Source organism: Pinus tabuliformis, chromosome 8 (assembly GCF_031772625.1).
Source record: "Pinus tabuliformis cultivar Carrire ecotype Pingquan chromosome 8, CPIR1, whole genome shotgun sequence".
Classification (NCBI taxonomy): Eukaryota; Viridiplantae; Streptophyta; class Pinopsida; order Pinales; family Pinaceae; genus Pinus; species Pinus tabuliformis.
The window spans coordinates 1,754,054,191-1,754,198,369 of record NC_142294.1 but is presented as its reverse complement, the minus strand read 5'-3'; the positions used below and the strand labels follow the sequence as shown (position 1 = coordinate 1,754,198,369).

General features: G+C 37.7%; 2 pseudogenes; both read right to left on the bottom strand.

Moving 5' to 3' along the window:
* Positions 1-40,240: 40,240 nt before the first annotated feature.
* Positions 40,241-81,155, bottom strand: LOC149243123 (LRR receptor-like serine/threonine-protein kinase RGI1; annotated as a pseudogene).
* Positions 81,156-81,467: 312 nt separating this feature from the next.
* LOC149243122 (uncharacterized) lies at positions 81,468-138,485 on the bottom strand (annotated as a pseudogene).
* Between the last annotated feature and the right edge of the window lie 5,694 nt (positions 138,486-144,179).

Sequence of the window (144,179 nt, the reverse complement as noted above, 5' to 3'; positions counted from 1 at the left end):
ATTGGCCTGCATGGCCAGTTGGGCCATGGAAGCCCTGCAATGCAGATAGCCTGCAAAATCTTATGGGTTGTACTTAAAGGATCAGTGGTTGCAGTTCCAGATAAACACATTAGCACAAAGAGGTATTGCGCAAATCCATAACCCACAACAATTTGCTGAATTATGTAGTACTAGCTCAGCAGAAGACAAAGCCAAACTAGCAGAGTTCTACCTCCACAATTTGGTTTTTCCTAATGAAGTCTCGTGGGATCCCAATATCGCCTTGGGTGATATGCAGTTGATGGCCTTCGCTTCATGGTTAAATCATGAGGATCAGAGAGCAACTGAAGGAAAATCGGTCATGAACCGAGAAGTGAGCGAGCCACTGTACATTCGAGCAGAACCAGAGGATCCGGTTGCCCTCATCTCAGCCCACCAACGGTTGTCTACTGATCCCACAGCTTCCTTGAGATTTATGGACCAACAGGCCCAAGCAATAGCCCACTTTGAAGACATGGAAAGATTATTGGGAGAAACTGCTGCCCAAGCATGCACACGCAGGTGGAATACCTTGGCACATAGTTTGAAGATCCGGGAATACCATACCCCAACCCGGATGAGGGAAGCATTGGCAAGAGTGAACCTTTACAAGAAATCCATGCAAAGACTTCAGGCCAGCTGGATTGGCCTTAAACTCAGCCCACCACTGCTGCTAGGATTGGCTGAAGGTAGTACAGAGAAAGATGACAATGCACAATGGGAAAAGGTGGACAGAACAGCCAGGTTTCATATCAACAAAGAGGACATCACCACAGAAGCTTGGGATGTAAGGGGAGCAGTGAAAGCCATGAAGGATGAGGATCTTGACTGAGTTGCTCAAGGATGACCAAATGGTTTAGCTGGGGGGTGATGATGAGCCCCAATTTTTGGTACAATTTGGGCTCATTTTGGCCTATTTTACTTGCTCAAACCATTCATCTTTTATTGCTTATGCATGCATTTCTTAGTTTATTCGTGTTGTTTGTAGGAAGAAGGGCAGACATTTTATCTACGTGACTAATGCATGATGCTTTCAGGTTTTTGGCATTAAAAGGGAGAAAAGACCACGAGAAAGGAGACAAAGAGACAGTGAGGTGGCACTGCTGGTTTTTAGGAGAGGATGTCCACAGTCTTGGGACCTTCCTCGTGATTCCCACCATAGCTCCGAGCTCCAACCAATCTCCCCACCGAGCATAGAGGCAGCCAACTGTTCTACAGGAACAACAGTTATAACTGTTCTACAGGATCACCAGTTTAACCTTCAGTTGGACAGCCGAGTTCCACAAATCAAGGAAACCTGTTGGATTATCATTTTGCATAAATACTGAGGCCGTAGCCTTGAATAGGAGCTTTTTGAACTTTCGCATTACTCTTGTAATTTTGAAGTACGAGCTACAGCTCGGTGCTAGTTCTTGTTGTAAGCCAGTTTTGGCATGACATCAGATTTTTGGTTATGAATAAAGAAGGCAGATTTTGATCTCATTCTGAATTTCTAAGGGAACTATAGCTCTCAGGTTAGGGCCCAACCTGAGAGCAATAGATCCCCTCTGTTGTAGTGTTATTTACTTTTCGTTCCAGCACTTTATTTCCTTGCTTTACCATGCAATTCGAAATTACAGTTTGCTGAGTTAGTTTTATGAATTTGAGTGAGTTTAGCTTATGGTTGAAATGCTTTTAGTTGTTTAGTTAGACTAGCAGGTTGATAATACATCGGAGCTCCAAGGAAAACGGTTGAGAAAGCCTCCACTGCCATCTCTGTTTGGAGATTGGAGTGCAGCCTACACCAACCACAAAAATACGCAGTTCTTTACTTTATGCTTGCTGCAACACAGTCACGGTTATGATAGATTCTTTCATGCACTTCACACTTGCACCATACACCTTCATCACAGCTTCATGCACATTTCTCTTCACGCTTTGGATTGCTGTTCATTGAGTTCATAGCACAGGTAGCCTAGGTTAATGAATTTTCGTCTTGGTGACAGTCATAAGCCATTTGTTTCATTTACACTGCTCTTCCTCGTTCCATTACCTTCTCCTTCGTCTTGATCACGCATGCAACCACATCCTTGACCTCTTCTCCGCTCTGTTATCTCCCAAATTCCTCCACTCCTCACGTAACTTCATTCTCTAGACCTTTCGTTGATATAGCCCTCTATCTTCTAACCTACTCCATACACTCGTTCCCCATCCTACTTCTCCACTCCTGAGCCATCACCAGCCTTATCCCTACCTTACATATCTCCCCCTACCATTCCATCACTCCACCATCACTTCAAACACCCACGGTAGGTCATCCTGTAGCAATTTGTAGACTTCCTGTAGAAACCTCTGAGTTTCCTGTAGGATCCCCTGCAGACATCCTGTAGGAGGCCACTCACTCGGTTGCTGAGCCTCTGAACGTGAGGAACCTCTGTGGACGGATGCTAAGGATCCCTGGGGACCTCTCCTAGCCTCCCCAACCTTTCCCACGCTTTCCTTCCCTCTATATCACATCTGCACAACCAAACCCTAATAAGCACAAAATCACAATCACTCCATCCACTTAAAGAAAAAATACAAAAACATGTCTTTTAAGATGCAAGTAGCTTAGATTCATTCATTTTCACTTATTAGAGGTACTGGCAGCATTGGTAGAAGTTTCATTCACATTCTTTGCATCATAGAGGTTAGACTAGTCAAATTAGGGTTTCCTAGGGTTTCTATGCTTTGATTTGCTTTCAGTTCATTTTTGTCAAGTAGATTAGTTTTCTTTGAGATAGCTTTCGTCCATCATGTAGCAAGCTTCTTCTGAGAGCCTATAGAAGTTGGCCTGAGCCCTAGCGGACTTGTGCCAGCTGACCAAGTGACAGCTGCGACAAGAGCTAGTACTTGTGCATACAGCACCGTCGCTTCCAAGTTTGTACGAACTACCGGGTTGATAAAATGAGAGACATGAAGCCCCGGGAGTTGTAGCATTATTGCTACAATACTGGAGCTCACCAGGTATGTTGCTCAAAATTGACTTATCTAAGGCTTTTGATAGTATCAATTGGGAATATTTGCAAAAAATCCTCAAAGCCTTTGGTTTTGCCCCCTCCTGGATCAGATGGATCAGCAATCTTCTATCCTCCTCGTTCTTCTCCATTCTCATTAATGGCATTCCGTCCCCCACCTTTCGCCCCTCTAGGGGAATTAGACAAGGGGATCCTTTATCGCCCTTTTTGTTTGTCATCCTAGCTGAAGGCCTAGGACGCAGTATTAAATCGGCTATCCTCTCCCACAATCTAAAAGGTCTAGCTTTCCACCAAGCCCCTGCTTTCTCACACCAACAATTCGTTGATGATAACATGTTATTCGGTCACCCCTCTGTTCAAGAAGCGCGCTCTTTTAAATCCATTCTTGAAAACTTTTTGAATGCCTCAGGAGCCCTCATCAACAAAGTCAAATCTCAGATTTTCTTTTTCAATACTCCTCCCTCCACCCAAAGAGCTATAGCTCGCATTCTAGGCTTCACCATAGCGTCCCTTCCTTCTAAATATTTAGGGGCTCCTCTAATTGCTTCGGCTCTCAAGCATTCCTCTTGGAATAGCCTGTTGGAAAAATTGGAAGCCAGATTATTCCTCTAGACTCACAGAGCTCTTAATATGGTACTCAAAGCCATCAAACAGCTGCAGCGTAATTTCCTATGGGGAAGTTCGGGGCAAAATCGAAAGTGGGCACTGGTCAAATGGGAGAAAGCATGTCTTCCTAAAAAAGCAGGAGGCATTGGGCTAAGAGATCCAGAACACAACAATATGATAATGGGGGAAAAAATCTGGTGGAAGTGGCTCTCAAATTCAAGAACCCCCTGGGCAGCCCTATGGACAGCGAAATACGCAAGAAACTTACCCTTAGAAGAGCGAATTAGAATGTCAGAAGTCAGTAAGGGCTCGGTCATTTGGAATTCAGCCATTCAACAATGAGATTTAATTCAAAAGCACAGTTTCTGGGAGGTGAAAGATGGCCTTACAACAAGGTTTTGGGAAGACTCATGGCAGCAGCTTCGAAATCTCAAAGATATCAATCAAGGAATTTCAGACCGAGAAATAAACCAGCATGACAAGGTGATCCACTTCTGGGGATCACATACCACCCAAGAACATAGAGAGTGGAAAGAAGCTAGTCATATCTTACCTCACAGCTCAGAACAAATTCAACTTTCCCTATCCTCAGAACTTCAAAAACGAAAAATTCTAAAGCTGGTAGGGATGGATACACTAAGATGGGGATATGAGGAAAAGGGGACCTTCACAACCAAGGAAGCTTACAAAATCATTATCAAAGATAGAGTAATCAAAGACAAATTATGGGACAAAATATGGAACCCTCCTATTTGGCCGAAGGTTTCGACCTTTCTGTGGCTTCTTTCACACAATAGAATTCTCACATGGGACAACCTCAGGAAAAGGAACTTTTCTGGGCCATCTATATGTCTCAACTGCAAACATGAAGAGGAATCAGCTCTACACCTTATGCAAAATTGCCCGCTTGGAAGGAAATTGTGGGAAAAGGTCACATTTCGTTGTCAGAGGGATGGCAGAGTGATGGGGGACATTAAAGGCACCCTTCGCAACTGGACTCAAGAGCCATATTAGAGCAAAGTCTTAAACACTCTATGGCAAATCATACCGGGATTACTGATGTGGAATATCTGGAAGGAGAGAAACAGACGGATTTTCAAAGATCAATCAATGACGATGGAGCAGATATGGAACGGGGTACACCATAACATCAAAGAAACTCTATCTATTAAAAGCTGGTCTCAAGAGGACTTTCCATCGCAACCGCAGGAACAAGCTATATGGGAGAACTGGCAGATACAATTACAAGGTCCGACTTCTGCCAACGAAAATTCCTCCAGACATCAGGTGACCACTGCAAGCTGGTCCCCGCCGCCAATCAATGTGTTTCAACTCAACTTTGATGGAGCGTCGAAAGGTAATCCTGGAAAAACAGGATTTGGTGGAGTCATCAGAAATTACCAGGGTAAGCCTCTCATCACATTCTTTGGCTCAATAGGCTGGAATACCAATAATGCAGCGGAATTGGAAGGATTATGGAGAGGGCTTAATCTAGCGCAGGATCAAAAGCTCCTCCCCCTTATAGTGGAAGGGGACTCCCAAATTCTCATCAATATGGCCTTAAAAATTCAACAGGGATCCCCGGTTCACAAGGTCAGTAGTAGCTGGAGAATGGCCACTCGACTGGTGCTACTACAATAATGGCTCAGTCATAATCAAGCTATTTCCTTCAATCATATCAGAAGAGAAGGGAACAAACTAGCAGACTTTCTTGCTAATTTAGGAGTGGACAGTGGGAAGGAATTCTTTGAAGGATCACTACACGGCATAGCCTCAGAGAACCAACTTTCTACCTTCCATTCTATATTAATAAGAGATATGCAGTCGAGAGAAGATCCACACCCGGATGCGAGTGTCTTCAATAGCTGTTAATGCCAATGCATGCGCAGCCGGCATCTGGCAAGCATACAAGCAGGAGTAGGCGGTATAAGGTAGACATTCAAGGCTCATTAATGCCGACAAGATCCCAAGGTACGCTGATGGAGGTTAATAGAATGGCGCACACTCTCTTGGTCTCAATTGCTCTGGTTCTCTCTAGAAGCATCGCAGTGTATCCGCTCTCAGCAAGCAGAGGTTTCTTCATGTGGTCCTGGTCTCAGGGGAAGCCGCCATGGACTCATAACAGTCCCCAGTTGATCAGCCTAAGGTATTCTATTCTGCATCTTTGCGTCGGGGTTGGGTGCTCCAAGTCAGTTTTTGCCTGTTGTGTCTGGTGTCTCAGGTCAGTCTTCGGCACACACTCTGTAAGGAATCTGGTCTCTGCCCCTGCTATAGGTGTTTGGGTTGGGAACTGGGTTCCTTCGGTCGCAGCTGGGTATTGTTTGCTTGCCAGGTCTTTCTCATGTGTGCTTAGAGTCTGGGTCTTATATGTTACAGTCTGGTCTTCATTTCGGATTCGTTCAATCTGTGAGTTGCTTTTCCGTTACCCACAGCCTTTGAGTTTTTGCAATCCACTGTTTTACTCGATCATGGCCCCCCGTCGTCGAGGCATTCCCAGGCGAGGGAGTAATTCGGGGTCCCGAGGAGGGCCGGGGGGGAGGGGGAGCCCTGCACCTCGTCGTATATCCTCGTTAGCCACGGCCTCGCCTTCTTCTCCACCCTAAGATGTTTCTGGTCCCTCCCTAAACAGTTCGTTGCACACCTCCAGATTCAAATTCAAAAGCAGGCTCAACAGACCGCTCATCTCCGCCATAATCACGGTCATCTTCTCGGAAGAAGAAGATGAGCTCGCCAGCTTAGACGACGCATCCGGGGATCAGTCACCTTCTCAGAACTCCAGTGCCTCTCAGAGTAGCTTGGCGGAAGATGTCCTCAAGGTCTCTGCGGCGGTGCACGAAGAGGATCTTCAAGGTGAAGCTTGCACTCAGAAGGACTATCCTAAGGAGAATATCATTGCCTGTGAGCCAACGAACAGATATGAAAGTATCTTGCATCTTGTACCTCCTCCGGATGGCAATTTAATGGAAGTCGAAGATGAGGTAATGGTTACTTGGGAGCGCTCCCCGGACAAGGCTAACGATAATGCTACTGGTGAGTCACAACAGGCTTAATCACTGGTGCCTCCAGTTTTAGGACAGTATATCAGTTTTTGGATTTCCAGAGCTCGTGGTGAATTCTCAGTGCGTTCGGCACCTTACAACACTAGCTAGTAGGTGCTCAGACTCTGGGATTTTATTTTGCACCTCCTTTCTTGTAATGCTGTTAATGGACAGTAATCAGTAATGTCCTGTATAGTTTTGGGTCGATACAGCTCTGTTCAGGTTTTAAGTTTATGATCAATATTTTTGTAAACCGAGAGAACAACAATATCTGCAAAGTTTTTTTGATAGAGGGATGGCTATGGCGCCCTCAGAGGTTAAAACCTCTTTGTACATATCTTTTCTCTTTTTAATTTAATAGAATAGTCTTTACACAGAAAAAAAAAAAGTACATGCAAACTGATAAATTGGCTTAGTGAATCCCATGGGAAGTCCAACCAGGTTCAATATCTAAAGGAAAGCTAACATTATATTACATGAAAAATGAGGAATTTGGATTGGTCAATCCCTAGGGAAGATAAACTCAAAAGCCAAGATAACTTAAAATTGACAATGCTTATACATTTACTACTATCCTATTAATTGAGCCTAGGAATGATCATGGATTTTTTTGAAGGTCCTTTTTTCCTTTTTTTTTGTGAACATCAATCCATTTTAAGGAGTTGTCAGAAACAGATGTAGAGGAGACAATGATTGCATTTCCTTGAGTAAATTCCAATACCGATGGTTCTGCGATTGTAGCTACTTCCTTATCACTATTCAAATGATTTGATTCATGGAAACATTTATGCCCACTCATTGACAAAGCTAAGACCATAGTTGTGTCTCTTACATCTCCATTTGAGGGGTGGGCCTCAGTCTCTAGAGGATGAGATGGCACTAAATGTGGTTGGGTGAGGCTGATGGACTCAATTTAGCTGTAGATGTTTTTGGGTGCTACCTGTTATATGGTTTGTTAGCAGAAGATTTCTCAAACCCTTTTGGATCTTTCCATCCTCGCAACTTATTATTAGCATCCGAAGAAGGAGAGAATCCATGAGAAGAGGGGAAGACACTTTACAGATGATCAGATTGTCGACAAATCTTAGAATGAAAATTCGTATTCTCATAGTCCACCGACTACAAAAAAATAATGCCCCTCCAACTGAGGAGGATTTAATTTGGCATCACTCTTGTGGGATATATTTCAACACATAAGTGAGAAAAAGTTAGAATACCCCTCTCAAGCTTGTCTTTGTCTACTTTAATGAAATGAATGAGTGATTTCCTACATAAGCTAAGATCGAAAAATGTAGAAAATGAAGGGGCATATTTGGGAGTCTAATCCAAATTGGAGTGGTCAGAGATGGCATAGAAAGAAGGTTAAAACTAGTGAACCAAGGCTTATAGTAGAGCCCATATTAACCCAAAAACTAGGGTCCTTATTCAAAAACCTTTTAATAATCATAAATATCTTTAAAATACACCACAAAGAAACCCTTTGAACAAAAAAATAGATCTGTATTCGAGGACCAAGCCTGATGCACCCATTCATAAAGCATTGATGTTGATAGCCATAACCCATTAAAATGAAAAATAATGATATGTTGCAAATAATCCATGCAAGAATTGTCAGATTGAGGATGATCCACTTTGATAGTTGGAATATCTTTAGCTTGATCCACAATGAAGGTTAGCCCTGAGAGCTCTTTGGGAGTTGGATGAGATAGCCCTGGCTTAAGGGCATCCCTAAAGAGCTTATGTTGAGAAGTAGAGGGTGCACCCTAGTATTTGACTCCAGCATTAATCTTGAAGCTAAGAATATTGTAGCATCCTTGGCTATGTCATAATATATGAGTGAGTTCCTTTCCTAAAGTTTAATACCTTCGTGTAGGAGTGGCATAAAGATGGAAGGGATTGTGATCCAATCTCAAATTTTGGCAATGAGCATAGATACTAGATTGACTACTTTCATCTAGATATAGAAAATAACACTGGAGATTGGCCTTACAAAGACCAAAAATTTCAAGAGATATTAAGTAATGGCCTCAACTTTGATGCAAGAAGAACCCTACGACAAAAGAAGTTCCCTTTTATTTACCACATCTACAGCAAAAGAAACAAGATTAAGAGGTTTCCATCAAATGGAATAGTTCGGAAGCGGGAAATCTTTAAGGATCATGGTAGCAATTGAAGGCATTAGGGTTTACATCACGATCTTGATCATATCAGTGACTTCACTCATAAATGCAAAAATAGTTGAACCTGCCATTGTGGAAGGTAATGAGGATGAATATGAAGTGTCCTTAGCAGGTTTGTCCCCATTGTCCTTGGCCACTTTGTTGATGCAACATTAAAGGGTCCATGGATTACAACATACTCAACCAAAATTCATTTCCATAAAGTTGACCGCGAAACTTGAATCTCTCGAACTGCCCAGTAAAATATTGATATAGGAAATTTTTTGAGAAGCTCAAAGCTAAGACCGAGCTCCATGTTTAGGCCCTAGGATTTGAAACCCTAACATGATGTTGCTAATTGCTCACATAACTTATCACTCCATTATTGTTGCCATTGTTTTCTTCTATTAACAAGGGTACAATCACATGTGTTGTGGGAATAGTCACCATGAATATTTTGTAGGAATTCTTAGAAAACCCTAGTGAGAAGCTCCAATTTTTTAAAATGTATATGAGTAATAATAAAAAGATCAATCGAATAGATAATAATATTACTTAATCCTACATATTTAAATGTCACTTTAATTTTTTTTTATTATTCATATTTTTAAATGTTACATATTATTTTTATATTAAAAAATAAATGAAGAATACATCCTTCTCAAAAAAATCTACTCTCAATCACACTAAGATATTATATTATGGTCAAAAATTAAAAAAAAAATTATCATTATCATTATTTTTACTTTCCACATATGTGTGTGTGTGTGTGTGTGTGTGTGTTAACAGGGAGATTCGAATAATTTATTTAAGTTTCTTGTTGAAATATTTTTATGCTTTATTTAAAAAAAATATAAGAAGTATAAGTCTCTCTTAAATTCAAAATATAAAGTAAGTGGATATGTATGTGTGTGTGTATATATATATATATATATATATATATATATATATATATATATATTACAGTCCTTTACCCTTGGTATCTGGGCTAAAACTAAACAGGTTCTTGAATGCATTGTGCTTTGGCAAGGTAACAATTTTTGGGAGCCTTGGAAGTCTATTGACGGTGCTGGACCTGCCAACATGTTAGGAGATCTCCCGGGTAAGAAGTCCCAACTAGACCTCAAATCGTTTGGTGTAGGAGTCCAATAGTGGGTCGTACAGTATCACCTTGACCACAGTTGCACATAGAGGTAAGTAGGATGTCCTTGTTGGTAGCAAGGGTATGACATGCACAACAAGCCAAGGAAGGTGCATGAATGGTTCTAACACACGGAAAGTGGGGTGAGTGCACCCCTTGGAAACCTATGGAAACACGTGGCTTGGAAGGGAACACAAGAGCAAAGATGCATCACAAACCAACGACACTTCTTAGTAAGATTCATACATACATATACAGAAAAATTCTATACATACATGTGTAAGCAAACAACTACATATGTCATTAGAGTAACCAAGATAAATTAAATACAATAACAACATATGCATGAAACATGTCGGCTCTGTTAGATTAAGAAGTGAAAATTTCAATCATACAATACAACCATGAACAACCACTAGTCCCGATAATGGAATGTCACAGTCACTGCCACCTGCTCCTCCAAAGAGATGTACTAGCTCTTCACTATGGAGAAGTCAAGGCTCATTACAATACACTCCAAGCTTTCTCTAAGATACTCCTATCGGAAGCTCGGCTGCCCAAAAGCCCTTACAATGAGTTATGAAGTTCTATAAATAGCAAAGGGTGGGGTGACCCTTGACATTCCCCTTTGTGACTCTTCACTTACCCTCATGACCCTTCACCTAGTACATGACTGTTACATTCAACTATCAACACTTGGACTTTCACTTTACAAGATGCTACATACAATCTCCACATGTACCCTTGTGAGACAAAATAGGCTTGAGAAAGCCATACAAGCTATCACTAAGACTCATATAGTTGTTGGAAGACCAACTCTTCAACATTCTCACGATGATCGACAGTGGCGAATTGATGCCAAGCTTGGTCATCTGTGATGATGTCCGCATGCTCAATGGTGACATCTTGCTATAATCGAACTCTTGCCTCTTTGCATCTAGGTACACTATATGGCTACTATGTCCAACTCGTCTGATAACATGCACATCATCATCTTGAGTGCAACGGGACCAACAACATACTGATGCATAGTGTTTGTGATGATCTCCAAGTGTGTACTGGTAACTATGCACATCAACTTGTCGACATACATGTTCAGCTCAAGTCGGACTTGGTTGTTGTCTTTGCCTCAGTGGGTCTGCCAATGGGTGGGATCACATGCGTGTGCACAATGACATCCATGCTCTTGAATACCCTTGCATGCGATCGACAACACTGCTCACCCTTTCTGCTCCATGCTAGTTGCTAGATGGGTCTATAACATGTATGGGCGCAATTTCATTAGTCTGTGCATGTTGCACCTCCTGTTGTACCTTTTCCTGCTGCAACTCCTTCTCTCGTCTGTGCAGCTCCTTTCCTTCCTTGAGTTGCCACTTCAGCACATGTAACTCAGTCTCCATTTCTCTCTTCCTTCACATGATCCTCCTATCGTGTTGTCACCTCATAGCCTCAATCTACAAATTTTCTCTCATCACAAGTGGATCTGCTTGAACTTGCATATTTGCTCCGCCTTTGCATTGTCAACAACCTTCCTCTTGCCTTTTTTGCACACAAGTCTACTACCTTCTGCTGCTACTGATGGTACTTCTCATTGTGATGCTGCTGTCATTTCAACTTGATATCATTGTCTCTGAAAAAATTGATGTCTCCATAGATAGGCAAGTTCACAGACACTTGATCGACTGCATCCCTAGTTGCGCTCTCAATGGTGTCCTTTGACTCTACTTTCTGGGGCTGTTGTACTTGTACTACTGAGAGGCAGACCAACACCTATGATACCTGGAGACATAACAACATTCCTGGCAAGAAATCTGTCAGTTGAAAACCAAAACAAACTAGAGGACTGACATTCAACATACCTGTGTGACTGTTTGTGAAGATTATGCAATTTTCACTGGGGGGTTGGGAGACTGACTGCCAAAACTGCGCAAGGCATAGTTCGGGCTACCAAGAGGTTGACTGACTACTGGAATTGCGCAATTCATAGTCCATCCTGGTCTGTTGACAACTGAAACCGTGCAATGAGCAATTTTAGTCAGTAGTGACATGCAAACCAGCAAATTGCATTGCGCAGTTTTTGGGGCCAGCAAGGCACTGCCTCCTGGAATTACGCAATGAAAGTGTGGAGGTCAGTGTTAGGCTAGACTTGCAAAAAATTTGGACGGAAGACAGAGCCTTCACTTCCAGAAATGTGCAATGCTAGCCAGGTAGGGAAATGTCTAGGCTAAGGAAGCCCATACCCGCCGACGGGTAACTGAAAACATGAGAAGTCTGAATGCATGGTGAAACTGAGTGTAAACAAGAGTGAATGATCATGCATGCAAATAGTAAGTGCAAGATTAAGAAAACAGGAAAACGTGCATGTGTGTGAAGCGAGTCGCCGCAATGGTGACCATCGGTGCAAAAACAGTTTCATGCATGCGACAACAATGATATGTAAATAAAAACTAAAACGATGCTTCTACAAGCTAACATACATTAAAACAACAACAAGTGCTCATTGAAATCAAGTAGATAGCACTTACACAAAGAAAAACACAAAAAGCGACATAAATGAAGTGCAATACATGAGAAGCAGACTTACCCTAAAACAACTAAAATGAAAGTGCCGAAAACTCCTTGATGCGATGTGGGATGTCAGAGTTGCAAGATCGATGTCAGGAATGAGCTCTGTAGCATAAAGTTCATAATTTTTTATAAGATCGAGGTTATGACAGGCATGCCACAAATCTAGGAAAAAGCGACATTTGGCGAGAGGTTTCTAAAATGATCTTTGCATGTAACCTCTAGATGCTAAAAATAGATCCCTAAAATCTAGGGATGCCTTTCGCATGCTGCCTTTTGCTATTTCAGGAAAAGCAACCCAAGAATGAAAATAAGTTTTTCTCATTCCTAGAGGGAACTGATCATCCTGAAGGCACATGCATCGGTCTGCAAACTTGGAATAAGAATTTGTGCAGTTTCTGGGCTGAGAAAAGCTGGCTATTTGTCAAGCATTGTACAATTTTTGGGCTGAGAAGTTCACGGCCTCCCATAATTGTGCAATTTCTGGGCTGAGCCCTAGTGCCATGTCAGATTGCATAGTTTTCTAATGGATGACTTCTTGACTGTTCTGTGCAACTTTGGAGCCCAGCAGGCTGCCCAGCTGATTTGCACAATTTATGGAAGGAAGGTTGGTTCCCCTCCAGAATTACACAATTTTTTGGGGGGAGTCTCTCAGCCAGCAAATAGCCTAATTCCAGAATGTCAGTCTGTAGGAGGGAGACAAACAAGATGAAATGCACAGGCTGGCAGGCCGTTGAAACTTACCTAAAGCCTGTGTACTTGACAGTGCAAGACATGATGCTAAGGATGGTTGGTAGGGAGGATCCAAAACGAAGCTAAGGAAAAATTTTGGAGGGTGTTTGTAGTTGCTACAACACTTGGTGACACATTGGTAGATCTCCAGCTCTCTGCATGGACCTTGTTCATGAAAAGCAAGTCTAAAACCTCCGAACGTATTGTTCAGTTGTTCGATTGTCTCGACTTCCACACTTGCTTGATTGTGAGATGTAGCGTCCACCATGCTCTTGATCGGTTGGTGCACATTCCAAGCCAATCCAACATAGTTTTTTCGATTGGGATGAGGGGTATATTGGTGCACAAGCCATATGGTAGTCAGAGTTTAAGTTTTCATCTTTGGTGTTGCTCTACTGCCAGCAGGCTTGGACAATACCCCGATGGAGTCACGTAGGAACACAAGCATCGCTCCACTACCAGGGAGCCTGGTTGGTACCCTAGTGGGGTTACTTGTATCACCTCTCTATGCAGGAAGCCTTTCTCTTCTTTTGCCTTATTCATTTTCATTTTTTTGAATTTTTTCACATTTTCATTTTTTCATTTTCATTTTCATAACTATGCATAACACTTATTCATTTCAGAGATAGAAGAGGGATTCCAACTTATTAAGAGTAGAAGAGGTTGTTCCTTCAGAGAAGTAGTTTGTATATACCTCTGACATGCTTGTTAAGGTTTCCCCCCCTCACCTTACTCTACTTGACTGAGCTGACAAGGGCTAACCCAAAACAACTGACTAGAGTAGGTGACGCTAGTTAGCGTGCAATAATTTTGGTTTTCACCAAGGCTCACTTCAATCAGAATGTATTTTCCATTGATATATCATGGACTGAAGACAACAAGTTCTTCATATAGAGGAAGGTTGACAGATAACTAAGTATTGATAATGCATAAGTCCTCTTGTACTTTACCCAACGTGTTTCAAGAGTCGCACACGGTTTCATGTGAAACTAACCTACCAACGTAAACAAGCAAACAAACAACAAAACAAAGCAAAAGCATAAGTAAATGCGTAAGAAAAGTGAGTAAGAAAACAAGTAGGAAAACAAAAAAACATGCAAAGTAAGAATCAAACATGCATTCACACAAACAAACCAAAATCAAACACTACTACTCCTAAGCTAACGGTGCACGGGTTTGTTCACGTAAAGTGATACTTCCAATGCAGCCACCAACGAATTGGTCGATCCATGTTGGTGAAGGCATGTTTCGCGAATAGTACATATGTGCAAACCAACAAACATGAAAGATATATGTGCGAATTGTAGATTTGGTCAAGGGAACTATGATTATGTTCTAATCTAGGGTTAATTGATTGGGGGTTTATGAATGCTTCGACATGTATATAATGTATTGTAGCATTGAAAGGAATTTATGAAAAATCAATGTAGTTTTCCTATTTTTGGGTTCCATGAGAAAAATATATGTGCATATTTTATATTATCACCATTGTGTGTGTGTGTGTGTATATAATAATAATAATAATAATTTTATAGGTAATTTATGTGCAAGGTTAAAACCTTCACGCCTGAGGGGTTATATGAACATCTAGCCTATGTTACAGGGGTTTTTCTCACCATTGATCTATAGAATATAAATGTATCCCCTTTAGGTGTAAGAGGTACCATTGCCATGGGCATGTCATGAGGGATTTCTCTCTTCCCTTCATGGGTAAAAAAGGCATAGGGGCTCCTCAAGGAGAATGAAATTGGGGGTTGCTGCTAGAGGAAAAACAAATATGACAGGAGTTCCCTCATCTCGTGTTTTGTAGATTTATCATCTAGTGTCAGAGATGAAGGTTTTGGGCTTTGAAAATGCATATTATGTTTCGTTGGTTGCGGGAACACAAGGAAGTCAGGATGTTGGTACTCCATTTTCTGTGGTCATCCCCCCTCTAGATTTTTTGTTGCGACATATACAAGGAGCATAAAACAACAATGGATTCCTTATCTTGAGCTGACACTAAATATGGTCTTTGTATATGGAAAATCAATGAACACGTAGGGGAGGATGCACAAGAATACTATGATTGGTTGTTTATATATGGATACCAACAAGCACAATAATTGGAAGACTTGATATATTTGATGTATATTTTTGCTTTTTGATGATGTTTTAAGACCATGATAGGGACTGATATGATACGTAGTTGCATTTATATTTATGGACAAATGTGCAATCTTTATAGTGCCTCATCCTACTTGATCATGGGCTTAAAATACACTTGATATATATAGTTTTATTTTTTAATAGACATATTATCAGAATGCATGATGATGCATCAATAAAATGTAATATTTTTCATAAGTTAAAAAAAAATTATACCATATAATATAGATTATAATTTAAAAACAATAATTTATCAATTAAAATAATAATACCTTAATCCTACCCAAATTGGGGTGGAAATCAAATATATAGTGGGTAAGAGGGAGTGGCATCCACCCCACCAGATCCTGAGGCCATTAATGGCGGGGGGCTGGCGGGGGAGGGTCGACGTGGCATGCCAACCCCATGTAGAATAAGCATGACCAAGTTATATCAAGCATGTTGAGCTTATGAAGGTGGTTGGAGGTCCTTTATTGTGGTTGTTGGTTATCGATGCTAGGTTGGTGCTTAGAGGAGTGAAAGGGTCATCCCTATTCAGGCCCTACAAAATTTTTAAGGCTTGGAAGAAATGGTATTTCCCTGTTCTACTCCCCATGTTGCATGTGTTATCGAGAGAAAAATGGGCATGCAGGTGAAATATATGACCCTCGACCTAGAAGGCTTATGTGTTTTGGGGACCTACAAAGAGATGAAGACGCATTCCCTCCACCGATGGCAGGCCTGTAGTGGCACCCTCTCCTAGTAGTCAAAAGGCCTTGGAGGTAAGTTGGATTCCTTTCTCTACTTGGTTCTTTGGTTCTATTTGGGTTTTTTGTAGCTTTTGTGTTCAGTTGGAGTCCCTGCAGTGGTTACCATTGCAGTCTAGTTTGTTTGCCTTGGTGAATTGTCTATCTTACAGGGTGGAGGGAAATTTGTGGGTACAGCTCTAGGTATTTAGCCCGTCTTGCCCAGGATATCTCTCTTAGTGACATTTAATAAATATGAGAAGGGGAGGGGTTCTTGTTTACTGCAAGTCATTATGGAAGTTGGGAAGTTTGCAAAATTCATTACTTTATTGTGTTTGAAGTGTCTATGTGGGAGTGTGGATGTGAGGTTCATCAAATAATTTATATTTTGTGTTTAGTCTTTGTCTGTGGTTGGTGGATAGGGGTCAAGGATGGAAGTGGTATGTTCTGAACCCTGAATTTGATGTGGCTAGGTTTGTGCTTACTGGTTAGAAATACATTCATACTCCCTACTTACCTGAGCTTCTCGAATTGGGGATTTCCCAAGTGCTATGGTTCCTGCTTTGTTACGATTACAAGTATCGCAGCTAAGTAGATAGTCTTAGGTTCTCTTTACAGTTATAGTTGCCTTGGGGTTCTAGCTAGTTATACAATGCCTTGCCAACATGGCTCCATCCATTGGGGTGGTGGGAATATGGCTTAATCCAGTTACTATCCTCAAGAGGAAAAAATTCCACTCGGACTTACCCCTACCCAAGAACTTTATTCTCCTAATTGACATGAAGAAAACCATGGCTCAAAGGGGTTTGCATGTCATGTCATACATTATGGCTTAGATATTAAAGTGTTCAAAGAAACGCTTACATGCACATACAACATCAGGTGTCCATGGAGTAGATTTGAAAGGCTAGGCATGATGACATAAATGAACTCATTTCCTTCATGAATAATCTCTAGTGGAACTAATTACACATTCAAGATATTTTGGCCCATCTCCATCACAATCAATGATGTCTACAAGAAAGCTTGGATCGCATCGATGGTTGGTTGAGTCATATGGAAAAACATGTGCATTGTGATTTTCAACAATGTCCCACCTTGGTTCTCCATCTTAATGGTAATCTATTGTGTCTTAATGTTACTATTTTCTAGCACTGTGTCCCTCCCTCTCAATTTTTGGATAACTAACTATATATGGCTCAAAGCTAGCATTTTTGAAAATTTACTACTGGCCAAAAAATTTAGTAGGAGTGAAGATGACAACATTTTGTTAATATGTGGATGTAATTTTTCCTCATAAATGAAAAACCCTTGACTTGCAAAAGAAAATCATACCTTAATCCTTTTTAATTATCCATATTTTCATCTTCTAAGTAGTGTATCGTGAAATAAACACTATATTCATGAGCCATTATTCAAAATCTATGTATTTTTCGTAGGATTAACTTGACATCATTAAACATTCACATCTAAAAAGAACCAATATTCATTCAACACATGAAGAAAGGAAGTTTGGAACTTTTACTAGTGTTATAGTAAATAGGGCTTGGAAACTCTTCCAAGAATTTATAACATGGGAAATATGGAAGGCAAGGAACAAAAGAATCTTCAAAGATCAAGCAATAAATCTAGACACTATTTGGAGCTCCATAATGGGAAGGTTATGGGAAGCAATCCTCACAACCCCTTGATCCGCACAAGGTTGAAAATGCAATTCCAAGGACTCAAGCATTCTTGCACTTTTGGGACTCAAAAAATCCCTTACAAACTTTCAAGCTCCAAAACCCTAACCGATTCCTTCATGTCCTGATAAATGAAAACCACCGCTTGTTGGCCTCTTAAAATTAAACTTTTATGGGGCCTCCACGCAAAATCTTAACCCTACTAGTTTTGGAGGGGTATTTAGAGATGATCATGGGAGAATTAATCACATTTATGCCAAAAATCTAGGTAATGACGCTAATAATGTGGAAAAACTCTCAACCCTAGAGAAAGGACTAATAATAGCCAAGTGTCTTAATTGTCAAAAACTGATAATTGAAGGGGATTATAAAAAATAGTTTTCATGATAAAAAAAATTTCAGAATGGATCCAACCCTATCAAGGCCTCAAATAGATGAAGTATAATAGCAAGCTTAATGAGAATCAAAGTCCTCTTCAAAGCAATAGCAACCCTTGTTCCATCACATATTCAAAGAACTGGAAATAAACTGGTAGATAAATTGGACAAAATAGGTCTACGCTACAATGTAGATATGTTGGATAAAATTGGCTCTAACCTTTTATTAATGCATTAATAACCATATGCAAAAAAATTGTAGAAATGGAAAAAGCTCCTAAAGCTAAGTGCATATTTGGTGGGGTGACCTCCTCGCATTGACATGATAGTCATCTATTTAATATGGGGTGGCTGAGCAACCACCAAATGGTGTTATGCATGGCCTAGAATAAAATTGCAACTACGTGGTAATTTTGTTAGATTTTCGGAGGGAGCTACGATAATAACCTTAGTTGCATGGGAGTTAGGAGAAGGAAAATTTGTCTTGAATTCTGAAAGCAGGAGAACATGAACGATAATTATGATGATTAACAAGATGATAATAGCATATCATAACACATGATAGCATAATCAAGATAAAGGAGGGAGAGTTGAAGCTTTAGCTGCGATTTATCATGTTCCATGCAACCATTTCTCATGGGCACTCCCAGAATTTTACAATCTTATTATTTTTAGAAATTACAGGTTAGGAAGGTTAATGTCAATCCTATGATGGAGCTTCTACTGTATGTAAGATTGTTGATAGCTTGTAGCTAGAAAATATTCAGTAGGCGCACTACCTCTGATTCATTATGAAATTGGGGAAGGAGTCTCAAGTTTTCTATAGCTGTAATTTCTATTATGTGAGTCTTGTTATGCCCCTATAGTAATAGGTGTCATATTTCATGATTGACTTGATAAGCTATGTAATATGTTCATACCTTTACTTGTTGCAAAGGTTTTCCATATTTGAAAAAATTCAAAAAAATTTAAAAAAATGTAAAGAGGGTATACCCTAAAAGAAAAATCAAAGGGTAAAAAGAATAAAAGATGGTAAAAAAAATGAAAGGAAATTAACCCCAACAAAAAGAAAGACCAGGAAAGTGTGCAAGTCTAAATTCCACTACTTTTTTTTTTACTTTTTTATAGTAAAAATAGTGTGTAGCTTGTTATCTATGCCAAAATTCATGATTAGTCAAAAAATTTAAACTTGGCTAGTTCATATTTCAATTTCATATTTTAGAAATAGAGAATAAAGATCTGGCCAAACAGTGTAATCTTGGCAGATAAGTAGATAGGTAGAGTGAAATAGGGAGCTCAACAGTTTAATCTGAGCCCTTGGATGTAATAAGTGTAGACTTAGAGAGGCATTACCATGTAAAAGAAAAGAAAGATTCATAAGGGTTTGCCAGTCTAAGTGCACCCAAATAAAGAAATGAAAATGCTAGGTTAAAGTAGGTAGGGTAAGTAGATGATGGTTGCAGAAAAATATGTGGTGAATGATGAGTCTAAATGTGTGAATATTTTATTTTCATCACAAGGAAAAGGCATGTATCATATGGAAGGCACATCAAGCAAGAAAAGTCAATAATAATCAACTTCCCTTCTCATTTTCCTAAAAAATTTCATTAATTTCCCCTAAGTTCCAAGGTATTTATTATATTTGAGGGGCTCAGAGCATTTCTCTGACTTCTGGAAGGAACGGACCCTCGGCCCAATAATTTATAATGCCTAAGTACTTAAGCCCATTCATTAATCATTACACCATTCATAAATCATTCATTCCCTTTATAAAGTTTTCCCTAAGTAAAATCCTATTTTACTTAGGGAAATTAAAAATATTTTCCATTAAAAACCCTTTTTTCACTTTAGCCTAAGTTTAAATATGCACATCAATGTTTTATATTTAGCGCTTTTCCATTTTCAATGTCATATTAACTACTAACCTATATTATATAGATCCCCTATAAAAAGTCTACCCATTCCCGTATTATTTAATTATGTAAAAACCTTGAAATTCTATATATCCCGCCCCTTTGGTTAAAATATAACCATAATATGTTTTAAGCAGGGATTAATTAGTTAATCAGTAACTAATTAACAGCCTTGACCCCTGCCATATTAAAAAGGGATTAATTAACCCTCACGGTTAATTAATAACCTCCCCGACCAATCACTTTGCTCCCGATATAATTAAAAACTCTTTAATTACATTGGGCCCGCCTTTATTAAACTCCCATCACCTTTCATCCTCGATAGCTGTCCGATCACACCGCCCAGATCCAATGGCTGTCATGCATATCGCACGACCCTTTGCGACCGCACGTTAGCACGTGATTGTAAAGCGGTTTTGTGTACAATGCCTCCACCACGCGTCAATCATCCTATGGTATTGCGTATATGAGCCCAAATACCGCCCCTCCTCCATAAGCAGTGTGATATAAACCGCTTACCGCCCTCCCACTAAATGACAAAACATCACGTCGTTCGTCCGCTGACGACACCTGTCTAGAAACCCGAAACACGCCAATTCTTGACTTTGTATATAAAACAAAAATAAATCATTTTCGTCATTTATTCTATGAACCTGTACATCCATGCAAATATAACGACGAAGTCAGCTATCTTGTACTTCCAGCCGCCAACCAGCTTCAACCTTTGCAGCCGACGTCGCCCTGAGCTATCCAGTCACACCCAGTACCTGCATTCTGTTGCCTGCCCCCAAGAACAGGTATTTATCAATTTCCCGACAAAAAAACCCCTGCAAATACTTGTTTTCCACTGCAAATTGATTAAAAAGCCAAAATTCACCATAATTCTGCTACTGCATTTGTAATTCAAGTCTCCCACACCTTCTGTTTCACCAATTTTACAAAGAAAACCTTAGTTTCCTTTCTGAATCCACAAGAACCAGTATGGAAACTTCGGTAGCCCTAAATATTGCACCCATTACCACCCCTCATTGTGATTTAGACTATCTGCCCCTGGCAGATAAGGATTTTCAAATAAAAGACCTAAACACCGATAAAGACCATCTAAAAGTTTTTTGCCAATGCCGAGATAACCACCTGAATGGCTATGATGCCATAGGACTATGGGAATCCAACCTCCCAATGTATTTTCTCCCCTCTGTGCATGTTTTCCCTGACATAATTCATCAGTGCCATGCAAATTATGACCCCATCCACAGAGCAGTCATGTCTCCCAACCAAACAGTCCTCTTCACAATAACTACTGAATCAATCAATGAGATGCTGCAATTTCATCCTGGTCAAGCCCTCACCCCCATTTCCCTTGGAAATTTGCTTGAGAAATCAACCAAATTATCCCAAGATGAGCTCAGTCACCTCTGCCAAACTTTCATAGTAAAAGAGCATCAACCTACAGATCCCCCTCCTTACCTTTCAGTTTTCTTCACAGATACAGGCAAAATCTTGGTTGATATGATATCTGCAGTCATGGGATTCAACACCAGTGAGTATGTAGATGAATTGACCCTAGTGTTGATGTCCATCTTCACCCCTGGACAACCCCCTGCTGTTAAGTATGATTATGCTTCATTTATTGCTGACAAAATTCATGACCAGTTCATGAGACTAGAGAATGAGAAGGTTTTCAAATTTTCCACCTTCATATATCACCTCATCCTCTACTATCAATCAGAAAAATTCCCATTTTCTGTCAAGAAACTTGATACTAAGGGTAATCCAAGGTCTGTCATCTTTTGGACTTCTATCTTCCATGAATCTTTTGCTTGCCCTTATTCATATAATGAGTTCATTGACCAATTTGTCCACCCAACAACTACCTTGCTGACTGGAAATCCTCCCCCAAGGATCAGTGATGAAATCAAAAGGATCCTTCAGCTATCCAAACAATACAGAGTAGGTGACTGGTACTTGTACCAGAATCACACAGAAATCAGGATATATGGGTGTGAGCTTTCCCCATTTAAGCTACCTAAATATGTTCCAATGAGGATGTTTGCATTGGAATATTATAGATAGATGATACACTCAGATTTGACACATTTTACTAAGGCCAAGAAGAAATCACAACTCAGAATCAAGGATCACTTAGGCCCATTTTTCTGCATCAGTAGGGAAGCATGGAAAGCAGCATAACAAATCCTAGAGGAATACATGAAATTAAACAAAATTTTTAATTGGATTGCATATGACCCTCATAGTTTCATTTGTGATAGAAGGATGAAAAACAAACTATCACCATACTTGCATCATAGAATTCAAGAGATTGAGAAATATGCTAACATGGATGAATGGAGGGAAGGGACCCTAGTAGAAACAGATAGTGAGCAGGTCAATATAGAAAATTTCATGAAAGATCTTGAAAAAACACTTGACCTGGATTCTTTTGGACAAGTACAATTTGATACTTCTCAAAATCCAACATCAGGCACTAGTACCTCAACAACTGATACCTCACAAAGGCACTCATAGGAGACCAGTACACCACTTGTAGAGACATCACAGGGAAAAGAAAAAGAGACCAGCACTCCAGTAATAGAACAATCAACCATGTCAAAGCAGCCTGAAACTTCTCAGAAGCAGGCTTAAACACAAGTCCACCCAATTCAAGTCAACATGGGAGAGCCCCCAATTTTGCAGACTCCTCTGAATGAGGAAAGGAACAAAAAGAGAGACAAGGAAGTAGCTACCCCTACCAGTGGCCCATCAGACCAGCCTAGTGCTAAGAGGCACATGCTAAATCCCATTCTAGAGGAGGAATTTTTTTAAGATACTACAGAGAGTCAAAGAAAATAAGGTGAAGATAACCAACATACTTTCCCAGCAGGTGGGACACCTTCTAGCTCAAATAGACAGGAACTGGAAATGCAACAAAGTGTTGAAGTTTCATCCTTTAGGCCTCCAGGAAATGAGAATTTAGATATTAAGAAGAAATTCAAAGAAATAAAGTCTAAAAATGAACCATTAAGGGCCCAAGTCTATGATCAATATTTGAAAATGGCCCCCACAAATCAAACTAGGTTGATGTCAGCCTATGACATCAAAGAAGGAAACCATCCTAGAAATAAAAAAGGTATTGACCAAAAGATCACTGATGCAAAATTTGGAAAGGAGGTGCCAGAACATGCAAAAAGATATTGATGATTTTATGGAGAAATTTGGTATTTTGCAGAGCGAAGGGATTCCCATTCCTTTAGTAATTAATGATAATTAATGAGGCATGAAGACTACGTGGACAAATTGGCCTAGTATGCAAACAATCAACATAGTTCATCAGCAAGTGCATCTACACCCAATGCACTACCAACAGGCAAAGTTCTCTATGACAGTATAGAGAACCTTTTCTATGTTGAGCATGAGATAAAACATTTGTTTTCAGTTTAGCCCAATTTTTCCAAATATACTAAAACTGATGAAATCTTTAGGAAGCTTCAAAGGACTAGAATACCAAAGGAAAATTGGTGGACAAACATGAAGGAAATTTTGTAATTTACTTTGGTAAAAACAAATATTTACCATGGTCAACTTTGGTAAAAGAAGGTGAATGAGGGTAAAGAAGGTAAAGTGTATCAGAACAGGTTAAAGAGTATTAGTCAAAAGTCAAAAGCAGGTAGCCAACACAAAATTACAAGCCAGACAACAAGATGCCAAATCATAGGTGTTATGCTCTTAACCTACAAGACGATACCGGAATACAGAATTGCGAAGAAATATACCCAGAACAGAGAATAGTGAGAAACAACAACAAGTATTTTATTATTCAGAAAGCAATGTTCACTTGCCTCTTCGAGGGGGCAACCTCCAATAGAGCAGAGCTCGATTACAAAATAAGACACCATACTCCTCGTAGGGAGTCTCTATCCTTTATATATGACTCATACATACAATACCATGGATCAATACCATGGTTCTTATTAATACCATCTATCTAATACCATGGCCCATTTGCAACTAACTGTGGTCCCATCATTAATTGCGAGTTAACCACTTACAATTATTAACATGGGCTTTTTTGACTCCTTACTTAACTATAACTATGGCTCGATCCTACTACATGAATAAGGGGGTTCGGGTGGGACCCTAACATGCCCTCCCCCTTAAGAATAGCCTTGTCCTCAAGGCTGAAGTTGCGGAAACTGCTGAAGAATAGTGGCTGGTTCCTAGGTTGCATCTTCCGGAGAGGTGTCTTTCCACTTGACGAGGACTTCCTTGATCATGCAGCCACGCAGGTGCTATTCTTGTGTGTCTAGGACCTATTCAGGTTGGAGCCAGATTGACCCTTCTTCATCCAATTCAGGAAGACTGGTTTGAATTCTGCAATTGTTCCCAATCACTTTCTTGAGGCATGAGACATGGAAAACTGGATGGATTTTTGTAGTGGGTGGCAAAGCGAGCTTGTAGGCCACTTCTCCAATGCGTTGAAGTACTTGATATGGTCCATAGAATTTTGGAGATAGTTTATGACAACCCTTGTCTTTGAGTGAAGTTTGCTTATATGGTTGCAACCTCAAAAATACCTGATCCCCTTCTTGAAATTGGTGCTATGAGTGATGCTGATCTACCTGTTGCTTCATGCGGTTTTGAGCTTGATGAAGATTCTCTTTAAGATGGGTGAGCATGGTTGTGCGGTTTTGTAGGAGTTGATCCACTGCCTGTACCTTGGAGCATCCCTTGATATAAGAAGTAGGGGAAGGAGGGAGTTGACCATAAAATGCTTCATAGGGAGTCACTTTAGTGGTGGCATGATAGTTGGTGTTATACCACCATTCAGCTAGAGGCAACCACTATACCCATAGATGTTGCTTTTCTGAAGTGAAACACTTAAGGTAGGTTTCCAGACATTTGTTGACGGCCTCAGTTTGACCATCTATTTGTGGATGATAGGAAGTACTGAGTTTTAGTTGGGTGCCTTGTAGCCTGAAGAGTTCCTGCAAAAATTTACTGGTGAAGATCGGGTCACGATCAGACACAATAGAAGTGGGCATGCCATGCAATTTGAAGATCTGATCCATGAAATATTGAGTGACCAAAGTCGGTGTAAACGGGTGGGGTAGGGCACAGAAATGAGCATACTTAGAAAGTAGGTCCACAACCACCATGATGACTGACTTGTTTCCTGACTTTGGAAGACCTGTAATGAAATCCATAGAAACCTCCATCCATATAGATGCTGGGATGGGAAACGGTTGTAATGTGCCTGGTGCTTTGACTATCTCCCCTTTGTGGCGTTGACAGACATCACATTCCGCTACAAAAGTAAGGATGTCCTTTTTCATGCCTGTCCAAAAAAATGATCTTCTAGTGTGAGCATATGTCTTCTGAAAGCCTAAATGTCCTGCAGTGGGGGATGAGTGAAATTCTGCCAAAATGCAGCTTTTGAGGGTGGATGTTGGTGATATTACGAATCTGTCCTTGTAGCGAAGTATCTCATCCTGCCACGAGTAGCCCTTGGTGGAATTTGGATCCGCCTGCAATTGAGTAATGAGTTGGGAGAGCCTAAGATGTGAAAACCATTCCCTGCGAGCCTCTTCAATCCATTCTGGAATGGGAAGGGAAATTGCGAGCAGGGTACTTTCCTCCTCAAATTGGCGAGATAATGCATCTGCTACACTATTTTCGCGCCCTTTCTTGTAAATGATCTCATAATCATATCCCAGCATTTTGGCGAGCCATTTATTTTGTTGTGGGGAGGATAGGTGTTGCTCCAAAAAATATTTAAGACTGTGATGGTCTGTGTGGATTTGGAAACGTCGCCCCAGTAAGTAAGGTCACCAGGTATCTACTGCATGTAAGATGGCCATCATTTCCTTCTCATAGGTAGATTGTCCCAGATTCCTCCCACTTAGTTGTTGGCTTGTGAAGGCCAAGGGTCGACCTTCCTGCATTAAGACTGCCCCAATACCCGAACCCGAAGCATCACATTCAATGACAAAAGATTTGGTGAAATCAGGTAGTGCCAAGACTGGAGTGGAACACATGGAATTTTTGAGAGCTGTAAATGCCTGTTGTGCATCATCATTCCAGAAGAATGGATTTTTCTTGAGGATTCGAGTGAGGGGCTTTGCAATGTGGCCATAATTGCGGACAAATTTGTGATAATAGCCCGTGAGACCCAAAAATCTTCTCAGGCTCTTTAAGGTCTTAGGTTGAGGCCAATCCTGCATTTCCTAGATCTTTTTGGGGTCCACCTTGACACCTTCATGCCCCAGAATGTGGCCCAAATACTCAACTTCTTCCATGCCAAGAGAACATTTGGACATCTTAACAAATAATCTATGCTTGCGGAGCAGTTGCAAGAGCATATCTACATGCTGAAGATGTGTAGCCCAAGTGCAACTATAGATGAGGTTGTCATCGAAGAAGACAAGGACAAATTTCCTGAGATATGGTTTGAGAAGGTGGTTCATAAGGCTCTGAAAAGTAGATGGGGCATTACAAAGACCGAATGGCATGACCAGGAACTCATAATGGCCTTCATGAGTTCTGAAAGCAGTCTTTGGAATGTCAACTTCCTTCATGCGAATTTGGTGGTAGCCTGAGCGAAGATCCAACTTAGTGAAGAATTGAGCCTCATTAAGTTCATCCAACAAATCATCAACAACCGGGATGGGAAATTTATCTTTGATTGTCAACTTATTGAGGGCCCTGAAGTCTGGACACATCCGCCATTCCCCATCTTTCTTGAGCACCATGACCACCGGTGATGAATAAGGACTAATGCTGGGATGAATGACACCTGCTTCCAAAATTTCCTTGATTATTTTTTCTATTTCATTCTTTTGGGTGAATGGATATCTGTATGGGCGCACATTTGGTGGTTGGGCCCCTGGAACTAAGGTGATGCTATGATCATGTTCCCCTCGCGAGGGTGGAAGCTCATGAGGCTTGTCAAAGACTAGCAGATGGTTATTTAAAATCTGTTGCATCTCAGGATGAATCGGCAGAGAATTGGGTTCGACGGCCTAGATGGCATTAAATTGAGCGATAACTCCATGATGGCCCTTTTTTAGCAATTTTTCCATCCTATGTGAGCTGATGATAGAGGGAGCTCCCGCCTGGAGTCCACGGAGGGTATATGTGGAGTTGTTCTGCTTAAAGCTCATATATAACTCCTGAAAATCCATTGTGATTGGCCCAAGAGTGCGAAGCCATTCAGCACCGAGGACAATGTCACACCCTCCCATGTGTATGGCAAACATGTGGGTCTTCAACTGATAATCCCCCATTTGAAGTTTGACATTTTCACAGCGGCCTTCACATTTCATTGTTCCCCCATCTGCAATTTGGACTTGGAAGTTAGAAACTGCTCGTACAAAACAATGCACTGCTTCCACGACTTTTTGATGGATGAAATTATGTGTACTTCCACTATCAATCAAGACTACTACTGGGCGATGTCTAATAGAACCTCTGATTTTCAGAGTTTGAGGTGAAGAAATCCCTGCCAAAGCATGCAGCGAAATAACTGGTTTGTTAGGGACGTTGTCCTTCTGGTTATCCTTTTCTACCTCCTCCGGTTCCTCAAGTGGTGGGGCTTCCTCCGATGAGATGTAATCAGTGGCATCAATTTGAAAAAAATTAGGCTCCTTGCATTTATGACCTGGGGAGTATTTTTCATCACAGTAGTAACATAATCCCTATTTTCTTCTTTCGGCCATTTCTGCAGGTGACACCTTTTGAACCTTAAGTGTTTGAGTCGTGTTGTGAGCCTGTGGGGGGCGACCCTTGGCGGTGAAATTTGGGCGAATGGACTGGGCTGCTAACGCACGTTCCACGTTACGAGCTACCTTGCAAGCCTCCGACCATGTGGGAGGGTGGTGTAGTTGGACGTTGGCTTGTATGGCCTCTTTAAGACCGCTGATAAAACATTCCATGTAGAACGCATCTGAGAGATCCCTAGTGCGGAAAGCTAAGGCTTCAAAGGCTGTAACATATTCATCCACTGTGCCAGTCTGTCGGAGCTTAGTGAGACGACCCAAAAAAGAAGATTCCTGGTCATAGCGCTCTGTAAGAGCTTTTTTGAAGGTGGCCCAAGTCAGAAAACTTCCATTGCAACGTTGATGCCATTCCCACCGTTGCCATCTTGCATTATCCAAGTACATGTTCCCCACTATAAGCCGAGTCTCATTATCTAAGATGTTATTCAGATTGAAATACTTCTCCATTTGTGCTATCCATGCGGCCGGGTGAGAACCATCAAATTTATGCATATCCAGCTTGGGAGGTCGCGGACAGGATTGTTGGTGGGTGCCCCAGAGGTGAAGAGAGCGGCTAGACTCACCCTCACTGTGTCCATTGCCAATATACGCCTCCTCGTGGGCTTCCTCCTTGCCCTTAAAGAGTGTGTCAGTTAGTCTGTCAAGCTGAGCTTGGATGGTTTGCAAGGATTTTTCAAGTTTGTCGATCTTCTCATTGGCCATAGCTTGCGCTCTAGTTTCTACCATGCACCGATCCGATGTTCTTGAAATTTGGGACCGCCCAAATTTTTTTCACTAACAATTGAATGGTACCACCTTGCTCAGCTCGTCGTCCTGATTCTTATGGGCTAGATCACCAATAAGCGCCCCGGGGGGTCTCTGAAAACTCCTAACGGAGTTTTACTCCTTGCTTAGGAATACTGCAGTAGCCGAATCCCCAAAATGTCAATGCTGCCAAAAGTCCTGCAAAAATCACACCCTGGTATAGGAACCCCACACAACTACTCAGATCTGGTGGATCTGAGAGATCTGGATGGCTAATTGGATAGCTCTGAGCGACATCATCGACTGCTGCTACGGATCTGATGGATTGGAAAGGCTGGTCTACTAACTCGGAACTATGAGACTGATGTCTGCTGCTGCTGCAACCCCACTTGCGAGATCTGATCTGGCAGAGATTATGCATGATCTCGAGATGGAAAAGGGAACTATGGTCTTGAGGAGTGTTAGGTGCTACAGATCGCAATATACATAAGGGTCTGACAGTAGTACTCGGCCCAATGTTTCAGGGCTCTAACTAAGGAGAATCAACCATACCCTTACCCATACAACCCGACTACCCTATCGTATGGGCGAGTAATCTCTCTGAGTTTTGTTCTCGGTGTACTGAAGCAGCAAGACGGCCGACGGTTTATCTATGGCGAGGTTTCAAAGGAGCTAGGGGGCTTCTGATATACCCAGAGGGTACTTGGAAGACAGTCCGTGCGTAGTTCTGTCTAATGCGCTACTACTCGAAGGGGTACCCACAGGGGTTACAAGGGAGTCCAACAAGCGTGACCACCTCTTGTATTTCCTGCATGCATGCCTCCCTAAATCCGTAGGTTTATGCGCTCAACGACAGATCCCGTGGTTTAAAGACGCCGGAACACATCTCTAGCCAAAAAAAATTTTTGCTAAGAAATGGAGATCCCACCGGCCCTGGAAAGAGCTCTGATACCACTTGTTATGCTCTTAACCTGCAAGACGATATCAGAATACAGAATATGCGAAGAAATATACCCAGAACATAGAATACTGAGAAACAAAAACAACTATTTTATTATTCAAAAAGGAATGTTCACTTGCCTCTTCGAGGGGGCAACCTCCAATAGTGCAGAGCTTGATTACAAAATAAGACACCATGCTCCTCACAGGGAATCTCTATCCTTTATATATGACTCATACATGCAATACCATGGATCAATACCATGGTTGTTATTAATACCATCTATCTAATACCATGGCCCATTTGCAACTAACTGTGGTCCCGTCATTAATTGCGGGTTAACCACTTACAATTATTAATATGGGCTTTATTGACTCCTTACTTAACTATAACTATGACTCGATCCTACTACATGAATAAGGGGGTTAGGGTGGGACCCTAACAATAGGGCCTGCCTCCAGCTCATTCACAAAAACAGGGACAACAAGGTAGCAACTCACTTTTATCTTCTATATTCGAGACCATCTGTCTCTATTTTTATGTAACATATAGTTAGGCTTCCTAGATTATATCTCTCTTTGTTAAGAGATATTTTATTGTAAATTTTTTGTATAAGTACTCCCTCATTCAGAGTATTGAGGGTGGATTCTCTAACATTTCTGTATACTTATTATTTTGGAAAGAAATGCTATTGGAACAACTCTTGTATGGTTAACTGGAAGCAGTGAATAAAGCAAAGGACTTTCACAGGGTTCTCATGCAAACAATGGTCAAATAGGTATTTTATATCTCTTTTTTATTATAGTTTTTCCTCTGTTTATTAAAAATCATATGTGATTTCATGAAATTTGAATGATAAACGAAATAATGATATCTCGGAAAATGCTTTAGTGCAATCTGTTTTAAAAGTTTTATCTTTCTTAATGTTTTCTTCAAAACTATTATAGACAAGGAATTCTTAGTTGCTCCTTGTTTCTTAGTTTTTCATTATGATCATTTAGTAAGAAATTCTTAACTGCTTTTTATTAGTGATCATCCACTTTCCCTCTCCTCAAAACTTGTTGAAGGATCCTTAATTTCCCTTCCTCCCTTTTGAGACCATTTCACCCTTTCGAGTTACCATTTGCCTCTTGTTTTGCTATCTTGCCCTTTGAAGCCCTCCTTTGCTGAAACAACCCAATCTAGTTAAGCCATCCTCAGTTGACTCCATAGCCCAATGGCTTGAAATACTATGTTTTACCCATCTGTTCTTGAATTCCACCACCAATCAAAATCAAAACCCTCAAGCTTTCATAACTAGCATAATACCTTATTAAACAAAGCTATATCATAAAGAGAGCCCTCTCTGAGTACAGATTGGCTAGATTCTGTACTTAAAAGTTGGTTTGTGGTTACCTTGGACCCCTTTCCTCTTTTGACAACTTATATGAAAATCTGAGTGATAACAAGTCTCAAGTTTGTTACAACTGTAATTTTTACCATGCACAACCCTTCATTTGTAGACATTTTTCTATGAGTGTTTTGTGTATAAAATCTATAAAATTTTATTCTGCTTATAAGAGCGATCTGAAATATAACTTATTCTCATATAAACACATAATTTCTCTACTAAACTTTGTAGTAGAATAGGAACAAAAATAAACACAATTCACAAAATTCAAGACATATAATTTCTAGGGAAATCAACTGGGAAAACCATCTTCTTGTTGAGAATATTATTGATAGAAATTGAGGAATGATCTCTCTTTATTTTCAATTAAGAATACACCATTATCCCTACCTTGTTTAGGCTTGAAAAACACACTTGTTGTAGCCTGATCTGCTCCCTAAATCCTTGCATAATAGGTGCTCCTATTAAATTGGAATTTCCTCCTATTTCTCTGTGCACTACCCAAGGGAACTCGTCCTCACAATAATTCTATGAACAAGTTTCTCTTGCACACTCTTCCTCACAAGCTCACACACAACCTTATTCGTACTCCTATTGTTTTGTCTCACCAACCCAAGCTCACAAAACAATGAGTAACAATGTGCCTACGCTCCTCCTTTTAAAGAAATTTGAATGGCCAAATTTGGTGAGGTTTTAATTAAGGGGTTTGATTTTGTGATCTTTTTAGTTAGAATGGGTTAACTACTCATGCAACTCATCCTATATCTTTAGAATCTAACACACGTTATTTTCCTCAATTAACTTGCACTAGAAGACGGATAACTCAAACTTCCACTTTGACACATCAGTTCACTGCTTCATGAACACTTCCTAAATTTTAGGGATTCACCCTAAATTTAGGAACTCGCCCTACTTTTTATGGATTAGCTCCTAACTCATAGGAACTCATGCGTGCTCAAGGATAAACTCATTGAGGCTCCTTAAATTAAGTCACAAAACAAGGAATCCATTCTCGCTACAATTTTCAACATTTTGCAGGAGTTGTGGTTAATCATCTTCTCGCTATTTATCCATTCTTTGGGACTTATTGTTCTAGGGGGTGTGATTTTAGGACTTCCATTTTAGATTTTTCGACCCTCGTTTTATCCCATACCTTCCTCGTTTCTCTTTGAAAGGAGTACCCTATTCATTGCTATGATAGGTTATCCTTCTATGCCCCCTCCTGAAGTTCCTATTGTCTCTCTTCTACCTCTCCTCTCTCTCTATACTTTGTCTTCAATTTCCCCTTCCCTTCCTAAGATTCTAGGCTCTATTCATCCTCTCCCTTGTGTCCTTGTGTCATGGAAAGATGTCATCTCTCCTCTACTCATTTTTGAGATAGAAGAGGACAATCAGGTCCCTCCCTTGCCCTTAACCTTGCTTCCCCCTCTATTGCCTAGACCCATGCCCAAACAACAACTGGAACTGCTATGACCTGATAGATGGAAATTATCCCTCAAGTAGTCCAAAGAGTAATATCTAATGTGGAAGAACATGTTTGATAAGCCAGAAGGTTTAATATAGACAGACAAGTGGACCATGAAACTAGTGAATGGATACCTAAAATGGATAGATCTACCACAACTCACACCTCCTCTTACATGCAAACCATTGATCTATATTGACATATTAAAACTTTCGTGGAAAGAGTTCTTACTAGCATAGTAAATTATCCACAAGAAATGATCATTGGCATGATAGAATTAATGGACAAGTGGATAGACTCAGCAAGAGGGTCTGATTATGGCCAATAAATAGGAATATTTTGATTTCTCCTCTTCGAACAATGATAGTGATCCCCAACCACTTACTCCGGTGGATTCCGAAACTAAATGATGATCAAGTGAGCTAGATGTTTCATGAAGAATATCTATCACAATGCAACTATTGTCATATTTTTCACCTCATGATATATTTTGTTTTATGGTTTTACTTCCATTCTGAAAGATAGTTTGGTAGACCATAAAATACACAATAGTAAAATTTTGAGCTTATGGTATTGGTCTAGTTTCCCAAGTGGCAAGCCAATAGCTAGCAATGACTATCTATTTATGAATATTATAATATGTATTTTTTTATTTTTCCAACCAAAAACATACTTTTATTTTATAGTAAATGAAAGCAAAATCCTTAGGGACATAATGCTACACATTATTGATTTAGCATATTTCAACCGGCTTTCAAAATTCCAACATAAACAAAGAGAATATTGAGGCCATCTAGGGCACAATATCTAAAAACAAGTACATCCAAATGGACCATTATAGAGATTGATCTTGTACAAGTACTATGTTGGGAAATAACATTCCCTCTTTGAAATTGATTTCCCTTCATGGAATGCTTCAACAACAAAAAAAACACTTTATTGATATCCACCGTCAAAACATCCTTTTTGAGTGCATCAATAGTTGAATTTATTTCTCGATAAACATGGGTGTATCAAATATGTTGAAACTATTTTGAGATAATCTTGGTTATTAAGAAATATGAAGAAATCCCATATTTGTCACATGTATCTTGTCCTTCACCCATTTAATAGTGAGCTTGGGATTGTCATAAACCTGCAAAATAAAGATGTTTCTATACATTGCACATTTGGGAAGAGCAAACAAGGCATTAAAATCACCGTAGTTATTTGTATCATGTCCCAAATTAGTTTTAACTGTAATGCAATGTGAAATGTAAAACAAAACCTAGCTTGCAAGAATGAGCTATCTCTTAATTATCCCTATCAAAAAACCCCCATGACCTCCTTATTTATATGGAGTTCTTCAAGACTATGTGCCACTTCTTTAGGGCTTGAGAGGGCTTATACAAGGAATACACTAGAGTTTGTTGTGAAACCTTGATGGAGGGCCAAAGTCTATCCTCAAATATGTTGGCATTACTAACCAACCATACTACACAAGGAATTGGAATCGCCACACTCAAAAGGATTTTAGAGAGCTGTAGAGCCTCCAAAGTATATTAAAAATATCATCCACTTTCACCTTTATCGCCACCATTTCACTCACATGTCGCAATTTCATAGCCATATAATCTTTCATTAACCTCCATTTTCATAATTATATGGGTTCCATTTGTGTTTTCCAAAAGTTAATGATTTCTAGTATTATAAATGAATTAAATGGTTAAAACTTAGAAAAATGACATATACTTGCTAATACTTAAAAGTGGTTTGAATTTCATGACATGTGTAGATCATTTGGAAGCTTCCAAGGCACCCTTATGTGGCTTCCAATGCTAAAATTCGAATTCCCTTCAAGATATGGAAGAAGATTTGGATAAAGGTCAAAGAGGATATGTGTCTCATCATTTCCTATTTAAGTTGTAACTCTATGAGATTTTCTAAGGATTGAGGGAGAGAATAATGGACCTCCATTAATGAAGTAACTTCTTATATTTTTGTATAAATAGGAGAGCCTTCTCCTTTCAAAGGCATGTGTAAAGTTGGGGAAATGCTCATGTTTTGAATATAGAATTTGGATTTGGCACCATGCTCATGAGTGATGTTCACCTTGATTTGGTTATGCTTGCATTTGGAGCCTCTCAACTTGCCATCTCTCATGCTTTTGGATTGGCCACCTACAATGTGTGAAATTTATTGTTTTTCATAGATTAAGATTTATTTCTTTCATATATTTTCCTGTGTGAAAGGTTAAGAGTGATTGTCTTTATTTTCTTTCTACCTAGAAGTTAAGAGCATTTGTTTTTATTTGCTTTCATATCTTTTCATGTGTGAGAGGTTAAGAATGATTGTTTTTGCTTTCATTTTTGAAAGAGTGGTGTGCTTTTCAGTTCCTGCAAGATTGAAAGATTAAGATTTCAATTCCACGCGTTGTACTATAATTTATTTTGAATTGATTGTTGAATTAGAATAGGTGAATTTGGTTTTTCATTATTTGGTTTCATAGTTAGATTGATCTAAATTGAAAGTTAATTTCTAGCATATACAGTCACACATGCTTCGCAAGTTTTACGAAACCCCTAGGTTGAAAATTAAACGATAGGTAATTAATTTTCCTCAACAAGAGCTCTTAGTGAAAAGCACATGAAATCAATTGATTGTTGAAGGAGCATCCCATAAGTGTTTTTCTTGAATTTGAATTTCAATCTCTTGTCAAACTTGTCTTGTGAAGGGGCATTCCAAGAACAGATGCATATTACGCATGCATAAGGTTCACATGTCAAGCCCAATTTTAAGTATCCATTAAATTCAATCCCATGTCAATGCTTGAATTCTTCCAACACAAGACAAAAGAAAATAATAACTTTCAAAGAGCCTTTTATTTTTCAAACTACCTTTGTCCATTGAAAAGTCTAAATAGTACATAACCACATATCCCATTTTCATAAAGTAATTCCCTCTAATATCATTAAAATCCACACTACGTTATCATTAATTTCAAATAATTAAATCTGACCCTTAAATAGCTCATAAATATATAGGTAACAACATTAATGCCAGACAACTTCAAAATTAAGTCTTGAACTAACCTTATTTCTTTTTGATGAACAACTTTGTTTTATGCATAACACATTGAAATCTAAAATTCTCTAACAAATAAAATCTAACCTTCAAAAATATTAAAAATTATTAGTTAATTTCACCTCATTAAACAAATTTAAATAAAATAAAATAAATCATTATCTACTTTTTACACGAATATGTCATTTGATCATCCGAACTGTACATTATGTTTCCTATAAACTACTCAAGATAAAAAGAAAAAGAAAGCTTACCTATGTAGAATAAGCATCAACCTAAAATGAAAACGAGAGTTGTTGATTCTCTTTGCCGGGAATAGATACCTGGCTTGCTGTAGTTTTCGAAGAGGTTGCATGAAATTACATAATTCTAATATAAATATTCCCTTTATTCTCTTTATCTGCATTGAATATATATTCTCTATGGACCCTTTGTCAGGGGTATATTTATATTGGTTTGTTTTTATTTTTTTTAAATCATCGCGTTCTCTTTGTAATCACATCAAAACAAACTCTTCAGTCGAAGCTACCAAAAGTTATATGCCATTCACTTTCTTTATAAGAGCCAATAGCGTAAGACTCACAAATTCCGAGGAAAGACAATGCACTGGAATTTCGAGGAAAATTTATTGTTGGCCCGTATTTGAGTACAAAGATATATCCCTTATCCCTTCATTTTGTTATATAGTTATTCTTAATGCCTTCAATTTATCCGAAATTAAGAGTCGAAGTACAGGAGGTATTTTTATACAGTTTGGGAAACTGTTTGTCTGTTGGATTTTATTGCGAAATGGCTGTTTTCCAGAATAGGCATGGAAGGCGATACATGATACAATTTGTCAAGCTAATTTGCTGGTTGGGATGGCTAACTCATACTGTGTTTGGACAACTTGATATAAGTGAAAGTGTGACAGGTTCGGTTAGTTTTCCTGATTTAGGACTAACTTGTATAGGCAATTTAGCTGTTTTCTTTACAAGTTTTTTAAGAGGTAGGCTTGATTTAGAGATTGGTGCCAGAGATGTCATGGCCATCCTAGCAGGTCCTCAACTGAAGAAGATAAATGGTTATAATTGTTTTGCACTCTCCACACATAAGGAAGGGGAAGGATTAAGGGAATGCTCAGTCGTAATACTGTCACACGGGACGCCAAACTTCTCCATGGCTCAATTTATCAAATATATCTACAATGTTTATAATGTGCAGTCCATTCTTCTGCAATGTCTCCCTTTAAGTCCTGAAGAACACACAGTAGAGGCATGCAATTGTTCCGGTAGGGAGAGCAACATCACAACATGTGGATGCATTGTTTTCTGGAGAGACACGAAAGATGAAATCGCAGTTATGCTTGCTGAACGGATGCCTGGAACACTGAAAGCAGTGTCGGATTCCCAGTGCCTACTGCCATCTCGACAGTGCCTGAAAAATCGCTGTCATGGGTGCAACCAGGGCCTGCTGCATGTGGAGACTGATCAATCTGGAAAGAAAAGTTTGAGAGAGGGTGATCCCGAGGTGGAATCACCTGCTGCAGCCTGTTTAACACTCGATTACATTTCTAAGGAATCCTTCCTTGGAGGGTCAGCTACTTGCATCTGCATTCCAGTGCAAGGATCTGAATGGACAAAGATGTTGATCAGATCATTCAAGCCTAAAGATAACGAAACAAGAGGAGCCATAATCAGACATGCTTTTAGCAGCGTTTCAGATGCCCGTGAAAACTCTACGGCTGGTGAATACCATGCAAAAGAAGAATACAACACGGCTTCCTTAATAGTGCCACGGTTGACAGAAATATTAATCAACTTCGTGCTCACTTTCTGGTTCAAAGTGGACGGCTTCTCTAGCGCTCTAGTAAGTCGAAGGGCAGTGCGAGATTACATTTTAGACAACAGAGGAAGCGGGTTTGCTGCCCATGTGTTTATGAGCCTGGTTGAGGTGAGATCTAATGCCAATAGCACTAACTTTTGCCAAGTGTTGTCTTTCAGAGCTAATCTTTTAAGCCTCAGAACCTTATCATTCACAGTGGGTTGTGTCAACTTAATTTGCTCTGTTAGTTGGGCAGTACTGGTTGCATTGGAAGGAGGTAGTAATAAATGGTATCGTACGCATTCCATGCCACCCTCCACACCTAGAGTTGCTGTGATAGCAGCAGCTGTAGCTATTGCTTTGGGCATGGACTGTTTCGATTTGAATTCGTATTATATAAACAGAGGATTCTCCCTTTACAGGAGAAAGACTCTTCTGCTTTGTGGAGTGATAATTTTGGAAGTAATGTGCATTATATCAGGGAGCGCAGTAGCAGGTGTTTTAGGCATACATTTTTTTGGGAAATGGATATATAGTGCCGTGCAAGCTCTTGTTTGGGTGAAGTGGGGAATTGGCAGCTATCTTCTTGGTCAGTATCCTCCAGAGTATGGAGGAACAACTTGGTGGCGGGGAGGAGGAGGCATGTATATGTACTCTTCTGCATTCATGCTCAATGCTGTATTGGCTGGAGTCCGAGCCAAATGGGTGTATTCATAATTGTAATTGTATTCGATAAATTAATTAGTTCAGTCCTTTTAATTTCATTATGGAACCATTTTCAATGACATTTTCCCATTTCATTATTTCTTATCAATTATAGTTACTTTAATTGTAGATTCGTTTTATTACTTTAAATGATATTAAATTATTTTAATTGTAGTTAATTTGTTAGGTTGATTATAATAAATTTTTTTATGGGCTTTATAATATTAAAATATGATATAATTTTATAAGAAAAAAAACCTTGTTAACAAATCTCATGCAATTTCACATACTTGTCAATAAGAACACATATATTTTGCATTATATACTTTTAAATATGGTGAATCCACTCACTTTCACTTACAATTTCAATATAGATGCATGAAGTGGGTGAGGAATTTGCTGATACCAATTTAAGGTCCAATAGGCTTGTGAAAAAGAATAGTAGCTGCATATTAGCAAGCAAGTTGTTAGGTGAACCATCCTGCTCTAATTTACAAAAACTTAAGATTAGGATCACATTTGCTTGAAGACGATTTACTGAGTAAGCCATGGGTACGACTACGAATTTGCTAGTACCAATTTAAGGTGCAATAGAGTTGTGAACAAGAATAGTAGCTGCATGTTAGCAAGAAAGTTACTGGGTGAACCATGCTGTAATGATTTAAAATAAATTAATTTTGGGATTATATTTGCTTGAAGATGATCTACTGAGTGAGCCAGGGGACTCCTCAGAGTGTTGTTCCTGGAATAAAGTTATTCAAAAGAAAATGTCAATCGATATCATAATCAATATCATATACCAAAAAGCGTATCCAACATATTTATGAATGCCTTGTGACTGGAAACTCCAGTGTGCACGCAACTGCTTTGTGAAAGGGTAGAAATAATTTTTGTTTAAACTTAATGTTTTGTAAATTAAAGATGTTGTTAAGATTTTTGGGAATTTACATGGTCAATGTGGAAACCTCCTCTGTTTACTAGATGAGTTTGGTGTCCCTCAATACAGGAGATATCTCTAACGTCCATCATGATTTTTTTGTGGGAGACGTGCATCAATCCAGTACGTTTTTACAATTACTACTACACAAGGACCCAAGCTTTCATTTGTTGATATTTGGTCTTTATAGTTTTTGTACTTAACCTCTTGATCCGGTTAGTTTCCAATAAATGTCGTAGTTTGTTTGGCCAACACGAAACCAAACTCAAGTCTATTTGATGGGAAATACTCCTCACAGGTGGTAATTCACTCATAAATTCATTTCAAATAACCACCAAAAACTCTCTTAGTAGCTTTCTAAACTATGCCAATTATCTCACTTTTCTCAATTCTAACCTAACATATTTTGAGCATAAGTGCAACCCAACACTATGCCTTGTTTTCCTCCTTCCAAAACTCCATTGTGTAAATAAAATAACTCCACTATTGCTGTTGTAGTCTTCCCCTTTTTCCTCTTCACTCAAACAATATAAATCTTTTTCCACCCTTACCTATTAAAAAATTATTATTTTAATAATGATAAACTTTGTGATCAGATTGCGACAACCTTCCTAACAATAGGTCACTGGAATCCATTGAAAAGATATCAAGTAGAACATGGCCCAAGTAATTTTGTATATAGAAACTTGTGAAGCATTGCTATGAGATAGTGGTTGAATAGCCTTTTGCAACTATGAGATATGGGCTCCAGATACTAAATTCTTAGTGTTACCTCTCTCAATAATAAATAAAGAACATTTCTCATTTTACATTTTAGTTTTCAAGGCAATTTTTAGTTTTTCTACCCTTTCTTTTTTATGCTATCTTTTAGCTTGAACAACATTTTTTTTTTTGTGAAATATGAGATTCTCTCAATACCTGTGTTGGAATTTATTAGTGTTATTTCCAACCATATATCTAATTACAAGCCTAACTCTTTGAACTATATACATTATTCTTTCTGACTTTCTATTCCATCTAGATTTTAGTTCTTCCTATACTCATAAGCTTCCCTTATTCTCCACACTTAAAGTAAATTCCATTGAGCCATCAAAATTCCTCTTCCCGTAAAAATTCCTTTACATTTGGGAACTTCATAATTTCCTCTAACACTTTGATTTGCAACATTCTGGTTAGTCTCTCACTTGTTTCCAATTATATATACTCTTCACGCGATTCTACTTCTACTTTTCATCGATTTTCCTAAATTACCATGATACTTCATTGACCGTTTATCTTTGTCCTTTAAATTAAGTCAATGTCCTTTAAATTAAGTTGTCCTTTAAATTAAGTTAATGTACATGGAAGCAATTTCGTCACCTTCATTGTTTTTCCCAGATCTAATGGAGAACCTGTAAGGAACATCTGCAACTCTTTCAGCCACCTGCAACCACCTATCTGATACATAGCCAATACACCTGCATCCCAAGTAACGTCAATGACAATCAACCATACAGCTGCAACCCTGTAGCACACATCAATGCCTACACTAGTAGATGAAAGGGACCGAAACCCTTGTCAAACCTAAGTTAAATCGGCATAGTTGCATTCCATCTAAATTGAAGTATGAATATTTCACCGAATTTGAAATGGAATTTTTGGCCATAGAGAGGTGAGGCTTGTCTGTTGATTAGGTTAGTCTATCGATAAGGTGTCCTTCGATTCCGTTAAAAATCGAGAATGTGAATGTTAATTATTCAAAATCCATAATGAATCCAATGATGCAAATGTTAATTATTTAAATCCACGAATAAAAAAAATCTTTACATTTAAAATTATCTTTACAATCAAAGGAATAAAGTTCTGTACACAAATTAAGCTAATATAAAAATATGTTGAGAATCACCCAATTTAAATCGATTGCATATTCCAGATTCCAGAAATATTTACGATTTTTATATGTTATGCCTTAAACCATTTAATAATTATCACAATTGCCATGGAATCTTCAAACATCATGAGTTCAATAAAGATATATTAAATCATTTGGTATCCTCACCGAATCTCCAAACGCCTCTATCAAACTATCAACGTTAAAACACCTCTTGTTTTTTTGAGGATCCTTAACGATTTAATCAATATTTATGCAACTCACAATATTTAATCTTCCATTGTGATAATTATTAAGTGGTTTAAGGTGAAGCACATAAAAATTGTATGGCAAGGTCAAGTAACCATATTAAACATTGGAACTCAACTATCCGACATGGTATGGCATTCACACAATTAGAAGCTAATATAAAAACTATAAGAAAAAGTTACGCAACTCTGGAATACCAGCTCAAAATAATAACAATTAAGAAGTTGGATCAGATATATAACAGAATGCAGGGCTTTATAACTAGCTTAGTTTGCAATATAATATTTCATGGTAAAGGATAAACTAGATGGTAATGTGCTTTATGCATTTTGCATGTTTTATACCACACATTTAATTTAGCATTGATTGCTACATAACATACGAGTGGGAGTTTTTGATCCCATATAAGACCACGAAATTATGTTTTCATATGGAAATAACACTAGGTGGTCTTAGGTACAATGGAATCTTCATGTATATTTTGCTTTGTATAATTGTTTCTAACACCCAACAATTATTTACCTTCAAATCCATAACTATAACTATATGCATGCCACAACAGAGATTGTTTAGATTGTAAATAGTCTTTGTCAACAAGGCCAGGCTGTAATGGGGCCTCGTTTCACTAGTGGGGTCGAAATCCACCACGGGTAAGGCACTAACTGATAAGCATAAAGGTGCATCTATAACAAAAATATCTAAGATATAAACTATATGGGGAGCTTTACAACCAAAATGATTTGTTTAGAATGGTCCACAACTTGGAGCACTCGATGCCCTGCTTCATCCCTCCATTATACATGGAATGCTTGTTTTATGTTGGGCACATTCAAAGTTCAATAGATGATAAGAGAATTATAAACTATATGGGGGGCTTTACAACCAAAATGATTTGCTTAGAATGGTCCACAAATTGGAGCACTCGATGCCCTGCTTCATCTCTCCATTATACATGGAGTGCTTGTTTTATGTTGGGCACATTCAAAGGTCAATAGATGATAAGAGAATTATAAGAGCATGTATAAAAAGAACATTAAAAAGGCAGATTATTATGAATGTACAAGATGCTACATCATGAAATGCTTGGTAAATTATATTTAAATTAAACTACATGAGATTATTTATTAACGACTTTAAAGGTGGATTATGAATGTACAAGATGCCACAACATGAAATGCTTGGTAAATTATGTTTATATAGCTGTCATGATTTATTTTGGCCTAACAAATATCTTTAAGCTCCCTATACTTTATGGAGACAAATCCTATAACTAGTTCTTGATAACACATGAAAGCAACATAGGATTTGACAATACATATTGGGAGCAATATATCCATATGATCCAACCACATTTGTTGAAGATTTGGTGTAATTGTCAGAGGAATCAACGAGGTTGGCCAGACTGAAATATGCAAGGTAAGGCTTGAAATGAAAGCAAAGCAATATATTATTAGCTTTGACACCACGGTGAACGATTGTTGGGTCATAGTGGTGATGTAGATACTCAAGCCCTTGTGCTTCTCCCAAAATGATGTTGTATCTGTGTTCCCAATCCAATGATCCTCTCATCTCATGCAATAAACCACCCAAGCTTCCGTTGGGCATGTAATTATACATGAGAATCTTGGTTGTGTTGTTGGAACAAAAACCAAGAAGTCTCACAATGTTTCTATGCCTGATAGAGCCCAATGTCTTCACTTCTGCACCAAATGAGTGTCTGATATGTTGTCCTTCCTTCTTAGAAGTCTGAAGCTTCTTCACTGCAATGACATATCTATTAGGAATTTTAGCCCTATAAACAACATCTAAACAACATTTTCCTATGATATTTTTATCAACCAGAGAATCAACAACATCTTCTAAAGAGAAATTGAGTTTCTAGAATAGTGTCATCTTGCATGGCCACCTAATTTTTGAATCTTCAAACTCTTGCTAAGGTATTATCTTGGCTTTTATCAAAACACATATCTCGAGAAACAACATCATTCCTATAGAACTAAAAAAAAAGTCCTATGATTACCTAATTACTCAAAATAATTATCAGTCCACGAAGTATAAAGACCTACATTTCCATATGAAATTCTTGCAAGAAATTCTTTGAAAAAAGTTCGTGTCGTGCAGATAACCAAAGAAGTTATTATATGAAATGTTCAAGGAAACATGATTTTGGTAGCTAGCCAAGAATACTCAAATTCCTAACTAACATATTATGAGATAATGTGGCAATGAAAATAACGTCCGAGCACATTGACAATGTTGAATTCAATTGGATCATTGATCTTGATCTGCGTGAGGGCCCCGCACAAGTTACACTTTCACAATTTTTGTTGCATGTCAAATTAAAATAACATTCACACATGTTTTTGATGTGGAATTGTCGTCTGCCGTCGATCTTATCCTTCTCCATCTGATCTGATCACTCCTTAACTGTGAACTTTATCTCTCGATCATATGCACCTTACACAGCCTTATGCAACCATCTAAGCCCTCGAGCACCTAATTTGACCACCCTTTAGTATGAACACTGGTGCTAACACTCCCTATTGTACTTCATGCTTTGGACCTCTGATATGTAGGTGATTCCTAATTTTGGCTGTATGTGGCCCTCTAACGTTTCCATAAATCATGCTTTATACCCCTACTATAGTAGGGTATTCTTGTTCTAGGGCTTCCTTAAGGAACTATGCCAAGTGTAACTAAATGGATTCTCCTAGTGTAACGTGCTTTCAAAAAGTCTCTGTCATCTTTTAACTAATACTAATCTCCGAGGGTCTTCTTTTGTTCTTAGTGAGAGAGAAAAGCCAATGGCAATGCAAAATATAGCATGCATTTTCAAGGGTAACATAGTTCACAAAGTAATTCTTACCTTCCCTATACACTTGCATTAAATAGAAGAATGGAGTCCGAACTTAATTGCAAAAAACAAACAAAGAACTAGAGTAATGATACTTTGTCATAGCAGTCCACTTAGGCATCGTGAGGTTGATGTGCTCATACAATGAAGAATTTCTAGTTTTTAGCTTAAGAAGGGTTGAGCTAAAATATCTAGTAAGAGCAGCTAAGTGAGCTACGTGAGGCTGCCCAAGTGAAATTGTACGTCATAGTACAAGTATTTATACATAGAAAGATAATGACAGACAATTACAATTTACTACTATCAGATGTCACTTAGAGGTCAAATGGTAGTGATTGTTTCTTCACCTTCTCAATTGATTGTCTAAGTTCCAATTTGATTGGTTTTCTAATGTCATAGTGTCATTTTTGAGGTCTATCATTGTATTTTTGATGTCAATTCTCACCCTCTAGATTGTTTGGTATCAACCTTGGTTAGGTCAAATCTAACACAAAATAGTTCTAACATGTAGCCTCAGTTCGTGTTCTTCTCATCACCCACCTTGGTGAACAATGCACCCCAGTTTTCATCATGGTATAGTTGTGTTAAATATGTGTTCATACGCTTCCTTGTGTACTACTTAACATGATGAGAATGTTGTTCATCCTTTACTATCTAGAACATTTCACTTTTATTCTTTAGTGGATGATGGCAATGACCAAGACTATAACAAGGTACTTTGAATAAAGAGCTATCAACTGTGACATAGTCGGGGGTTCAACCAAAGGAGGTATAAGGTCAAATAAAGTGAAAATTAAATACTAGATGTATGTGTAAGTATGATGCCAAGTCAAGTACAAAGGAATTTTCTCATGCCACTCAAATTATTACACTGGTTCCATATAAAAGTGGGCTTGATCTTCCGATATGATCCTGTAACACTATATTTTTGCAAATGCATCCAGACCCTATCGTTGAATTGAAACTGATGTGATTTCTAAAGTATGTTGTGTGGCCCCTTGTACTTGTTATTGAATCGATATGTCACATGCCTACTAATGTATTTACTGAATTTTATAAAAAAAATCTCTACTATGTCTTGTTCTTTAGTCTATTTTGGGGCACTAATTTCCATGGAACTTGAAAAACATTGTCAAGTGGTGCCAAAGGTTGAATACCCAAAAAGTATAAGACATAGTATGACCTATAGAGTTATGAGGAGACCTATTCTAGACATGCTAAATGAAAGTTAGGTTTTCATCCTAACCACGAGGATGCACATAGCCATACATGCAAAGTACCTAAACTCATGTTTAGTTGATAACTTTGATTTAATAATATCTTTTTGGGTGTCACATTGCGGATATATTGAGACAATTGTAAATTATGGTCCACAAATACTTCCAGAAATGGTTTCTAAATTCAAGGTCCCAATTAGACATATGGATGTCAGCATCTAAAGTGTGACTAGAAATGTAGGAAGAACAATTTAGTAGCCTTTGATGTGCTAATAGAATTAATATATGGGACCATGATTGTCATCTTTTAAAAGTGATAAAAACCACATAGACATAGACATGTATTTATTTAAAGGTAGACCAAATAGGAAATTCATAATTGTCGACCCCCATGGTTGTGAAAGGATAAGAAGAGGTGTAGACATACCCAATTTCTTGCCCAACGACTTGGAAATGTTTCAAGGAATATAGGAGTAACTGAGATATTCAAAATCATGTCTCATAGAACACTAATAAAAATGTTTCTAGAGTGTTGCAAGTGCCTTGTTAATACCAAAACTTCCTATAACCATCAATTATTTTACTTTGCAAATCATATGTTATCATGATGCTTCCTATAAAACATGTAGGTGTCCAAGTCTGTAGAGAAATTTGTTTGATAAGTAGAAGTCAGTGTCCTATAAACCATGTTTTAAATTAGTGTAGACCCATTGAAAATCATGATATATCAAGTACAATGCATATGTTAAACATCTCGTTTAGTAGAACAACTACCTAGTGTAGGCCAATATTGTTTTCAATTGCACAGGTAGGAGGCATTCCTCACAATTCTTGAAACAAGTCAGAATAGCATTGTAAATTTTAATAAGTCATCCAATTGCTTATTCTCATAATACTTTTCTTATCATATTGAGTCTATCAGTGCTCAAAATTTTGGCATTGATTACAAAGTGCTATTTTATCCTGCAAAACTATATCCAACACTTCTAGTTTTATGTGTCTAGAAAATTTCAATGGAATGGTCCCTAAGAGATAATTCCAACCGAGATTCATTGCAATGTCCAATTATTTTATGCTTCCAATCTTAGAAGGAATGCCATCAGTCAATTTGTTTCCGCTCAAGTTTAGGTATTGTAACTTAGTGCACAACAAAATCTCTCTTGGTATCACTCCAGAAAAATCATTTCCATTCATTGCCAACTTGTCTAGTGAAATGAGATTTCCCAATGTATAGGGTATGGAATCACAAATATATTCATTCATAAATCTAATACATGAATATTTTTTAGAAAACCAAGGGTGCTTTATAGATTATCTGTAAGTATTTTGCAATGAAGATCCAACATTTGATGTGCAGTGCATCCTCCAATCTCTAGAAAAAGGGTTCTTGTAAACTGATTATCTGCCATCTCAATGATTTGAAAATTAGATCTTAAACAATTATTAAGGTATTACAGACTCATGTGCATGGATTTTCCTATGTTAATTTTTGCAATGGATCGATAAGATTGCGAAATACATAGATAATGAAGCAGTAAAAGAAACATAATAGATTTCAAAAGTCCTGGAAGATAGATTGAATGGGTTTTTATAAGAAGGGCTTTCCTTGCAATAATTTGGATTCTTAAAAGATCGTCAAATTTTGGACGTGATAAGCGCAACTCGGAAGGGTCTACTCACAATGGTGAAGAAAAAGTTGTCAGGTCTTGTTATGAAATTAGATCTTGTGAAAGGATATGACAGGGTTAACTGGAGTTACCTGAGATTATCGGTTCTGTAAATCAGTTTGACAATTCAAATCATAAATTGGATGATGGCTTGCGTACAATCAACAAATTTTGCAGTTTTAATTAATGGGGCAAAATCAGATTTTTTTCAAGCTTCAAGGGGCATTAGCAATGGTTTCCCCTTGTCACCTTTCCTTTTTCTACCGACAATGGAAGGTTTGAGTTAATTATTGATTTCAGAAGTAGCGGTAGGAAGAATTAAAGGCATAAATGTGACTAATTTTGTGAAAAATATTCATTAATCTTTTATGGATGACATATTACTTTTTGGGAAGGTTGAGATTCAGACTTGGGTAAGAATATGGGAAATTTTATAGTTCTTTTCCAGTGCTTTTGGTATGGAAGTAAGTTTCGCCAAGTCTTTTGTCCTCTACCATGGGCTGTCAACATTTCTTTATAGGAACTCAAGAAAAAATTGCCTTTGGAGTTTAGATATTTGTAAATTGGTTTAAAATATTTTGGGTTTATATTGAAAGCAATTAACTACAAGGTAGCTAATTGGAATTGGTTAGTGGAAAAGGTGAGTAGGAGGATTGAACATTGGTATAATCATTATCTTTATTTAGGAGGAAGACTAGTTTTTTTTTTTTAATTAGTACTGGAAAGTATTCTTGTTTACTGGTTGTCAAATGATTATGTAGGCTAAGTCAATATTGGAGAAAATCATAAGCATGTCCTTCAATTTCTTATGGAGAGGTAAGAAAAATTCAGGTTATCATCTAGTGAAGTGGAGGGAGATGGCTAATTCCAAGAAGCAAGGTGGCTACCTGGTCTGAAGAACATCTTCATTTTTGGGAAGGTTCTTGCAGCAAAAGCATTATGGAGAGGGCTCTTTGACAAAGGGTTTTGAGGATAAATATTCATAAGCAATGTAAAGGTTGAAAATTTAATGGATTAGGTCAAAATAGCTTAGTCTGTTAAGAATGGTTAAAACATATAGAAAGCCTTTATAAATGCTTTACATGTCATTCATAAAGGACTAGTATGGAAAATAGGTAATAGAAGAACAACAAAACTGAGTCGGGAACCTTGTAGGATGGTTGAAGGAGAAATGCAGACTATGTCTTATAATCTTAGTTTGACTTTGAATATGAGAGGTATCTTTTATCTTATCGATGTTTTCAAGGTAAATCAATTAGGGGAAGGGAGTTGGAAGAGGACTTAGGAGCTGGGACTTATGGGAGATTTAGCATTAGAATGGAACATGTAAGTGTCTACTTTTCATCAAAGAAGTATTGTTTTATTGAAGGAAAATGATAAATGGATTTGGAGAAGGAATCCGGTGCATGGGAAGGTGACAATTAAATTATCTTACTTGGCATGTGAGGAGGAAGAGGCATTAGATTCTATATGTAGATGGTTGAAAGATATTTGGAAATGGCAATGCTCTTTAAATATTAGAATGTTTATCTAGTTGGTTGTCATAACATAATTCTGACATCATGTAATCTCCAAAAAAGAGGTAGATGCAGAACTACTTGGTGTGCTCTTTGCCAAAGAGATGGAGAATTTGTAGACCGTCTCTTCATCAAATTTCTATTTACAACAAAGATTTGGTCAGATATTTCTATTATTCGCATCTTCCCATCCTTTCTTGGATCCCATACTTTTTCAGGGTTCTTATAGGTATGGTTGGAGAAGATGAGGAAGTCGACATGTTTTGAACTTCCATTTACTGTTGTATGGACCCTTTGGCTTCATCGTAATAGGGTGATTTTTGACAATATGAAACCGTCTTCAAGCCTCATAGTTTCAAGAATCAAAAGTATCTTTAAACTCTATCATAAAATAAATTTAAGAGTCTAATGGTTGACCATTCCAATGCATGGGTTTTTTTTATGGTTCCAGTTGTTCTTCTACAAGAAATTGTGGGGCATGGATGATATTGTTTTTAAATCAAAATAACTAGTTTAAACTTTTCATTGGTGGAGGAAAGGGGACAAATAATTTTGCTGAGATTTTGGGTTTGTGGGGCATGCTGGTTTTTGGAACACTACTAGGGTTAGTGTCCTTACAAGATTTTGGGGATCAACAAATTTTCATCAACTAGTTTAAGTCAGAAGTTATGTTGGAGTGACTTCTTCTTCATCCTTGGCAATAGAAAATCGTATCCCTTCAGGGGATTTTTTTGGACCTTAGGATTTCTCATATTCATAGATGTCATAATAGGCTTGCAGATTCATGTTCTAAGGAGGTTGTGCATTTGGATCTAGGTGCCCTGAGGGTAAAGGAGCTACTTGGGGAGCCTTTGATTACTTCCAAGGAGTTCTTGTTATTCTAGTTCTGTTTTTTAAGAAAATTGTGTCAATACTTTCGCAAATTGATATAATACTTTTGTATGCTTGATGTTTGTTTTGTCACTGGTCAAGTTTTTGACCAAGGATTACTTTGAAAATTGTCTTGTTTATGTATACTTTGATTCTATTATGAATAACAAATATATGATTTTTCTATGTGGAAAAAAATGTAAGTGTTGTAATATTAATTTTTATTATTTTGGTAATTTCTTAGGCATTACATTAAAATAATATTTTATTTGTAAATAAAATTAAACATTGACCACGGGGCTTTGGATTGACGGTGAATGGGTGCGCTGTTAAGGCACTCCTTGCGATGGGTCACCGGTTCAAATCCCCTATGGGTACTTATGTTAGTCTTAACTAGAAAAAAATAAATAAAATAAATAAAAATAAAAAAAATAAAAAATAAAAAAATAAAAAAAATGTAAACATTATTAAATGTTATATTTTATTATTGTTTGATTTAACCATTGGAACTCTTTTACCTTGGCATCTCTACATTATGCAATTGCATTCTTTGATCATATTTTCTATCTTAGTCCTGATGATGAACCACAATGGGTGGCTCGAAACACGTTGACCATATAAGTGTAGATGTGATTTCACTAGAAGAATTTTCTCTAAACAATATGAATCACAAAAGCTTGAACATAGAGAATAAATAAAATAATAAAAAACTTCAAAAATAATGAGCCAAGCACAATCAAGGCCTAGGATACGGTTGGCGTTTCCCTGTTTGATAACATGGGTTCATCACATCTTCAGGCTTTGGATCTAGTTGAAAGCCCATTAGTCTCTACTTATGGGTGTCTGATTGTATAGGCTTGGTGGGATCTTTTGGTGTTTGGGTCTTCGTGAATAGTTGGAGAAGGAAACTTAGGTATCCTTCCTTGCTCTAGTCAATTTTTCCCCTCCCTTTACTTGACTTTAATATTGGATGTTCTTGATGTGGGTGGTCGTTGGTTGAGCAACAACAAAATGGAGGGATTTCGTATGTGGGTTTTGATCAATCCAAGAGGAGGGCTTACAAGGAGGTGTTTCCAGATGTGGGTTTTTCTAATAGTTGTGGTACTACTTTGAAAGATATCCCCTTAGGCAACATTTCGCTAGGATTTCTTGGGGAAAACCCTGGAGGAGAAAATGTAGTTGAGTTTGTTTCAGCTGGAGGTGAGGGAAGGTGTATGGACTATGAAGGCGAGCAGACGAAGTTTGTGGAAGCTAAAAGTGTTTCAGTGCATTATGAAGTAAAAAACTACATAGAAAGGAAGAGAAAGAAAGGTTGGTGTGCTAAAATAAAGTGTGATAACTAAAAGTTGGAACTTGGGGAGGATGTCCAAGTGGGAGAAGTAATGACCATGGTAGAGCTATTGGTGGTCAGGTGAGCCAGAGGAATACGTTTCTTAGCGGATTTCCTATATGGTTAGATCAACAAAGAATGGGGAAAATCATTGGAGGTGGTTCCAGAGGGAAAATCATTGGAGGTGGTTCCAGAGGTAAGTATTCTACTTCATGGTTGGTTCATTCTTATATTTTGGCACTGTATCTTCGACTCTAGGGAAAAATTGAAGTATTGACTCTTGCCCTATGTTGATGAAGATATGGAACCCTTTACTTGATGCAAGTAATGAAACACTTGATAGTGCACATGTATGGTTCAGAATGCCTAGTCTTCCACCACAATAATTGTGATGAATGTGTTTAGAGCCATAGGAAATAAACCGGGGGTATTTCTAGAAGTAGATATGTCATTCAAGACCACTAGAATCATGACTATGGCAAGGGTGTTGGTCAATTTGGACCCGTGTTGTTTGGAATGTGTTATATTATTTGCATGACCAATACTAGGCAGTGTTATGTTGTGCCAGGCATAACAGGGGGGTTGTAAAGGGGCACACAAGGTTCATGGAAACACTTTGATTTTTTTTAGGTGAACCCACATGTCGTGGAGTAGACCCACCCATGGTCTTGCACATGGTTTTTTGCATAATGGTTTTTCCCATGGTATTTTGTAGATCTGGTCAAGGGAACCATGGTTATGTTCTAATCTAGGGTTAATGGATTGGGGGTTTATGAATGCTTTGACATGTATATAATGTATTGTAACATTGAAAGGAATTTATGAAAAATCCATGTAGTTTTCCTATTTTTGGGTTCCATGAGAAAAATATATGTGCATATTTTATATTATCACCATTTTGTGTGTGTGTGTGTGTGTGTGTGTGTGTGTGTGTGTGTGTGTGTGTGTGTGTATATATATATATATATATATATATATATATATATATATATATATATATATATATATATATATATATATATATATATATATATATATATATATATATATAAAGAGTTAGTTTATAGGTAATTTATGTGCAAGATTAAAACATGCGTGAGGGATTATATGGACATCTAGACCTGTGTTACATGTGTTTTTCTCACCATTGATCTATAGAATATAAATGTATCCCCTTTAGGTGTAAGAGGTACCATTTCCATGGGCATGTCATCAGGGATTTCTCTCTTCCCTTCACAGGTAAAAAAGGCGCAAGGGCTCCTCACGGAGAATGAAATTGGGGGTTGCTACTAGGGGAAAAAAATATGACATGAGTTCCCTCATCTCATGTTTTGTAGATTTATCATCTAGTGTCAGAGATGAAGGCTTTGGGCTTTGAAAATGCATATTATGTTTCGTTGGTTGCGGGAACACGAGGAAGTCAGGATGTTGGTACTCCATTTTCTATGGTCATCCCCCTCCCGGTTTTTTGTTGCAACAAATACAAGGAGCATAAAACAACAATGGATTCCTTATCTTGAGCTGGCACTAATTATAGTCTTTGTATATGGAAAATAAATGAGCAAGTAGGAGAGGATGCACAAGAATACTATGATTGGCTGTTTATATATGGATACCAACAAGTAGTATAATTGGAAGACTTGACATATTTGATGTATATTTTTGCCTTTTGATGATGTTTTAAGACCATGATAGGGACTGATATATGGTATGTAGTTGCATTTATATTTATGGACAAATGTGCACACTTTATAGTGCTCATCCTACTTGATCATGGGCTTAACATACACTTGATATATATAGTTTTATTTTTTAATAGACATATTATTAGAATGCATGATGATGCATCAATAAAATGTAATATTTTTCATAAGTTAAAGAAAATTAAAAATTATACCATATAATATAAATTATAATTTAAAAACAATAATTTATCAATTAAAATAATAGTACCTTAATCCTACCCCAATTGGGGTGGAAATCAAATATATAGTGGGATAAGAGGGAGTGGCATCCACCCCACCAGATCCTGAGGCCATTAATGGGGGGGGGGGGGGGGGGGGGGGGGGGGGGGAGGGTCGATGTGGCATGCTCACCCCATGTAGAATAAGCATGACCAAGTTATATCAAGCATGTTGAGCTTATGAAGGTGGTTGGAGGTCCTTTGTTGTGGTTGTTGGTTATCGATGGTGGGCTGGTGTTTAGAGGAGCGAAAGGGTCATCCCTATTCAGGCCCTACAAAATTGTTAAGGCTTGGAAGAAATGGTATTTCCCTATTCTACTCCTCATGCTGCATGTGTTATCGAGAAAAAGATGGGCATGCAGGTGAAATATATGACCCTCGACCTAGAAGGTTTATGCGTTTTAGGGAGCTACAGAGATATTTCCCTCCACTGGTGGTAGGCATGTAGTGGCCCCCCTCTCTTAGTAGTCAAAAGGCCTTGGAGGTAAGTTGGATTCCTTTCTATACTTGGTTCTTTGGTTCTATTTGGGTGTTTTGTAGCTCTTGTGTTCAGTTGGAGTTCCTGTAGTGGTTACCATTGTAGTCTAGTTTGTTTGCCTTGGTTAATTGTCTATCTTATAGGCGAAGGGAAATTTGTGGGTACAACTCTAGGTATTTAGCCTGTCTAGCCTAGAATTTCTCTCTTAGTGACATTTAATAAATATGAGAAGGGGAGGGGTTCTTGTTTACTACAAGTCATTATGGAAGTTGGGAAGTTTGCAAAATTCATTACTTTATTGTGTTCAAAGTGTCTATGTGGGAGTGTGGATGTGAGGTTCATCAAATAATTCATATTTTGTGTTTAGTCTTTGTCTGTGGTTGGTGGATAGGGGTCAAGGATGGCAGTGGTATGCTCTGGACCCTGAATTTGATGTGGCTAGGTTTGTGCTTACTTGTTAGAAATACATTCATACTCCCTACTTACTTGAGTTTCTCAAGTGGGTTGGGCGCATTTAGAATTGGGGATTTCCCAAGTGCTATGGTTCCTGCTTTGTTACGACTACAAGTATCTCAGCTAAGTAGATAGTATCAGGTTCTCTGTAGAGTTATAACTGCCTTGGGGTTCTAGCCAGTTATACAATGTCCTGCCAACATGGCTCTATCGATTGGGGTGGTGAGAATAGGTGTTAGTCTAGTCACTATCCTCAAGAGGAAAAAATTCCACTCGGACTTACCCCTACCTAGGGTCTTTATTCTCCTAATTGACATGAAGAACACCATGGCTCAAAGGGGTTTGCATGTCAAGACATACATTATGGCTTAGATATTGAAGTGTTCAAAGAAATTCTTACCATGCAAAGACAACATCAGGTGTCCATGGAGTAGATTTAAAAGGCTAGGCATGATGACATAAATGAACTCTTTTCCTTCATGAATAATCTCTAGTGGAACTAATTACACATTCAAGATATTCTGGCCCATCTCCATCACAATCAATGACGTCTATAAGAAAGCTTGGATCACATCGATGGTTGGTTGAGTCATATGGGAAAACATGTGCATTGTGATTTTCAACGACGTCTCACCTTGCTTCTCCATCTTAATGGTAATCTGTTGTGTCTTAATGTTAATATTTTTCTAGCATTGTGTCCCTCCCTCTCAATTTTTGGATAACTAACTATATATGGCTCAAAGCTAGCATTTTTGAAAATTTACAACTGGCCAACAAATTCATTAGGAGTGAAGATGACAACATTTTGTTGATATGTGGATGTATTTTTCCTCACAAATGAAAACGCTTGACTTGCAAAAGAAAATCATACCTTAATCCTTTCTAATTACCCATATTTTCATCTTCTAAGTAGTGTATCGTGAAATAAACACTATATTCATGAACTATTATTCAAAATCTATGTATTGCTCATAGGATTAACTTGACATCATTAAACATTCACATCTAAAAAGAACCAATATTCATTCAACACATGAAGAATGGAAGTTTGGAACTTTTAATAGTGTTATAGTGAACAGGGCTTGGCAACTCTTCCAAGGGTTTATGGAAAATATGGAAGGCAAGGAACAAAAGAATCTTCAAAGATCAATCAATAAATCTAGACACTATTTGGATCTCCATAATGGGAAGGTTATGGGAAACAATCCTCACAACCCCCTGATTCGCACAAGGTTGGAAATGAAATTCTAAGGACTCAAGCATTCTTGCACTTTTGGGACTTAAACAATCCCTTACAAACTTTCAAGCTCCAAAACCCTAACCCATTCCTTCATGTCCTGATAAATGAAAACCACCGCCTGTTGGGCTCTTAAAATTAAACTTTTATGGGGCCTCCACGTAAAATCTTAACCCTACTAGTTTTGGAGGGGTATTTAGAGATGATCATGGGAGAATTAATCACATTTATGCCAAAAATCTAGGTAATGACACTAATAATGTGGAAAAACTCTCAACCTTGGAGAAAGGACTAATAATAGCCAAGTGTCTTAATTGTCAAAAATTGATAATTGAAGGGGATTCTAGAAATATAGTTTTAATGATAAAAAAAATTCGCAGAATGGATCCAACCCTACCAAGGCCTCAAATAGTTGAAGTATAATAGCAAGCTTAATGAGTATAAAAGTCCTCTTCAAAGCAATAGCAACCCTTGTTCTATCACATATTCAAAGAACTAGAAATAAACTAGTAGATAAATTGGCCAACAAAGGTCTACGCTACAATGTAGATATGTTGGATAAAATTGGCTCTAACCTCTTATTAATGCATTGATAACCATATGCAAAGAAATTGTAGAAATAGACAAAGCTCCTAAAGCTAAGTGCATATTTGGTGGGGTGACCTCCTCACATTGACATGATGGTCATCTATTTAATATGCGGTGGCTGAGCAACCACCAAATGGTGTTATGCATGGCCTAGAATAAAATTGCAACTACGTGGTAGTTTGGTTAGATTTTGGGAGGGAGCTACAATAATAACTTTAGTTGCATGGGAGTTCGGAGAAGGAAATTTTGTCTTGAATTCTGAAAGCAGGAGAACATGAATGATAATTATGATGATTAACAGGATGATAATAGCATATCATGACACATGATAGTGTAATCAAGATAAAGGAGGGAGAGTTGAAGCTTTAGCTGCAATTTATCATGTTCCATGCAACCATTTCTCATGGGCACTCCCATAATTTTACAATCCTGTTATTTTTAGAAATTACAGGTTAGGAAGGCTAATGTCAATCCTACGATGGAGCTTCCGTTGTATGTAAGATTGTTGATAGTTTGTAGCTAGAAAATATTCAGTCCAAGGCGCACTACCTCTGATTCATTATGAAATTGGGGAAGGAGGCTCATGTTTTCTACAACTATAGTTTCTATTATGTGAGTCTCAAGTTTGTTACAACTGTAATTTTTACCATGCACAACTCTTCATTTGTAGACATTTTGCTATGAGTGTTTTCTGTATAGAATCTATAAAATTTTGTTATGCTAATAAGAGTGATCTGAAATATAATTTATTCTCATCTAAACACATAATTTCTCTACTAAACTTTGCAGTAGAATAGGAACAAAAATAAACACAATTTACAAAATTCAAGACATATAATTTCTAAGGAAATCATCTGGGAAAACCATCTTCTTGTTGAGAATATTATTGATAGAAATTGAGGAATGATCTCTCTTTATTTTCAATTGAGAATACACCATTATATCTACCTTGTTTAGGCTTGAAAAACACACTTGTTGTAGCCTGATCTGCTTCGTAAATCCTTGCGTAATAGGTGCTCCTATTAAATCGGAATTTCCTACTATTTCTCTGCACACTACCCAAGGGAACTCTTCCTCACAATAATTTCTATGCACAAGTTTCTCTTGCACACTCTTCCTCACAAGCTCACACACAACCTTGTTCGTACTCCTATTGTTTTGTCTCACCAACCCAAGCTCACAAAACAATAAGTAACAATGTGCCTTCGCTCCTCCTTCTAAAGAAATTTGAATGGCCAAATTTTGTGAGTTTTTAATTAAGGGGCTTGATTTTGTGATTTTTTAGTTAGAATGAGTTAACTACTCATGCAACTCATCCTACATCTTTAGAATCTAACACAAGTTATTTTCCTCAATTAACTTGCACTAGAAGACGGATAACTTAAACTTCCACTTTGACACATCAGTTAACTGCTTCATGAACACTTCCTAAATTTAGGGGTTCCCCCTAAATTTAGGATCTCGTCCTACTTTTTAGGGATTAGCTCCTAACTCATAGGAACTCATGCATGCTCAAGGATAAACTCATTGAGGCTCCTTGAATTAAGTCACAAAATGAGGAATCCATTCTTGCTACAATTTTCAACATTTTGAAAGAGTTGTGGTTAATCATCTTCTTTCTATTTATCCCTTCTTTGGGACTTATTGTTCTAGGGGGTGTGATTTTAAGACTTCCATTTTAGATTTTTCGACCCTCGTTTTATCCCATACCTTCCTCGTTTCTCTTTGAAAGGAGTACCCTATTCATTGTTATGATAGGTTATCTTTCTATGCCCCCTCCTGAAGTTCCTATTGTCTCTCTTCTACCTCTCCTCTCTCTCTATACTTTGTCTTCAATTTCCCCTTCCCTTCCTAAGATTCTAGGATCTATTCATCCCCTCCCTCGTGTCCTTGTGTCATGGAAAGATGTCATCTCTCCTCTACTCATTTTTGAGATAGAAGAGGACAATCAGGTCCCTCCCTTGCCCCTAACCTTGCTTCCCCCTCTATTGCCTGGACCCAAGCCCAATCAACAACTGGAACTGCTATGACCTGATAGATGGAAATTATCCCTCAGGTAGTCCAAAGAGTAATCTCTAATGTGGAAGAACATGTTTGATAAGCCAGAAGGTTTAATATAGACAGACAAGTGGACCATGAAACTAGTGAATGGATACCTAAAATGGATAGATCTACCACAACTCACACCTCGTCTTACATGCAAACCATTGATCTATATTGACATATTAAAACTTTTGTGGAAAGAGTTCTTACTAACATAGTAAATTATCCACAATAAATGATCATTGGCATGATAGAATTAATGGACAAGTGGATAGACTTAGCAAGAGGGTCTGATTATGGCCAATAAATTGGAATATTTTGATTTCTCCTCTTCAAACAATGATAGTGATCCCCAACCACTTACTCCAGTGGATTCCGAAACGAAATGATGATCAAGCGAGCTAGATGTTTCATGAAGAATATCTATCATAATGCAACTATTGTCATATTTTTCACCTCATGGTATATTTTGTTTTATGGTTTTACTTCCATTCTGAAAGATAGTTTGGTGGACCATAAAATACACAATCGTAAAATTTTGAGCTTATGGTATTGGTCTAGTTTCCCAAGTGGCAAGCCAATAGCTAGCAATGACTGTCTATTTATGAATATTATAATATACTTTTATAATATTATTGAAAACATACTTTTATTTTAAAGTAAATGAAAGCAAAATCCTTAGGGGCATAATGCTACTCATTATTGATTTAGCATATTTCAACCGGTTTTCAAAATTCCAACATAAACAAAGAGAATATTGAGGTCATCTAGGGCACAATATCTAAAAACAAGTACATCCAAATGGACCATTATATAGAATGATCTCATACAAGTACTATGTTGGGAACTAACATTCCCTCTTTGAAATTGATTTCCCTTCATGGAATGCTTCAACAACAAAAAAAACACTTTATTGATATCCATCGTCAAAACATCCTTTTTGAGTGCATAAATAGTTGAATTTATTTCTCGATAAACATGGGTGTATCAAATATGTTGAAACTATTTTGAGATAATCTTGGTTATTAAGAAATATGAAGAAGCACCATATTTGTCACATGTATCTTGTCCTTCACCCATTTAATAGTGAGCTTGGGATTTCCATAAACCTGCAAAATAAAGATGTTTCTATACATTGCACATTTGGGAAGAGCAAAAAAGGCATTAAAATCACTGTAGTTATTTGTATCATGTCCCAAATTGGTTTTAACTGCAATGCGATGTGAAATGTAAAAGAAAACCTAGCTTGCAAGAATGAGCTATCTCTTAATTATCCCTATCAAAAAACCCCCATGACCTCCTTATTTATATGGAGTTCTTCAAGCCTATGTGCCACTTCTTTAGGGCTTGAGAGGGCTTATACAAGGAATACACTAGAGTTTATTGTGAAACCTTGAAGGAGGGCCAAAGTCTATCCTCAAATATGTTGGCATTACTAACCAACCATACTACACAAGGAATTGGAATTGCCACACTCAAAAGGATTTTAGAGAGCTTTAGAGCCTCCAAAGTATATTCAAAATATCATCCACTTTCACCTTTATCGCCACCATTTCACTCACATGTCGCAACTCCATAGCCATATAATCTTTCATTAACCTCCATTTTCATAATTATATGGGTTCCATTTGTGTTTTCCAAAAGTTAATGATTTCTAGTATTATAAGTGAATTAAATGGTTAAAAATTAGAAAAATGACATATACTTGCTAATACTTAAAAGTGGTTTGAGTTTCATGACATGTGTAGATCATTTGGAAGCTTCCAAGGAACCCTTATGTGGCTTCCAATGCTAAAATTCGAATTCCCTTCAAGATATGGAAGAAGATTTGGATAAAGGTCAAAGAGGATATGTGTCTCATCATTTCCTATTTAAGTTGTAACTCTATGAGATTTTTAAGGGATCGAGGGAGAGAATAATGGACCTCCATTAATGAGGTAGATTCTTATGTTTTTGTATAAATAGGAGAGCCTTCTCCTTTCAAAGGCATGTGTAAAGTTGGGGAAATGCTCATGTTTTGAATATAGAATTTGGTTTTGGCACCATGCTCATGAGTGATTTTCACCTTGATTTGGTTATGCTTCCATTTGGAGCCTCTCAACTTGCCATCTCTCATGCTTTTGGATTGGCCACCTACAATGTGTGAGATTTATTGTTTTTCATAGATTAAGATTTATTTCTTTCATATCTTTTCATGTGTGAGAGGTTAAGAGTGATTTTCTTTATTTGCTTTCTACCTAGAAGTTAAGAGTGTTTGTTTTTATTTGCTTTCATATCTTTTCTTGTGTGAGAGGGTAAGAGTGATTGTTTTTATTTGCTTTCATATCTTTTCCTGTGTGAGAGGTTAAGAATGAATGTTTTTGCTTTCATTTCTGAAAGAGTGGTGTGCTTTTCAGTTCCTGCAAGATTGAAACATTAAGATTTCGATTCTACGCGCTGTACTATAATTTCTTTTGAATTGGTTGTTGAATTAGAATATGTGAATTTGGTTTGTCGTTATTTGGTTTCATAGTTAGATTGATCTAAATTGAAAATTAATTTCTAGCATATATAGTGCATGCATGCGTCGCAAGTTTTACGAAACCCTCGGGTTGACAATTAAATGATAGGTAATTAATTTGACCCAACAAGAGCTCTTAGTGAAAAGCACATGAAATCAATTGATCGTTGAAGGAGCATCCCATAAGTGTTTTTCTTGAATTTGAATTTCAATCTCTTGTCAAACTTGTCTTGTGAAGGGGCATTCCAAGAACAAGTGCATATTACGCATGCATAAAGTTCACGTGTCAAGCCCAATTTTATGTATCCATTAAATTCAATCCCATGTCAATGCTTGAATTCTTCCAACACAAGACAAAAGAAAATAATAACTTTCAAAGAGCCTTTTATTTTTCAAACTACCTTTGTCCATTGAAAAGTCTAAGTAGTATATAACCACATATCCTATTTTCATAAAGTAATTCCCTCTAATATCATTAAAATCCACACTACTTTATCATTAATTTCAAATAATTAAATCTGACCCTTAAATAGCTCATAAATATATAGGTAACAACATTAATGCCAGACAACTTCAAAATTAAGTCTTCAACTAACCTTATTTCTTTTGGTCAAACAACTTTGTTTTATGCATAACACATTGAAATCTAAAATTCTCTAACAAATAAAATCTAACCTTTAAAAATTATTTGTTAATTTCACCTCATTAAACAAATTTAAATAAAATAAAATAAATCATTATCTACTTTTTACATGAATATGTCATTTGATCATCCAAACTGTACATTATGTTTCCTATAAACTACTCAAGATAAAAAGAAAAAGAAAGCTTATCTATGTAGAATGAGCATCAAGCTAAAATGAAAACGAGAGTTGTTGATTCTCTTTGCCGGGAATAGATACCTGGCTTGCTATAGTTTTCGAAGAGGTTGCATGAAATTACATAATTCTAATATACATATTCCCTTTATTCTCTTTATCTGCATTGAATATATATTCTCTATGGACCCTTTGGGGGTATATTTATATTGGTTTGGTTTTATTTTTTTTAAATCATGGCGTTCTCTTTGTAATCACATCAAAAGAAACCCTTCTGTGGAAGCTACCAAAAGTTATATGCCATTCACTTTCTTTATAAGAGCCAATAGCGTAAGACTCACATATTCCTGCATGAAAGCTTTGTTTAGTAAAGACAATGCACTGGAATTTCGAGGAAAATTTATTGTTGGCCCAAAATTTATTGTTGGCCCGTATTTTAGTACAAAGATATATTCCTTATCCCTTCACTGTGTTATATAGTTATTCTTAATGCCTTCAATTTATCGAAAATTAAGAGTCGAAGTACAGGAGGTATTTTTATACAGTTTGGGAAACTGTTTGTCTGTTGGATTTTATTGCGAAATGGCTGTTTTCCAGAATAGGCATGGAAGGCGATACATGATACAATTTGTCAAGCTAATTTGCTGGTTGGGATGGCTAACTCATACTGTGTTTGGACAACTTGATATAAGTGAAAGTGTGACAGGTTCGGTTAGTTTTCCTGATTTAGGACTAACTTGTATAGGCAATTTAGCTGTTTTCTTTACAAGTTTTTTAAGAGGTAGGCTTGATTTAGAGATTGGTGCCAGAGATGTCATGGCCATCCTAGCAGGTCCTCAACTGAAGAAAATAAATGGTAATAATTGTTTTGCACTCTCCACACATAAGGAAGGGGAAGGATTAAGGGAATGCTCAGTCGTAATACTGTCACACGGGACGCCAAACTTCTCCATGGCTCAATTTATCAAATATATCTACAATGTTTATAATGTGCAGTCCGTTCTTCTGCAATGTCTCCCTTTAGATCCTGAAGCACACACAGTAGAGGCATGCAATTGTTCCGCTAGGGAGAGCAACAACACAACATGTGGATGCATTGTTTTCTGGAGAGGCATGAAAGATGAAATCGCAGTTATGCTTGCTGAACGGATGCCTGGAACACTGAAAGCAGTGTCGGATTCCCAGTGCCTACTGCCATCTCGACAGTGCCTGAAAAATCGCTGTCATGGGTGCAACCAGGGCCTGTTGCATGTGGAGACTGATCAATCTGGAAATAAAAGTTTGAGAGAGGGTGATCCCGAGGTGGAATCACCTGCTGCAGCCTGTTTAACACTCGATTACATTTCCAAGGAATCCTTCCTTGGAGGGTCAGCTACTTGCATCTGCATTCCAGTGCAAGGATCTGAATGGACAAAGATGTTGATCAGATCATTCAAGCCTAAAGATAACGAAACAAGAGGAGCCATAATCAGACATGCTTTTAGCAGCGTTTCAGATGCCCTTGAAAACTCCACGGCTGGTGAATATCATGCAAAAGAAGAATACAACACGGCTTCCTTGATAGTGCCACGGTTGACAGAAATATTAATCAACTTCGTGCTCACTTTCTGGTTCAAAGTGGACGGCTTCTCTAGCGCTCTAGTAAGTCGAAGGGCAGTGAGAGATTACATTTTAGACAACAGAGGAAGCGGGTTTGCTGCCCATGTGTTTATGAGTGTGGTTGAGGTGAGATCTAATGCCAATAGCACCAACTTTTGCCAAGTGTTGTCTTTCAGAGCTAATCTTTTAAGCCTCAGAACTTTATCATTCACTGTGGGTTGTGTCAACTTAATTTGCTCTGTTAGTTGGGCAGTACTGGTTGCATTGGAAGGAGGTAGTAATAAATGGTATAATACGCATTCCATGCCACTCTCCACACCTAGAGTTGCTGTGATAGCAGCAGCTGTAGCTATTGCTTTGGGCATGGACTGTTTCGACTTGAATTTGTATTATCTAAACAGAGGATTCTCCAGGTATAGGAAAAAGACTCTTCTGCTTTGTGCAGTGATAGGTTTGGAAATAATGTGCATCGTATCAGGGAGCGCAATAGCAGGTGTTTTGGGTATAAAGTTTTTTAGGAGATGGCTATATAGCTCTCTGCAAGCTCTTGTTTGGGTGAAGTGGGGAATTGGCAGCTATCTTCTTGGTCAGTATCCTCCAGACTATGGAGGAACAAGTTGGTGGCGGGGAGGAGGCGGCATGTATATGTACTCTTCTGCATTCATGCTCAATGCTGTATTGGCTGGAGTCCGAGCCAAATGGGTGTATTCATAATTGTAATTGTATTCGATAAATTAATTTGTTCAGTCCTTTTAATTTCATTATGAAACCATTTTCTCAATGCTATATTGGCTGGAGTCCCAGCCAAATGGGTGTATTCATAATTGTAATTGTATTCGATAAATTAATTTGTTCAGTCCTTTTAATTTCATTATGAAACCATTTTCTCAATGCTGTATTGTCCTTTTACTCTTGATTAGGTGTCCTTCGATTCCGTTAAAATAAAACCGAGTTATTCAAATCCATAATGAATCCGATGATCTGAATGTTAATTATTTAAATTCCCGACTTAAAAAAATCTTTAGATTTAAAATTATTTTTTCGATCAAAGGAATGAAGTTTTGTACACAGATTAAGTTAACAAAAAAAATATGTTACACCTTAAACCATTTAATAATGCCCACAATTGCCATGGAATCTTCAAACATCATGAGTTCAATAAAGATATATTAAATCATTTGGTATCCTCACCGAATCTCCAAACGCCTCTCTCAAACTATCAACGTTATAACACCTCTATCTTGTTGGGTATTTTTACATGGGGAAAATACCAAAAACCAAATATTCAAACACACAGAGGCAATGCTCTGTTTTTACTTTGCTCCAGGATCTTTTATGCACAGAAGACTTAAAAAAAAAAATTCACTCAAAGAATCAGAGTATTTTACCATAAGAGATTTCTTATTCATTAAAAAAAAAACGATACAAACTTCATCCTCTTTTACTGAGAAGTTATTTTCATATTCACTGCTGTGAAAAACAACTTACTGCTGTAACAAAAGTTTACATGAGCCTACTGCTGTAAAACAAAATTTACATTCACTGGTGTGTAAAACAACTTACGCTCCACCATTTTCTTTATGCACTACTGTGCAAAACCACACATGGTTTTTCCTACACCAAAAATTACATCACCCTGGTTCTTCTTCCTTTTTACACACAGCTGTGTGTTCAATACATGCACATTTTAATTACATATGCAATTCACTCATATACAAAAATGAGCACACACTGGAAACATATACAAAAAAACATTAAAGATAGGGCGATGACTTGCCCATACCATTCTTTAACTTTGCCCATACTCCCGCTGAATTAAAATTAAAAACTTCACCAAAACTTACCAACCCACAGTAAATTGCATTTACTGTTTTACTGACATTTACTGGCGGTAAAGGAACTTTTACTTCACGTCAAATTTATTTGCTGCTGACTTGTACTTTAACCATTGACTTTATTTGCATCGCATCGCAACTTTTCTCATGTCAAAGACCCCGACTCTATGACATTGCCGATAGCGATGTGCCGATGCGATATCGGCGTTCGCTCATCGGAAGCACAAAAGCTTCTTTTATAATTCCTTCACTTTGACTTTGCCGATGCGATATCGGCGATCGTTTATCGGGAACACAAAAGCTCCTTTATAATTCCTTCACTTCATTTTGCTGATGCGATATCGGCGATCGCTTATCGGGAACACAAAAGCTCCTTTATAATTCCTTCACTTCATTTTGCCGATGCGATATCGGCGATCGCAGTTGAAATTATATTTTCAACACTCCCCTTTAATTTCAACTGTCAGGCATTCAATCATACCCAAACACTTCCTCAAAAATTCAAAGCTTTTCTGATCCAATGGCTTTGTCAAGATGTCCGCAACCTGTTCTTGAGTACTGCAATGTTGTAAACTGATTTCTCCATTGCTTACCAATTCTCTGATGTAGTGAAACCTTGTATCAATATGTTTCGTTCTTTTATGAAACACGGAATTCTTTGACAATGCAATAGCTGAGCTATTGTCACAAAATATCACTGTCGCTTTTGCCTGCTCTTGGCCTAAGCTTCTCAACATTCTTCTCATCCACACTGCCTGACATGCTGCTGCTGTAGCTGCCACATATTCAGCCTCTGCTGTAGACAATGCTACAATGGACTGCTTCTTAGAAGCCCATGAAATGGCTCCTGAACCCATATTAAAAACATAACCGGAAGTGCTCTTCCGATCATCTACACTTCCAGCCCAATCGCTATCAGTGTAACCAATTAAATCTGAACCTTTTGAGACACTATATAATATGCCAAACATTTTTGTACCTTTGACATACCTCAAAATTCTTTTTGCTGCCTGCCAATGTGCCTCCTTTGGCCTCTCCATGAACCTGGAAATTAAACTAACAGCATACATTAAATCAGGCCTAGTTGCTGTTAAATACATAAGGCTGCCCACAATGATTTTATACAAGTTAGGATCAAAGTCCTTGCTGCTGTCCTCTCTGCTGAGTTTTAATCCCATTACTGTGGGAGTGATGGCTGCCTTGCATTCTTCCATGTTAAATCTGCCCAGAACTTGATTTACATATCTTGCTTGAGATATAAAAATTCCTTTTTCATTTTGATCTACTTCAATGCCTAAGAAGTATCTCAACAAACCCATGTCAGTCAGTTCAAATTCATCCTTCATGACTGATTTAAAATTCTCAATAAGATAAATATCATTTCTAGTGAAAATAACATCATCTACATACAAGACAACAATTAAAATTTTACCATCCTTTTCTTTGATGTAGACAGTGGGTTCTCCTTCACACTTGTCAAATTCATTATCTAATAGATATGAATCTATCCTACTGTACCATGCTCTTGGCGCTTGCTTCAGCCCATAAAGAGCTTTCTTCAATTTGCACACTTTGTGCTCTTCACCTTTCTTCTCATATCCGAGAGGCTGTTCCACATATACCTCTTCCATTAACACTCCATTTAGGAATGCAGACTTCACGTCCATTTGGTAGACTTTCCATTTGTTTTGAGCTGCTATGGACAGCACTGCTCTCACGGTTTCCATTCTTGCAACCGGGGCGAAAGTCTCCTCATAATCTCTCCCATACTGCTGCTTGTAGCCTTTGACAACCAGCCTTGCTTTATGCCTTTCAATCTTGCCTTCAGCATTGCTCTTGGTCTTGTAGACCCATTTCACACCAATGACTTCTTTGCCTTTTGGTAACTCAACCAAATCCCATGTTTTGTTTCTCTCTATGGCATTAATTTCCTCATCCATAGCTTCTATCCATTTCCTATCTTTGATTGCATCCTCGAAATGAATAGGATCATCAACATGACAATACAAGGCAAATAAGGAATTCATTCCTTCATCATAAATGTCACTTAGATTTCTAAACTTCTTACCTCGTTCACTTGGTGTGCAAGTGCTTGTGGATGCACTTGAATTTCCTCCTTGTGGTGTGCTTGGAGAAGCACTCTCATTGATCCTCAATGGTGTACCTTGCTGTCCTTGTGTTGTCCTCAATGGTGTCCCTTGCTGTCCTTGTGTTGGCGCTGCTGTTTGGGGATGTATTTCAGCCACCTCCTCATCATCTTCATCATGAGACAAACAGTTTTTGACATTCACTGTTTTCTCTATGCTTCCATCCCAAGCTTCTTCCTCAATGAATTGAACATCCCTGCTTACAAAGAACTTCTTGGTAGATGGGATGTACAACCTGTAGGCTTTGGATTCATCACTATATCCAATGAAGATGCATTTCTCCCCTTTGCTGTCCAACTTCCTCCTTAGCTGATCTGGTATGTGTGCATAGGCCACACACCCAAAAACTCTCATGTGGGTGACTCCTTGCTTTCTCCCACTCCATGCCTCTTCTGGCACCTTGTTCATGACTGCTTTTGTAGGACACCTGTTCAGTATATAAACTGCACTATGTACAGCTTCAGCCCAATACTCATTCGGCAAATGCTTTGCCTTCAACATGCTCCTCGCCATATCCATGATGGTCCTGTTCTTCCTTTCAGCAACTCCATTTTGCTGTGGGGTGTACCGAGTTGTAAACTGTTTATGAATTCCATTTTCTCTACAGAATCTTAGGAATTGTTTGGAGATATACTCACCTCCTCTATCAGTTCTCAAAACTTTTATATGCAGCCCGCTTTGGTTTTCAACAAATGCCTTGAAGTTTTGGAATTTCTCAAACACTTCACTTTTGTTTTTAAGGAAATATATCCAAGTTCTTCTTGTACAATCATCAATGAATGTCAAGAAATATAGACTGCCAGCTAATGATGGAGCTTGCATTGGTCCACACAAATCTGAGTGGATAATTTCTAAGGGTGTCTTTGCCCTTATGCTTTTCCCTGATGGAAAACTTTCTCTGTGTTGTTTTCCCAAAATGCAGCCTTCACATAGGTTGTCCGGTTTCTCTATCAATGGTAATCCCTTTACCATTCCTTTTCTGCTCAATAAGTTTAGGCCTCCAAAATTGAGATGCCCAAATCTCAAGTGCCATAACCAGTTCTCATCCTTTGGCACGCTTTGAAAGGCCTCTTGGGTGACTGCTGCCATTTCCCTTTTGTTTTTCATGTCTGCCCTGATCCGGAGAGGGAACATCCTATTCCTTGTCATCTTCACTTCAGAAATGCATCTTTTGCTGGGTGGTATATCCATGATGGTGCACACATCATTTTTAAAGAAAACATTGTACCCCTTATGGACAAGCTGTCCAATACTCAAGAGATTACATCTCATTCCGGGGACATAGTATACATCTGCTATGGTTTTCCTTTCTCCTTGCTTTGAAAGTATTTTTATTTCTCCTTTTCCCATAATAGACACTTTACTATCAGTTCCTAGTGTGACTTCTGATTTCACATTTTTATCTAGGGCAGAAAAGAAGGCTATGTTTCCGGTCATATGGTTGCTGCAACTTGAGTCTAAAAACCATATATCCTCACTATGTGTTTCAGCCATGTTACAAGCCAACAGGACATTTTCTTGACTGTTGTTTTCTCTTGTAACATTTGCATTTTGTCTGCTGTTCATATCATGCTGTTTCTTTCTACAATCACTAGCATAATGTCCATACTTTTTGCAATAATAGCATTGAAAATTAGACTTATCATACCTTTGTCCTTGAGCATGATGTTGATCTCTTTGTTGGCTACTGCCTTGACCTTGGTTCTGATTTGGATTGCTGCCTCTTCCTTGTGCATTTGATGAGTTGTTCCTTCCTCCTCTGTTCTGGCTTCTGCCTCTTCCTTGACCCCTTCCTCTTCCAAATGACATCTGGGTTTTGAAGGCTTGCTCAAGAGATGAGTTTTCATTCCTACTCAACCTCTGTTCATGTGTTATCAGTGATGCGTGTAGCTCATCAACTGAATAGTTTGAGAGATCCTTTGTCTCTTCAATGGTGGTGACTATGGCATCGAACCTTGAGGGTAAGACCCTCAATATTTTCTCCACAATCCTTCTGTCTTCAATGGTTTCTCCATGAGTTCTCATTTGTGTGATTACACTAATCACATGAGTGAAGAATGAGTCAATGTTATCTGACTCCTTCATGTTCAAGTTCTCAAAATCCTTTCTCAGCAATTGTAGTTTTGCTGTCTTCACTCTCTCCATGCCTTGATAGGCTGTCTTGAGGGTTTGCCATGCTTCATTTGCTGTCTTAGCTGCTGCTAACCTTGGAAACATACTCTGGTCTACTGCTAGATACAACAACACACGGGCTTTTGAATCTTTCTTCCTATTACTCTTCAGCTGATCCTTCTCTCCCTGGGTTAATGCATTGAACTCAGTTTCATCTGCTGGTTCTTCAAAACCTTCTTCAACTATTTCCCATAAGTCTTGGGAGGCAAGTAGGGCTGTCATAGTTATTGACCAGTAGTCATAGTTCTTCCCATTAAACTGTGGGAGCTGGGTGTTAAACAAACCCATACCAGTGCTTGTGCTGGCCATTCCTTGACTGTGTATTTAAAAAAAAACTGACTGTTTCTTTCAGCAGCAACACAAAGAAAACTTTTGAAATACCTGAATCCTTTGATGTCTGTGTCTTCTGTCTGCCTGAGAAGTTTTGCTGCAGCAACAACCTTCTCCCTTCAGCTTCTTGAACACCTTCAAGAGCCTAAGCCTGCTCTGATACCACTGTTGGGTATTTTTACATGGGGAAAATACCAAAAACCAAATATTCAAACACACAGAGGCAATGCTCTGTTTTTACTTTGCTCCAGGATCTTTTATGCACAGAAGACTTAAAAAAAAAAATTCACTCAGAGAGAGAATCAGAGTATTTTACCATAAGAGATTTCTTATTCATTAAAAAAAAAACAATACAAACTTCATCCTCTTTTACTGAGAGGGATTTACCACTGTAAAGTTATTTTCATATTCACTGCTGTGAAAAACAAGTTACTGCTGTAACAAAAGTTTACATGAGCTTACTGCTGTAAAACAAAATTTACATTCACTGGTGTGTAAAACAACTTACGCTCCACCATTTTCTTTATGCACTGCTGTGCAAAACCACACATGGTTTTTCCTACACCAAAAATTACATCACCCTGGTTCTTCTTCCTTTTTACACACAGCTGTGTGTTCAATACATGCACATTTTAATTACATGTGCAATTCACTCATATACAAAAATGAGCACACACTGGAAACATATACAAAAAAACATTAAAGATAGGGCGATGACTTGCCCATACCATTCTTTAACTTTGCCCATACTCCCGCTGAATTAAAATTAAAAACTTCACCAAAACTTACCAACCCACAGTAAATTGCATTTACTGTTTTACTGACATTTACTGGCGGTAAAGGAACTTTTACTTCACGTCAAATTTATTTGCTGCTGACTTGTACTTTAACCATTGACTTTATTTGCATCGCATCGCAACTTTTCTCATGTCAAAGACCCCGACTCTATGACATTGCCGATAGCGATGTGCCGATGCGATATCGGCGTTCGCTCATCGGAAGCACAAAAGCTTCTTTTATAATTCCTTCACTTTGACTTTGCCGATGCGATATCGGCGATCGCTTATCAGGAACACAAAAGCTCCTTTATAATTCCTTCACTTCATTTTGCCGATGCGATATCGGCGATCGCTTATCGGGAACACAAAAGCTCCTTTATAATTCCTTCACTTCATTTTGCCGATGCGATATCGGCGATCGCAGTTGAAATTATATTTTCAACATATCTTCGGTGAGGGTCATAAACGATTCAATCAATATTTATGCAACTCACAATATTTGAATCTTCCATTGTAATTGTGATAATTATTAAATGGTTTAAGGTGAAGCACATAAAAATTGTATGGCAAGGTCAAGTAACCATATTAAACATTGGAACTCAACTATCCGACATGGTATGGCATTCACACAATTAGAAGCTAATATAAAAATTATAAGAAAAAGTTACGCAACTATGGAATACCAGATCCAAATAATAATAATTAAAAAGTTGATCAGATATATAACAGAATGCAAGGCTTTATAACTAGCTTAGTTTGCAATATAATAACTCATGGTAAAGGATAAACTAGATGGTAATGTGCTTTATGCATTTTGCATGTTTTATACCACACATTGATTTAGCATTGATTTCTACATTTTGATTTAGCATTGATTTCTACATAGTGGGAGTTTTTGATCCCATATAAGAGCACAAAATTATGTTCTCATACGAAAATAACACTAGGTGGCCTCAGGTACAATGGAATCTTCATGTATATTTTGCTTTGTATAATTGTTTCTAACACCCAACAATTATATACTTTCAAATCTATAACTATAACTATATGCATGCCATAAAGGAGATTGTTTAGTCTGTAAATAATCTTTATCAACAAGGCGAGACTACTATTGGGGATTTTTCTGGTAAAATCCTAAAAAACAAAAAAAACACAGAGGCAATGCTCTGTTTCCTTCTCTCCACAGGATCTTTTGTGCACATGGAAGCTTTAAAAAAAATGACTGAGAACAGAGTATTACACCACCATAAAAAGATTTCTATTCATTAAAACATAAATGCCTGATACATATTCATCCTCTTTCACTCAGAGGGATTTACCAAAAATTACATTCAGCCAACAAAACATTTACTCTGTCTCCTCATGAGAATTTACACTGCTGGTGTGTAAAATCCATTTACATTTACTGCTGTAAAACTATTTTACTCATACTGCTGAAAAAAAATTCTTACCTATACTGTAAGAATTTCTTTCCCCTCCGCTAAAGCAACAAAATCACAATTCATTTCAACCTCTGTTCTATTTATTTCGCACTGCTGTGCGTTTTATAAAATACAAGATCATTCACACACTGGTCAACAAAAAAGACATTACAATACCATATGCGCTCCCCCGTTCTCTTTATGCACTGCTGTGCAAAATTAATTCTACGTTTTTCGCTGGTCCTCCATTCTTTTACAATGGTCAACGCACATTTTTAAAACATATTACAAACCCCTCACGAGCACTTTCCATTTTGGCTCATACAACAAAAAAAACTAAACAAAAACATATATATCAAAACATACTACGAACATAAATAAATGCTTTACGTGCCGTATATAAAAACTTAACTATTCACCTACGCATATGACACTGCATTAATAAAAGGTATGGTCAACCAAACTTAATTTTACTCCACGCAAAGCTTTTAATGCAGGCTCGTATGCAACTCTGGTTGATGAACGACGGAGAATGATGGAGCAGATCGGACAACGGTGGAGGATTTCGGGAGACAATTTTATGTTGAACTTTACGTCCCGAAATGTCAGAAATGATGACGTATGTAGAGAACCACGTGGCTGCATTACACTGTATCGGGCTCGATTATACGGAAACTACTTTTGATCGAAGGCGGTCCGATATGCTCTGGTGGTTTTGTTGAGCGGTTTCGGGTGCATTGATTGCTGCTCCACGGGTCAACTCAGGCCACTGTTGAAATTACGTTTTCAACACTCCCCTTTAATTTCAACTGCTGGGCATTCGGTCATACCCAAACACTTCCTCAAAAATTCAAAGCTTTTCTGATCCAATGGCTTTGTCAAGATGTCTGCTACCTGTTCTTGAGTCCTGCAATGTTCTAAGACAATTTCTCCATTGTTCACCAATTCTCTGATGTAGTGAAACCTTGTGTCAATGTGTTTCGTTCTCTTATGAAACACAGAATTCTTTGACAATGCAATAGCTGAGCTATTGTCACAAAAAATCACTGTTGCTTTTGCCTGCCCTTGGCCTAAGCTCCTCAACATTCTTCTCATCCAAACTGCTTGACATGCTGCTACTGTAGCTGCCACATATTCAGCCTCTACTGTAGACAATGCTACAATGGACTGCTTCTTAGAAGCCCATGAAATGGCTCCCGAACCCATATGAAAAACATAACCGAAAGTGCTTTTCCGATCATCTACACTTCCAGCCCAATCACTATCAGTGTATCCAATTAAATCTGAACTTTCTGAGACACTATATAATATGCCAAACATTTTGGTACCTTTGACATACCTTAAAATTCTTTTTGCTGCCTGCCAATGTGCCTCCTTTGGCCTCTCCATGAATCTGGAAATTAAACTAACAACAAACATAATGTCAGGCCTAGTTGCTGTTAAATACATAAGGCTGCCAACAATACTCTTGTACAAACTAGGATCAAAATCATTGCTGCTGTCCTCTCTGCTGAGTTTTAATCCCATTACTGTGGGAGTGATCGCTGCTTTGCATTCTTGCATGTTAAATCTGCCCAACACTTGATTTACATATCTAGCTTGTGAGATAAAAATTCCTTTTTCATTTTGATCTACTTCTATGCCTAAGAAGTATCTCAAGAAACCCATGTCAGTCATTTCAAATTCCTCTTTCATGACTGATTTAAAATTCTCAATGAGCCGATCATCATTACCTGTGAAAATAACATCATCAACATATAAGACAACAATTAAAATTTTACCATCTTTTTCTTTGATGTAGACAGTGGGTTCTCCTTCACACTTGTCAAATTCATTATCCAATAGATAAGAATCTATCCTGCTGTACCATGCTCTTGGCGCTTGCTTCAACCCATAAAGAGCCTTCTTCAATTTGCACACTTTGTGCTCTTCACCTTTCTTCTCATAGCCTAGAGGTTGTTCAATATAAACCTCTTCCATTAACACTCCATTTAGGAATGTTGTCTTCACGTCCATTTGGTAAACTTTCCACTTGTTTTAAGCTGCTATGGACAGCACTGCTCTCACAGTTTCCATTATTGCAACCGGTGCGAAAGTCTCCTCATAATCTCTCCCATATTGCTGCTTGTACCCTTTGACAACCACCCTTGCCTTGTGTCTTTCTATCTTACCTTCAGCATTGCTCTTGGTCTTGTATACCCATTTCACTCCAATGACTTCTTTGCCTTTTGGTAGCTCAACCAAATCCCATGTTTTTTTTTTTCTCTATGGCATTCATCTCCTCATCCATAGCTTCTATCCATTTCTTATCTTTAATTGCATCTTCGAAATGAATAGGATTATCAGCATGACAATACAAGGAAAATAAGGAATTCATTCCTTCATCATAAATGTCACTTAAATTTCTAAACTTCTTACCTCGTTCATTTGGTGTGCAAGTGCTTGAAGATGCACTTGAATTTCCACCTTGTAGTGTGCTTGATGAAGCACTTTCATTTATCCTCAATGGTGTCTCTTGCTGTCCTTGTGTTGGCGCTGCTGTTTGGGGATGCATTTCAGCCACCTCCTCATCATCTTCATCATGAGACAAACAGTTTTTAACATTCACTGTTTTCTCTATGCTTCCATCCCAAGCTTCCTCCTCAATGAATTGAACATCTCTGCTGACAAAAAGCTTCTTGGTAGATGGGATATACAACCTGCAAGCTTTGGATTCCTCACTGTATCCAATGAAAAGACATTTCTCCCCTTTGCTGTCCAACTTCCTCCTTAGCTGATCTGGAATGTGTGCATAGGCCACACATCCAAAAACTCTCATGTGAGAGACTCCTTGCTTTCTCCCACTCCATGCTTCTTCGGGCACTTTGTTCAACACCGCTTTTGTAGGACACCTATTCAAAATATACACTGCACAATTTACAACTTCAGCCCAATAATCATTTGGCAAATGCTTTGCCTTCAACATGCTCCTCGCCATATCCATGATGGTCCTATTCTTCCTTTCAGCAACTCCATTTTGCTGTGGGGTGTACCTAGCTGTAAACTGTTTGTGAATTCCATTTTCTCTACAAAATCGTAGGAATTCCTTGGAGATATACTCACCTCCTCTGTCAGTTCTCAAAACTTTTATATGCAGCCCGCTTTGGTTCTCCACAAGTGCTTTGAAATTTCGGAATTTTTCAAACACTTCACTTTTGTTTTTAAGAAAATATACCCAAGTTTTTCTTGTAAAGTCATCAATAAATGTTAGGAAATATTGGCTGCCTGCTAATGATAGATTTTGCATTGGTCCACATAAGTCTGAGTGGATGATCTCTAAGGGTGCCTTTGCCCTTATGCTCTTCCCTGATGGAAAACTTTCTCTGTGTTGTTTTCCCAATATACAACCTTCACAAAGGCTGTCTGGTTTCTCTATCAATGGTAATCCTCTTACCATTCCCTTTCTGCTTAACAAGTTTAGACCTCCAAAATTGAGATGTCCAAATCTCAAGTGCCACAACCAATTTTCATCCTTTGGCATGCTTTGGAAAGCCTCTTGGGTGACTGCTGCAATTTCTCCTTTGTTTTTCAAATCTGCCCTTATTCTAAGAGGGAACATCCTGTTCCTTGTCATCTTCACTTCAGCAATGCATCGTTTGCTGGGTGCTATATCCATGATGGTGCACACATCATTCTCAAAGAAAACATTGTAACCTTTTTGAACAAGTTGTCCAATACTCAAGAGGTTACATATCATTCCAGGGACATAGTAGACATCTGCTATGGTTTTCCTTTCTCCTTGCTTTGTAAATATTTTTACCTCTCCTTTTCCCATAACAGAAATTTTGCTATCAGTTCCTAGTGCGACTTCTAGTTTCATATTTTTATCAAGGGCAGAAAAGAGGGCTATGTTTCCTGTCATATGGTTGCTGCAACCTGAGTCTAAAAACCATATGTCCTCACTGTTTGTTTCAGCCATGTTACAAGCTAACAAAACATTATCTTGGCTGATGTTTTCTCTAGTGACATTTGCATTTGGTCTATTACTTATATCATGCTGCTTCTTCCTACATTCACTAGCATAATGCCCATATTTTTTACAATAATAGCATTGGACATTGGATTTTTCATACCTTTGTCCTTGAGCATGATGTTGTCCTTTTTGTTGGCTGCTGCCTTGGCCTTGGTTCTGATTTGAATTGATGCCTCTTCCTTGAGCATTTGCTGGGCTGTTCCTTCCACCTCTGTTTTGGCTTCTGCCTCTTCCTCTCTTGTTTCCTCTGCCTTGACCTCTTCCTCTTCCAAAGGACATCTGGGTCTTGAAGGCTTGCTCTAGAGATGAGTTTTCATTCCTACTCAACCTCTGCTCATGTGTTATCAGTGATGCATGTAGCTCATCAACTGAAAAGTTTGAGAGATCCTTTGTCTCTTCAATGGTAGTGACAATCACATCAAACTTTGAGGGTAAGACCCTCAATATTTTCTCTACAATCCTCCTTTCTTCAATGGTTTCTCCATGAGTCCTTATCTATGTGACCAGACCAATTACATGTGTAAAAAATGAGTCAATATTGTCTGACTCCTTCATGCTCAAATTCTCAAAATCCTTCCTCAGCAATTGTAGTTTTGTTGTCTTCACTCTCTCCATGCCTTGATAGGCTGTCTTAAGGGTTTGCCATGCTTCATTGGATGTCTTAGCTGCTGCTATCCTTGGAAACACACTCTGGTCCACTGCTTGATACAACAATACAATGGCTTTTGCATCATTCTTCCTATTGCTCTTCAGCATATCTCTCTCTCCCTGAGTTAAGTTGTTAAATTGATTTTCATCTGCTGGTTCTTCAAACCCATTTTCAACTAATTCCCATAAATATTGAGAGATAAATAAATCTCTCATGGTTATTGACCAGTAGTCATAGTTCTTCCCATTAAACTGTGGGAACTGGGTGTTAAACATACCCATGCTAGTGCTGGTGCTAGCCATTCCTTGCATCCTCAACTATGCTTTAAATTCTTGACTGTGTGTTTAAAGCACTGACTGTTTCTTCAACAATAACTCAAAAAAAACTTTGAGGAATACCTGAATCTTTTGCCTGAAATTTCACTTTGCTGGAGAAGATTTACTGCTGCAACAAAAGTCTCCTCCCTTCAGCTTCTTGAACACCTTCAAAGAGCCTAAGCCTGCTTTGATACCACTGTTGGGGATTTTTCTGGTAAAATCCCAAAAAACAAAAAAAACACAGAGGCAATGCTCTGTTTCCTTCTCTCCACAGGATCTTTTGTGCACAGGGAAGCTTTAAAAAAAATGACTGAGAACAGAGTATTACACCACCATAAAAATATTTCTATTCATTAAAACATAAATGCTTGATACATATTCATCCTCTTTCACTTAGAGGGATTTACCGAAAATTACATTCAGCCAACAAAACATTTATTGCGTCTCCTCCTGAGAATTTACACTGCTGGTGTGTAAAAACCATTTACATTTACTGCTGTAAAACTATTTTACTCATACTGCTGAAAAAAAATTCTTACCTATACTGTAATAATTTATTTCCCCTCCGCTAAAGCAACAAAATCACAATTCATTTCAACCTCTGTTCTATTTATTTCGCACTGCTATGCAAAAATTAATTCTGCGTTTTTCGTTGGTCCTCCATTCTTTTACAATGGTCAACGCACATTTTTAAAACATATTACAAACCCTTCACGAGCACTTTCCATTATGGCTCATACCAAAAAAAACTAAACAAAAACATATATATCAAAACATATTACGAACATAAATAAATGCTTTACGTGCCGTATATAAAAACTTAACTATTCACCTACGCATATGACACTGCATTAATAAAAGGTATGGTCAACCAAACTTAATTTTACTCCACGCAAAGCTTTTAATGCAGGCTTGTATGCAACTCTGGTTGATGAACGGCGGAGAATGATGGAGCAGATCGGATGGCAGTGGAGGATTTCGGGAGGCAATTTTATGTTGAACTTTACGTCCCGAAATGTCAGAAATGATGACGTATGTAGAGAACCACGTGGCTGCATTACATTGTATCGGGCTCGATTATACGGAAACTACTTTTGATCGAAGACGATCCGATATGCTCTGGTGGTTTTGCTGAGCGGTTTTAGGTGCATTGATTGCTGCCCCACGGGTCAACTCGGGCCGCTGTTGAAATTACGTTTTCAACAACTACAATGGGGCCTCGTTTCACTAGTGGGGTCGAAATCCACCATGGGTAAGGCACTAACTGATAAGCATAAAGGTGCATCTATAGCAAAAATATCTAAGATATAAACTATATGGGGGGCTTTACAACCAAAATGATTTGTTTAGAATGGTCCACAACTTGGAGCACTCGATGCCCTGCTTCATCCCTCCATTATATATGGAATGCTTGTTTTATGTTGAGCACATTCAAAGTTCAATAGATGAAAAGAGAATTATGAACTATATGGGGGGCTTTACAACCAAAATGATTTGTTTAGAATGGTTCGCAACTTGGAGCACTCGATGCCCTGCTTCATCCCTCCATTATACATGGAATGCTTATTTTATGTTGGGAAAATTCAAAGTTAAATAGATGATAAGAGAATTATAAGAGCATGTATAAAAAGAACATTAAAAACGCAGATTATTATGAATGTACAAGATGCTATATCATGAAATGCTTGGTAAATTATATGCAAATTAAACTACGTGAGATTATTGATTAATGACCTTAAAGGTGGATTATGAATGTACAAGATGCTACAACATGAAATGCTTGGTAAATTATGTGCATATAGTTGTCATGCTTTGTTTTGGCCTAACAAATATCTTTAAGTTCCCTATCCTTTACTGAAACAAATCCTATAAATAGTTCTTAATAACACATGAACGCAACAAAGGATTTAACAATACATATTGGGAGCAATATACCCATATGATCCAACCACATTTGTTGAAGATTTGGTGTAATTGTTAGAGGAATCAACGAGCTTGGCAAGGCTGAAATATGCAAGGTAAGGCTTGAAATGAAAACCAAGCAATATATTATTAGCTTTGACACCACAGTGAATGATTGTTGGGTCATAGTGGTGATGTAGATACTGAATCCCTTGTGCTTCTCCAAAAATGATGTTATATCTGTGTTCCGAGTCCAATGATCCTCTCATCTCTTATAATGAACCACCCAAGCTTCTGTTGGGAATGTAATTATACATGAGAAACTTGGTTGTGTTGTTGGAACAAAAACCAAGAAGTCTCACATTGCTTCTATTCCTAATAGAGCCCAATGTCTTCACTTCTGCACCAAATGAGTATCTGATATGTTGTCCTTCCTTCTTATAAGTCATAGCTTCTACACTGCAATGCCATATCTATTAGGAATTTTAGGCCTATAAACAACATCTAATTTTTTTTTTCATATGATATTTTTTTCAACCAGGCAATCAACAACATCTTCTATACAGAAATTGATTTTCTGGAATAGTGTCATCTTGCAGGGCCACCCAATTTTTGAATGTTCGAAGTCTTGCTAAGGTATTATCTTGGCTTTTATCAACACACATATCCCCAGAAACAACATCATTCCTATAGCACTAAACAAAAGTCCTATGATTATCTTAACATTAAAAACTCTAGAATTCCCTTTAGGGGACTTAGCCCCTAATTATTCAAAATAATTATCAGTCCACGAAGTACAAAGACCTGCATTTCCATATAAAATTCTTGCAGGAAATTCTCTGAAAAAATTCGCGTCGTGTAGATAACCAAAGAAATTATTGTATGAAACATTCAAGGACACCTGATTTTGGCAGCTAGCCAAGAATACTAAAATTCCCAACTAGCGTATTATGAGATAATGTGCCAATGAAAATAACGTATGAGCACATTGACAATGTTGAATTCAATTGGATCATTGATCTTGATCTGCTTAACGGCCCCACACAAGTTACACTTTCCCAATTTCTATTCCATGTCAAATTAAAATAACATTCACACATTTTTTTGATGTGGAATTTTTCTCTATCATCGATCTTGTCCTTCTCCATCCGATTTGATCACTCCTTAACTGTGAGCTTGATCTCTCGGTCATGTGCACCTCACACACCCTTATACAACCATCTAAGTGCTCGAGCACCTAATTTGACCACCCTTTAGTATGAACACAAGTGCTAACACTCCCTATTGTACTTCATCCTTTGAACCTCTCATGTGTAGGTGATTCCTAATTTTGGTTGTATGTGACCCTCTAACTTTTCCATAAATCATGCTTTGTACCCCTAATATAGTAGGGTATTCTTGTTCTAGGGATTCCTTCGGGAACTATGCCAAGTGTAACTAAATGGATTCTCCTGGTGTAATTTGCTTTAGAAAAGTCCCTGTCAACCTGTAACTAATACTAATCTTCGAGGGTCTTCTTTTGTTCTTAGTGAGAGAGGAAAGCCAATGAAAATGCAAAATAAAGCATGCATTTTCAAGGGTAACATAGTGCACAGAGTAATTCCTACCTTCCCTATACACTTGCATTAAATAGAAGAATGGAGTCCAAACTTAATTGCAGAAAACAAACATAGAACTAGAGCAATGATACTTTGTCATAGGAGTCCACTTAGGCATCATGAGGTCGATGTGCTCATACAATGAAGAATTTCTAGTTTTTAGCTTAAGAAGGGTTGAGCTAAAATATCTAGTAAGAGCAGCTAAGTGAGCTACGTGAGGCTACCTAAGCGAAATTGTACGTCATAGTACAAGTATTTATACATAGAAAGATAACAACAAAAAATTATAGTTTACTACTATCAGATGTCACTTAGAGGTCAAATGGTAGTGATTGTTTCTTCACCTTCTCAATCAATTGTCTAACTTTCAATTTGATTGGTTTTCTAATGTCATAGTGTCATTATCGAGGTCTATCATTGTATTTTTTATTTCAATTATCACCCTCTAGATTGTTTGGTATCAACCTTCGTCATGTCAAATCTAACACAAAATATTCTAACATGTAGCCTTAATTCATGTTCTTCTCATCACCCACCTTGGTGAACAATGGACCCTAGTTTTCATCATGGTATAGTTGCGTTAAATATGTATTCATATGCTTCCTTGTGTACCACTTAGCATGATGAGAATGTTTTTCATCCTTTACTATCTAGAACATTTCACTTTCGTTCTTTAGTGGATGATGGCAATGACCAAGACTATACCAAGGTACTTTGAATAAAGAGCTATCAACTGTGACATAGTCAGGGGTTCAACCAAAGGAAGTATGAGGTCAAATAAAGTGAAAATTAAATACTAGATGTATGTGTAAGTATGATGCCAAGTCAAGTAAAAAGGAGTTTTCTCATGCCACTCAAATTATTATACCGGTTCCATATAAAAGTGGGCTTGATCTTCCGATATGATCCTGTAACACTATCTTTTTGCAAATGCATCCAGACCCTATCGTTGAATTGAAACTGATGTGATTTCTAAAGTATGTTGTGTGGCCCCATGTACTTGTTACTGAATCGATATGTCCTATCCCTACTAATGTATTTACTGAATTTTATAAAAAAAAATCTCTACTATGTCTTGCTTTTTAGTCTATTTTGGGGCACTAATGTCCATGCAACTGTAAATGGATTGTCAAGTGGTGCCAAAGGTTGAATACTCAAAAAGGATAAGACATAGTATGACCTATAGAGTTATGAGGAGACCTATTATAGACATGCTAAAAGAAAGTTATGTTTTCATCCTAACCGTGAGGATGCACATAGCCATACATGCAAAGTACCTAAACTCATGTTTAGTTGATAAATTTGATTTAATAATATATTTTTGGGTGTCACATTGTGGATATATTGAGGCAATTGTAAATTATGGTCCACAAATACTTCCAGAAATGGTTTCTAAATTCAAGGTCTCAATTAGACATATGGATGTTAGCATCTAAAGTGTGACTAGACATGTAGGAAGAACAATTTAGCAGCCTTTGATGTGCTAATAGAATTAATACATGGGACCATGATTGTCATCTTTTAAAAGTGATAAAAAATCACATAGACATAGACATGTATTTATTTAAAGGTAGACCAAATATGAAATTCATAATTGTCAACCTCCATGGTTGTGAAAGGATAAGAAGAGGTGTAGACATACCCAATTTCTTGCCCAATGACTTGGAAATGTTTCAAGGAATATACGAGTAAGTGAGATATTAAAAATGATGTCTCATAGAACACTAATAAATTTTTTTCTAGAGTGTTGCAAGTGCCTTGTTAATACCAAAGCTTCCTATAACAGTCAATTATTTTACCTTGCAAATCATACGTTATCATGGTGCCTCCTATAAAACATGTGGGTGTCCAAGTCTGTAGAGAAATTTGTTTGATAAGTAGAAGTCATTGTCCTATAAACCATTTTTGAAATTAGTGTAGACCCATTGAAAATCATGATATATCAAGTACAATGCAGATGTTAAACATCTCGTTTAGCAGAACAACTACCTAGTGTAGGTCATTATTGTTTTCAATTGCACAGATAAGAGGCATTCCTTACAATTCTTGAAACAAGTCAGAATAGCATTGTAAATTTTAATAAGTCATCCAACTGCTTATTCTCATAATACTTTTCTTATCATATTGATTCTATCAGTGCTCAAAATTTTGGCATTGATTAGAAAGTGCCATTTTATCCTGCAAAACTATATCCAACACTTCTAGTTTTATGAGTCTAGAAAATTTCAATGGAATGGTCCCTAAGAGATAATTCCAACTAAGATTCATTGCAATGTCCAATAATTTTATGCTTCCAATCTTATGCCATCGGTCAATTTTTTTTCGCTCAAGTTTAGGTATTGTAACTTAGTGCACAACAAAATCTCTCTTGGTATCACTCCAGACAAATCATTTCCATTCATTGCCAACTTGTCCAGTGAAATGAGATTTCCCAATGTAGAGGGTATGGAACCCACAAACATATTCATTCATAAATCCAATACATGAATATTTTTTAGAAAACCAAGCGTGCTTGGCAGATTATCTGTAAGTTTTTTGCCATGAAGATCCGACATTTGCTGTGCAGTGCATCCTCCAATCTCTAGAAAAAGGGTTCCTGTAAATTGATTATCTGCCATCTCAATGATCTAAAAATGAGATCTTAAACAATTATTAAGTTATTACAGACTCATGTGCATGGATTTGCCTATGTTACTTTGTGCAATGGATCGATAAGATTGCGAAATACATAGACAATGAAGTAGTAAAAGAAACATAATCGACAACACACATAAACACAACAAGTTTAATAAGGAGTTCACCCAATACTCTTGGGATACATCTCTTGGTCCAGCATTCAGTGGTGACCCCTCTATTATGTCTTTAAAACAAAATTTTACAACAGTGAGCTCAATTTGAGCCTCACACAACAGATACAAAACAATAAGGCTTTACTTGGATCCCCCAAGTCTCTTCTGAGTACACAGACTCTCCACAATGACTCTTTATCTTTGTTGCTATGTCTTAGCATTGCCTGCTCCTGTCTTCTGTCTTCTGTGGCTTTAAAGCCAAACTGTGTTGTCTATTCGTTTCTCCTTCTCGGGCCCTCTACTCTATCCGCCCAGATCCCCTTCTAAGTGTTAGCAATCATTGCTAAATGCTTTCAGGGATGGTGGCCACCTGTTCTGTAACGGAATGGGTCATCGGGCCTTTGAAATCCCAAAATTGGTCGTTTTCTGTTTACACAGAGAAATGCTGCAAAACATGGAAAAATCTGCCAAAACATTGTTCATCGGACTTCAAATATTATAAATCCACCTTATAACTCCTATCGGGTCCACCTTTGTAGCGATATCGCATCTCCACCATTGATCTGGGAGATCCAGATCCAACGGCTGTGGTTCATTTCGGACGGCTCTTTCATACGGAGGTTAACCGCCCAATAAGGGTGGTTTCCTCTCTCCTTAGCATGGACATGTGGCAGCCATTGTGTGGGATCGGGCGGAGCCCGGCCCAAACCATTTACTGCCTTGGGTACTCTCGAAATCCTACCTATTTTGTGATTTCACTTTTATATTAAAAATACATTAAAACATGAAATCCCGATCATATAGGACTTGAAATAGTGTTCAACAACGTTAATAAACACTTTCAGGTCCGTAATATTGCATCGGGTGCATTTCCTTTGTAATCCATTCATTTGGCAAAAATGCGAAATACAAAGGAAATTGACGTTTTCCAAACTTCAAAATATATAGAATATCGACTATAATGTTATCGGGTCCGACCATCACATGACATATATGTATATGTATATAGCCTTGCTCCTCTGTGGTTTGCCGATGCGATATTGCGATGCAACGTGGGCTGTCGATCTGCGCGCTTGATCGACAGTCCTCGTTGACCCCACTAATCACTGTTGCGTAATCCTCGTGGTCTCTACCGATAGCCTCCCTTTGCTACCGCCGATTGTGATTCGCCGATCAGATCTGGACCGTTGATCGGTCAGATCCGACGACTCTCATGCAACATAGTTTTAAACCACGATACTCTTTTTTTCAATGTTTTCTCTATGTTTTTGGCTGTCGATATTGTTTTCCGATGTTTCTAAGGGTTCTTCCCATGTGACTTTTTTGATCTTTTAAATGATTTTTGAAGACTTGAAGAGTTCTTGGATCCCTTTTGGATCACGCCTTCCCAGTGAAAAAGCTTTTGGACCACCAAAATTTGGTTTTCAAGCATCGATCAAGTGAGGTTACAACTTCCTCACTTGTCCAATCTCTATCCATTTTGCACTGCTAGGTTTTGAACCTTTGAGTCCAATTCTTAGGTACTCAACATCCCCTCTGCGCGTAGTTATCACCTTCCTGTCCAAAATTGTATCTTCTTGCAACTCATTGAGATATTCAGGCAACAGATCAATAATGGAAGGCAATTGACTTTGCTCTTCGGGATCTTCAATCAATGAAGGTTCAAACAGTCTTAAATTCTCTGCATTAACTACTGAATATATGTGCATGTAAGCTGGCAAATCAAGGCGAAAAGCGTTCTCACCAATTTTCTCAAGTATTTTGAAAGGCCCATACCTTATTGGCTTCGGCTTCTTTCCTTCACCTTGCATTCTATTCTTGCTGATATACAACCAAACTTGATCACCAACTTGGAAGCTACGATTCATTCAATGCTTATCATGCCTTACCTTATACTTGGCTTGGCTCTTTTCCAGCTGTTCCCGCATTGCGTGGTGAATTTCTTAGATATGTTCAATGAGCTTGGTTGCTTTGTCCACATCATTGTGTCCATCAACTGCTATGTCTTTTTCAAAGACAAAATCCAAGGGATACCTTGGTGTGAAACCAAAACAAGTCTCAAAAGGAGATCTCTATGTAGAAGAATGCTTGGCACAGTTGTAAGCATGTTGCACATAACATAAATGTTCATCCCAAATCTTGGGATGCTTGTTGCAATAACCCCTGAGCAACTAGATCACTGTCCTATTGACCACCTCTGTTTGGCCATCTATTTTTGGATGAAAGGTTGTGCTCTTCTTCAGTCTGGTGTCCATCAATTCCCACAGACTTGACCAAAACTTCCCAACAAATTGGGAATCTCGATCAAATACTATGGAAGTGGGTAACCCAAAATGCACCCAAACATGTTGAAAGAACAACTTCGCTATTTGTTTAGCTATAATATGCTTGTTACAAGGTATTAAAATACACATTTTGTTGAACCTGTCCAAAATAACATATAAATAGTCATGACCTTTTCTAGATTTTGACAATCCCCCAACAAAGTCCATGGAAACACTTTCCCAAGGACAAGAAGGAACTGGAAGTGGAGTGTACAAGCCTAGTTTTCTATTGTTGGTATTGCTTTTAGCACACGTGGTACACCCTTTAATATATCTAGAAATTGTTTCATGCATTCTTGGCCAATAGCAGAATCTTTGCAGATGTGCAACTGTTTTACTTACACCAAAATGCCCTGATATTAGAGAAGTATGTGATTCTCAGATTATGTTAACTCTTTCAGTTTGAGGAATGCATAAATTTCCCAAATGATACAAGATTTGGTCCTTAACATGATAATTTAATTCTTCTACTTGTTTTCCATGACTTAAAGTTGCATATACATCTTTAAAATCTATATCTTGAGCATATTGTTCAATGCAGCTTTCATGCAATACTGAGTTATGCTTAAGTATAGTAGATGCATTTATAATTGGTCTAGATAACATATCTACAACTTTATTGTGTATTCCCTTCTTATACTTGATGACAAGATGAAACTGTTGTAGAACACCCATCCACCTATAGTGTCTTGATTGCTGAAATTTAGCTTGTGGGGGTAAATATTGAAGTGGTTGATGATCAATATGTATCACTGTTTCTTCGCCCAATAGGTAGTGTTTCCACTTTTTCATGCTCTGCACTAATGCATACAATTCTTTATCATATGTGGGATAATTAACTACTGCAGAATTAAATGTCTTAGAATGATCAAATATAGGTTTACCATGTTGCATCAACACTGCTCCCATGTCATAGTCACTGGCATCTGTTTCAATCTCAAATGGTCTTTGAAGATCTGGCAATGCTAGTACTGGTGCTGTACTAATTTTTTCTTTCAAGGTGTCGAAGGCTTTCTGTTGTTTGCCTCCCCATTGAAACACCTTGTTCAATCCTGTCAAAGCCTGTAAGGGAGATACAATCAAGGAAGAGTTAGCAATACACTTTATCCAATATTGTGCTACTCCTGGGTAGATTCTAACTTCTGTAGCAGATTTGGGTTTAGGCCAGTTCACAATGACTTCAACCTTAGAGGGATCTATCTTCAATTTACCACCCCCTACAATATGAACCAAATAATTTAAAGATGTTTTTCCAAATTCACATTTTGATAACTTAACATAGATATTTTCTTTTTTCAAAACATCTAGAGTCTGCTTTACATGCTTCAAATGTTCTTCCCATGTTTTACTGAAAACAAGAATGTCATATAAATATACAATTACAAAATCATCAATAAAAAGCCTGAGTACATCATTCATAACTCTCATGAAAGTAACAGGAGCATTAGTTAAGCCAAAACACATAACTAGCCATTCATACAGCCCTTGCTTTGTTTTGAAAGCAGTCTTCCATGCATCTTGTTCTGCTACTCTGACCTGATGATAGCCACTATGCAAATCCAACATGGAAAAGTAAGCAACTTCTTTCAGTTGATCCAATAGATCATCAATGCGAGGAAGGGGATAACAATTCTTGATCATTATTTTATTCAGTGCTCTGTAATCAATGCACATCCTCCATGAATCATCTCTCTTCCTCACCAACACGATTGGAGATCTGCATGGTGATGTGCTTGGTATTATGAACCCTTTTTTGAGCAGCTCCTGTACCTACTTTTTGATCTCTACATTCTCTAAAGCAGATAACCTGTACATTCTGATGTTAGGCAATGGAACATCTTGCTGCAAATGAATATCATGTACAATTTCCCTTTTGGGTGGCAGACCTTTAGGCTCTTGAAATATGATATCATATTCTAAAACAACTTTTTCTAAATCAGCTTTCTGTTTATCATCACAACCCTCAAATATATTGGTTTTATGAGGGTTCTTTTCCTTTACAACCATCAGTAAAAATTGCTTGCATGAATTTACACTTCTTTTCATTTGCCCCGAGTTTATGAGAGTATAATTATTTTTGAGTTTATGAGCTCTTACAATATATTCTATTCCATATTTGGTGAGTTGATACTTATTTTCAGCTCTATAGAAAATGGATTTTCTATCACACAAGTAAGGACTTCTTAAAACAATACCACATATATCCAAGGGAATTACATCTAACTCAAACTCATCTATAAATGCTGACCCAATAGAAATCCTAAGTTTACATTATCTAGTCACTTGTATCTTTGCTTTATCACATACCCAACCTAATGGATATGGCTTCTTGTGAGGTGTGGTTAGTAATCCCAACTTCTTTACAATTGCTTCAAAAATCAAGTTTACTTGTGAGCCACTTTCAAATAAAGTATCAATCTTTTGATGCTTGGAAATAACTCTAATATGAAAAAGCTCATGTCTTTTCCTCTCATTTTCTTCACTATCAACAGTTTGTGCAGAATTACTAGTAGATTCTTCAGAATTTTTACCTCTTATGCCTGTGGCTATGACTGTTGTTTCATCACCTGAGTTTGACCCCAAATCCTTCTGAATAGCAGCAATAGCCTTGTTCTTCTTGCCATCGAACTTCTTGGGTTTTAGCTCCAGATGCAAAGACCAACAATGTTCATCATCATGTCCATCCTTCTTGCAGTGAGTGCATGAAGGTTTGTTATTCTGTACAACGTTTTCCTTCCTCTCCTTCCATTTTTTATTCTTCTTTTCCTTGTTCTTGCTTGTAGTGGGTTTTGATGATCCCCCAATCTCTGGGTTCACATTCTTGCCTCTAGCCTCTAGATGTGTAGCCTGAACAAATACCTCATCTATGCTAGTAGGGTTAAACATGAGAATGGTGTGCCTCAAATCGCTATGCAGACCACCCATATACTTCAGCAAAGTTTCAGGCGAGTCTAGAGAAATTCCTAGAATTAAAGCTCTTTTTCTAAATTCCTGGGTATAGATTTGTACACTTTTCCCCTTTAATTGGCGAAGAGTTTGCCAACTCATAATCGCTTGTTGCATATAAGCTAGTGGAGAGATTTTTTTTTTAATGGCAGAAACAAATTCACTCTAGGTAGATAGAATTTTACCATGCTTCTTCAAATCAACTTGTGTCCTGCCTTCCCACCACATTAGGGCAGTTCCTCCAAGGCAAAAGGCTGGCCATCTGAATATTTCTCCTTTCTTAATTGATGTTCTACACCTTGCAATACACATCAATCTGTCTAATCTAGTTATCTAGCTTTTCTGCATTTAATTCTCCATCATAGATTGGAAAATCAAATTTTACATCTAATTTAATCAAATATGTTTTCTTCTTTTTATTTTCAGGGCTAGAAGGAGGGGTTGATGGAGGAGGCTTTTCTCCTTTCCCTTTGCCTTCTGGGGCATCTAGAGAAGGTTCTTCTGCTCCTTTATCTTGTTTGGAGGTTGAAGTACTTTCACCTCGACCTTTCTTGAATTCTCGATACATCTCTTCTACCATGGCTCTCATGGTCATGAAGCTATCCATGAATTGAGATTCTGATTCCAATGGAATCTCTTCTACCATTTTCCTCCTAGGATAGACTCTTCCAATTTCTGGGTTAGCCTCAACTAGTTCTCCTTCTCCTAATTTGAGCTTTGACCTAGTTAGCATTCAACAATCCAGCACAAGCTTGTCTAACCTTAGCAAACCTAAAGCTCTGATACCACTTGATCTGAAAATGAGATCTTAAACAATTATTAAGGTATTACAGACTCATGTGCATGGATTTGCCTATGTTACTTTGTGCAATGGATCGATAAGATTGCGAAATACATAGACAATGAAGTAGTAAAAGAAACATCATCGACAACACACATAAACACAACAAGTTTAATAAGGAGTTCACCCAATACTCTTGGGCTACATCTTTTGGTCGAGCATTCAGTGGTGACCCCTCTATTATGTCTTTAAAATAGAATTTTACAACAGTGAGCTCAATTTGAGCCTCACACAATAGATAAAAAAAAATAAGGCTTTACTTGGATCCCCCAAGTCTCTTATGAGTACACAGACTCTCCTCACTGACTCTCTTTCTCTATTTCTCTGTGTCAGCACTGCCTGCTCATGTCTTCTGTCTTTTGTGGCTTTAAATCCAATCTGTTTTGTTTGTTCATTTCTCCTTCTCGGTCTCTCGAGCTTCCCGACCTCTGTTCGCCCAGATCCCCTTCTGAGCATTAGAAATCATTGCTAAACGCTTTCAGGGATCGTGGCCACCTGTTCTGTAACGAAATGGGTCATCGGGCCTTTGAAATCCAAAAATTGGTCGTTTTCTGTTTACACAGAGAAACGCTGTAAAACACGGAAAAATCCGCCAAAACACTATTCATCGGACTTCAAATATTATAAATCTGTGTTATAACTCCTATCGAGTCCGCCTTTGTAGTGATATCGCATCTCCACCATTGATCTAGGAGATCCAAATCCAATGGTTGTGGTTCATTTCGGGCGGTTGTTTCGTACGGAGGTTAACTATCCGATAAGGGTGGTTTCCTCTCTCCTCAGCTTGGACATGTGGCAACCATTGTATGGGATTGGGCGGAGCCCGGCCCAAACCATTTACCGTCTTGGGTCCTCTCGAAATCCTGCCTATTTTGTGATTTCACTTTTATATTAAAAATACATTAAAACATGAAATCCCACTCATATTGGACTTGAAATAGTGTGCAACAACGTTGATAAACCCTTTTGGGTCCATAATGTCGCATCGAACGCATTTCCTTTGCAATCCATTCATTTGGCGAAAATGTGAAATACAAAGGAAATTGATGTTTTCCGGACTTCAAAATATATAGAATATCGGCTATAATGTTATCGGGTCTGGCCATCGCATCACATATATGTATATGTATATAACTCCACTCCTCTGTGGTTTGCCGATGCGATATTGCGATGCAACGTGGGCTGTCGATTTGCACGCTTGATCGACGGTCCTCGTTGACCCCACTGATCGCTGTCGCGTATTCCTTGTGGTCTCTGCCAGTAGCCTCCCTTTGCCACCACCAATTGTGATTCACCAATTAGATCTGGACCATTGATCAGCCATATCTGACGACTCTCATGCAACATAGTTTTAATCCGCCGATACTCTATTTTTCAATGTTTTCTCTATGTTTTTGGCTGTCGATAGTGTTTTCTGATGTTTCTAAGGGTTCTTCCCATGCGATTGTTTTTATCTTTTAAACAATTTTTTAAGACTTAGAGAGTTCTTGGATCCCTTTTGGATCAATCAAGGAAGTCCAAATTTTCTAGTTTCCCAACCTCTTTTTGGATTTAGGCTTAATGTCACCCAGCCTAAGCCTACTCAAATCTTATCAACTACTGATATTTGGAGAAATATAACCAATGGGATCATTTGAAAGAACAATCAATTTTATGTCATTTCTCAATTGGAATATGCTTGGAGGAATGCTTCCAATTAATGTATTATCAGTAAGATCTAAAGCCTAAAGTGCTTTGCAATTACCTATACTGGGATGAAATATTCCTTCCAACTTATTCTGCCAAGAAAGTAGCAACATCAGATTCTTGAGTTGTCCTAATGTATCAGGTATTTCTCCAAATATTTGGTTTCTACCATGATGGAGCTGAGAAAGACTAGTGCAATTAACAAGGGAAGAAGGTATTGAACCAGAAATATTGTTAACACTGAGTTGAAGCTTAGCCAGATTATTCAAGTAGCCTATTGTGTTAGGAATGATTCTAGACAAATCATTCAGTGATAGGTCTATAACCACCAAGCTTGCACTGTTACCAATCTCTGATGGTATACATCCTATTTTCCAGCTTTTGCAGCATACCAAGATCCTTTGGTAGAAAACTTGATATACTATTTCCATAGAGATATATATATATATATACAAGTTTAGAAAAAGTTCTCAGCCTAGGTCAATTGAACCTGATAGTAGATTTGTGTAAATTGCAAGTGATATCGTTTTCTTAATGATCCAAACAAAGGAGGGATTTTTCCATAAATCCTCGTTTTTGCAAGCCCCAAAATAGTAAGATTCTTACATTTTCCAAGTTTAGGGGGAATTTTACCTTCAATGTTTGGATTCTCACCCCAAAAAAGAACTTTCAAGTTCTATATCTTGTCAATATCTAGTGGTATCTTGATTCTTGCGACTCAGTTGGTTATCAAATATAAGAAAATTGACCAGACTCAAGAAATTGCCAAGATTGGAGGGATGGTTCATTCGAGTTCATTGGGGTTGCGAATAAGGGTCTGAATATTCTTGAGCTTACTAATATTAGAGGGTATACTTCCTATTAGTCTATTTCCACACATATCTAACAACACTAATTTGTTGTAATCTCCAATTTCTCTCTAATCAGAATTATGTGACTTCGTAACGTTTCTTTTAATAGAGTTACGATATGTTAAGGCTCTGATATTGTAGTACAAAGGCATATGGAGGATGAATGGGTTGAAAACTATCATCTTCATTCAGCCATCAACCAATGTAGAGCACCTTCAATGCCACCACACCAAGTCACTACCAGTTCCAAAAAGCGGCAATTTAAGAAGTTAGAGGGAGAAAATGACAAGTGAATTGACATGTAACCATGGAAGGAATATAATTGCAGAGGCATGGCCATATCATAAACCCACCATGAACCCGATAATGGAGCCTGAGTCCACCTTAGGAAATCAAAGGAATCGACAATGGAGATATTTTTCTGTGTAAGTAATGACACCTCATGTTTTTTCATGTTTTGTTAATGTTGCATTTTCAAGAAAACAATCAAGCATGTTGTGTAATCATTAGGACAGTTAGGCTAATCGCACACTCAGACAGCTATATTATTCTACGATATTTTTCAAGTTGTTCCTTAAATAGGTTTCAAATTCCGTTTTTATAGAGAGGTTCCACAATTTGATTTTCCTATTCCAGATGTCTAGTCAATTTAGTGTCCCAAATTTATCTACATAAATTATAAATCTGGGTATCGTAAACTGATGAAGTGTGGTGCGCCATATGTGCTTAGTTAACCCTTTTTCTTACTTCGTTGTTTTATAGTTTATATTGTTTTTGGGGTTTTGTTTCTTATGTTAGAATCTAATTTCTAAAGAAAGGAGAAAATGAAACAAATCAAAACTTTGAACAGTTAGATTAATCTAAGCTGGAAAAATATCTATGACATGACAGAAAAAATGATAATAGTTAAATGAAATCCAAGAAAGAAAAAATAAAACTACTGCAATTAAACTAAAGGCAAAAGTAAAACTTGAAGCTGCTTTTAAACTAATGAAAGGCAAGTCAATAATCTCACCAATAATCATAACATTTCGCCAATTTCACCAACAACTACTTGAAAATTAGTTATCAACTAAAGGCTCCGGAAATATCATCATATAGCATGAGAGAATGACATTAAACTATCTAAATTTCCCATCCATAATCATAATGTTTCGCCAATTTCGCCAACAACTACTTGCAAATTAGTTATCAACTAAAGGCTTATGAAATCATCATCATATAGCATGAGAGAATGACATTTAAACTATCTAACTTTACACTAATGAAAAGAAATCCAATAATCCCATCCATAATCATAATATTTTTCCAATTTCGCCAACAACCACTTGCAAATTAGTTATCAACTAAAGGCTCCAAAAACATCATCATATAACATGAGAGAATGAGATTAAACTATCTTATTAATGACAGTCCATGAATCTCTCCCTCTACTTCTAGAGTCCTAATCAAAATAGGAACTAATAAGACACATGTCTTCTTAGAGTTTCAATACAATTAGGAGATATGACACATATCCCCATGATTCTATGATTCTCTCCACTCAAATTCGAATTTGGCTTTAGGGTGCCACATAAAGGTCTTCTAAAAGCTTCATTTTGACCTACACATGTCAACAATCTCAATCCACTTGTTAGGTATAAGCATATGCACATTATTTTCTAATTTTTAACCACAAATTCATTTAAAAAGACTAAGAATTAATAAAGTTTGGAAAAACATAAATTTACCCCAATGATAATGAAAGTGGGATGAATGTAGTGACATAGTAGTGAAATGGAGGTGAAATGGAGGTGATATAATGGATATAATAGTGAAAGTGTAATGGAAATGAATGAAATTTTTAAGACCCAACATACCCCCCAACTGAAGCTATTGCATGTCCTCATGCACTATATATTACATTAATTCTTTTGACCCTTGAGCTTTGGCTTAACTTTGCATGATATCATCTGATAACTTCATACTTTCGCAAAGTCTTTTTCTTGAATTACAACATGGTTGGTTCTTGTGTAACAACCATATTTTGTTGTTGCATTCTATTTTGATATTTGAACTTTGCATAATGATATTTTGATTATTGTTGCAAAGTATATATTTATTGGATTGCATGATGGTTGGTTCTTGTGTGACAACCATGATTGTGTTTGTATCCAATTTATCCTTTAAGCACTTTTTGAAAAGCCATTGTATGTTCATAATAACAATGTAATAGTTAATATATTTTGGAAGTATGTGGGCTCCTGAATATGATATGAACATGGCAAGATATGAATATGAATATGAATGTATTCCTCCCCCCCCCCAACTAATGATATTGGCAATTTTATGAAATGAGGAAGAGAAATGTTTTTTCAACAATTATCATTCTAGCTTTTTATGGAATTCTATGGTCAAAAGTTAGAAAATGGTGTACCTTAACTTACCTTTTGGAATAGATGAGTTGTATGTGTAGTGGCTGCAAAATTCTGATCATATTCTTCTTCAAGTGGCTGAACAAGAAGAGTCATGGATAAAGAGTTAATATGGCTTTTTATTGCTTCTACTAAAACTTGTTGAATCTGCACCAAAATGCTGAAAATAATAGTCTTCATGTCTTCAAAACTCATTGGCACAATTCCTACTATGTGAAAAGATGTTTTGATGTTGAACATAGTAGGAAATTGTTGACTTAGTGGCCATTAACGGATGCCACTAGTCAACACGAGAACTGTCATCATTGATGACAATGAGAGTCAAGATGCCCAGACACATCTTGCTAGGTACGAATAGTTTTGCCGATGTCAAGTCACCTAGAAGATCTAATGAACAAGGGAAATTAATGTATTCTCATTGTTTGTCAGCATGAGAACTTGCCATTAAGGCATGCAAGCCTCAACGTGTTTTTACAAGGAACTTAGACTCAAAGGACTATGGACTCAATTATTTGCATTGAAGCAGGGCTTATTTGCGAAATGAAAATGACAGGAAAGGGAAGATGAAAATGGAAGATGGCAATGGAGAGAATAAATGGCAATGAGAAATAAGCATGTGAATGAGCCTCTTGCTTTTATTTGTGGGTTATGAATGGACAAAAAGAGATGGAAAGTGTATGTGAATGTAAATGGAAAATATGAAGTGAAATGAGGTGAATGGTTTATTACGAGGTATGGATGTGATGGACATAATAGTATCTGAAAGTTTTTCAAGTGTTTGGATCTGATTTTGCATCAACATATTTCCTCTTTGTTGCTGATTATCCTTTTATGAAACAAATTGGTTTCTTAGAGAGACATTATTCTCTTGTAGTCATTTGTCCTTCCTCTTGGAACCTGCAAAAAAACTAATACTTCTTCTGCAATGGAATGTAAGATTATCAAAGGAGAGAGGTGATCAATCTCTCTAGTTATGATATTTACACACAAAACTAAGAATTTGTATTAATGAAATAAGTTCTCAAAAGAAAAATCAAAAGAATTTATACCAGCTTTGGAATTAGTGCTTCAAGTTGAATGTTGCTTCTTTCAGTAATTTATTTCATTATTTACTGTTTCAAACTCTAATGATGGATTTCTCATTGTGTAGATCTTGTTGAGATATTTCCAATGATACTTGAATCATCAAAATCTGATTTCGTATGAGAAAGTTAGGCTGATTTGAACAATGAGGTTTTTCAGCTGCGGAATTGGAGAACAACTGTGGAATTGAACTTTAGCTGCGGAATGTGCACAGTTTCTGTAGTTAAAAATCTTGAATAAAAAGTTAGCCATTCATCTTTCATCATCAGTCCAAAATTAATCAATACCTTCAGAAAAATGAGAAAATAAGTTATTCATTTCATTGATTCAAAATTGTTTTTCTTCTTAACATGCAGCGACTTAGTGTGGAGACTTAGTGATAACACACACCTCGACTTCCCTTTGACTGGGGTCTTTTCATCAATTTGGATCAAATGGATAGGACACCATCCATGTACTGACATTTTCCCAGCTACCCATGTGGCTCGTTTCATCTCTTGACACCTATAACCTATAGAAGTATGAAAATCGCTGCCGAATTGCCAGTTAGCTACGAAATCAGGCTGCATTCCACAGCTAAAAGACAGTAAACCATCATTTTTGAAATGCATCACGCAATACTCCATTCCCAATCACTCTGCTGGATCATTCTTGGAATTAGATGCCACATAACCACCTTGAGATCCTTAACAGCAACTTTGAATTCTTTACCACGTTGAATAATTTGCCACGTCTTATTAATCGGCTCTAAAGAGCCGTATACAACTGGTTCATGCAATGGAGTTAAACAGAGTCGTATTCGATTTGGACACATCTGACAGGTTTGAGATGAATTATTAAATATGGAAAACGTGTAATCATGATTTATGGTCAGCATACAGTTGATTCCAAATCGGAATTCTCCTCCCTAGGCGGCCGAATTAAATCAAACAACTAGTTTATTAATTTAAATTCTGTTTTTTTCCTGCAAAACTGGGCTTCAAAGAACTGTGAAAATATCCCATATTGCTTCAAATTCCTTAAATCTATTTCTGGGTTATCTAATTGACCCCATTCTCGAAAGAACCCATGTTTTTGTTTTTCTTAATTTGTTTTCGTTTGGCTGGAATTTTCATTAAAAGTTTGATGTTTTTTCAGCTATTATGCATTTTTTTGTGTGTCAGGTGTATTACACAGGCGCAATGACAGGGCTGAAGAATTGGGGTAATGTATTTTGGAATGTGCATAATGTTAATCAATCTGGAGTGTCTGGAACATTCAATGATTCATAGAAACCTAAACTTATTTTTAAATATAGATGATTCCATACTGACCCAAAACCTCTGCGTGTTTACCTTTCCATAACCTCTCTTGTAAATTAGCTCTCTAATATTCTTCAAATTAGGATAGCCATAAGTCACATATGTTTCACTCCTCTGCAACATATTCACAGTTGCTTTGTTCACTTTCAAGGAGACGCCATTGAAGATCTGCCTCAAATGTAGTAGTTGTAAGATCTTCCGTGTCTTTTGATGTATATCATTAATACCACAGATGCGAATAATGAAAAGCAGCTTGGTTTCTAGAGTCTTCTTTCGTTCACAATTTTGTTGCAAAAGTCCTACACCGTAAATACCTACAAACTAACCAGTACACAATATTGGAAGGCCACTGATTTTCTCATAAATGTTGACACGCATCTCCATATAGGTATGGTCTCAGTTGGGATGTTCCGGCTAAACAGAGGATTTTCACTAACATTGGCCTGCTACTACTGATTATAAGAGTCAAGTAAACAACTAGAGGAGGCTTTTGCATATATATATATATATATATATATATATATATATATATATATATATATATATATATATATATATATATTTATTTATTTTTTATGATTTTGCAGGTTTGTTTCAAGGCCAAAGCTCAAACAAGAATGTAGATTTTTTATTGAGGCCACAGTGGAAACTAGAATTGGGGATAGCCATTGATTGTTTTCTTTTTCTTTTCTCTGAAATTGTGAAATTTTATAAGAATGATTAATGATTTTCAATTTCAGGAGGCAAAGACTTCAAGTTAAATATGCTAAAAACAAGACTTTGATTGAGGTCTTAAATTGATTTTTTATGAATCTGGGCTGGATGACTAGGATAGGATCCATGTCGGGACAATTCCGGATATGCCCATGTGGTTGGTTTCTTCATTGGATACCTATAACCTCCTAAACCTTGGAATTAGTTGCGGAATTCACAGTTAGTTGCAGAATCAGGTTGCATTCCGTAGCTAATTTGCAGAATCTTATTAAAACAGGACACAGTGTTTTGAGGACCACTACAAACCATAACCAGTCAATATTGGACAACTAAACCTATCAAAGCAGTTGGGTTTCATTTTATTTTTTATTTTATTTTTATTATTGAATCAAATGAAATGATGAAGTTTATTTTGTCCCCTTTTTCTCTTATTTATTTATTTAGCATAACAATTCCTTTTTTGATCTTCCAGACCACACAAAGTGCAGGAGGAGAGCATACTCAAGAAATTATTAGTATTATTATTAGTAGTAATAGTAGTAGTAGTATTAGATGTAAGAAATAAGGTCTGCTAATTACACGTCCCCGGCAATGGCGCCAAAAGGCCTAGTCAATTTAGTGTCCTAAATTGCTCTACATAAATTATCAATTTGAGTATCGTAAATTGATGAAGTGTGGAGCACCATATGTGCTTAGTTAACCCTTTTTCTTATTTCGTTTTTTTATAGTTTATATTGTTTTTGGGGTTTTGTTTCTTATGTTAGAATCTAATTTCTAAATAAAGGAGAAAATGAAACAAATCAAAACTTTGAACAATTAGATTAATCTAAGCCAGCAAAATATCTATGACATGACAACAAAAATGATAATAGCTAAATGAAATCCAAGAAAGCAAAAATAAAACTACTACAATTAAACTAAAGGCAAAAGTAAAACTTGAAACTGCTTTTAAACTAATGAAAGGCAAGTCAATAATCTCAGCTATAATCATAACATTTCGACAATTTCGCCAACAACTACTTGCAAATTAATTATCAACTAAAGGCTTCGGAAATATCATCATATAGCATGAGATAATGACATTAAACTATCTAACTTTCCCATCCATAATCATACTTTTTCGCCAATTTCGCCAAAAACTACTTGCAAATTAGTTATCAACTAAAGGCTTATGAAATCATCATCATATAGCATGAGAGAATGACATTTAAACTATCTAACTTTACACTAATGAAAAGCAAGCCAATAATCCCATCCATAATCATAATATTTTGCCAATTTCGCCAACAACTACTTGCAAATTAGTTATCAACTAAAGGCTCCGGAAATATCATCATATAGCATGAGAGAATGACATTAAACTATCTAACTTTCCCATCCATAATCATAATGTTTCGCCAATTTTGCCAACAACTACTTGCAAATTAGTTATCAACTAAAGGCTCCAGAAATCATCATCATATAGCATGAGATAATGATCTAATAAGCAAATACAAGAACATGTAAAGAAAAACTAATCTACAATCAACCGGTTGAACACACTTGTATGAACTAAAATTGCATGAATGGAAAATCTAAACTATCAAACTTGAAAGCAATAAAATGACATACTTGAATGAAATCAAAGAAAAACTACAAAGCAAAATCTACTCTACCTTACATTCTAATATGATCCATGACATCTACTTCACATCTCTTTCCATGTTGAGAACATCAAAGCTTTATTCAAATTCTTCAAAACTATAAAGTACAACAAAGCTCTCCAAAGCTTTCCAAAGCCATCAAGGAAGAACTACAAACTCCAAGCTAAAGAGCTACCAAAAAGCTACAAGCTAAAGAACTAAAAATCCAAGCTAAAAAATGAAGGAGAGAGATCTCCTATTTATACAAAAAAATGAGAAGTCATCTCATTAATGAGAGTCTATGAATCTCTCCCTCTACCTCTAGAGTCCTAATCAAAATAGGAACTGATAAGACACATGTCTTCTTAGAGTTTCAATACAATTAGGAGATGTGACACATATCCTCATGATCCCATGATTTTCTCCACTCAAATTCGAATTTGGCCTTAGGGTGCCACATAAAGGTCTTCTAGAAGCGTTCTTTTGACCTACACATGTCAACAATCTCAACCCACTTGTTAGGTATAAGCATATGCACATTATTTTCTAATTTTTAACCACAAATTCACTTAAAAAGGCTAAGAATTAATAAAGTTTGGAAAAACATAAATGTGGCCCAATGATAATGAAAGTGGGATAAATGTAGTGACATAGTAGTGAAATGGAGGTGAAATGGAGGTGATATAATGGACATAATAGTGAAAGTGTAATGGAAATGAATGATATTTCCAAGACCCAACACCAGAGTTTGTAATTGTTTTATAAAATTTCGCAAGTTTGGACCTATTACATGTAGATTCAAACTACTTATGTAATATGCTAAAGAAAATACTTGAATCTACTTTTCTCATCAGTGGAAATAATTAATTGAATGAGAAATCACGAAGAATAAAAGAGAAATAATTCAATCAACACATTACACAATGATTTCCTAAGGAAATCTATAGCTAAAAATCCTCTCTATCTTTGTATTGCATTAGTCATAAAATATCAGAAGATTACAATGCTTTTCTCAAACCCGAGAAATCTCTACGCTATCTCTATCTATCTCATTGCTTCCTAGACAAGCCTAGGCCAATACTTAACCAATTTTATGCTTGCCCAAGTCCCTATTTCCTTGTGTTGTTTCCTTGGGATTTAGCACGTATTAAATAGGAAAATTCCTCAATTGGAATTGCGCAATCCTCAGGCCTTCCTCTAACTGCATGCACCACCTGTACAATTTGGATGATTATACAACTAATAATACACTACCCTTGAACTCCAACCTTGTTGATTTCTCGTAGCATCAGATGTGTTCTAAGCCTCAAAATGTGCAGGGAGCCTTGGACACATGTATTCTATAATACCCGGAAATCATTTTGATAAATTCCACTAGGAGAAGGTTTTATTAAAATAAAAAATTATTTTTAATGGAGGCCTAAGTCTAAACTTGGGAAATTAAAATAATTAAAGGGTATTAATTAAAATGAGGTTGAAACTTCTAGAAGAAGACGAGGATCAAGTGAAAATGATATAAGCCATTTAGTAGAATCTAATATGGACCTTTGGTTCTCAACGAGAAGATTATAAGAGGAGGCTTGATGGGCATTTGAAAATTCCATCAAGTAAGAGATCAAGAGATCAATTTCTCAAGAGAGAAGCGTAGCAGTTTCTAGAGAGATCATCGAGGATATTTCTTGAAGTGAGGGGCAAATATAATTTTCTGGAGGAAATTTTCCTGAGTCGGAGAGTGCAAGGTAGAGAGGGCCACAAAGAGCTACGCTGTGAAAGTGCATAGAATCAAAGGGAGTCGAAAATTCTGCAAAGGAACAATCAGGATCAAGTGTCGGAACCTGGGTGTGAGACCAGGTGGATAGAATGCCAAAGTTTCCAGCTAGCAGAGGATCAAAGGAGGTGCATCACATTCCCCAGAAGCAGTGATGTATTAACTGTGTGGGAGTGATGTAGTAGTGTGTAGATACTATGCAGAGGCAACATAGAGGCTCACCTCTAGCGTAGATCACTGGCGTATTTTCCAGTAATAGGCTGAGATCATCTAACTATCTTTTTTTCTAGTTAGATCTTCATATAGGATTTCCAGTTTGGGCATCCGAAGAATTGTACTCAGAAATTACTGCTTAATGATACAAACCCTCAGCTGCTACACATGTTTTCCCACATTGGGTTTTTCCAGGGACATTGGTTCAAAAACAACAGGTGTCATTTGCGTGTGTTATTTCTTTCTTGCTCAGTTCTTGTTTCCACATATAATTTAATTAATGGAGGCTGTAGTGTATTGGTTTCAATATTTACCATAGAACACAATAAACAATTTGTTCAGTTATTTGACAATAGAAGAAACCTAATCAGTTGTTGCAATAGAAATTTGGGTCTTTCAAATTTTCACATGGTATCTAACTATGTGATCTGGAAGGCTAAGATCTCATGCCTTATGGATGAGCATGATCTCAAGACGTATGTCGATAGTGTGGTAGTTATACCCATTGATGTAGATCCACTCAAGAAGTGCAAGGCTGATATGGCGAAGGCGAAGCGGTTGATCCTCAATAGAGTGAGGGTTCACGTAGTATGTCACGTCGCTGTCAAAGGGATGGCCAAAGAGATGTGTGATGCCTTGGCTACTCTATATCAAGTATCTTCCAAGCAACAGAAGATGTACTTGGAGGAGAAGCTTAGATCAATTAGGATGGAGAAAGGTGAATGCATTGATCCGTTCCTGTCAAAGCTTTAGGAAGTTCGAGATTAGTTGGCAGTTGTAAGATCAACAGCTCAACCTATAGAGTTGTTGAGGTTGGCCCTGAATTCAGTTTCATAAGAATGGCAAGTGTTTGTACAGAGTATCCTGGGCATAGAGAAATTTCCAGATTAGGAAGGAATTTGGGCCACTCTTAAGTAGGAAGAGATGAAGCGAGACTTAGTCAAGTGTACACTAGATGGCAACAATAATTGTGGGACAAAGCCCAAGAGGAGGAAGAAAATGCAGCCCTTGCATCAAAGGGGCAACACGAGTAGTGGAGAAAGAAGAAGAATGTCTCAAAGATCAATTGCTTCTGGTGTGGTGAACTTGGTCACTACGCTACGTAGTGTCCTCTCAAGAAGAAGGACAAGGACATGAAAGATGATACGCAGGCTGCAGCTGCAAAGATCGAGGAAGAGGAGTTCGCCATGATTGCTCAAACACCTCCAAGGAAGAAGTGGGGGTGATCTAGTACTGTAGTTCAAAATAATTGCAGATGGGCAGGATCCTTGAGGATTCCACCTCTGGGATCATTACCTTTCTACAGGAGACCATATCATAAGTAGCAGGATGAACCAGGTCAGTTGATGTAGATGAGTGTCAGAGTGACAATTGCAGTGGCTAGGAGTGCCAGAATTAGGGTAGCACAGAGCTAGTGTTGGCAGTAGTGTAGTTGGCATAGAGGAGAGTCAACAACAACATAGTGGATTCAGTGACAACACAGAGACTAGCAACGGTCAAAACTCCAACAATAGATGCATCATACTGAACACCTTTTCAAAAAAAATTGGATTCTTTTTTGTCGCTGATGTAGTAGCAATAGCAGTTGGAGAAGGTTTTAGTACAAATGAAGTGTTGGCAGTGGTAGGGTCAGAAATGGTATAGATGCAGCATTTGCGCAGCAGATGGTGGGCAGTGATGCTAGACATTAGCAAAGCAGAGGGATGTTATAGAGTCAGGGTGATGCTTTAGCAGGTTGCATTACTATAGTACATTCCTTGCTAAGAGGGAGTGTTCATTTCTTGTAGCATCATATGTGATCTAAGCCTCAAAATTTGCAGTGAGGATTCGACACATGTATTCTAGAATACCCAGAAATGTTTTGAGAAATTCCACCCAGAGAAGGTTTTATTAAAATAATTATTTATTTTTAATGGATGCCCAAGTCTAAACTTAGGGAACTATAATAATTAAAGGTTATCAATTAAACTGAGGGTGAAACTTCTAGAAGAAGAAGATGATCAAGACAAAATGATCCAATCCATTGATTAGAATATAATCTGGATCGTTGGTTCTCAACGAGAAGATTATAAGAGAAGGCTTGATGGGCATTTGGAAATTACATCGAGTAAAAGATCAAGAGATCGATTTCTCAGGAGAGCATCACAACAGTTGCGAGAGATCATCGAGGAGATTTCTTGCAGTGAGGGGAAGAGATAATTTTCCGGAGGAAGCTTTCCTGAGGCAGAGAGTGCAAGGTAGAGAAGAAAAAAAGACGTCTAGAGAGGCTGATGCAAGGCCACACAAAGTTACGATGTTGCAATGTACAGCTGCAGAAGGATTCCAAAATTCTATTGAGAAACAATCTAGACCAACTGTTGGAGACGGGGTGTGAGATTGGGAAGAAAAATGGCCGAAGTTTCTAACCAACATGGATCAAAAGAATTTGCAACATAGTCCCCAAAAGAAGTGATGCAGTAACCACATGGGAGTGATGTAGTACTGCTCAGAGACTACGCAGAGGTAGTGCAGAGGCTCACCTCCAGCGCAGATCAGTGTCAAATTTTCCAGTAATAGGGTGAGAACATCTCACTATTTATTTTTTCCATTTAGATCTTTGTATAGGATTTCCAGTTTGGGCATCTGAAGAGTTGTACTTAGAAATTACTACTTAATAATACAAACTCTCAGTTGCTGCATCATTTTGCCCAAACTGGGTTTTTTCCGGGGACATTGGTCCAAAAACAACGGTGTCATTTGTGTGTGTTATTTATTTCTTGCTTAGTTCTTGTTTTTGCATATAATTTAATTAGTGGAGGTTTCAGTTGATTGGTTTCAATATTTACCGTAGAACATAGTAAATAATTTGTTCAGTTATTTGACAAATAGAAACTTAATGAGTTGTTGCAGTAGAAATTTGGGTCTTCCAAATTTTCAGAAATCTCAACTAGGTAACTCTCAAATCTGACATTGATGAGTTATTTATGAGTGAATCATTAGTTAACTAGATGAACACTTGAAGAAACACCACATTTCCTGACCTCCTACTAGTTCCTCCATTGGTTGGAACTAGTTTAACTAACTTTAACTCAGTTAAACTGAATTAATTAATTAGAACTCAAAATAAACTCAACCAAGGATCCTATAAAGTAGGAGACACTGTACATGACTCAAGTTAGACACTAAAATCAAATTAACTGAACCAAATAACTCAAATTAACTTATTTAACTTGTACAAGTTGTCTCGTGATGTGGAATTACAATTTTATTCCTAATTAATTCAAGGAAAAAATTAAATCGAGATTTTTTTGTTGCATTTTCAACTCTCCCTCTCAAAAAGAAAGGGATTCACATCTACCCTGATCCAACATGTTTGGAATGTAATTCATGTAACACTTCTCATTATTGTTGTTTCTACTGCAACATCTGCAAATGAAAATAATCCAAAAATAAATAAATCAATAATCACTAAATCAATATGCAACTATCTAATAGGAAACTTGTTTTGCTGATGACTCTGCTACTAAGCCTCCTGCTCTGTTGTCAACTCTGCTCTGCATTCCTCAGTATATGAATGACATTAATCCTTGTGCTATTGAATACCATGGGCCCCTGTAGCAAGGTAATGATTGATGAGACAAAAACACCTCAATGGACCCTACCCAAATTTATGCAAATCTTCGACTAAGGAGCTACATCGCCCCACCTCAATATTGGAGGTATGGTTGCATACATGGAGAAATATTATATACTCATATTATTGTTACTACTACTCTGTTGTTTCTTCTGCACTACTGTCGCAACTACTACAATAATGAGTCTGATCTCCCCAGATCCTGAAGTAATAGCTTCCATAGGGTTGCTCCCTCTGAAACTAGACTCCCTCTGAGTCTCGGTCTCCCTATGGAAAATATCTTTTCCCCCCAATCTACCCATATCAATGATCACAACTCCTTTTTGTGTCACTAAACATTAGATCACTGATATTCCCAGTAGAAACCTTCTTTCTCCATTAATAAGTCTGCACATAGGGTCTTCTGGACCTGCCCCGAACTAGGGCTCCATAAACTTTGTATCCTAACAACTCATTAGTTCTTTAATGATCACTGTACATGAGGAATTGAATGAATAGTTCTAATGTGAATCCTACTCTTTAGTGATTCCGACTTTGATACCATGTAGAAATTCCTTGTAGATCCAAACTGCTTATGTAACATGCTAAAACAAAATACTTAAATCTACTCTACTCATCAGCGGAAACAATTAATTGATCGATAAATCATGAAGCATACAAGAGAAATAATCTAACCAACACATTACACAATTATTTCCTGGGGAGATCAACATCTAAAATCCCCTGCTATCTATATATTGCATTAGTAAGAAAATATGAGAAGATTACAATCCTATTCCCTAGCCCAGACAACCTCTACACTATCTCTATCTATCTCACTGCTTCCTAGACAAGCCTAGGCCAATACGTAACCAATTTTCTTCTTTCCCAAGTCCCTATTTCCTTGCACTATTTCCTTGGTAATTATCCCCTATTAATTAGGGAAATTCCTCAATTAGAATTTCACAATCCTCATAGGCCTTCCTCTAATTGCATGCACCACCTGTACAATTTAGATGATTATACAAATGATAGTACACTGCCCTTGAAGTCCAATCTCAACTGGGTAACTCTCAGATATGATATGCATGAGTTATTTATGAGTGAATCATTAGTTAACTGGTTGAACACATGAAGCAACATCCCACTGTCTCACCTCCTACAAGTTCCTCCATCAATTAGAACTAGTTTAACTTAATTTAACTCAGTTAAATTGAATTAATTAATTACAACTCAAAACAATATATGGGCTCCAGGGATCCGTTATGGGTGGAGCGGTGCAGTTCAGAGGAATGGAGTAAGGGCATGCACCATATAATCACTTAGACACAATCTCAATTCTTAACCACCAATTAAAACATTCACCTGGGAATGACATGGCCTCTTGGCACTGCCTCTATGGTATGTCGCTGCTAAAAATTGTTGCTAAGTGAAACGAGAGTTTCGATAGAAGAATTATGTTCTGAGAGATATGGTGTGACGTTGTTGCAGATCATGGTTATGGTCGGGCTGCATGAAAAACATGATTGAAATGGAATGCTCACTATAAGATAAAGACAAGTTGATCTACATCATGGCAGTAGGACAAGAATTATACTTTTGTTTTTGTACTTGTTTTTGGGATGGAATTTCAATGCCCCTAAAATGTTCAAGGCCCCTCAAAACAATACTTGGGGAAACTAGTTTTGTATTTTCTTAATGATTGATAAGTTAATGGTGTATTCATCATTAGTTGACAGGCTGCTTATGGAAGTAGTCTGGCAATGAAGGAATAAAATAACCCATTTTAAAACCTAATTAATTCATAAATCACATAGAAGTTATACTAATAACTTGATAAGCGTCAACACTAATGCAGTAGTGGAGCAATGGATCACTTAATGTCCTAGACCCACCAACAGTGATTCCCAACACTATTTGTCCATTTATACCTCTATCTTAGTGGATAGAAAGAGAGCTTAGCCTTCCTTCGCTATAATAGATGTCATATACTATTGTCACATTAGTAAACTTATGATTTTGAATTTTCTTTAAGTTTTTATTCAAGCCTCTAGAAAATAATGAGCTTAGTTTGTTTTCACAATTTTTGAATTGCACTCTAGAATTTTAATATTGTGCATTGATTAGTTTGGCAGAGAATCAAAATTTACAGGTGGCAACGTCTATTGTGACAACAGAATATCAACTAGATAAAGAGGAGAATTCTCTGAATGTAGATCTCAAATTCCATCCTTAACAACAACACATTTGCAATAGCCATTAACAAAGAAGATTGTCATTTGGAAATCATGATTGGAATATCGCAGAGATTATCAAGGCTAAAGAGAGAAATTGGTTTGTTTCACAATCTTATGACAGTGTTGTACATCGACTGGTCTAGTTATCATTTCAATTTTTTACTTAGAGAGCGATTGCATTATCCAACCTCAAGAGAGAAATCACTCGTGGAAGTCAATATCAATCTAGACTAAAGATAATATACTTTGGATATAGGTATCAGGTTCCATTCTTGTAAGAAACAAACTAGCTATTGTTGGGCTTCTTGTGCATAGTTGTCGTTTGGAATTGTGCTTGGACAACGACAGTTATTTTTCGAGGCTAAGGAAAAATAATAGCACAAATAACTAGGCTGGCTTATGGCTATTTTTTGGATTTGTGCTCGAAGGGTGGCACCATGGCAGTGATGATTGAGGTTAAAGAGAGAATTCTATTGTGGACCATGGTAGTTTTTATGGAGCCTGAAGAGAGAATTATTTGGATGAAGGTTTCAAATTCCAATCTTGACAACAACATATTGCCTATCGTTGGGATTCCCTATTCCTTCATAGCTAGACTACTTCGAATAAAGGATTTTTCTGACTTCTAGAGCTCCACTCTTTAGGCCTATATAACATGTTGCTTCCGAGATCTAATTCCACAAGCTCTACGAGGTTAGTTTTCAGAGTTTATTCTTATGTCTTCCACTATTAATAAGAATTGTCAAAATTTCTTATTATGTCTCTATAATATTCATCTAAGTGTTAAATATTAGTTAAACCCTTTATAATATTCCAATAGAAATTGTAAGATCGACTCAAACAATCAATTGAGTTCAATTTAGGAGGAATATTACTCATTCATTGATCATTAAGTGATAAAGTTAAAACCATAGCCAAGATGACTCAAATAGTGATGCACAACTTCGTAAAGGAACATAATATACATGGCCATACAGACTCAAGATTCCCTTCAATGTTGTTATGAAGAAGAAAAATGCAAGCCTAATGAGATGGAGCCATCTAAATTACAATGGTCAATTATTGGAGCATAAGGGAGGAGTTTGAATGGTGAATGAATCTAGAATGTCAAGCTGTGAATCTTTTTAAGCCATCCGGGTGTGGAAGGCACACAAAGTTTTAAAATTCGAATGTGGCAATTAAGGCAGGGGAGGAGGGGATAATGGGATGGGGAGGGTGTGGGCCGCGTTGATTCATTAATCATTCATATCATCAAGTAAAGTAACAAATATAACACTTTTGTGTACTCATTAAGTGTTTCTTGTGATAATTGCAATAAACATAGTGATTTCACAGTAGATTTAGAAGTAACCATAAACACAAAGATACACAGATGTTTCTCCAAAATAGTCTTTATTAAGTTCAATCCTTATGTTATAGACTCCTTTTTCCCTACGCACACAACTTCAGGAGCCTTCCCCTTCGCCTAAGTACAAAAAATAGACTCTTCTGACTTAAATCACTAGCCCATACATAGATCTTCAATGATTGATTATTTCCTATGACTCGCTATGACTCCCTTTTATAGCATATTTATTTACAATATCATGGTTCGCGAACCATGGGCGGGTCACAAAAAAACTTAACGTATAACACACTAAGGGGCTTTGACCTTCCTAAATCCCTTTTGACTCCTAAGGACCTTCGCGCTCCACTCCTCAAAATGCAGATATTTTACAAAAATAACAAAAACTTTTACAAAATGGACCCCAGGGGATCCTGTCCCAACAAGTCCCCAACACAAAGTTGTGACTCGTCCTCAAGTCACTCTATTGGAGGTGCCTCGATCTTCGCCTGCAACTCATTGAATTCAATCTTCAACACTTACAGGTATGTTGTCCCTTGCGTAGCGGCTTGACGGACTTCTTCAACCAATTTTTCGGTGGTGGGGCCTTCTACTGCAAGGCCCACAGTTCTCTATGTCTGTTGCACGGTCTTCATCTTGCCCTGTACTGACAGCGTCAAATAACTAGTGACTAAGTATGGTCATATCAAATGAAAAAAAAACTTTGAGTCGATGAAGAAGTCACGCGGCTACACCATAAGTTCCATATCCAATGGCGCAGTGCAGTTCGTTGGACAAGTTTTGGCTGGAAAAATCATGCGACAGTGTCACGTGGATAAAGTACCGGCGCCAGTAGTCTCTTTGGCTTCGCAATGCGCCAAAGGAGTCTAGTATAACTGGGCTCAATACTGGTGTCATGAATTTTTGTAGGATTGTAGGGAGGCCGAGGATAAGGGCAAAGCATTTGACTATGCATGGCCTTTTTTATTGATCATGTTGGTGGCATGGAGTATGCCCGAGGAAATTTAGTTCCCTCAGCATGATCCAAACCTACCTGAGGCTGCGAAGTTTACTTCCCTATGGGCCACCAAAGACCCCGACCCCCCTGGAGCTCCCAGAGCTCACTATCCATATCATACAGGACCCTCACAAGAAGGTAACTCCATGACTCCAATTCGTTCATGAAAGGTTAATAATATGACCTTCCCAAGGGGATTTTTAATAATATCAGTGACCTACTCATCAGTCCCAATATGATGGAGACTTATTGCTCCCCGCTGTACCATTCTCAGATAAAGCGGTACCTAATATCAATATTATTGGAGCAATCATGAAAAATGGGATTCTTAGAAATATGAATCCCACTCTGGTTGTCACAGAAGATCATGATGGTATCCATCACATTTCCAAGCATCTCACTAAAGAGATTCCTCAACCAGACAACTTCACGGGAATCCAAACTAGTAGCGATGTTGTTATGAAACCAGCTCACAAAAAGATAGAAAAGAGAGATCCACGCCTTAGAATTCAGCCTCTTCGAGGGGGCAACCTCCTTTACATTACATAAATGAACAATTCTTGGATGATACAAATTAAAAGACCTCCTTTCTATATATAGGAGTCTAAGGGGTTATAACATAATCAGAGCCGACATAACAATAATAATGTAAGGGCACAACAATAACAATAGTGGGCTTCTATGTGGCACAATAGTAACAATATGGGCACTACATGGGTACATCAATATAATAAGTGGGTTATACTAACAACAATAGGGGATTACACTAGTAGTATAGGGGCCTAACATGCCCCTCCCCTTCAAAAAGCGTTGTCCTCAACGCTTGAGTAGTTCTTGATGCTTCTGTATAAAATTCTTGTCCTCCCATGTGGAATATTTAGCGGGTAAGTTCTTCCACTTGGTGAAATACTCTAAAATTGATCGATTTCGTAGCTGTCGGGTTCTTGTTTCTGTGACTGCTCCAGGTTCCAATATGATTTTTCCTTCCTCTTCAATTTCTGACAATATTCCTTGAATTGGGATCTTTTGCAACTTTTGAATAAGTGGCCATACTTCTTCGTCCTTCTTCCATTCATCCCTTGCTTCGTTTATCCAATTTGGTTGGATAATATAAATAGCAAAAAACAATGCTTCCACATCCTCATCCTTGAAGAGTATTCTCATTCGGTAAGGTCGCCATTTTTTAAGTGCATGTAGTATTGCCAACATTTCCTTCTCATAAATAGCTTGCTTGAGATGTAGCAGTAAAAATACCCAATCACCTACATCAAAACATTTTTCACTACGATGTTGATCTACCTGTTTTTTCGTTTGATTTTGCACCGAAGTGGCGTTATCCTTGAAAAGTTGGAGAACTTGTTGTTGATGTTCGATGTGATCTTTCTCTGCTTGAACCTTTTTCTTCTTGATATTTCCTTCTATCTTTTGAGGAGTGGTAATTTCTTCCTGTCCTTTACAAGATATGGTCGGATTCATTTCTTGATGCTCAATGTGATCTTTCACTTCTTGAACATTTTTCTTCCTGATGTGTCCTTTTATCTTCATAGTTTGAGGAGTGGTAATTTTGTCCATTGAGTTACAAGATATGGTTGGATTCATTTCTTCTTTCTTGATGTGATCTTTCACTACTTGCACCTTTTTCTTCTTGATATGTCCTTCTATCTTGAGAGTTTGAGGAGTGGTAATTCTTTCCAATGCTTTACAAGATATGGTCTGATTCATTTATTCTTTCTCTGGGGTGGTGTCCTGGCGTATATCCCCTTCTTTTGATGTTTCTTGATCCTTTTCTTCCTCCTCTTCATATTCTATGTAAAATAATTTCTTCTCAGCACACCTATGACCTTTAGTGCATTTGCTATCACAATTGTAACAAAGCCCTTTTTCTCTTTTTTCTTCCAATTGTTGTGGTGTAACCCTTGTAGGTTGTGGAAGGCTGGGAGAAAAAACACTTCCATCTTTATAGTTGTGAGGCGTATGCTTCCTGGTTTCCATAATTTTTCTTTCCATTATGTCACAAAGCCCTTTTACTCTTTCCAATTGTTGTGGTGTTGCTCTTTGTATCCTCATAATGTGCTATCATTTCCTCCGTGAAAATTGACCACGTAACACATTTTTTACGAGAAAAAAGCCCTTCATACCATAAAAATTGATCTGGTTCTAAATATGAAGATGCAATACATACCTTTTGTAATAGTTGTACACCATGTAGATCAAAATATTGCTCCATTTGAAGTATCCAATTTACCGGATCCTTGCCATCAAACTTCCTCATCTTTCTTTTTCTTAATTTTAGGAGCTCGACCTTGAAACGACTGTAACTATGTACTTTTCAATCACCTAGTTTTGAATTTGTGATCTCCAGTAGCCCTCTCTGTCCTCTTTCCAATGCCACAAGTCTGACCCAAATTTGATTCTCCAAGGAAGAGTTATGCGAAATCTCCCACAGTGACTTGATTATATACTAGTTCAGTAGAGCGAACTTGTACGACGTCCCACGAGTCACTGTTTCGACCTTTGGATCTGAAAAACACCCGCAAGAAACTACAGTCCGTCCTCTTTCTGTAACTTTTTACGAATCTTCAATCTGATGCTCAGAACAAAAGTTATGACGATTTTCCCCAGGTCACCTGTTTTGAGTGTAATTCAGGACTCTGCAAAAAGACCAACTTCCTCAGATCATATCGCCGCAAATATTGCGCTAAAAGCTTTGAAATTTGGACCCAAGGTTCAACGCAATTGTTTATCAAATGGGTTTTTTTTTTGACTTCTGAAACTTCACAGGAAAAAAGTTATAGCAAAAATTCCACGATGACCTGTTTGGAGCAACGAAACCCTAGAAACCAGCTCACAAAAGGATAGAAAAGAGAGATCCACGCCTTAGAATTCAGCCTCTTCGAGGGGGCAACCTCTTTTACATTACATAAATGAACAATTCTTGGATGATACAAATGAAAATACCTCCTTTCCATATATAGGAGTCTAAGGGGTTATAACATAATCAGAGCCGACATAACAATAATAATGTAAGGGCACAATAATAACAATAGTGGGCTTCTATGTGGCACAATAGTAACAATATGGGCGCTACATGGGTACATCAATATAATAAGTGGGTTATACTAACAACAATAGGGGGTTACACTAGTAGTATAGGGGTTTGACAGATGTATTCAACCTCAGCGGTGCTTAAAGCAACCAACTTCTGCTTCCTACTCATCCATGATATTGAAGTAGAACCTAGAGAGAAGCAACATTTTGATGTGCTTTTGCGATCCACCACACTTCCAACCCAGTCTACGTCAGAGTAACCATGGAGCCTCACATTCGTGACATTGTATCTGAGTCCATAAGTGATTATGCCCAAGAGATATCTCAAGAGATTATCGGCAGCAATCCAATGTATATGATGAGGCTCAACCATAAAATGACTCAATGTGTTCACTCAAAAACATATCTGTGGACGTGAGTTCATCAAGAACATCAGGGCCCCTATGAGTTGATGATACTCAGAAGGATTTCCTAAATCAGGCCCGACAACACTTCCACATAACTTCTTGAAGTTAAGTTCCTTCAGAGTAGTTAAGAATTACAGTCCACCATCCCAAATATTCAAGTAGCTTCACAACATATTTTCCTTGGGAAATGAAAATCTTCCCTGGCTTTTGCTGGCCTCCAACCTTAGAAAGTAATGCATCAGTCCTAGGTCCTTCATATCAAATCAAAAGCCGACTCTCTCTTACATTGATGAATAAGAGGGCTTGCACTTGTCAGAAAGTGATCGTCCACATAGAGTACCACGATGAGAGGTCTATCATTCTCAACCTTAAAGTAAAGGTTCAGATCAAATTCACTTCCTGTAAATCTCAAATTCATCAGATAGTTATCGATCCTCTCATACCAAGTTTGGGGTGCTTGTTTCAACCCATAGAGGAATTTCTTCAACCTTCATACATGTATCTAATGGTCTTGAACTTCAAACCCCTCAGGTTGTTCCACATAGACTTCCTCCTTAAGTGAACCATGCAAGAAGTCACTCTCAACATCCATCTGGTGTAGATTCCATCCTTGCGAGGAAGCAAGGGCTATAATTGAATGGATGGTGGTGTAGTGAGAAACAGGTGCAAATATGTCATCATAATCTACACCTTCTTTTTGAGAGAAGCCTCGAGAAACAAATCTAGCCTTGAACTTCTCATCAATTCCATCAGCACCATGCTTGATCTTATAGAGCCATTTAGTTGTCTGTCAGAGCACCAACAATCGATATTAAAACTTAATCAAGGGATAAGATCATCTTGAAGTTGATCTGTGTGAGTTTCTAGATTCTTCTCACCTTGAATTAATTAATTAAGATTAATTAACCACTTTTCCTAAGTTTATACTTAGGAAACATTAAAAAATACGTTAATAATCCAATTAAGTCATCTCTAGGTGGAATTTCCAAAAATGATGTCTAGATTTTGAATATCTCATGCATTCTAGCCTCTCCACCAAGTTTTATGACTAGAACACATCCCATGCTACAAAAACTAACACTCCCTCTTAGCGAGCACTGCATTATAGTGCTTCACACCCTGTCGTAACATTGTCTTTGTGTCGTCTGTTAGAGTCAGTATCTGCATACTTCCATCAGGGATCAAATTTTCTCTTTGCATTTTCATTTTAGGGGTCCCGTACTGAAATTTTTACATTATTTCATTAGGTCATGTCAAGCTGATCCACTGATGGTTGTCTTCTCCTCAGAAATTCTAATCTCTCTCTCATAAAGTACACTTGCTGACCTCATCTTCAGGTTGTATTCAATCATGGTTTCATGGTCAAAATACAATCATGTTTTCATTAGGTCTTAAGGCATGTTTTCATTAGGTCTTAGGGCATGTTTTCATTAGGTCTTAGGGTTTCATTTCCAAGGTCAAAGGAATGATTTAAAGGTGTGAATAAAGGGAAGAAAGGGGATGAGGATGATAAATAAATCAAGAATGATGGCTAGTAAGTCATAATCACTGTACTGTTATCCTTTTAACTAATGTAATTTTCACCTCGAAAAACATGTTTTTGAGGTGAAAATAGAGTATTTTGAGTTAATTTATATTTCTTATGTAATTTTAAATCACTTTATGTAATAAATTATCCCTGCTGCACCAATGCATATCTCCTTGCTACAAGACAAAGAATCACTGCAGAAATCAGTTCAAATTGAGCATCATCGACCTAGAAAGGAACAAACAAGAAAAGGGATTAAAACAAAGATTTGAAAAAGGTCAAGAAACATTAGAAAGTGGGTTTTTCTAGTGAAAAGTAAAAATCTAATCCTATATAAGGTGCCACATTTCATTTTCAAACTCATCATTCTCATTTGGCAAAGAAGGAGTCAAAAGGTGAAGAAAAGAGGAGAAGTTGAGTGAGTTTTGGGCCAAGGAGAAGTGGCGCTGCACTTTTGGAGGTTGGTACTACACGTTTGAGGCAACGGAGGTGGCACTACGCGTTCAGGCCGGAGCGCTATGCGTGTAGGATGAGAGTTTCAAGTAGGGCGATTCTAGAAGTGTAAAATAACACTGCGCTACGTGTTCAAGAGGGTGTTGCACACCTGTAGCAGGCATTGCACGCTGAGCAACAAGGGCCCAAAGAGCTTCCAGCTTCCTAAAAACGTCGAAAATCACCCTCTCATCCCTCAAGCAAGTAAGTGTCCTTAGTATACCTCATCATTGATTTGCAATTGGAGTGTTTGAAGGTAATTTACATTGGAAAAAGTGAAACCCTAGATTCTTCCTCAATTGCACCATAGAAACCCTAACCCCCATTATTTCTCCCACCACCTATCACTAAAGCCCTGAACCCATCCCCTATATCATTCCATAACATTTTATACACCTTCATCCTTCATCCCACAAGCTATACTTCAAAAAGGACCCAAGCCTCTCTCCCTCATTTTCATGATTCCTACCCTCCCATTCATTTCTTAGCCCACCAAATACCTCGCAAGGTCATCTCCCATTACCTTATTCCTAATCACTCTTGCTCACTCCCTTCATCCCTTTTCTAGGAGTGCACAACCTCAAAATTTGCAAACATGGACAGAGAGGACAAATACTATGAGGAGGAGGAAAACACCGGCAGTGATAGTTCAACAGATAGAACTAGGCATCAAAGAAAACCACATAAGGGAGGCAGAATTATTATGGAAGAGCCATCAAACTTTAGAGAGTTGTAGGCCTCTCATTTGGCTGTCACTTGCTTCAGGCATCTATAGTGCTATGAGTTCTGTGAGCAGGTAGAGAGAGTTCAACACCACCCTGAGCTCACCAGGTTTTTTGTAGCCAATCTTCGGGAGAACAAGGTGAATCTTACTAGGGTGACCTTCACAGTTTCACCCTCCATCATTGAAAATGCAACCAGGATTCCAAATGTAGGGGATAAGTGGTACAAGGCACAGGACCTGGATGAACACTATTATGAGCCTTACATCAAACCCAGGTACAGAAATGAAGCAAAAAGGATTTTTCCTTTTAGATTTCTTGAAGACAAGTTTGCCCCCATGATGAAAATCATCATGAAATATTTCACTTGTGAGGGTAGATTTTCCAGACTATACACCTATCACATCAAGATTCTCATGCATTTTACCAGGATGAGGTTGTTAAACCTCCCTTATTTCTTGTTTAGGAATATTGAGAAGATGGCCCACTTTGTGCAAAAAAAGCCATACCCTCAACAGATGAGTAGTATTTATTGTTATTCCCTGATCAAGATGATTTTGCTTCATCATCTTAGCCTCCTCAACATCTCTTGGGAGACATTTATTGCTCATGACATCTTCATGGGTCCTCAAATTCCTCCACCAGTATTCCAAGAATCAGGAGGACCTTCTAGCAGTGCTCAGGTGAAGACATATGAGAATGCCAAAGAAACTAAAGCTACTGAAGTGCCTAGGACCTACATGACATACTAGAGGGGCACAAGGAGATTGTTTGCAGCTGATAGGCAAGGTTTTCTCCATAGGATGTGGAAGGGACCTTGCCTTCTTCATAAACTCATAGGCAAATGCTTGCTCCAAAAGATGTGGAAGGGGCTTTGCCTTCTTCATCAACACAGTAGGAACAGGTGCAAAAATTGCACAAAGGGAAAGAAAAGATGCCAGAGGAAATTTTTGATGATGAGGAGGAAGAAAGAGACTTTGATTTGACAAAGCATGATGAGCCAGAGAAGCATTATACTCATCGTGGCATGGAAACAATTTACTTAGAGGCTCAGGATGAAGAAACAATAAAGGACATCATCATACAGGAAAAGGAGGCTCAAGTCCAAGCATTGATGGACAATTTAGGGAGAGACAAGTATGTCATCATGTAACAACCCCGAAATAAAAACCTGTAATTAATTAGATTAATCATGCGATTTTATAATCAACACACAATTTATCAACTAATTAACATCAAATTTCAAAAACATGAGTAGAGACAACTTACCTGTGGCAATGATGTTTCTTATCTGTGATTTCAAGGTTGAACGCTAGTTGAATTATGCTAACTGCAACAAAGTCTTGGGGATGACTCTCCACCCAACCGTAGGCTCAATTGCAAAAAACTTGCTACAACTAGCCACCCTCGAGCCCTTAATCAACGCACTACTGCCAGGGAATCCTTTGTCTCACAACACTATTCTCCCAAGAGAATGGATGATAATAAATAATAATAAAATAATAAATAACAATACTAAAGCTAAAAATAAAACAAGAAAGCAGTAAAAATCAGTAAAGCTATCAAAAAGTAGAAACAAAAGAAATAAAACAAGAAAGCAGTAAAGTTGCATGTGGACACATGAAGTGTGTGCATGTGGTTTCCCTGCCAATGTTTACTCTATTTAATAGATGGTGAGGAATATGAGAGGCATTCCATCATTCCATGATTCCGACCATCATCCTCGGAATAGTGCCAATTTGCATTGCTGCAGTCTTTGAATAAACCCAAAGACTGTAGCAATGCAAATTGACACTATTCCGAGGATGATGGTAGGAATCATGGAATGATAGAATGCCTCTCATCTTCCTCACCATCTATTAAATAGAGCAAACTTTGGAAGGAAAACCACATGCACACACTCCATGCGTCCACATGCAACTTTACTGCATTCTTGTTTTATTTCTTTTGTTTTTACTTTTTGATAGCTTTACTGATTTTTACTGCTTTCTTGTTTTATTTCTTTTGTTTTTACTTTTTGATAGCTTTATTGATTTTTACTATTTTTTGTTTATTTATATTTATATTTATTTAGAGCTTTAGTATTGTTATTTATTATTTTATTATTATTTATTATTTATTTACTATTACTATTTTTTATTTATTGTTTATTGTTTATTTTCTTGTATTTTAATATTATATTATATTATTTAATATTATTTTTTATTTTTTATTATTATTATTTATTATTTATTATTAATGGACATTACACATCACATATCTGGAACAAGAGAACAAACAACTGAGTGAAAAGAAGGTCCTCATGGAGCTGGAACTTCTCAAGATAAAAAGACAAGGTGACAAGGGTAAATCAGCTATGCAAGAGGAAGAGGCACCTGTCACGTTGACTCCCATTGAGAAGGAAATTGAGGGTGATAGGGAGATTTGGCTTGAAAGAGTAAATTTTCACTTGGAGAAGCTGTTGCAAAAGGCCAATAGGGACAACCATATCATCAGGCACATGGCCTATCACTACAGGACCCATAACAAAATTTGCAACATGAGGGTCAAATAGATGAAAGCAAGACTAAGACAAGCTCTAAAGGGTAAAAAACAGGAGGATACGATTAAGTTACTTGCTGAAGATTCCTTGGCTCATCACGGTACTTGATGATGGTGCTTCTCACCAAGTTTGGTCAAGTTTCGAGGAGATTTTGTTTTTTGCAAATTTTGGAAATTGCATGCATAGAAAATCTGGCTCAACGTGCAACGCCACCGGCAATGCGCTTTTCCTAGGGCCACCCAATGGACAAATGGCTTGAATTTTTGGATTCAGAGTGATGATTACATGCACCCTTTGGATTTTCTAATTTTTTTGGGTAGAACTAGTCCACCAAAAAGTCAAAAAACACCCTAAAAATGACCTTTCTGCCACTTTTTGGACACACAGAAGTAGTCTTGGGAGAATCCACTTTTGAGGGGTCAAATGAACTTCAAATGAAGAAATTCCATGTGTTTTGGAAAGTAGACTTGAATATATTTCCAATGCGATATCATGAGGTCAATTTGGATGCCGGGAAGGCCTCCAAAACGAACCTTAAAGTTGCGCTGCACGTAGGACAAATTTTGCACAGAATGGCCATTTTTCTGAGTTTTGACTGTGTTCATGGGTTTTCTCTCATGGAGGATGTTTTACTGATGTAAATGATGAATTCGCTTGTAAATATGATGGATAATTAGTAGTATAGGGTAGATTCATTAGATTAAAAGTCAATTTGAGCACAAATGAATCAGTTTCCTCACTTTTAGAGCAAGTTGTTAGGATGCCTAAATTCCAATTTCTTGTTCAGTATTGGTTATATTAGCTCCTCATCTTAGGGATTCGACCCTTGAGTATGGGAGGAGGTTGAAACAATGTCTATATATTCTTCTTCTTTCCCATTATAAAGGGTTGGACTCAGCTGGATGGTCATGCCTTGATTGTACATCATTTTGTAGCAGTTTAGCAAGAGATTAATAAATATTGCAGATATTTCTTTGGGATCCATGTGGTAGGAAGTTTAGTTCAGTTTCTTCTCTTATGATCATATGTTAAAATGTTTTGCGTAATTCATTAATCATTTCGTTTCTTCTGAGTGAATGTTTTAAAGTTGATAGGCAAAATCCATAACATCACTGTTCTGCTTTGGGGAAATATTCACCATTTTATGTTTTCTACAGTTTAGGAAGGATCCATGGTAATCACATGCTCTTCTTCGCTTCTCACTAGTCTTAAACACCTCACCCATCAAGCCCTAGAGTGCTAAGCCTTATTACCTACCTTGCGCCATTGAACACCCTGCAATTTTGACCTAATTTCCTAGCCCTAACTGTCCGTCTCTCTTCCTGATCCAACAAAACCCCTTCAAAATCAAATCAAAACTTGTGCTACTATACCTAGCCTAATATCCTTTTCTTGATCCAGTCATCTTGGCTGAGATCCTTACAGAGAGAACCCTCTCTGGGCTAGCTACTTGGCTAAGCATGGTTTGTGGTTACCCTGGCATTGCCTTCCTTTAGCCTGAGGTTCAATCCAAGTGCTAACATCGTCTCATGTCACACTGCTAGTGTCTGGAAATAATTCCCAAAAACAACTGCGCAACTCTGATGCTGCATATATGTTGTTGCTGACACTGTTGTACTGCTGCCAACTCTGCCTCTGCACTGCAACTCCCTCTCAATTTATTTTGTTGCAACTGCAACTACTGAAACTAAGAAGTATCATAACTATTGAATCAAGTATGTTCATTATGATGCATCTATCTCTTAAGTACTGACTGCTACTAGCCATTGCACTATCCACCAAGGAATCTACACTGCTGCCAACTCTGTACTGAGCTACCTATTCTACTGTCAACAATGCATTGAAAAACTCAACACCTGAATGCTACTAGTATGCAACTGTCACTCTGGTACTGATTGCAAAAACTACCGCTGATCCATCCTCCTACTGAATACTGTTGGACCCTATAGAAAGGTACTAATCCATGAGGACACCTCAATGGAACCTACCCAAACTCTGCAACTCTGGGACAATAACTCCATATCACCCCACCTCACTACATAGCAAAATATGATCTACTTATATTGCTACTACTATTCCTCTGCTGATGCTTCCACACTACTTCTGCAACTACTAAAATAATAAGTTTGATCTCCCTAGATCCTAAAGAGTTAGCTTCCATAGGGTTACTCCATCTGAAGTTACACTCCCTTAGAGTCTCGATTCCCAGAAATCTCTCTGTCCCTTCATGGCAACTCACACTGTCCTCCTACACTGGAAATTGAATTGTGAAGCTCTGAATTGGGAATCGTCTAGCTGGAACTACACCCACATACTGCAAATGTCAATTGACACTGCCTATGTCACTGTAATGAAGCATTTGGGTCCAACACAACAAATATTGGGCATGAGGATCATGCATGAAAAGGAAAACAAAGCGTTGTGGTTGTCACAAGAAAAATATATCATGAAGGTGCTTAACAGGTTTAATATGAAGGATGCCAAGCTAGTTGAGACACCCCTTGTAGCCCACTTCAGGTTGAGTACCGACTTATGTCCTAGTGATGACAAGGAGAAGGAAGAAACGAGAAATATTCCTTAAGATTTAGTAGTTGGCAGCTTGATGTATGCCATGGTATGTACACGACCATACATTTCATATTCAATTGGAGTAGTGAGAACCTTCCTTGCCAATCCAGGCAAACAAAATTGGTATGCAGTAAAATTGATTTTGAGGTATCTCAAGGGTACTAGATGAAATTTTCACAATTCTGCCTTGCATCTTGACCCAATCTATCAACTTCCCTGGTTCTTTTTCTCCCTTCTCTAGATGATTCTCCCTAAGTGGATGTCTCCACTCTGCCTCCTCTCTCATCCTCCATTTGTGGATGCTCCACAACTTCTTGAGGTTCATCCTTTGGAATCAAATGTTCTTGGTCTTCTAGTGGGATTTGTAGCTCCCTCTCAAGAGAGCACCTCATTTCTTTCTCCTCATCAAATTTTAGATCCCTTGGCACAATTGTCATTCTAAGGGAAGATAATTACACCCAGTAATTGTGTGGATTTTCGGTGTAACCACCAAAGATCCCAACTCTATTGTTGGCTCAAGCTTCTTCCTTGGATATTTGGAGACATGGCAGTAAGCAAAGGATCCAAAAATTCTGAAGTGTGACACATCCAAATTTCTTCTCATGAAAGCTTTCTTTGGTGTAATCATGTGAGGAATCAGATGAGGACTCTAGTTCTACAAGTAGAAAGTTGTGTTACATGCTTCGGCCCACAGATGTAGTGGTAGGCCTTGGTCATGTAGCATAGCTACTGTTTCTCCCACAATGCTTTGGTTCTTTCTCCTAGCTACCCCATTTTGTTGTAGGTTGTGGGGATTTATCAACTCTCTTTGAATTCCTTCTTTGGCAGAAAATTCCTTGAAGTCATTCGAAACATACTCATATCCATTGTCACCTCCAATGTAGATCAATGTCGGTTCTTCCAGGGATAGGGTGAGATCATCTCACTACTCTTTTTGTCCAGTTTCTCTCTATATCAGATAGATAGTTGGGCTTCCAATGAATTGTATTCATAAAAATATTGCTTAATCATACAAACCCTAAGCTACTGCATAGGTTTTCCAACATTGGGTTTTTCTGGGGACAATTTTAAAAAATTAACAATGTAATGTGTTTCTTGCTCAGTTTCTTATTTTGCGCATTTTATTTAATTGATTAAGGCTGCAGTGTATTAGTTTCGGTATTTGTTGTGGGATGGAGTAAATAATTTTTTTAGTACAGGACAAATTGAAGGAACTTAATCAATTGTTGTAGTAGAAATTTGGGTCTTCCAAATTTTCACATGGTATCAGAGGTGAAAGTGAAGCAAGAGAGTACATCTAGAAGAGCCCAATGCCTAAGAGAAGGAGGGAAGTCGAAGTGTTGCATAGGAAGAAAATCAACTCCCCAGAGGGATTGCATAGTCCAAGCCAGGAGGGGGGTCTCTCTCTGTGTGAGTCAACATAGAGGTGCATATACTTTTAAAATTTCACACTTTTCACGCATCTTGTGACTGAGCTTCCAATTCTCTTCCATATCCTTTGTAAAATTTGTACCATCAATCATTTCATATCTAAAAGTTCTATAATCATAATATTATAAGCAAGTTGACATCAAGGGCATATTTGTCAAGCATGATTCTATCAAGGAAAACACATTAGCCATAATGCCAATAATCTCCCCCTTTGGACTTAATGGCAACCACTTTGGTGTTTGGAAATCACCTGCAAACACCAAGTATTCTCTCCTCCTTTGACATAAAGGGCAAAAGGCAAAACCAGACTCAGTGAAATAATTTCCATTGTAGTGCTTATCATTGTAAGGATGATCTGCTGATATGCTGACCATGCTCCCTGTGAGCATATGCATGGCCTTCTAGAGATATGAAATATAAGTAAAATACTTTACAACTCAAATACATGGATATCCCTAAATTCTCCTATAACCAATGACTCTATGATCAATTACCCATCATAATGGGGTTACACATTTGATCCATATTTTACAACAATCACCCAAAATATACATGACTTGACTTGATCTCAATGGCCCATAAATGTCTGATTTTTACAATGATTACAACATCGGTATTTTCATGACCTTTACATCAAGGGAAATACATGAAATCCATAACCATAAACAAGGATTTCAACAATGACGTATCTTTTGTAGCAAAATCATGATACTCATCAGCAACCATCATGCTCCAAATAGGCATCTACAACATAATCAAAGTGAATTAAAATAAATCAATAAAATGAAGCAACATTCTCACAGAGTATTCATATATCTTATAATAGGAAAAAATAGTTTTCATATATTCATCAAGCCACACAGTTTCATAGTATTCATACATGTTTCTGTCAAGTAGTAAGTTGAAATTTTGGTGTATTTCTTGAAACTTTTTGCAACAAGCAAAAGTCAAATTAGATCAAATTATTAAGTTCATTCAATATGATTTTTTCTTTTCACTTATCATCCAAGTGTTGGAGTTGGAAGCGTGACATTGAGGGAGTTTGCTATACAATTTAAGTACTAAAATACATATCCCAATAGACTATAGTAAATTCTTGGCCTCCATTAATATAAACAAAAATTGTTACACAACTACTTTTATTCCATACAAATACAACCCGCCAACATGGATGGTCAACATACCTACTTCATCATTGTTCTGTAAACAAAGGAGTCTTTTTCTTCTCTTTCAATTTGTGGTTAAGGGTGATCTACAAAGAGGGAAACCCTTTTGTTGGACATCAATCCATTTCCTCAAACAAATTTCATGGTAAAAGTGACAACAATTAATGAGCAACAGGACCTTCTCATCCTTTACAAAATCACTTGGGAAAATAACACACATAAGGTCCTTCTTTAAGCACATCTCCCAATTCCTCCTATATCACACCATATGTTTCAATCTAAAGCTCTTACTGTAACATAAAAGAAACCTTGACACTGTATCATGATTTGGCCACACAACTTCAACAAGTCCCTTAAAAAACCCTAAAACATTGGCGATGGAATGATTTACATATCCCATTATAAAGGTAGCATGCAGCAAAATCTTGGGCACTCTGATATGATACAAAGGTGCTGCCATTATCACAAATCACAAATACACGTTGAACCTAGGGATGCAAATACTGGTTTATGGTTCACTTGACTACTTATTGCCTCAAGTTCAATAACTGCAATGGCGATCTTGAAGTTCCCTCGTGTTCCAAACCAAATGTGCGGGCTAAAAGTCGTGTAGCCAACCTCTTTAAGAGCCATGTGCTCCTGGGCATTAAAGACATGCAATATCTCAGATCAAATATGTGAGAAGAGAGAACATGTAGATTTAAATGACACATTTAAGCATAAACATATATATTCAATGTCACTCCAGTGTTTTTCCTTGTCTGGATTTTGACACTAATGACGCCGGATTCGACTATGTAAATGCCACATGAGGAAGGATGCAGATACATAGAAGACACACACTAAAGAAAAATACAGGCACATTCCACACTATTATAAAAACTTATGATTGAAGTAAAATACTATACACAAGTTAACCAAGAATTTAAATGACAAAAAAATTGAAGGAACACAGGAAAACAAGTTGCACTTCTCCCCATCATATTCTTTCTCTGATAACACTTCAATTTCAATGGAATAGGGAGCTAGTGAGAAACCAACAGCTAAGTGTGGTGTAGATGTTGGAACAAATGATCTGAAAACAACAGGGTGAGCAACATTTGAAGTTTTTCAAATGGCTCAACATCTAGAGCTTTAATAAAATATTCAAGATTCAATCTTTAACAAGTGTGCATTGTAAGATTCAAGATGCTAAGGTCTAACCATATATTTAAAAAATGAAGAATTCAAAATAATTTTTTATCTCACATACGCATAAGTTAGGCTCTAGATTCAATGTGAAGTCTTTGCAATTCTCTCTCCTCCATTATGGGAAATCATCATCTTTTAGATCTATGGGTTGGGTCATTACTTTGTTTCATAGATGCAAAAAGATCCTTGCTTTTGAAAATGCTCGAGGTGGGAGGTCCTATTTGAGTTTGGCTAACAAGAACAAGATTTTTCTTGGCATAGCAAGAGGACCTCCCCACTTTCACATTGGGCTTGAAACACATATCATTCATGGAAACCTCAAATACAATAATGTTTTGGTGTATAAAAACTATTTGGCACATTTGACTGATTATAGTCTAGATCGGTTAATGACTCTGTCATCTGCCATTTAGATGGTGAATGCAAATACACTTGATGAATACAAGGCTCCCGAGCTCTAGAAGGTGAAGCAAACTAGTACCAAGAAAGATATATACAACTCTGGCATTATCTTATTTCAAATACTCATTTGCAAGGAACCAATAAGAAATGATAGTTATGATGAATTTGTATAGTTTCATTCTATTGTGAAGACAATTGTATTGGAGAATAGTATGTTGGAGATGTTTGATGTTGATATATTGAGGGGATTGAGAAGTCTTGTAGATGATGGGTTACTTCGAGCACTTCAATTTTCCATGGGTTGATGTGCACCTTCTCCATTGGTGAGACCAAATATTAACGCTATCGTCCAATAGTTTGAGGAGATAATTCTTAAGAATCATTCTTCTTTATATACTCCCATTGAGACTAGGATTGAAATAGAGCTTGCATTTTAGCTTCATGCTCATTTTCTGTACTGACCTTTAAGCAGTTTTTTGCCTCTCCATTTGCATCCTTTACTCTACTTTTTATGTTGCTTTGATGGCATATTTAATGTAGAAGAAATATTTCTAAGCCATGGGAGTAAATTCTTGAGGAGGAGGCAATGGAAAAATCTACAATTTGCAAGGTTAGACCCTAGAGGTAGGGATGAATTTAACTAAGTATCCATAGCGTTGAGGTTTTCTAGTGTAGCAAGGTTTTACGATTTACTGTTTTGGTCATTGCTTCATTGTGACAAGATGAAATCATTTTGGATGGTATTTCGTGAAATTTAGAAATGGGAACATGTGTTCCTTCATAGCCATTCACATTCTTCAAAAATTTTGTTCCAATCTTATTATCATTTTTGATGCAGGAGCATTTGACAACCCAAGAGAAAATAATTGTATTTTAGTAGACATAGGGGGTCATGTGTTTTAAGGAAGTTGGATTCCTAAGTGATGAATTAATGTAATATTTAGGCTTTTGAGTGAGTAGGATAAGAATTAATTAGATGTTGTGAGGATGTTGTAAATGCTCTCGAATTAAGGAGAACATGAGTGGTTAATAATGAAAAGAGAGTTAGAAGTCAATTATAACTCTTAAGGTAGTTTCATGATTCGAGGAACTAGAGAGAGTTATTAGGGATTAACTGGAGTTAGAAGTGGACATAGAGGACATTTAGGAGTTAGTTTAGTAGATTAAGGGTTTGAACCAGAATTAGTTCAACAGAACCTTTCTGGTATAAATGTAAGCCTACGGGCATAGTGAGAGGAAGGAGGCCACTGATATTGAAGATCAGGCCTGAGAGACAGAGAGTCTCAATATGTAATCAATTTTTTATATTTATATAATACATAGGTTTATCCCGAAACTATATAAAGGAGTGTGTTTCATGATGTTTTATGAGTGAATCAGAATTCTATATAATATTTGTGTGTACGCAGAGTTCTGTAGAATACACAGAGGAGAAGAATGATTCGGAGGAATCATAATGGATCATCGAGTCCAATTGAAGGATCAGAGTGAATCTTTGGAGAGGTAGCGAAATGAAAATTCGCGGAGTTAAGCTCAGAGAGTGTTGAATAGCGAAAGAGCAGAAGGTCAGAAACCTGAAGAAAAACACGAAACCAGAGAGTAAACACTGAGTAAACGAAGTAGAGTCAAAGTAAAGAGACGAATGAAGAAGCAAGTCATCAATGGATGGGAATCGTTGGATCTCGGAGATCAAAAAACGAGGTCGAGGGAAATGAATGATTATGATTAAATCACACAGAAGGGAATCAAGAAAGGAACGATGGATATTAACTTATCAGCTAGCGAAAGAAGAATCTAGAGGAGTCGTCGCAGTTGTTGATGGTTGAAGATCTACAGCCATTGGGTACGAACAAGTCCAGAAGTTAACCAACCAGAAAGGAGGGTTTATAAGTGGAAGTGGTATTTTGGGCGAGGTAAAAACCATAAGTGGTAAAAAATAGTAGTCACCTTATTCCATTCAGTGGAGGACACATAGCAGCGAGGGGGAGAGAGGAAACTGCTTTATTGGGCGGTTAATCCTCGCGTTTGTTGTCTACTAGAATTTGCTGTGGACTGTCGGATCCATTAAGCACAGATCAACGATGGAGGAGTGTCATGCAAGTTTGATTGAGTAGGAGAAGACATCAGTTGTTGGATCAGGAAAAGGATCAACAGTGAAGATTTAATCATTGATCGCATTTCGGGAAGGTTAAGTGATGGTGCGATGGAATGTTGTTAAGCAATGAGCCGATAACAATGGAGCGGACTCAAAGAAGTTATGAATGCGGGTGAATTCTTTTGGAAGTTTGGTAAGGACCGAGGAAAAAGGCAAAAAGGTAAATTTACGTATGTTTTATGTGATTTCTATTATATAAACATTATAATAGAAATAGCATCGGTATGAGGGTTTCATGTGTAAGTCCAACATTACCAAGGTTTAATGTGTGGGCTTAAGGTTTTAAACAAAGGTTTATGAAGGTGGATAAAGTCCTGATAGAAGGAAATGATTAAAGAAAAGACTGGGGTATAGTATGAATAACTCTGCATAACAGTTTAATAAAGGGGCCTTAACCATTCATTAAGAATTGAAGATTTGACTCCTTTGTGAGTTAATTTCCTGGGACAGACAGGATTATGTATATTACATGCATAATGTGGGTGTAAGTGGGGGTAACCCTACATCATTTGGTATCAGAGCAGAATTGTAATTGAAACAATTGGTGTTAAAACAGAACAAAGAAATTCTATGTGAAAGAATTGAGAACAAAGTTATGTGTCAAAGATGTTTATGCAGGCAAGGAAGGATCAGATTCTAATCTGATAGAAAGTAGGCACACAGAGGTGATGTGTAGCAGAACTTGCAGATGCAAGAAACAAAGGACAATCCATTCAAGGTACAAGTGGAATGGTGGAACAAGATCATGCAGAGATCTTGAAGGTGAGATGATATGTTATGTATTGATTTGATTGGAGAATGTATGTTTTTACACTAATGCACAGAGCAACATAAGGAAAACATCATGATGATGTTCCTTGAGGAAAGTGGATATTCACTCAAATGTGAACTTGAAGAATCCAATTCAAGGTTGGACAAAGAGGATAAGGGTATTCTCAAAAGGAAACTGAGAAGAAAGCTTTTGAAAGCTTGGGAAGGATCTTTGGCTTGAGTAACATTGATATGCAAGTGACAACATAAAGAAGGTGAGAAGTTTGCAACATCTAGAACAAGGAGTGCCTGAATTGGTTCCAAAGGAAAGAACCAGAGAGATGCTAAAAGACTGAGCTCAAAGGAAAGAAGCTTAGTGAGGCATATGTAGCAAGGAGGAGACTTGTTACTACAGAGGTATTGTTGCAGATCACAAAGGTAATTCCACAGAGGATGTGGGTAGAATCGCTAAGTAATGAAGGAAGCTAGTAAGACTTTCTAAGCGAAATAAGAAGTCGTCAGAACCAATTATTTCATGATGATTGAAATACAAGAGGACAATTGTGTTCTTGAGAAGGTGCAGATGAGTTGAAGCCTAGAAGGAGCAGAGAGAAGTGCTCAAAATAGCTTCTAGAGATAGAGAACAAAGGGCTTGCCAAAAGACCAAGTACAAAGGAAAGCTTGGTGAGGTAAGTTGCAACAATGAGGACTTTTGTTGCAGAGGTTTTAATGCAACTCATAGTGAGTGAGTGAGGAGCTCATGAAGAGAGAAGAGAGGAAGATGGTTACTGATAGTCATAGAAAGGGTTATGAGGAAGCCCACAACAGAAGAAAGATGAAGAAAGAAGATGCCAAGGCAAATGGAAAGAGGATGAGTCAAGAGGAAATTGACAAGGAAATTGCAGAGATGAAAGGACAACTTGATTTATTGATGATGATACTAGAGGAAAGCCAGAGACTAGGTTGGGTATTAAGGAAGAAGCCAGTGAAGTGGCATAAGTTGTAGAGAAGGCTACAACAGAGGCAAGTAAGGTGGATGATGGAAAAGCTCAGAGAAGCTGAGTTGGAAAGGAAAATGGAAGTATCCATTTGTGAAGCAGAACAGGGTGAAGTTCTGAGTAAAGATGAAGAATTGAAGACTGAAACTTCAAGTGAGGCCAAAGGGTCACATGTTTAAATCTGAAAATTTGTGTATGTTTGCAGGTGCAACAAGTAAAGAAGAACAATTTGCTGATATTATCATAAAGAAGGAAGAAAACAGGCAGAATCTAAATTCTGTTATGGAAGAATATGAGATAGATAGGTCTCATATACAGTTGGGGAAAGATATCAAGCAACCGAGTGAAGGGCTTGAGAAGATTGAGGAGAAGACCATTGAAATATTCCTAAGTCATGTAAAGGACTTGGAACAATAGGAGAAATTGGTGATTGAATCATCAGATAAGATCATGATATCTTGTGGTCTTACAACTGAAAAGTTGTGCTTGAATGCAGGTATTGCAGAAGATAAGCCATTTTATGGAAATGTCTTGAATGAAGGTGAAAATAGCCAGGTAAAGTATGATGATGATTGCCTTTCAAATGAAGATCAAGTTGAATTATTACAACAAAAGGAGTTCATAAATTCCATGCTTAATGGAGGAAATATCTTCAGTGGGGATGAGACAGTTATATCTGATGATAAGAAATTTTCTATTGAAGAGAATAATGAGGAATTGATTTTCTTAAATGATCAAAGGGAGAGTGATGGAAAAACATCAAAAACTATCAAAGAGTTAGAGGATCAGAATTTTATTCTAATCGAGAATGAAGAAATAGTGTCAATAAGTTATTCTTGTGACAAAGAAGAAGATAGTGAGGATTGTATAGAACTTTTGGGAGAAATTCCAAGCGAGATGGCAAATTTGTGGCATGAGTTAAGTCTTTTGGAAGAAAGGCTAGAAAACCAAAAAGTAAGTGTTCAAGTTGTAAAATCAGAATTGAACAAGAATGAAGAAGTTCATTACAGTGGAGAGGGACATAAAGACATCATTAGAATAGATAGTGTGGAGGAGAGACTAGTTGACATTCTTATGAATACTTTTGAGAATTCAAATCAGCATATTGATGCACTGACAGAGGAGGAGAAAATAGAGCAGAAAAATGAAGTGTTTCCAAAGGAAAATAAGGCACAGAGCCCTATGTTTATGATTTTAACAAATGTTTTGTGAATGCAGGTTTAGTTGCAGATGCTAGAGAAAATTTGGCACAGATGAACAGCCAAATAAAGATGAAAGAAGAATATTTTGTGGAAGAAATTAATCCATGGAACAGAGATGTTCAATTGCTGGAGGGAATGCTGGAAAGTTAGAATCCAATGTAGAAATTAGATGTTGCAGGGGGAAATATTCTTAAGGATATTCAGGAAGTTTGGGTGGAAGCAATGCCTACAGTGGTACCTAGAGTAGTAAATACAACAATATCTAGGGCAGAAAAAGTTGGAGCAAGATCAAAAGTAGAAGAAAACGTAAACCATCAACTACAAAGTGAAAATAACCTACAACAGTTTGAAGAGTTAGTGGACAACAACAACAACTTGAAGAAAAGAGAAAGAAGAAGAAGTAAGAGGCAGAATATGGACCAGTTCAAGGATGAACTGGAGACAGAGATTGAAGAATTATGGTTGTTGATGATGAAATAGTCCACGTGGAGGAAATTGATAGCAACAGGAAGGATGATCAATCTGAACTTGAACCTGATTGAGAAGGAAAGGAAGATGAAATAGAATACAATAGAAATACAACAGCGGCAAAGATGCAATACATTTGGGCAGCTACAAACTAAAGTTTGGGACCTTGGAGGTTTTTATCAACACATGAAAACACATGATCATGAGATCATGAATATTTTCTACTTTGGGAGTTTGATGCAAGAGCATTCAACCCAAGATAAAGTCATTGTATTTTAGTAGACATAGGGGGTCATGCGTTTTAAGGAATTTGGATTCCTAAGTGATGAATTAATGTAATATTTAGGCTTTTGAGTGAGTAGGATAAGAATTAATTAGATGTTGTGAGGATGTTGTAAATGCTCTCGAATTAAGGAAAACATGAGTGGTTAATAGTGGCAAGAGAGTTAGAAGTCAATTATAACTCTTAAGGAAGTTTCATGATTCGAGGAACTAGAGAGAGTTCTTAAGAATTAACTGGAGTTAGAAGTGGACTTAGTGGACATTTAGGAGTCAGTTCAGTAGATTAAGGGTTTGAACTAGAATTATTTCAACAGAACCTTTCTAGTAGAAATGTAAGCCTACGAGCAGAGTGAGAGGAAGGAGGCCATTGATATTGAAGATCAGGCTTGAGAGACAGAGAGTCTCGATATGTAATCAATTATTTGTACTTATATAATATAGAGGTTTATCCTGAAACTGTATAAAGGAGTGTGTTTCATGATGTTTTATGAGTGCATCGGAATTCTGTATAATATGTGTGTGCATGTAGATTTTTTTAGAATACACAGAGGAGAAGAATGATTCAGAGGAATCATAATGGATCATTGAGTCCAATTGAGGGATTAGAGTGAAGTGAGAATTCGTAGAGTTAAGCTCAGAGAGAGTTGAGCAGTGGAAGAGCAGAAGGTCGAAACACTGAAGAAAAACCCGAAACCATAGAGTAAACACTGAAGAAATGAAGTAAAGTCAAAGTAAAGAGACGAACGAAGAAGTCGTCGATGGATGGGAACCGTTGGATCTCGGAGATCAACGAACGAGGTTGAAGGAAATAAATGATCATGATTAAATCACGCAGAAGGGAATCAAGAAAGGAACGATGAAGATTAACTTATCAGCTAGTGAAATAAGAATCTAGAGGAGCCGTCGCAACCGTCGATGGTTGAAGATCTACGACCATCAGGCGCGAACAAGTCCGGAAGTTAACCAAGCAGAAAGGCAGGTCTATAAGAGGAAGTGGTATTTCGGGTGAGGTAAAAACCGTAACTGGTAAAAAAGAGTAGTCACCCGATTCCATTCAGCAGAGGACACATAGCAGCGAGGAGGAGAGAGGAAACCGCTTTATCGGGCGGTCAATCCTCGCACTTGTTGTCTACCTGAAATCGATGTGGACTTTCGGATCCACTAAGCGCAGATCAACGATAGAGGAGTGTCGTGCAAGTTTGATTGAGCGGGAGAAGACATCGGCCGTTGGATCAGGAAAAGGTTCAACGGTGAAGATTTAATCGCTGATTGCATTTCGGGAAGGTTAAGTGATGATGCGATGGAATGTTGTTAAGCGATGTGTCGATAGCGATGGAGTAGTCCCGATGAAGTTATGATCATGAGTGAATTCTTTTTGAAGCCCGATAAGGACTGAGGAAAAAGGCGAAAAGGTAAATTTACGCATGTTTTATGTGATTTCTATTATATAAACATTATAATAGAAATAGCGCTGGTATGAGGGTTTCATGTGTAAGTCCAACATTACCAGGGTTTAATGTGTGGGTTAAGGTTTTAAACTAAGGTTTATGAAGGTGGATAAAGTCCTCATAGAAGGAAATGATTAAAGAAAATATTGGGCTATAGTATGAATAACTCCGCATAAGAGTTTAATAAAGGGGTCTTAACCATTCATTAAGAATTGAAGATTTGACTCCTTTGTGAGTTAAATTCCTGGGACATACAAGATTATTCATATTACATGCATATTGTGGGTGTAAGTGGGGGTAACCCTGTGTCAATTTTTCTCTTCGAACTTGTAATTCACCAAGTTCAGGCTACAGCTAAATTTCCTCATTAAAAAAATGGATTTCCACCTATTTTACTTTTTCATTAGGCCTTGAGACACATGTTATCATCGAGATCCTGGTTGCAACTTTCTACTCAATTAGTGTAGTGTGTGAGAGACATCTCTGAATTCAAAAAATCTTAGTTGAAGTTACCCTTCTTGTCTACAAATGATGAGGCTGCAGTTATACACTAAAGATATGTAATTATAAGCTTGCAATTTTTTTCTATTTTTTCATTAGTTTTTCTCACTTGACATTTCTGACACTTGATTTACATTTTTCTCTTGCTTGGACTTTATATGCCACTACTATATTTAGGGTTACATTTAATCGACACAATACATGGGAGTACCTGCATGTTTATTAGATTACTCCCTTCATAAAATACATTTTAGCGACCGAGACTTTAAGAATCATTTCGCTTATATATGTATCAAAGAATCACATCGAAAAATTGTAGCTTAACCACAGAAATCAAATGTGCACACGAGAGAAGAAGAAGAAACACGTAAAGGCATGAAAAGAAGACAAAAAGACTTGATAACGGAGTTCATCCAACTTGGACTACGTCTTCGGGCCCTGCTCGATCAATGGGGAGGCCTTCATTCATTAAATGGCATGAAAAGAAGAGAATACAATAATCAGTTACATAAAAGGAACCTTATACCTCCATTCTGGAAAATGACTGAGAAATGCAAAACTCAGATGGAGAAATAGATAGCACCACTGCGTTCGTGGTGTCGAGAAGGGCATAAACCATATAAAATTTGTCAAAATCTGGACAAAATGACTTTTTCCCCTCCTACAAGCTCTGCCTCAAACTACATGTCAATTCCTTCCCCCCTGCACTTTTCCACGTGCATCAGGTTTTATAACACTTCCTTTGTTACAAGCGTGCTTAGATCGGAGGTCAGTTTATTTAGAATAGCAGCCATTTAATGGAAGGATCGGCAGGCACAACCAAACCCCAAAAATAGGCCTTTTTCCATTAAAACCATAATACACAGAAACATGACAAAATCCGACCACAAAGCCTTTAATCCAGACTTCAAATTTCATTAGATCGGGTCTATAAACCCATCGGGTCTGGCCCTTTCATCGCAAGTTGCATATCGCGCTATCCAATGGCCCTTGTCACGGGGATCCATCGACCGCCGATCATCGATATCGCCGATATGTCGATCCGCAGATCACTGATATGCTGATCCGTCGCTTGTCGATATGGCACCTCGCGTATCAGATCGGCGGGGTCTATGCCTTCTGCTCCTCCGATCGCCGATGTCGATCGCTGATACCGATCACTGATACTGCATGTCGCTGATCGGGGGTTCCCTCTGCCTGGCCTTAAGTCCGCCTTTTTAACTCCTCTGACTGCGATTTCCCTTTAGAATCCTTTAAGCCCAGTTTTAGGAGAAATGCCTCCCTTTTCAAAGGAACGAAGGCAAACTCTTTTCGCAATAACTTCATCATCTGAAGTCCATTTTATCCCATTCAAGTTGTAGTAGATCCAGAATGAAAAGATCTATGCAATGGGACTATCTCCAGAGGCATCCTTGGACTTTAATTTTTCCCTGTTTCCTGCAAGTCAACCCATAACTTTGACTGCTTCTATCTCCTTCATTCGGACTCGGATTGGAGTGTCGTTCACACCGTTGGAATCAGGGCGACGAGCACTTCGATGTCAAGATAATTTCCTTTCTGCCACTTTGAATTTTGAGATTTTCCCATGACACTATTTGAAGATCCACCTGGATCAATCCTCCCCATTGAGGAGATTTTGGACTGCCAAAATATTTATCAGTCAATTGGCAAGTGAGGGAATTGTTCCCTCACTCTTTCCTTCTCCAGCCATTTTGCCTTACTGGGGTGCATCCCTTGAAACCAACTAGAAGATATTCCACATCTCCTCATCATGAAGTCCTGGTTCTTCTATCAAGGATGATGTCTTTTGGTAACTCATAGAGATACTCTAGTGCAAAATCATCAACTGTAGTAACTATGCCCACCTCTTCGGTGTCCATAACCAAAGGTGGCTCATACAGCTTTAAGTTCTCCACATTCACTATGGAGTACATCTACATATATATCGGCAAATTGAGATGAAAGGCATTGTTTCCGATATTCTCCAAAATGGTGAATGGACCATACCAGATTGGTCACAGCTTCTTTCCTTATCCCTTCATCCTGTCCTTGCTGATATGGAACCACACATTGTCACCCACTTGAAATTGATGGTTGACTCAGTGTTTGTCATGTCGAGCCTTGTAATGGGCTTGACTTTCCTCCAACTTCTCTTGTACTACTTGGTGAATCAACTGGATCCGTTGAATGAACTGTTGTGCTTTGTCCCTATCGTTACACCCACTGGAGTCATCTTCCCTTCCAAATACCATATCAAAAGGGTCTTTTGGCAGGTAACCAAAACATGTCTCAAATGGTGAACGCTGTGTAGATGAGTGCACTACTCGGTTGTAGGAATGTTGCACATATGGAAGATGTTCATCCCAAAACTTAGGATGTTTCCCACAATAGCCTCGCAACAAATGTACCATGGTGTGATTGACAACCTCTGTTTGTCCGTTAGTCTGTGGATGAAATGTCGTGCTTCTTTTCAACTTGGTGTCCATCATCTTCCACAAGCTGGTCCAAAACTCTCCGAGAAAGCGAGAGTCCCGATCTAACACAATTGATGTGGGCAGCCCAAAATGGACCCAAACATGCTGAAAGAAAAGATAAACAGTCTGCTCTGCAGTGATCTTTTTTTTTACAAGGCATTAAAATACACATCTTACTAAAATGGTCAATGGTGACATACAAATAGTCATGACCTTTTCTAGAAAAAGGAAAACCTCCTAGAAAGTCCATTGACACACTTTCCCATGGACGACTCGGAATAGGGAGTGGTGTGTAGAGCCCAAGTTTTCTATTAGAGGGCTTTGAAACAGAACACATCACACAACCCTTTACATAGCGAGTCACAATGTTCTTCATATGAGGCCGAAAACAAAATCTTTTTACATGACATAAAGTCTTTTCAACACCAAAGTGACCAAACACAAGAGGGATGTGGGCCTCTAGAATTACATGTACTCATTCCCCTGTGGGAATACAAAATTTTCCAAGGTGATACAACAGTTTCCCCTGCAAGTGATAGTTGTCCACCTGTTAACCATGGGTTAGTTTTGCATAAATCTCTTTAAAGTCATCATCATTAGCATATTGTTCAGCATAGCTCTCAAAAGATAATGAAGCATTATGCAAAATAACAGAAGCAGAAATAGGAGGGTGAGATAGCATATCAGCCACTTTATTGCTAGTGCCCTTCTTATACTTTATTACCAGAAGAAACTGTTGAAGAAAACCTGTCCACCTGAAATGACGAGATTGTTGCCACTTGGTTTGTGACTGAAGGTATTGCAAGGGCTGATGATTTGTATGGATGATGGTATCCTTGCCGGTTAGGTAGGGTTTCCACTTTTTCACACTTTGAACCAAGGCATAAAGCTCCTTGTCATAAGTGGGATAGTTTATCACAGCTTGAGAGAACTTCTCAGAATGGTAACATATTGGCTTCTTTTGCTGCATCAGTACAGCTCCCATGGCATATCCGTTGGCATCCGTTTCAATCTTGAATGGATGTTGGAAATCTGGTAAGGCTAAGATTGGTGTGGTGCTGATATTTTCCTTCAATGTTTCGAAGGACTTATGCTATTTTCCTCCCCATTGAAAGACCTATTTCACACTTGTCAATGTGTGCAAAGGTGCTGCAATAACAGAGAAATTGGCAATAAATCTCCTCCAATACTAGACTGCACCTAAAAATCTGCGGACCTTGGTTACACTAGTAGGCTTAGGCCAATTTACAATTGCTTCAACTTTAGAAGGATCAATTTTTAACTGACCATGACCAACAATATGACCTAGGTAAGCCAAAGAGGTTTTCCTGAACTCACACTTTAACAATTTTACATAGAGTTTTTCTTTTTTCAATACATCAAGCACTTCCTTCACATGACACACATGTTCATTCCAACTTTTACTAAAGACAAGGATATAATCTAGATATACAAGAACAAATTCATCAATGAAAGGACTAAAGAGATCATTCATGACCCTCATGAAAGTGGCTGGAGTGTTGCAAAGTGCGAATGGCATCACCATCCATTCAAACAACCCCTATTTGGTCTTGAAGGTGGTTTTCCACACATCTTGCTCTGCAAGTCGAACCTGGTGATAACCACTATGAAAATCCAATTTGGTGAAATAGACAACATTCTTTAACTGATCTAATAAGTCATCAATGCGTGGAAGAGGGTAACAATTTTTCATTGTGATTTTGTTTAGTGCTCGGTAATCTACACACATCCTCCATGTGCCATCTTTCTTTGGCACTAAGACAATTGGTAAGCCACATGGAGAAGTGCTTGGCCTGATGACCCCTTGGTCCAGAAATTCCTGCACCTTCTTTTTGATTTCCTCCATCTCAATGGTCGACATCCTGTACATGCCAATATTTGGTAAAGGAGCGTCATGCTACAAATGGATCTCATGTTGTATTTCCCTCTTTGGAGGTAATCCATTCGGTTCCTGAAACATCTCATCATAGTTAGAAATTAATTCACATAATTCCTTTTTATGTTCATGTTCACAACCCTAGAAAGCATCGTCTAATTCTACATCTTTTCCCCTTACAACCATTAGCATGCAACCCTTACTGGAATTTACCAACCTCTTCATTTGTCATGCACTTACAAGGCTGACATTGATTTTAGTTTGATGAACGCTTACAATATATTCTACCCCATCTTTTGTGATTTGGTATTTGTTTTCATGACGAAAGAAGATTACTTTTCTATCATATAGGTATGGACTCCCTAACACCATGCCACAGATATCCAATGGGATCACAAAATTTTACTTTACACTACTTAGTTACATTCAATTTTTCTTTATCATGTATCCATCTAAGCGGGTAAGGTTTTGGATGTGGTTTTGTTTCTAAGCCGAGTTTCTTTACCAAGGATTCTACAATTAAGTTTTCTTGGGATTCAGTATAAATAGAGTTTCCACTTTAGTATGATTTACAACAAATCTAATATGAAATAACTCAATTCTTTTTCGTTCATTAGGAAGTTACTCATTTACTGAACTAGTGCCTTCATGCAATTCAAAATTATCATGAGGTGTAAGAGTACCTTTTGTTCCTGTTGCTGTGATTAATGCTTCATCCCCTAAATTGGTTCCAAGGTCTTACTACGCAGTTGCCACTGTCTTCTGCTTTCCTTTTCCTCCATACTTCTTTGGTCTCTTTTCTGGATGCATTTTCCAACAGTGATCATCATTGTGACCTTCCTTTTTGCAGTGAGTGAAATAAGGCCTTTCTCCTTCTTCTTTCTTGGTTGATGTCGTCTTCTTCTCCTTTCCTTTCCATTTTTCTTTAGGTTTGCCATTGGGAGGTTTGAACGGTGGTTTCTTGGAATGATCATCTCTTTCATTTTTGCCCCTGTTCTCAATATGAATTGCCTTCACACTGGCGGAGTCAATAGTAGTTGGTTCAAACAACAATAATGAATGCCTAATGTAACTATGTAATGATCCAATGTACTTAGTTACTACTTCAGGTGTATCAAGTGCAATACCCAAATTAAGTGCTTTCTTTCTAAACTCCTCTGTAAAACTTTGAACATCTTGACCTTTGCCTTGCCTTAAATACTGCCAATTCATTAATGATTTTTTCTTGTAACCCAAGGGATAAAACTGTTCCTTTAATGCAGAAATAAAATTAGGCCATGAGGAAAAGAGGTTAACAACATTCTTACTGCTTTGCAATTTTCTCTCCCACCAAACGAGAGCGGTGTTGCTCAGCCGTAGAGAGGCCAACTGAATCTTTGCCTCATCCTCCATGATCTGCTGAATCCTATAGTAGATCTCAATATGCCTAATCCAATTACTAAGCTTTTCTGAATTACTTTATTAAACACGAGGAGATCAAATTTGACATCTAATTTAAAGAAAGGTTTCTTAGATGCATCCCTTGAATTTCTATGATTATGGTGGTGAGAGGAAGAAGAACTTTCACTCGTGGAAGGAGAAGGAGGGGGTTATTCTCCACCATTTCCCTGCACTAAACCTTGTTCTTCTGGGTTTCTCTCTTCTTTTTTCTCCAGCCTTGAAAGCAACTGACTGACATTCTCTACCATTGAATAGAAGGTTTTGCGGAAATTTCTCTCCTCTTCAATACGAGCCTCATCTTCTGCCATGTTTCTCCTTCGATGTGCATGCCCTGCTTCAGGATCGAAAGGCTCTAGTTTCCCTTTGCCTCTTCGGAGCCTGTTTCTTGTTAGCATACAAACATGAAATTCACATCTAAAAATACCTGCTCTGATACCACTTGATCTAGTGATCTTTCGCTTATAGATGTATTAAATAATCCCATGGAAAAATTACAGCTTAACCACACAAATCAAATGTGCACATGAGAGAAGAAGAAGAAACACATAAAGGCATGAAAAGAAGACAACAAGACTTGATAATGGAGTTCGTCCAACTTGGACTATGTCTCCGGGCCTGCTCGATCAATGGGGAGGCCTTCATTCATTAAATGGCATGAAAAGAAGAGAATACAATCATCAGTTAAATAAAAGGAGTCTTATACCTCCATTCTGGAAAATGACTGAGAAATGCATAATTCAGATGGAGAAACACATTTCACCACTGCATTCGTGGCGTCGAGAAAGGAAGACACCATATAAAATTTGTCAAAATCTAGACAAAATAACTTTCACCCCTCCTGCAAGTTTTGCCTCGAATTGTGTGCCATTCCTCTCCCCCTGCACTTTTCCACGCGCATTGGGTTTTATAACACTTCCTTTTTTACAAGCATGCTTAGATCGGAGGTTGGTTTGTTTAGAATATCAGCCATTGAATGGAAGGATTGATGGGCACAACCAAACCCCGAAAATAGGCCTTTTTCCGTTAAAACCATAATACATGGAAACACGAAAAAATCCAACCACAAAGCCTTTAATCCAAACTTCAAATTTCATTAGATCGGGTCTATAACCCATCGGGTCTGGCGCTTTCATCGCAAGTTGCATATCGTGCTGTTCAATGGCCCTTGTGGTGGGGATCCGCCGATCGCCGATTGTTGATCGCCAATATCGCCGATTGCTGATCGCCGATATCGCCGATTGCCAATCGTCGATATCACCGATATCACTGACATGCCGATCACTGATATGTTGATCCACCGATAGCCGATATCGCATCTCACGTATCGGATCGGCGGGGTCTATGCCTTATGCTCCTCCGATCGCTGATACCGATCGCTGATATCGCATGTCATTGATCGTGGGTTCCTTCCACATGACCTTAAGTATTCCTTTTGAACTCCTTCGATTGTGATTTCCCCTTAGAAGCCTTTAAGCCCATTTTTAAGAGAAATGCCTCCTTTTTCAAAGGAATTAAGGCAAACTCTTTTCGTGATAACTTCATCATTCGAAGTCCATTTTTGCCCATTCAAGTTGCAATAGATTTAGAATTAAAAGATCTACGCAACGAGACTATCTCCAGAAGCATCCTTGGACTTTCATTTTCCCTTGTTTCATGCAAGTCAACCCAAAACTTTGACTGCTTCTGTCTCCTTCGTTCAGACTCAGATTGGAGTGTTGTTCACACCATTGGAATCAGGGCGACGAGCACTTCGATTTGATGTCAATATAATTGCCTTTCTGCCACTTTGAATTTTGAGCTTTTCCCATGCCATTATGTCTAAAGATCCACCTGGATCACAGAGCCAACATAACAATAATAATGTAAGGGCACACTAATAACAATAGTGGGCTTCTATGGGGTATAGTAATAACAATATGGGGACTACATGGACACAACAATATAATAAGGGGGTTTCACTAATAACAATAAGGGGTTACACTAGTAGTATAGGGACCTAACATGCCTCTCTCCTTCAAAAAGTGTTGTCCTCAATGCTTGAGTAGTTTTGGATGCTTCTATATAAAAGTCTTGTCCTCCCATGTGGAATCTTCAGCCATTAACTTCCTCCACTTGATGAGATACTCTAAAATTGATCGATTTCGTAGCTTTCAGGTTCTTGTTTCCATGACTGATTTAGGTTCCAATATGATTTTTCCTTCCTCGTCAAGTTTTGACAATATTGTTTGTACTGGGAGCTTGTCACCTATAGCTTCATTTAAGCATGAAACATGGAAAACTGGGGGCACTTGGGAAGGTGCAAGAAGCTCCAATTTGTATGTCATAGTATCAATCTTTTGCATCACCTTGTAAGGACCATAGTAATTTGGTGATAATTTATTATCCTTCTTAGCTTGCTTGAGGGACATTTGTTTGTATCCATGTAGCTTTCAAAATACCCACTCGCCTACATCGAAAGTTCTTTCACTGCGATGTTGATCTACTTGTTGTTTCATTCAATTCTGCACCAAAGCAGGGTTATCCTTTAAAATTTGGACAGATTGTTGTTGACGCTCGATGGTGATATTTCAATGTTTGAACCTTTTTCTTCTTGATATGTTGTTTATCTTGAGAGTTTGAGGAGCGGTAATTCCTGCCAATGCATTACAAGATATGGTCAGATTCATTTCTTGATGCTCGATGTGATTTTTCACTTCTTCAACCTTTTTCTTCTTAATATGTCCTTCTATCTTGAGAGTTTGAGGAGTGGTAATTCTTGCCAATGCTTTACAAGATATGGTCGTATTCATTTCTTCTTTCTCTAGGGTTAGTTCATGGTGTATATCCTCTTTGGTTGACAGTTCTTAATCCTTTTCTTCCTCCTCTTCACAATCTATGTAAAATAATTTCTTCTCAACACTCTTATGACCTTTAGTGTATTTTCTATCACAGTTGTAACAAGGCCCTTTTTCTCTTTTTTCTTCCAATTATTGTGGTGTCAACCTTGTAGGTTGTGGAAGGCTAGGGGAAACAACACTTCCATCTTTATAGTTGTGAGTGGTAGGTTTCCTTGTTACCATAATTTTTCTTTCCATTTTTCTTCCCAACCTGAATGCCTTCTCCAATGAATCAGGTTCCCAAATACAAACCTCATGTTGAACGTTATCCTCTAAAGTCCCTATGAAGACATCAATCATTTGCTTCTCTGGAATATCATTTACCCTTATATTCAATTTTTGGAAGTCCTCAATGTGCTCTGCCATTAAACCCTTTTGTTTGAGTTTTATCAATTGGCTAAAGAATGTGTTGCTCTTTGTATCCTCATAATGTGCTATCATTTCCTCTGTGAAAATTGACCAGGTGACAAGTTGTTTATGAGAACGAATCCCTTTATACCATACAGACTGATTTGGTTCTAAATATAAAGATGCAATATGTACCTTTTGTGTGTGTTTGCACATTATGTAGATCAAAATATTTCTCCATCTATAGTATCCATGTTAAGAGATCCTTGCCATTGAACGTCCTCATATCTATCTTTGGAATATGTTGGGTCTTCAATCCAACGTTAGATTCTATGAAATCATGATTAAAATTACTTTTGTTTTCATCATGAGTTTCCTCTACTACCTTTTTGCCATTAGGAGGCCTTTCTTTTAGTAGCTTTTTCTCACCTTCCTTCAAACCTTCCATGTCTTTCTTCAAATCTTCCATGTCTTTCTTCAAATCTTCCATGTCTTTCTTCCAATATGCTTTCATACCATCCATATCAGCTTCCATGGCATAGAAAAAACTATTTATCTTAGCTTCGATCGCATTCTTCAAATCATCCATCAAAATTTGATTACTAGGTGTTTCTATTTTCTTGATTCAAGTAATTCTTTTTCTTGCTTTTAGGATATCGATCTTGAATCTGTTGTATCTATGAAATTTCAGATCTCCAATGTATGAAATTGTGACATGTGGTAGCCCTCTATTTCCTCTTTCCAATGCCACTAGTCGAATTAATATTGGATTCTTCAATAAAGAGTTATGCCAAATCTCCTACGATGACCTGATTATAGACTAGTTCAGGAGAGCGAACTTGTACGACCTACCACATGTCACTATTTTGACCTTAGGTTTTGAAAATGATACCCAACAAACTAGATTGCGTCTCCTTTCTATCACTATTTACGAATATTCAATCTAATGCTCAGAGAGAAAGGTATGACGATTTTCCCAAGGTCACCTATTTGGGATGTAATTCGGGAGCATGCAGAAATCCTAAATGTCTTGGACTGTATCTCCAAAAATATAGCGAAACAAGATTTGAAATTTAGGATTGAGGTTTACCATGTTTTCAATTCAAATGGGCTTTAATGTCAAAGTCTGAAACTTCGTAGAAAAACAATTATATCTGTTCAAGATGGAATTCTGGAGCTCGCAAAATCTCTAAATTCCTTAGATCAGATCTCTGAACATATAGTGATACAAGATCTGAAATTCGGAGCTGAGTTCAAAGCGATTTCATCTCAAGTGGATTTTTTTTGTAGCTTCCAAAATGTCGCAGAAAAACAGTTATAGCGAAAATGCCATGATGACCTGTTTGGAGCAGCAAAACCCTAGAATCCAAAGCTCTGATACCAAATGTTATGAAACCAGCTCACAAAAAGATAGAAAAGAGAGATAAATGCCTTAGAAATAAGCCTCTTTGAGGGGGAAACCTCCTTTACATTACACATATGAACAATTCTTGGATGATACAAATGACAAGGCCTCCTTTCCATATATAGGAGTCTAAGGGGTCATAATATAATCAGAGCCGACATAACAATAATAATGTAAGGGAACACTAATAACAGTAGTGGGCTTCTATGGGCATAATAATAATAATATGGGGACTACATGGGCACAACAATATAATAAGGGGGTTTCACTAACAACAGTAAGGGGTTACACTAGTAGTATAGGGACCTAACAAATTGAAATCTCCAAAACGAGTTCATTCTTCTGAGTCCATGATGCTTGCTTAAAATGACACACTATTTGGCATTGCAACAAAATAATATCATTGTATATTTTGCAAATTATCTTTAACCCATTTCTATCCATTTAGGAGCATTTCCTAAGGTGGTCAACTTCTATCAATCAACACAAGGTGTTGACTACTCCCTTTAGCACATGCTTATTTGACCATGTCTTATCCAAACTACCAACGATCCCCTCAATCAAGCAATAATTTATTCCTAAAAATGTTGATCTAATAAATGCACGTTCTTATAAGTTTTCTCCTCCATTTGTCACAACTCCATGGATGAGGGCGGACTTATAACTACAATTCTAGTGCTAATTTAGGAGAGGGTTGGAATTTGTTGAGGCATGTCCAAAAATTATCAATGGAAGATCATGCATCTAGAAGGGGTCAATGTTCTTCTATGTTATTGTTTCCTATGGTACCACCTTACGGTGTTTCCTTTGAAACATGTGGAATTGCTAGTTATATTTGTATAGTAATTTTTTTCTTTTTATTTTATTAGTCCACTGATCCCGGATTGATAATTAAATGTTGGTCTACTAGTCTACCATATACTACAATCAACAAGGTACACATGTCAAACCCAATTTTATTTCTCGATTAATGTCAATCCCATGTCAACACCCATTCTTTCCACACTAGCCAAAAGAAAATAATACCTTTCAAAGAGTCCTTTATTTTGTAGACTACCTTTGTCCACTATTATCCATTCCATAGAATTAATTACTACACAGCCACATATCCCATTTTCCATGTAGTTCCCTCATAGGCATTAAAATGCACACTACTTCATCATTATTTTTAGATAATTGAATGTGAGCCCTAATAGTTAAAAGGTATAATAGTTAAAAGGTATATTATAAGTAGGGTATATAAGTAGATGTTGATGCCAAGCAATCTAGGCCGTAAGTGTTCAATTAACATTAATAACAAATAAACATCTTATTTTAATCAACACCTTTGTTTAATGTATAATACTTCGAAATCTAAATTTTTCTATCAAATGAAATCTAACATTTCACAATCCTGAAAATTATTAATACTCTTGAATTTAGTCACTTTATTAAACGAACTAAAAAAAATAATAATTCTTCACACCTACCTTTATACACGAATATGTCATTAATTATACAAATTGTACTCTATGTTTCCTGTTAAAAAAGAAAAAGATAGCTTATCAATGTGGAATAAGCATCAAGCTATAATGAAAACGAGCGTGGTTGATTCTCTTTGTCTTTGCCTTGAAGAGATGCTTTGCTTGCTGTAGCTTTTGAAGAGATGGCATGAAATTACATAGTTATTACCACATATTCACTTTGTTCTCTTTTGTCATGGTATGTTTACTGCGTTCTCTTTATAGTCTTTGTCATGAATCACATCAGAATAAACTCTCCTTCAGAAGCTACTAAAAGTATAAGTACCAATAGCGTAAGATGTGTATTCATGTCTGGAGGCTTTGTTTATTAAAGGCAATGTAATGAAACCCCAACGAAAATTCGAATTGCGGGCCATATATGTTGAATCCATTCACTTTCACTTAGAATTTTCAATATAGATGCAGGAAGTGGGTGACGAATTTGCTGGTACCAATTTAAGGTGCAATAGACTTGTGAAAAAGAATAGTAGCTGCATATTAGCAAGCAAGTTGTTACCAATTTACAAAAACTTAAGATTAGGATCACATTTGCTTGAAGATGATTTACTTAGTAAGCCATGGGTACGACTACGAATTTTCTAGTACCAATTTAAGGTGCAATAGAGTTGTGAACAAGAATAGTAGCTGCATGTTAGCAAGCAAGTTCCTGAGTGAACTATTCTGTAATGATTTAAAAAAAATTAATGTTGGAAAAATATTTGCTTGAAGACGATCTACTGAGTAAGCTAGGGAACTCCTCAGAGTGTTGTTGCTGGAATAAAGTTATTCGCAGGAAAATGTCAATTGTATCCAACATATTTATGAATTGCAGGAAAATGTCAATTGTATCCAACATATTTATGAATTGCTTGTGACTGG